The following is a 144,179-nucleotide window of genomic DNA, read 5'->3' as shown; positions in this document are numbered from 1 at the left end:
CGGGTGACCAACAGCAAATCCAGCATGTGACCAGCGGGCTCAAGCCCCCTCTAGCCCAAAAAAAAAAGTTCTAAGATAAAAGAAGAAAATTTTTTGGGTCTCTAATTAGCCTCCATTAAATCTATTAACATAGGCCCTATAATTTTATAAACCATAAAATTTGAACTCTAACTTTTAGGAATTGTAAAAGATTAACATTCTTGTGTTCTAAAAACAGAATTAATTCTTCTAGTTTCCATATTAATACTAGAGCGAAGTTTTCAATAACAAAATTCGTGAAGAATCATCTATGGAATATGATGAAATGAATTATAATTTGGTTGTTTATATAAGAAAAATATATTTAATAATATTAATAATGAATTTATTGCATAATATTTTCAAAATACGAAAATACTTGGACAACAATTATAAATGTATTAACAAATATTTTACATATTTAAAGTTTTAATTTTTATATTTTACTACCACCTAAATTAGTCTCTAATAAATTATTTTTCTGATCTGCCACAGTGGGTGGATATCACTTTTCCAATAGTTTTGTAATTAAAATTGCATGTTTATAAAAGTTGTGTAAGTGGGTAATGTATTCTGAAGGTCAAATCACCCCTTTTTAAACCAAGATTCATGTCCTGGAGAGGGCAATTTGGTCTTTAGGACAATGAATAAATGCACGCGCACTGACTATTTATAATTTATTAAACAATAAAGGCTGCTCTTTCTGCCTGCTCTTGTCTTTTGTTAGTGTTTTCTGCAATTCTGCTGCTGTTTTACCTGATGTTTATTGCCGTTTTCTGCCGCTGTTTGATCGACTATTTATCTGCTGTCCATTGCTATTTTTTCTGCTGTTTGTTTCTGTTTTTCACTTCGGCCAACACGTTTGTGTTATAATGATTAATGAAGTTATGTACATCTAACATTGGAAAGAAAACAATACAGTAAGGACAACTTGAAGGTTAAGGAAAAAGAGGGATATTCCTTAAGTATCATATTATATTTATAGAGTGTTTTCTTAATGAGGTTTTACACTTTATTAAAGTGTGAAAACGACTTTTGTAAAATTAGTGTAAATAATTTTACAATATTGTAAAAGATTATATATATAATTTTCTGATCAGTGATTTTAAAATGCGGGAAAGTCCGAAAAAATTTTAAAACCGTACGATTTTAAAGACTTATAATTTTAAACCTTTAAAATCATGCAGTTTTAAAATTTTTCCGCACTTTCCCGCACTTTAAAATTTTGAACTGAAACATTTATATATATATATATATATAATCCTCTTTTAATGCGAATGTTCTTATTATTATTTTTTAATGTAAAATTAATTCAATTTTAATTCACAATTAAATTATATGGTTTAATAAAATTATTTTGATTAATTAGTAAACCGTAATAAAAAATGAAGATGCTGCCATTTGAAAATGATTATATCTATATATAAGTCAAATAAAGGATGTAGTCTAGTTGATGATTTGCGTGAAAATAAAGTAGTTTAACACGGAGAAGTAAGAAGAGAAGCAAGCAAATGAATTATTGTCATTTTTTTTTATTGCAAGTTTAACAGTATGGACTACTTCCAAAGATATTAAAAAAATTCAAAAAAGGAATGTGGACATGATTTCTTTTGCTATTATAAGATTCGTTTTAAAAGTTAAATTCAAAGCCCACCAAGTTATATATGCATTGCATTTCCATTCCGAATTTGGATCCAAACATATTAGCATTGTCATTATGGAGGCACCAAACATGTCGCCCCTAAGTGCAGGCGACAACCCTTTGCTCCTCATTCACCATGCACCAAAAACAGAGCAAAAAACAGAGGCTGGAAAAAATAATAATCGCAGTGCCAGATTCAAAGATCCCCTCACTATCCGTGATCTCGAAGATCAGCATCAGGTGATTGACCTGTCCAATGCTAGCAGCCCTGCATCAACGACTCACCCGTTTGTGCTTTCTTTTAACAACTTATCATATGGTGTTAATTCAAAACTTCTACTGGATGATATTTCTGGGGTAGCAAGAGAAGGTGAGATAATGGCGATTCTCGGGGCTAGCGGAGCTGGTAAATCAACTCTGATTGATGCTCTGGCTGGCCGCATTGAGAAGGAGAGCTTGAAAGGGACTGTGACTTTGAATGGAGCAGTTTTGGAGTCAAGGCTTTTGAAGATCATATCTGCGTATGTAATGCAAGATGAACTTCTGTTCCCTATGTTAACCGTAGAAGAGACCCTCATGTTTTCGGCAGAGTGTCGGCTTCCACGCTCTGTCTCCAAGAAAAGGAAACGAGAAAGAGTTGAAGCTCTTATTGATCAGCTCGGATTGCGAAGTGCAGCGAAGACTTTTATCGGTGATGAGCAGCACAGAGGCGTTTCAGGAGGCGAACGCAGGCGTGTTTCGATTGGAATTGATATAATTCATGATCCAATTCTGCTGTTCCTCGACGAACCCACATCAGGGCTTGATTCCACAAGTGCATTTAAGGTTGTTAAGGTCTTGGGGGAAATTGCAAAGAGCGGAAGTGTTGTGATTATGTCCATACACCAGCCGAGTTACAGAATTTTCAGCCTACTAAACCGTTTGATATTTCTATCACATGGACAGACTGTGTACAGCGGAACTCCAGCCACTGATTTTAGTCTATTCTTTGCTGAGTTTGGGCATCCGATTCCTGAGAATGAAAACCCATGTGAGTTTTCTCTTGACTTAATTCGTGAACTTGAAGAAGCTCCTAGCGGAATCAGCAGCTTAGTTCAATTCAATAAGTCCTGGCAGATGACGAGAAATCCAAAAATGGCCTCCGATACTGATCATCAACCCGATGTTGATCTTGAAGACGCAATCGAGGCAAGTATTTCCAGAGGTAAATTAGTCTCGGCTGGTAAAAACAAAAATGTTCAAACTTTTGTCAATCCTTTTTGGACCGAAATGCTGTTTCTTTCCAAAAGATCAAACACAAACTCAAGAAGAATGCCCGAATTATTTGGCACTCGCCTAGGAGCACAACTTGTGATTGCATGTGTACTGGCCACCCTTTATTGGCAACTCGATGACTCCCCAAAAGGCACACGACTACGCTTAGCTTTTGTTGCATTTGCCATGACCACCATATTCTACAATTGTGCAAGAGAAATCCCCGCATTGCTTCAAGAGCGGAACATTTTCATAAGAGAAACTTCCTACAACGCTTACCGGGTCTCATCTTATGTACTTGCTCATGCTCTGGCCTCCATTCCTTCCATGATCACCCTTTCTCTTGTTTTCGCGTTAACAACCTTTTGGGCAGTTGGTCTAGCCGGAGGCTTCTCGGGGTTCCTCTTCTTCTTCATCACAATGTTTGCTTCATACTGGGCTGGAACTTCGTTCATGGCGTTCGTCGCTGGATTCATCCCCAATATACAGATAGGTTTCACCATTGTTGTAGCGATTTTAGGCCTTTCTCTTCTCTTTTGCGGATTCTACATTTCTCATGATGAAATCCCTTCGTATTGGATTTGGTTTCATTACGTTTCTCTTGTTAAGTACCCATTTCAAGGTGCTCTACAAAATGAATATGGGGATCCCAATAGGTGTTTCTTGACGGGGCTTCAGTTTTTTGATGGCACACCGTTTGATGGTCTCCCAAATTCAACAAAGATCGAGTTGTTGCAAAGCATGAGCAATGTGCTGGGCAGAAACATTACGGGGTCAACTTGTTTGACTACTGGCATGAAAATACTGGAACAGAAAGGGATAACGGATATCAGCAAATGGAAATGCATTTGGATCCTCGTTGCTTTTGGGTTCCTTTTTAGGGTTTTGTTTTACTTCACTTTGTTGTTCGGGAGCAAGAACAAGAGGAGGTGAAAATATTAATTCTATTTTTTTCTCTTAGGAGGAACGATTTGATGCTTTCCCCCCCCCCCCCCCCCCCCCCCCCTTTTTTTTTCCTTTTTAAATGCAATGTGTAACTTTCAATCGGTCTATTTTGTTTGCCTTTTTATCATGAATTGTATGTTGTAACATGGTTTCTTTCTAGAACCAGGTCGAGTCCACCGATTCAAGCCATCAGACTTTTGTTTGTGTAAAATTAATGTGGACTAAGTGGAGTTTCTCTTTAGAGATAGACTTCTAGCCTCTACTGTGTAATTATATATTTCTAAATTTTCAGTAAACCTAAGATTGTTATATATACTACTTGTAGATTGTAATAATAATAATAATTAATTCGTTTCCGTCTATCATCAAGATTTTTCATGATTGTAGTAAAAAAATTTCAGTATCTACAGTTAATAAAGTGAACGGAATTATTATTATTATTTTTTTTATAAATGTTTATAATCTATAAGTATTTATGGTTTGAAAATTTTTAAGAGTCTGAAGTTGTAACCTTGATAATTCAACTCCAATGGTCTACTGACAATATATAATTCGTAGATTAAAAGTTTGTCATGCTAATATTTAAATTAAATTCAAGTCAAAGCTTTTAAACATACACACAATATTATTAGAGTAATATTCTTATATGATGTTCCTTACTTTAAAATAAAAGATAAATTAAAAGATCAGAAGATACACATTTTATTGCATTATATTTTATTTAATAGTGTATTAAAATTTATATTTTTCTCTCTTTTAGTTTGCGTCTTACCATATCATAGTAAGGAAACTCTTATTTTATATATACATATATATGGTTCTTCTTTATTATTTTAATACACTTTCTAATTAAATTAAATTCAAGTCCAAGCTTTTAAACATACACACAATATACATAGAGTAATATTCTTATAAGATTTTCCTTATTTTAAAATAAAAGATAAGTTAAAAGATTAGAAAATACACATTTTATTACATTGCATTTTATTTTATAGTGTATTGAAATTTATGTTTTTTCTCTCTTTTATTTATATATAAAATTTTTTACATAAATTTTGAGTAATTGATCTTATACAATTTAATGGTGAATAAATTAACATCATTAAATATTATTTTGAGTTTCAATATCTACAACTATATCATATGAGATTAATAACTCAAGGGCATTTGACATTTCAATGGCAGCGAGGTCCCCGAGTCTTCATATTAAATGACACTTGCATTTTCTGTAATGCCCTTATCCTCCAATAACTTATTCTTATCTCGCATCTGCCAGCAAGAAACAATAATAATAAATGTGCGAAAAGATAAAGATCAAAACAAATCATACGAGATTCTTCGTTCACTATTCATATAACATAAAGAACCTTGTGATACAGCCAGAATAGAATAAAAAAAAAATTTAAAAAAATTATGTGGCAAACATGTTGAATATTATAATTTTGTTTCATTCTTGGTTACAAACTTAAATATTTGTATTTCTTACTTCTTTTGCATACTTCCAAGTTTGGAGATGACTCTTACGTTATGTTTGGGAGTTGAGATTAAATATGAGATTTAATTAATTTTGAGATTAAATATTTTATCTCATGTTTGATTACTTTACTTGGATTGGATTAGGAAGGACTAAATTTAAATTTAGTTCTTAAATCATGGGATTAACAATCCCAATTTATATGTGGGTTTAGATGGGATTAGATAAGAGAAAAAAATTTATTCATATTTCTTTCATATATAATACTATTTTTTATTTGTAACCTAAAATTTAATTAATTAATTAATTATTCTATTCGTGATTTACTTGAATTTATTTTTTATTTTGTTTCTATATTCTAATTAAATTGGTACTTTTACTCCAATAAAATTAACTATTTAATAATTTGTTACAATAATTGATTGTATTAAATTTAATAATCACCAATCTAAAATAAAAAATAATCATGGAAATTAATAATACAAGTAAATAATTGATTTTATATATACATTATTTGCTAACGTTTTGATAAAATAAAATATATCTAGAATATATGATAAAAATTAATCAAATAACTAAATAGTTTTATTAATTTATATTTGTTTATTATAATTATGATTACCCAATAACTAATTTACTACATATTTAATGCTCTTGTTAATTACCTTTAAATTAATTTTAATTATTACTCTTAAATATTCATAAATATTTTTTTGTATTTAAATATAATTTAACATTGTCCAATCCGATATTGTACCAAACATAATACAGTATATAATATAATCCAACTTAATCGAATCCAACTTAATTTAGTCCAATCCTAATAATTAATCCAATCCAATCCAATTCCGTGTGCCAAACGTAATCTTAGTTTTTTAAATTAATATAATCTTTTTTATTTATTTATATTTAGATTAGACAACATTAATCTTTTCTTAGCACTATTTTTTAAGCATTTTTTTTTTGTGTTGACCATCCTGAATTCAAAACTTAAAGCGGGTTTGAGATTATAAAATTGATTTGATTTGCCCGCCTCATACTTCAAAAAAAAAAAAAAAAAAAAATTGCCGACTCTTCATTAGCGTTTGCGTCTGTTTGTAGGTGAACAATTTTAGCTAGTCGTTTGGGCTTCCAAATTTTATATAGATTGGGCTGTATCCAATTTATTGTGGCCCAATAGTTCTGTTTTCTTATCCAAGTGTTGCTATTCATACCCCTAAAATATGACAATGAAACACCCCCTCCCCCGCGGCGGTAGGTGACTTTACTTCTTCTTTGACGATGGCCATTCACTATTATTTGAACAACTTTTTTTTTTTTTAACATTCCTCTCTTACAAAAATCGACAGCAATTAAATTTCGATATATCATCATGTATACTATGTTATATTTATAGCTTTCTTCTCATTACCTATAAGTCTATTCGATCATGTTTAATTCTTTTCAGATTTTAGAATTAATAGAAAATCAGAAGAGACGTTTATTTTTTCTTTTCTAAAAAACACTATTCCTACTATAATCATATCCTTAATTTAATTATCCAACTGCTAGATTTTGATGCATTTATTTTTTTTTGTTCTGAAAAGTTGGCAAGCGATATGTATTAGGGAAGGGTAAAATTTAAATCAATTTTTTAGCCACCTACCTATTTAAAGATTCGAATTTTAGTGCCACATTGGGCGCATCAGTTCGAGTCCTAGCACTCGATTCCCCTTTTAATATGGGTTTATTTGACTCCCCGTTTTGGGAGTAAAATAAATTTTAATTGTAATATATCATTATTTTAAAAAAAAATTCGAATTTAAGTAACCAATAGAAAAAGTTACTTGATAAACACTCACTTAAATTACCAAGAATTAAGAAAAAGAGACAAATATAAAGATATTTGTTAAAATATGAAATAAAAAATAGAATTGATTAATAACGGTAAGCAAATGGTTTAAAAAGTGGGATTCAGATCCTCTTCTGATCTGATCACTATCTGAGCCTTTAAGGATCTAATGACACGTGGCATTATTAAATCCAATGGCCAAGATTTATTGGTAATTAATTTTTTATTTGAACGCCCTCCTCACTTTCCAAAACCCACCTTCCAAAACGCGGTGAAACCTCACTCTGTCTCTTTCAAAATTAAAGTTTCGTCAAATTCATAAAAGAAATCTAAATCTTCAAAATGGAAAACATCCAAATCGCCTGACAATATCAAGGTAAGAAGTTCAAATTATGTTAGCTAGATGTGATAATCGCTCACATAGTATTCATTTAGCATCAATCTCTTCATTGTTGAGATTATTAACATTCTTGTCCCAAAAGTTTGAATTTTTCTTATGAGAAACCTATTGTTATTTGCTAAGATTTTATTTTATTTTATTTTTTTATAGATTTGTTGAGATGTTTTTGCAACACAAAGTAAACAAAAAAGTGGGAATAGTCCCATCTTCTTACTAAATAAATAAGTTTATAATTTTCTGATGTCCACCACCTGTTTGATAAAATGTAGTACTAATTTGTTTTATGCTGAAGCTGTTGAAAGTAATTTTTTTTCACTATATTTCACTTATTGAATTTTTTTTTATATTTTTTTGCAGCCTGACAAAAATGAGACGCTACAAAAGAATGTTGTCTAAATATTATACACGCTCAAATGTGGAGAAGGAACAAAGGTTAATGAATCAAATGTGTTATACTTGGTCTATGAAGGATTATGTGAGCTGGTCGAGACTAAATTTTTGTTAGATTATCTGCATTACTCAAAATTGTAGTTATGGAGTTTTGTTTGCCGATTAAATATGAATCTATAATGATTTGATACTATTGGAATTTAGGTAGTGTTTACTTTTTGGATTGGATTGAGAATTTTGAGGAGTGAGAATTTTAGGATTGGGAGTGTGGAGTAGGAGCGGGAGTAGGTTGTTTACTTACACTGGAATGGAAGTATGGAATAGAGATCAGAATCCAATTTATGTGTTTACTTTGTCTTGGATTGGGAGTAAATAATTTTAAATTATAATTTTATCCTTATTTAAAGAATTATAGTTTTTAATTACAAAACTAATAAAAAATATATTTAATGAATAATATTTATTTTATTATATTTGTAAATTTATTATAATTATTAATATTCTTAATTATGAACAATAAATTATTAATTTTAATATAAAATGAAACCTTATTTTATTTTATTTAATATAATTATATTAAATTTATTATTATATAAAATAATAATATAATATTATTTAGTACAAAATTAATATTTTCTTAGAATAAACTATTTATTATTATTAATATTAAATAAATATAGTACTATTATTTTTAAAATAAATATAATAATATTATATTTATTAATTCTCTATTAATATAATAATATTATTTTAAAATAATTTTAACTTAGAATCAATGTAAATTATTATTTAGTTAAATATAATATTATTATTCAAATAAATATAATAATATTATTCAAATAAATATAATATCATTTATTTTATTTTATTAATTATAAAATATTAAATTAAATTAAATTTAAAAAATAAAAGGGTAAAAAAGGGAGAGGTGAGAGTGGATCTCTCAATGGGAGTCCCACTCCCACTCCCCACTCCAAAAATGAGTGGGACCTATGGAGTAGGATTCCCACTCTCTTCCCATTTTAAGGAAGTAAATGCTGGAGTGGGAGGAATTCACACTCCTCCCTCCCACTCCAGCAAGTAAACACAGCCTTAATGTTACAGTTGTGGAGAAATTTTGGGTTTGCTATATACTAGCCTATGAAGAATAGCTTGCCTAGAGCATAGATTACTTGTGTAATATAGTTGAGTTTCTTCATTATTAAATATGGTTTGCCTTTGCTCAAGGCTAGTGTAAACAACATCCTCCACCGAGAAATGCCTTCAAGATCAATGTTGATGCAACAATTGATAAACAAAATCAAACAAGTAGGATTGGAAGTGGTCAAAAGGGATTCAAATAGCAAGACAAGTGTAGTAGCTGTCAAGACATCATAATTATGCAAGGATGTGGCATATGTGGAGGCTGGAGCTATGAAATGAGGGCTAAAGGCAGCAAAGGAAGTTGTTGATTTGGTTAACAATAAGAAAGGAAGCAAAGCTGAAATTTCTTGGGTAATTTCTGAAATCTAAAACCAGAGCGAGTTTTTCCAGAAAGTCAGATTTCAACACATCCCAAGATTGTGTAATGTCCAGGCTTATATTTTGGTCAAATATGCTGTAGTGAACAATAAAACTATGTATGCCCGGACCCTATACCAGCAAAAATAGCTACTGTATCATCTTTTCTAAATGAATGGAAAAGATTCTTTCTTTATCAATAAAATAAAATAAAATAAAGCTTTCATTTTGTAAGAACAATATTTTTATCAAATAAAAAATATACTATATGCAAACAACTTTCATTCTATTGCTCATTTCTCCAAATTTACAACGTTCTCTTATTCACATTGTGTTATTAGCATAAACAAATCTAAGCATTGAACATTAAAATATCAAACAAGAGAAACACTCATTAATATAAAGCTCTTAATGGACAGGCAAAAACAGTACAAAAATACAAAAACCAACAATTTGTAAATGAATCTAAACCAACAAAAATTACATTATCTGAAACTAACTAAATATTAAAAGGAAAAAACTGAACTAAAATTTGTTACATTAAATTTGTGCTACTGGAAGCTTGAGAGCTTTGAAATCCATTTGAGAATCATGTGCTATTTTGTTCAAGCAAAGCCTAAAAATTTGTTTATTGAAGTAATCATGAAAACTTACCTATCGAACTTGATTCATCAATTGTGGCTGCAATAATAAGCATGAAAAAGAACTATTATGCTAGCTAGAAAGAACAAAATTTAGCTTCACACACAAAAACTAATTAAAAACCACTTACTGAATAAGAATGATCAATCATTAATGAATGAGGACTATTATTGATCACCAGAAGCAATTGACCAAGTGGCTGTGAAAATAAATAATTTAAACAAAAAAATTAATCTAGATGAAAGTAATTGTTCAATGTTGTGTCTATATAAAACTAGTTAATTAGTAATATAGGCAATCACCTAGACTATTTGCGATTGCTAATTTGTTAGCCTCTTTCTCTTATTTTTTTGTCAAGGCTACTTCCAAACTACTCTTGAATCTACGTCTTCCAAGACGTGACTCCTTCTTCTTTAGACCTTTTGCTTTGACAATATCTATGTGCTCAGTTGAAAGAGATTCTTGAACTTTTTCTTCTGCACTACCATCAATTTCCAAACGTAAAATATCCTCAACTAATCTTGCCAAATCCATGGCCCGCGAATTTGCTAGCTTATATGCTTTTTTACTTTCAGAAGCTCTATTGGATATCTTGGTAAATATAGAACATAAAGACCTCTATCGACATGTCTGTTGCAACTTAGGATCTGCTTGGATTTCACTCCCATACACGTCTTTAATACATTTTGCTCTTGCTTGTTTTGTCCACCTTTTTAAAAATATACTGGGTATGAATTTCTTGACATCCATAACATCTCTAAGAACCTTGATGATATGGCTGCATAAAACCCCCCTTATCTCAAACCTCCTGCAGTTACAAGACAATGCGCTGTTATTCTCTATTTTCACACATCTCTTTTCAAAATCATCCATACCAACTATACATAGTAAAGATTCACCATCGCTAGAGTATTTTTTTAACAGATAAATCAATAGACTCTTTAAATTGGTCTTGGAACTCTTGAAAAATTACCTTTGTGTAAATCTCCCTTGCATGAGCCAGCATTTTAATAGACATTTTCATATTGACCAACCTATAACATAATTCATACTCTATTTCTAATTCCTTATATCGTTTATCATTGACCATCCTTTTAAAGTGCATAAAAAAATAACACATATTAAGATTTGATTTCAAATAGTCTTTTAAAATTACATTAAAACTCTCACTAAACTGAGTGCTCTTCATTCCCGTTGACCATGCCTGCCTAACATGTGCATAAACCTATTTCTATCTTAACTCATATACACTTTTTAGCCAACTATTATCATGTGCATCATATTTATCAAACATGTTATTCCAAACAACTAGAAACTCATTTTCATTCTCAATACTATCCATAAATACCGACAAGACACTTTTCACAGTGCCAATACCTTTAAACACCGTTTACATACTTTAAGGCATTTTGCATCATATGCCATGTGCAAAGCTTGAAGTTCACGTTCAATGGACTAAATTGGTTTTCTCAAATTTGTCTAACTACAATTGCTAATTATTTAGGAGATGAATAGTTTTTTTATGGTAAGAGAATAAATTGATAGAAACGGGAATTGTAAGTGCTGCAGCGGGAAAACATCTCTGTAAAAAAAACATCTCTGTAAAAAACACATCGTTTAAGAGGTAAATAATTAGTTACAAATAAATCTTGACCATTAGATTTAATAATGGCACATGTCATTTGATTTTTAAAAGCTCAAATAGTAATAAGATCCGGAGAAGATTTGCACCCGTGAGATAGAATCTTCTAATTTGGGAATAATAAGAAGACACGTGACTTAGATTGAGTCCTTGTGAAATGGGACACCGGCACCACTCCCCCTAAAGTGTATTTTAAAATTACATAAGAGCTTTAGTCTTTATTTTTGATTTTATATGTTTTGGACAAGTGGCGCAATAAGATTTGATGGTGCAAATATGTGCACATGCGATGATGCAATACGGATTGGCCAAATTTCAATTTTAGCTTTTCTCAATTCAAAAGTAGCTAAACTAACCCATTGACTATTTTGGACAGAGCTGTAACATAAGTGATCAGTTTGGAGGTTTCATTAGTAGTCTTGGTTTGGCGTTATGGTAATTGTAACTTTCAAATAAAATTACTAATAATAATTTTAATGAAATATTGAATGTTTTCATTATAAATGTTTACCGAATACTTTGGTACTTAAAAATTATAATTATTACACAATATAATTTAAATTTAGTTATGAGTTGAAGAGCTGTCAAATAATACCAAATGAAGTTGTAACTTAAGAATAAAAAAAGGAAAATTTGAAGTCCAATTACAAAGAAGCATTTGATATGAAGAAAAGAAAATGGATTCCAATGGAAATGTCTTTTTATAACTGTTAATTTGTTATTGTGCCATATGCTTGAAGGTGTGGCTGCAAAATGAAGCTTTCGGACAACATAAAATAGTGGAAGTTGGTACACCAGCTCTGGCTTTTTCAAACAAGCACTTAATAAATTTTGGCCATGCGTGGTTTCCACTCTCTGTTCACTGGTTAGTTGCTTCCAAATACACATGACGTTTATCAAATATATAGTTGATTGTACTCCTGTCCTTATTTGTTTGTTTATTTATTTTATATTTATGCCGTTGGTGGGAGACATCAAACTGCTAGAAATTGATACACAACTTTCAAATTGGCCAACAAAAACTTCCCATGTCCACAATTTTTCAATGATGTTTAGTTCACGTTCCTCTGCAAAAAGCATCGAGCACATTACCCTTTTTTATATAAAGCTGGATTAAGAATCTTTCATGATTTGATCTCTTGTAAACAAAGTTCACTTACATAATTGATAGTTAATAAATTAAAAACTAAAAATAGTTAGATTTTATTTATACATTATTATTAAAAGATAGGCTGTATAAGATTTTTAAAAAATAAAAAAAAATTTAAATCATAAAAGGATCCTAATCTATTCAATTAACAGTTAAAAATCACTTTTTATTTATTCTTTGTGCCTTCTTATTGGGAGCTACATGTTAAAATACTTGTATTATTTTACGGGGTACTATTAATATATTATTTGATAAGAAGTTATTTGAATGGGTAAAGTCGAGGGCCCAGTTTAAGCATAATGATAATTTCCTTCTTGTTTGTAGAAAGCACGTCAAACACAAGAAGGCTTTAAAATTGTCTATTTGCTGTTAATTTTTTTAACAGTGAAATTTAATAAAGGGCTCAGAAGGAACTAGGACTTAAGTGACGTATTTTAAAAATTGAGGCCTCTGAATTTTATTCTACAAACAACGGGGACTCAAGTTAAAAAAATACCTAAGAATAAATACAAGACTACTTTCTGCCTTCTAAGCCATGCTATATGAAATTTTTAATTTGGCACTCGTTTATGATTGGGGTATTCACAAAACGATGGTGGGAGTTCAATTATTGGAACTCATAAGCAAGGCTGCGAATTTCGTGAGCAGTACAAGTACAGGCTGGAAGCTTATGAACATGAATGTGATAATGATCATCACCATCATCTTCTTGGCCATCCGCTTTGCTGCAAACTCGTTCAGGCTCAAGAGTTATTGGCTGCCGGTGTTTACTTTCGGTCAGGAGACGGCCGCCAAGTGCCCATATTATTGTTATTGTACGGTGTGCCTCGATGGGATATCTGATGGCCAAAAGTTTAGGCGGCTGCCCGAATGCAAGCATTGCTTCCATGTCGAATGCATTGATGCATGGTTTCAATCACGTTCCACTTGTCCGCTCTGTAGAATTGAGGTCGCTATTGTTATTGCTCGACAACGTCGGAACCACCAGGATGGTCTTGGTTTCCTCTCCTTTTTCTCTTTCCATTCTGCAGAAACTTGTTAGTATAGTCCATTATTTTCTTCTCAACCTCAACCTCAAGGTACTTCTTCTAGTTGCATGGAGGACCATCTTGGGACTGCTGTGGTTGAAGAAATAAATTGTTTTTACTGTACCGATGGAGTAAGCTGCTGAATTTACTTTTACAATTTAAATTTGAGATTAAGTATTTGTTATGTATCTAACTTCAATTAAATTTTGAAATGTCTTTTGACGGAAAGACTCTATTTATGCATACAACTATTTGTCACAAAGTATGAATGGATTGTCAAGACACCAACACACTATTCTGTTGGGATTCGGATTCGGCAGCCTCGGAAACATTTGTTGTTCTTATTTCCAGAAAGAATAACGATATACTTACAAATGTTCACGCCACCAATCAATGATTGCCATATATCTAATGATAGCTCAATTTTGTGAGGTTATTATTCTTTTGGTAAAATGGGACAAAGGGAGTCAGGTTATCAACCGATAGTTGAAAGCATTTGACTTACGCCAACGAACCCACTTGTGAGTGGAAGGTTAAATTGCTTTTTCGTGAGTTTGGTGGTACCCGCTCTTTTTTTTTCTGGACTTTATAGAAACACGTCACGTCAACCCATGCGTTAGTGCCCACGATGACTTTTCTTCTTAGGTTGGAACCGAATTTGAATAATGAATATAAGAAAAGTCGAGCACAATCTATATGTACATATATACCAAGTAACTACGTGGCGTAATTATTTCTTCAACTTTCATAATTAGATACTCCTCTATTTATGTAAGAGTGATTAATAAATAGGTAGGAATGGACACATAATTAATGGAATTTACGACGGGTTCGTTGAGGCCGCTACTAGCTACTAGCTAGATTGATTGTTAAACCACCGAATTCTGATTCATATTTTAAAATAAGCAAAGTATTAAAAAAGAAGAAGGAAGAAATACATAATTAGATTTAAGCCCAACCAATTTTTCTTTTTTGTTGGCAGTAAAAATTTGAAGGGGTTGAGCAAATATTGGTAAAATAATTTATATTAGAGTGAAATAATTAGTACTACCCCTTTAAACAACTCTTAAAAGAACCCCATAAATAATTAACCCAGTTTTCTATTTTGGAACAACTTTACTTTATTGTCATAAATACTCTTAATTCATTGATAAAACTCCATCTGAACCTGTTTCATTCTTCCCTTTGAAAAAAAGGGCTTCTTTTTCGTTTTTGAAGAAAATTTGTGTTTATTTCACGAGCCTTGATTCTTCTAAATAATGATCCAATCCAAAAGGTCTTTTATCCAAGAATTATTGAATAAAACAAATTTAGATTCTAATCTTTACCATTCCATTTATTTCCTAAAAGTAAAATTAAAAATCCATGTCATCCTTGATATATATGATATATAATAAACAATACTAGAAAGGAATTTACCAATTAATTTAAATGCGATCCTCTAAGTATGCAAACTATGGTTACATTAGTGATGAAAAGTTAGGAAATTTAATTTCTTTATATGGTCTAGATTTTAAATTTGGATTCAAATAATTTAGTTTTTACCACTCATGTAGATCTAAGTTTGACATATTAAAGAATGATTAAGGTGTTATGGCTTAAATGTTACAGTTACTATAAGAATATAAGAAAAAATGACGTAGTGCTGGTATTGGCTATTTTCTTTTATCTTAGCACACCCTATTAATCACTTTTATTATAATTCTAATTTATCCCTGTGCCAAACTAATAAAAGTACAAGTGGTTTTTATCTCTCTAAAATTTTGTCACTATGCTAATTGATATCTTTACAAATTTCATGCAAGCAAACAATTAAACCATCTTTAAAAAATCACAATTTGTACTTTAAAAAAAAAGATTAAATCCCTTCATTGACAGCAAATAACATTAATTCCATATCCAAAAGGACGAAAACAAAAAAATGAGCCAGTTTAATTAGGTCCATCCTCTACTTGGATTGTTGAAATTGCAAAAAAAAATTATAGACACTACAAGAAAATAGGTAATAGACGACAGACAGTTTATAACAGATTCAACTTATATCGTAATAGTATGACAGACTCGTGATAGAATTCTATCACGAATTAATGATGATTTTGTGATATAATTATTGTTTATCACAACTTTATGATAAGATCATGATAAAAATTTTCTCTGTCAAGAAATTATGATAAAAAAATTAATTTGACTATGTTTGACCTAAAGTTTAATATATTATTTTATTTTAAAAAACAAAAGGGTGCATTTTAATAATTCAAAAATGAAAAAAAGAGAAAAAAAAAAACACTACTGTCTTGACCCAAGCCCCAAAATCACTAACACTCATCACTCTCTCACGACCAAACCCTAGAAATCAACCTTGCACTCAATCAATCGAGCAAAACACCATCCTTTCGCCGCCATTCAAGTATATTGTAACTATGCCAGTAATGTTGTTTAAAAATTGTAGCCCGTTGCTGTCGGCACCATTTTGCTAGTAGTATTGAAACTGTAGAACTATAGTAGTATTGAAACTGTAGAACTAACTCTCACATTCTCAATTGATTGAAGAATGCCACCATTCTGCCCCCATTTAAACCATTTACTCTCGATTACACACTCGTTTTGCATTGTTTCTTAGTCTCTTTGTCCTTTCAGCGTCACCATCACTCTTGTTTCACTTCGTGAAGGTAAACACTTAGAGTGTTTTTTTTTTTTTTTCATTTTGTCCTTTGATTTTGGGTGTAGAATTGATTGGGTTTGTAATATGAATGAGTTTGCTGAATAAATTAATTGGGTTTGACTTGCATGAAATGGTGACAAATTTTCCTTTGCAAATCTGACATGGTGATGAAGAAATCCATGAAATTTTATTGAATAGAAGTGAGTTTGAATTTTTTTTTTCAGATTTTGATCCACATTTAATCAAAACGAAATTAAGTGTCATTATTTTCCATTTTTACCGTTGTAATTTGGAATCATTTCAAACTGTTTCTTTATAATTTAAAACCCTAAAACCCCAATTATTTAAAATCCCCCAATCATTAATTTTTTGTCTTTTTTCTAAAATTGTGCATCTGTTAGACTTATTCTTGTGCATATAATATGAGGATATGTTGTAGTTTTTCTATTTCTCCCATTTCCTTAACAACAACCAATATCCTTTCAATTTCAAAACCCATCAACTACAAATTCCAGCGTATAAAATCTCAAGTTGCTTTTCTTCAAATTTAATTTAATTTGTTGAAAAAGATGATTAATTTTGTGTAATAGCTAGGTGCAAGCGTAATTATTGATCCTCTGTAGGCTTGAACTATTTGCTGCCATCACTTTCACAGGTCTGGTTTCCAACAAGCCACAATGAAATTAACTCTTTGGCAAACAGATTGTTGCACTCTTTTTCATATTTATGTTAGTAGTTTTGAGTTTGCTTCTTTTACATATGCAGAAAAAATTAATTTCTGTTGATTGAATCAATTTTGTATGTTTAATTTCATTTTAAATTTTTACTTTGAAATACAAATGTATGCATATTCTTGCTTTTGAGAATTTAATTTGTTGAGTTTCATTAAATTGTTGCTCTGTGATTTGTCTTAATATAGATAAGATTTAATGTCTAATGCCTTGAGAGTATCCTGTATGTATTATTCTCTGGGTAATTCCTCATAATTTAGGATCACTTAAAATCCTGAAAATTGAGCTTTATTTCAATTCTTTTTTTTTTTCCTTATAGAAATCACTTCCGAGAAGTAGCGGATAATCATTTGATTGCTGTCCAACAAGACCAAAAATTAAAATTACAATCAGTTGGTATTTATATTTTATCCGTTAGCAATTAACACCTTTTATAATCATGAAATAACTCTTTTTTTCTTCTTAAAAGTTTCAAAGACCACAAATAGTTTTACGTGTTCAATTAAGAATGCTTTGGCTGAGTGGATATTTTCCTTACTTTTAGTCTAAGATGTTGCCTCTTCTGATGGTTAGGTAACATGGTTAGAGCCATTGAAAATGCTTGAAACATAGAGCAAAACCACTACAGAAGCTTAAAGAGTTAGATCAGAAACACCAGTTATTGACATTAAGCTCTATCCATGTATTTCTACCTTTTTTTCTTTAACATAAACATGTCTTTCATTTTTTTATAATGTTTCGAATTACATGAAACTCAATTGTTTTAGTTGCTACATGGTAAAATTGAACATTATTACTTTAACGCAGTTTTGGGATTAGTTGAAGTTTGTTTGGAGTGAGCTAACCATTTTATGACATCCTTGTTGCATCAGCAAAATGGTCAGAAGTGTTAGAGAATTTAAGAATATGGAGGCAAAGAACAAAGAAAGTTTCTTAGGATTTGAGACGTGTTTGCACACTTTCCTTTAAGGTTTTATTTGCCCTCTCCAATCTTGGTTTGCTATAGAGTTTTAATGGCAAATTACCCCCAAGATATATCAAATCCTGAATACAATCTCTAGCAATAAGATTGTATTTCCAGAACATATATGAAACCTAAAAAAATCTGATAATCTTCTAATTGTGTGTCTTTCTTTTTAATGAAGAAGATGTTTTTTGCAAGAATACAACCATTAGAAAATGGTACTTCTTCGAAGACACTCTTTTGGTTTGAATTTGCATCGATTGACAATTGAAATTTTCATTCTTGCTAACCGTTTTTCCAATTGACGCCTTTCTGGAAATAAACGGTTAGCCGTTTTCTCAATAAACGGTGTGCCGTTTTATTCCAGAATGTCAAATATGTTGCTCTTTGTAAATCAACGGTTAGCTGTTTTCTCAATAACGGTGAGCCGTTTTCTCTAGAACATAAAACATGCTCTCTGGAGGTAAACGGTTAGCCGTTTTCTTAATACCGGTGAGCCGTTTTATCCAGAACAGCAAACATGCTCTCTGGACTTAAACGGTTAGCTGTTTGCTCAAGAAACGGCAAACCGTTTTCGTCTAGAATATCAAACCAAAAAATATGAAAGATGTTACAATCTCTCTTACAAGAAGTACTCTATCATGAGGGAGACATCAATAAAGAAATTATGGGAGGCGCTGAAAGAAAAGTACATGAAGAAAAGCCTTGAAAATAGGCTTTAAATGAAGAAAATACTCTATCGATTCACGTATGAATCTAACATGTCGATGAATGACCATGTGAACTCATTCAACAAGATATTAGCAGATTTGCTAAATTTGGATGAGAAATTTGAAGACGAAGATAAGACGTTATTGCTCTTGAATTCCCTTCTTGATGAATATGATCATCTCACCACCACTTTGCTTCATGAGAAGGACAATGTCACATTCGATGCTGTATGTAGTGCATTGTATAACTCTGAGACCAGAAAAAAAGAAATAAAGGATCACAAAGATACAGTTGTAGAAGCATTGATAGGGATATGTCGTTCACAAAGCTGCAAATCTGGGAAAAAGAACAAGTCTAAAGGGAGGCATGTTAAAGATGAATGTGCTTTTTGTTGCGAGAAAGGGCATTGGAAAAAGAATTGTCATAAGTTATAAAAAGGGAAGACTACTTCTGATGCATGTGTAACAGAGCATGGAGAGGAGTCAGACTTTAGTTTGATTGGCATGATGTTGACATGTCATTCAGATGAGTGAATTTTGGGTTCGGGTTGTATTTATTATATGTGTCCTAACAAAGGTTAGTTTTCTAGCTTCAAGGAGTTGGATGGTGGAGTTCTTTTTATGGGAAATGACAACACTTGTAAAATCAGGGAAATAGGTTTAATCCAATTAAAGAATCATGACGGCTCAATCCAATTCTTGATAGACGTTCGCTATGTACCAAGTTTGAAGAAAAATCTCATCTCATTAGGAGTCCTAGAATCTAAAGGGACTACAATCACTCTGAGAGATGGATTTTTAAAAGTAGTAACTAGTGCACTGACGGTGATAAAAGGCACAAGAAGAAATAACGTGTACTATTTCTAAGGAAGTACAATTACTGGATCAGCATCAACAGTTTCTGGAAAAGATGTAGATTTAGAAGCAACCAAGTTGTGGCATATGTGTTTGAGACATGCTAGTGAAAAAAACATTGCAGACTTTAGTAAAACAAGGCTTACTGAAAGTTACAAATTCTTGCCAATTAAAATTTTGCGAACATTATGTTTTGGGCAAGCAGATAAGGGTAAAGTTTGGTTCAGTAATTCACGATACAAAAGGGATCCTCGACTATGCTCATAGTGATGTGTGGGGACCTACCAAAACAACTTCTTTGGGAGGTACAGACTATTTTATTACTTTTGTTGATGATTATTCAAGAAAAGTTTGGGTATTTTAGACATATTTCTGAAATGGAAGAAAATGGTCGAGACTCAGACTTGTCAAAAGGTCAAAAAACTTCGCTCAGACAATAATGGTGAGTACAAGAATGATTTATTTATACAAATATACCAAGATGAGGGCATCGTGCGATACTTCACTATTTGAGACACATCACAGTAGAATGTGTTGGCAGAACACATGAACCGGACTATACTGGAGAAAGTTTGGTGTATATTGTCCAATGCTGGATTGGGCAAAGAGTTTTGGGCTGAGGCAGTTGTATATGCGTGTCATCTAATCAAGCGTTTTCCATCAGCTGCAATTGATGGCAAAACACCCATGGAGATATGGACTAGTAATCCTGCTATTGATTATGATTCTTTACATGTTTTTAGTTCCACTACTTATTATTATGTAAAGGAATCTAAGTTAGATCCAAGAGCAAAGAAGCATTGTTCATGGGCATAACTGGTGGAGTAAAAAGGATACTGTCTTTGATGTCCTGTTACAAAGAAGATTGTTTCCAGCAGAGATGTGACTTTTGATGAACCATCCATGTTGAAACAAAAAGATTCTCAAGAGGATAACAAGACTAGTAGAATTTTACAGTAAGTAGAGTTTGAAAAGGTTAAAGATAATCCAGTCGGTGTTGAGGAGATAAATAATGATTCACCATTGACCAAAGATGAAAAAGAGGTTTTGGTCTAAGAATCTTTACACAAACAAGATTCAATTGCATATAGAAGGCTATACAGAGAGATTCGCAGACCTACTCGCTTTGTTGATATGGTGGCTTATGCACTTTCAGTTGTAGATGATAATGTTCCTTCCACTTATAGAAAAGCAGTAAGTAGCCCTGAAAGTATACAGTATAAGCTAGCAATTGATCGAGAAATGCAGTCTCTTCGTAAAAATGGAACTTGGTAGTTAGTTACATTGTCCAAGGAAAAGAAGGCAATTGGGTGCAAATGAGTATATGTAAAAAAGGAAAGATTTCCTCGTAAAAATGAAATTCGATACAAGGCTAGATTGGTAGCGAAAAGTTACGCTTAGAAAAAAAGAATAGACTACAATGAGGTATTTTCTCCAGTTGTGAAACACTGATCTATTCGAATTTTGCTAGCCATGGTTGTGCAATTTGATCTTGAACTAGTTCAGTTTGATGTAAAAACTGCATTTTTACATGGCGATTTGGAAGATGAAATCTACATGACTTAGCCAGATGGTTTCAAAGTTGCTGGAAAAGAAAATTGGGTTTGCAAATTGACAAATTCGCTTTATGGATTGAAACAATCTCCAAGGAAGTGGTATAAGCGATTTGATCGATTTATAAAAAGGCAAAGGTACACAAGAAATAAATTTTATCATTGTGTGAATTTTTGCAAGCTCAAGAGGGATCCTTCATATATTTACTCTTGTATGTTGATGATATGCTAATTGGATCCAAGAGCAAAGATGAGATTGAGAAGTTGAAGCCTTAAATTCAATCAAGAATTTGAGATGAAAGATCTGGGTGAAGTTAAGAAGATTCATGGCATGGAGATATGCAGAGATAGAGCTCGTGGCAAAGTCAGCTTATCTCAGAAGTAATATTTGAAGAAGGTACTACAACAGTTTGGCATGACAGAGTAGACAAAACCTGTGAGTACTCCATTGGTTTCTCATTTTAAGATTTTTGCACAACTATGTCCTTCGACAGATGCAGAATGAGAATACATAATACAAGTTCCATATTCAAATGCAGTGGGTTGCTTGATGTATGTAATGGTGTGTACAAGACTTGACATTTCACATGCAGTTGGTATAGTGAGCAGGTATATGCATAATCCTAGTAAAGGACATTTGCAAGTTGTGAAATGGATTCTACGGTACATTCAAAAGACCGTGAATGTTGGTTTGTTGTTTGAGCGAGATGATACACTTGGTCAAGGTGTGGTCGGGTACGTCGATTCTGATTATACTGGTAATTTAGACAAATGACGATTAACCACCGGATATGTATTAACTTTCGCTAGAGGGCCAATTAGTTGGAAGTCTACACTACAGTCTATAGTTGAACTGTCTACCACAGAAGCCGAGTACATGAAATTACAGAGGCTGTTAAAGAGGTCATTTGGTTACAAAGTTTGCTTGAATACTTGGGATTGACACAAGAGCACATTAATGTGTATTGCGACAGTCAAAGTGCTATTCATTTAACAAAGAACTAAGTTTATCATGCGCATATGAAGCACATCCACGTACGATTTCACTTTGTACGGAAAATTATTGATGAAGGAAATATTATTTTACAGAAAATCAAGACTATATGGAATCCCGTAGATATGTTAACCAATGTGGTAACGATGATTAAGTTTCAGCATTGTCTAAACTTGATCAATATCCTGCAAGTTTAAAATAGTGAGAAAAGCATAGATTGGAGGATGAATTGATATATGGGGAGTTTAGTATTCAGCTCAGATTTGGATAAATTTTCACCTACGTGGAGAATTGTGAAAAGTCAGCATCGAATTCAATTTTCACATGCATATGGCTAGCAATTTTTGACTATAATTGCATGTGCTTTCTAGCTCTTCACCAAAGACACACTGAAGCACCATTAAAATTAAAAATGGCCAAGATTTTTTTTCATGGATTCATATTGTAAGCTTTGCCTATAAATAGAGGAGCAGAATGTACTTGTAAATCATCCAAAAATTGTGAGATCTAAGAGCATAACAAGTGAGCTCTTCGAGAGTTTAGAGAGAGTATTTCCTTGGGTGCTAAGAGGATCCAATTGGGTTATTGAGTTTTGAGAGTTTTTTCCACTTTTGTAAATTCTCATTTATTAGTAAAATTATCTTCAAATTTTTGCCCATGCATATAGGCATTACTTCGAACCACCTAAATTGTTGCGTCATATTTTCTTTACATTTATTTATCACATTTATATTTCTCCAAAAGTCACAGTCACCATAATATTAGTAATTGCTTAACTCGCGCTTCCGCAACATATCCAACATTTCAATTATTTGCATTCTTACAGTAGTTTAATAATAAAATTTATCAAATATATACAATTTACAATAATTTAACAATAAATTGACCAAATATATGTAACTTATTTTAAAAGGTATAATATTTTAAAATTGCTCCTAAATTTATACCAAATTTGAAAAATTAATGATAAGTAACATATTAACATAAGAATGGTGTTAAGAACCTGTGCATTTAATTTGATGACATACGTTCAAGTACAACCACCAACCAATTATATAATTAAGAGAGACATATTTCCCATAGGGACAGAAATGTGGATAAAATAGATATATCCCTTTAATGCTATTGAGGGTAGATATTTTTGAACTGTGCCACAACCAAACTTATCTAGATTTTTCTTTTTTCTTTTTTTAATAAATCACATTTAATCGAGGAAGGTTTTGTTGGATCATAAACTTGATCCAAGATAAATAAATTCAAGCCCAACTCATGAAATGTTCTATGAGTAGGTATGGTTGGCGAAGTTTGAATTACTTGTAGTAGGTGTGGTAGGTGTGGTTGGTATGGTTGGTGAAGTAAGTGAGTGGTAGGTTTTAATGGATGGTGAGGATTTGTGTATTAGTTGAATAAATGAATGGTTGTGATTAGTTTGTTTCATGTATAAATACCATTTCTTCCTTTTGGTTTATGCATCAAGTGAAGTAACAAAATCTTTAAGTTGTAGAGAGTGAAAAATAAGAGTTGTAATTGGTGAGGAGTGTTGTTGAAGAAATAAAATAGTGTATTTTTTGAGTGTTTTATTTGTTAATTCTCCAACAAAGTAGTATCAGAGCTAGTGATCGATGCTATATATAGTCATATAGCATATCAAATCGAAGATCTCGATGAGAAAAATGTGCCGCCGTAAAAATCATCCTGATCAGAGAGCGAACGCGCCCACACTCGCTGCCGGAAGTTTTCTTTCCTGAAGTTGAGTCGACTCACCAAGTTGAATCGAATCGAACCAAGCTGAGCCGAACAGAACCAAGCCGAACCGAACTGAACCGATTCAAGTCGAACCGAGCCAAATCGAACCGAACCAACCCGAACCGAACCAAGTCATCTACACTGACATTGACTGTTGACCGCGTTGACCGTTGACCGAAGTTGACTTGAGTCCTTCCCAAGATTTTTCAACTTGCCGGATCCATCTGTGCATTCAGAATCTCTAAATTTGTATTCAATTTGTGAGTTATGGAAAACGGTGGTATGATGTCATTTTAAGTACCACAATTAAAGAGAAGTAAGTTTGACAATTGGAGTATTAAAATGAAGGCTCTATTGGGTGCGGATGACGTGTGGGATGTCGTGAAGAAAGGCTTTATTGTGCTAGAAAATAAAGCCACTTTAACTGCGGCGCAGAAGGAGAATTTAAAAGACTTGAAGAAGAAAGATAATAAAGCAAAGTATCTCATCTTTCAATCATTAGATGAAGATGTTTTAGAAAAGATTGCTGGTACAACCTCCTCAACAGAAGCATGAGAGAAACTAGAGACCTTTTACAAAGGAGCGGAGCAAGTTAAGAAGGTTCGTCTCCAAACATTACGAGGAGAATTTAAGTCATTACACATGAAGGCGTCAGAGTCAATTTCTGACTACTTTACTCGGGTTGTGACCATTTCCAGTGAATTAAAAAGAAATGGTGAGGAGTTAAAAGAGGTAAGGATCATTGAAAAGATACTTCGATCAGTAGACTCGAAGTTTGACCATATTGTTGTGACAATTAAGGAAATAAGAGATCTGAAGGATATGACGATCGAGCAACTTCAAGGACGGTTGTAAGCCTATAAAGAAAAACTAAAAAAGAAGTAAGGAATCGAAGAACAACTTCTCAAGATGGAAGTCAATCCAAAGAAAAGAGAAGAAACCTCCAACAATGAGAGAAGACACTATATCCGAGGTAGAGGCCGAGGACGAGGTAGAGGTCGTGGTCATGGACGAGGTTGGAATTTCAACAATAACAACTCTAATTATGCCAAAGGAGAAAGCTCAACCAGGGGGCGAGGTAGAGGTAATCCAAAATCGAGGTATGACAGATCCTAAGTATAATTATATAATTGTCAAAAGTTTGGACATTATGCTTCAGAATGTAGAGCACCAAGTACCAGAGTTGATGCTAGAGTAAATTATATTCAAGAGAAAAATGGTAAAGATTCCACCATTTTACTAGCACGAAATGATACAAGTGGAGATAAAGAAAATACATGGTATCTTGAAACAGGTGCTAGCAATCATATGAGTGGAAACAGAAGCATGTTCGTGCAACTAAGTGAATCTATGAATGGCAGCGTCGCTTTTGGAGATGATTCAAAAGTACCAGTGAAGGGTAAAGGTAACATTCTTTTTCGTGCAGAAGATGGTAGCCATAAAATAATTTCGAATGTTTACTATGTGCCCAATATGAAAAGCAACATCCTTGGTTTGGGTCAACTTTTAGAAAAAGATTATGATATTCACTTAAAAGATTATAGTCTTTTCCTAAGAGATGACAAAGGAAATTTAATCACAAAGGTGAAAATATCAAAAAATAGAATGTTTCCTTTAAATATTTAAAATGATGTTGCAAAATGTCTCAAAGTCTGTCACAAAAATCCATCTTGGATTTGGCATCTTCGATATAGGCTTCTCAACTTTGGAGGATTTGAGCTACTACTCAAGAAGAATATGATGAAAGGCTTACCATACATCAATCACCCTGATCAACTTTGTGAAGGATGTTTATTTGGCAAGCAGTTAAGAAAGAGCTTTCTAAAGGAGTCAAACTCAAGAGCTCATAAGCCACTCGAGCTCATTTCTACTGATGTGTGCGGTTCATTCAAGCCAAACTCCCTTGATAAAAGTAACTACTTCCTTCTCTTCATAGATGATTTTTTAAGAAAAACTTGGGTGTATTTTTTGAATCAGAAATCAGAAGTGTTTGAAATTTTTAAGAAGTTTAAAAATGCAGTGGAAAAATAAAGTGGAAACCAAATTAAAGCCATGAAATTTGATCGAGGTGGAGAGTTCACTTCCAAAGAATTTTTAGACTTTTGTGAAGCAAATGGAATTCGACGCCCTTTGACAGTTCCAAGATCCCCTCAACAAAATGGTGTTGTAGAAAGGAAGAACAAAAACATCCTCGACATGGCAAGAAGCATGCTCAGGAGTAAGAGGCTACCTAATAAATTTTGGACCGAATCTATTGCATGTGCAGTCTACTTATCCAATCGATCTCCAACAAGAAGCGTGTGGGGCAAGACGCCACAAGAAACTTGGAGTGGAAGAAAACCCGACATCACCCATCTAAGAGTTTTCGGAAGCATTGCCCATGTACATATACCAGATGAGAGTAGAGCCAAGCTGAATGACAAAAGAAGCGTGTGGGGCAAGACGACACAAGAAGCTTGGAGTGGAAGAAAACTTGGCATCACCCATCTAAGAGTTTTCGGAAGCATTGCCCATCTTTATTGGCTATGACAACAACTCTAAAGGATACAAGCTTTACAATCCAAACAATGAGAAAATCGTGATTAGTCGATATGTAGTTTTTGATGAAGAAGGAGAATGGGATTTTGGCTCTGGTGTGAATGACTTCAACTTCTTTTCCATTGAAGAAGATGATCATACACAGATAAAATAAGTAGAAGAACAACAAGAGCCAGCTACTCCACCTATGTCACCAGCATCAAACACATGTGGAGATTCACCGCCATCTTTCTTAAATGAAAGAACCGAAGAACGTACAAGGAGTCTTCAAGATCTCTATGAGGTAACTGAGAGACATGATAATCTCACTCTCTTTTGCCTCTTTGCTGATTGTGAGCCAGTCAACTTCCTAGAAGCTGCATTAGATGAGAAGTAGAGAATTGCAATGGATGAAGAAATCAAAGCTATTGTGAAGAATGATACTTGGGAGCTTACTACTCTTCTTAAAGGTCACAAGGCGATCGGTGTCAAATGGGTGTACAAAACAAAAAGAAATGTGAGGGGAGAAATTGAAAGGCACAAAGCAAAGCTAGTTGCAAAAGGCTATAGTCAAAAGGTTGGCATAGACTACGACGGGGTATTTACTCTTGTAGCTCGACTTGAAACTATTAGACTTATTATTTCATTGGCTGCTCAGAACAAATGGAAGATTTTTCAAATGGATGTGAAGTCTGCTTTCTTGAATGGATTCTTTGAAGAAGAAGTTTATATCGAACAACCATTAGGCTATGTGGTGAAAGGACATGAAGACAAAGTTTTGAGATTGAAGAAAGCTGTTTATGGGTTAAAGCAAACACCAAGGGCATGGAATAGCAGAATTGACAAGTATTTTCAAGAGAACAGATTCACTAAATGCCCATATGAATATGCTCTCTACGTTAAAGAAAAAGATGGAGACATTTTGATTGTGTGCTTATATGTGGATGATCTTATCTTCACTGGAAGTGATCTAAGTTTATTTGAAGAGTTCAAGAGAGTGATGATCAAAGAGTTCGAGATGACTAACATCGGACTGATAGCATATTATCTCGGCATTGAAGTCAAGCAAAAGGAAGAAGGCATATTTATCTCCTAAGAAAGCTATGCAAATGAGATTATCAAGAAGTTCAAGATGAATGATTGTAAGCCTATAAGCATGCCAGTGGAATCCGGAGTCAAGTTATCAAAACATAATGAAGGCGAAGATATAGATCCAACATTCTTTAAAAGTTTGGTCGGAAGCCTACGTTATTTGACATGCACGAGACCAGATATCCTTTATGCTGTTGGACTTGTGAGTCGATACATGGAGATTCCAAAGACCACCCATTTTAAAGCTGCAAAAAGAATCCTTCGCTACATTAAAGGTACAACTAATTTCAGCTTGTTATACTCATTTTCTAATGACTACAAGCTTGTTGGATATAGTGATAGCGATTGGGGTGGAGATGTAGATGATCGAAAGAGCACCACGGGATTTGTGTTCTTCATGGGAGATACTGCTTTCACATGGATGTCAAAGAAGCAACCAATTGTCACGCTATCCACCTGTGAAGCTGAGTATGTAGCTGCCACATCAAGTGTTTGTCATGCAATTTGGCTCAGAAATTTGCTGAAGGAGTTAGGTTTGCCACAAGAAGAGCCAACCGAGATTTGTGTTGATAACAAATAAACAATTGCCCTATCCAAGAATCCAGTCTTTCATGATCGAAGCAAACACATAGACACTCGCTATCATTTCATAAGAGAGTGTATTGTAAGAAAAGAAGTGCAAATCAAGTATGTAAAATCACAAGATCAAGCAGCTGATATCTTCACCAAGCCGCTCAAGCAAGAAGACTTCGTAAAATTCAGAAGTTTGCTTGATGTCACATGATCAAGTTTAAGGGGGGGTGTTGGATCATAAACTTGATCCAAGATAAATAAATTCAAGCCTAACTCATGGAAGGTTCCATGAGTAGGTATGGTTGGTGAAGTTTGAATTACTTGTAGTAGGTGAAGTAGGTGAGTGATAGGTTTTAATAGATGGTGAATATTTGTGTATTAGTTGAATAAATGAATGGTTGTGATTAGTTTGTTTCATATATAAATACCCCCTCTCCCTTTTGGTTTATGCATCAAGTGAAGTAACAAAATCTCTAAGTTGTAGAGAGTGAAAAATAAGAGTTGTAATTGGTGAGGAGTGTTGTTGAAGAAATAAAATAATGTGTTTTTTGAGTGTTTTATTTGTTAATTCTCCAACAGGTTTATATTAAATAAACAAAATCAACTGCAAATAGCACGAAACCAAAAAGAAACATCAAATAGCTACAATGCAACTAGACATTAACTAATTAAGATGTCGACAACCACACCCCTAATATATACTCCAGCAAAAGATTTTGAACGTCCACGAGTTTGAGACTTACCCATTCCTCGAGAGAGGACTGGTCCTTTCCTAACACTTATCATCCCTTTGTGGCTTCTTTGGCTTGTAAGGCACTCCGAGTTTTCGTGACATTGTTTATTATAACGGCCAGCTCCTTTAGCCTTATATTCAGCAATAAGTACGAGTTCATATTAGAGGTCGGCCGTATCGCTTTATTTAGGCTCAATTGTTTTAGTTCTTAGCCCAATCGTCAATTCGACTAAATTTTCTATAACTGTTAAAGAAAAATTCGATTAGAAGAGAATCCGAATCTTCAAATAATGCAAGTTTAATTAATTTATTATGTGCATATATTGAAATTATCTAAGTCCAATTGATCAAAAGCTAGATATCTAGCATGAACAAATGGAACATATATAAAATGTTACACAGTGACATCGACCATATATATATAAATTATGGACATAGCTTTTAACATCACAAGACAAGACATACAAATATTTACATTAACACAGACAGCTATTCATGGATATTAATAATTTAAGTAATTAATAATCTCCAAGCTAGAATTAAGATTGAGTTGGAATGGTGAGAGGCAGAAAGCCATGACGAAGAGCAGCGTCCCAGACGGTGTCAACGTTGGAAATGGTGTAACCACACTCGTGTTCATTCCATCCTTCCAAGGCATGCACTATCCCCCCAATTCTCCATGCACTCATCACCCTTCTTGGTAACCAATTCTGTCACGTATATTAATAATTGTTAATTAATTTACGTACATATTACAGGTGCAATCAAGCACCCGCACAATATCAGCTCAGCATTGAACATTAATACCTAGTTATCTGGGTATATATAAGTAGTAGTTACTAACCTCACAGGAGTCGACATTCTCAAGAGCAGCAGGAGTGGCCATCGCTGGTGTGAGGTGGTAGGTACAGTCTTTACGTCTTTTCTTCGCCGGTGGGAACTGTGAGAAAGGAACGAACATTGTTCCTCTTTCTGCCTTGGATTGTTCTTCTTCAGTCAGTCCATTTCCCACCAACCATATCTGAAACAATTAATTAATCATAACATTTTAATTTTAGCGATCGAAATGATTGAGGCTAGCTATTATAATATCTATAACATATATAAGTTATTATAATATTCGTATAGACAGTCACCTTTTGGCAGTAGCTCCTTGAAACAAGCAAGTTCTTACTTTCAGATTTGCCCCCAAATGATCTAATAAGCTTCTCATGCTCATCCTCACGTAAAGTTACTACCTGGATTCCCTTTTGGCATAAGGCAAAGGCAGTGGCATAAGCAACCTTAGTGAGAATGCCTCTAATGACCACTTGGGTTGTTCCGTCGGGTATGCTGTTTGTCAGTACTGCCACTGCTAAGCTACTCCCATCCACTACCTTTATTTTGAGCTCAGGATTCTTGTGCACGAAGAGCCCACCGAACCGGTTAAGCTCCTCTCCCTGATAATTAATGATTTCCATTCTGATTAATTAATTCTGGATAGTTTAAATTTTGAAGAGGAATGAAACGACCGAACACACACATATATACTCACTTGATTCAAGAGACCTAGACTTATCACCCTGGCTCCTTTCTCCTCAGCTTCTAGTATGGCTTCTTCAATCAAGCGATTGATCGATTCATTTTGCCGCTGCGAGAAGTACTGCATGCAACCAGAAAATCATGATCAATTAATTATTAAAACAAAATGACCCTAGCTAATTAAAGTTTTCGTACGTACTTGCATATTGTATTTGGATATCGCCCAAGTCTGTAGTTTTAATTTATTAAGGCGATTCCTTTCAACCACAAAGGTACGGCCGTAAATCCAAGTGATCATCATTGACAATAACGTGACAGGCCACAGCAACCACTTATACCACTCTGATGATGCATGGTGATGGGGCTTAGAAGCCAATGAGGCCAAACCAAGCCGCATATGATAGATTGATTCAGGTGTTGTCAGGTGTGTGAGGTAAACAACATCCAGTGAATCATCCTGTTTCTTGAGACTGGTTTCATATAATGTATCCGAAGTTTTGTCGACAGTACTGAATAAGTAATCGTATAAAGGCATGAATAACGAGTAATTCGCCCGGAACTGCGTATGATGCAGTGAGTGGAACCTGTTGCATGTATAATTAACAGTGAGTTTCATCATAATATATTGAAATTATCATTAATAAAAACAATAACCAAATCAATCTAGATATGAATGAACACTTAATTCACGAATCCATGAATGCTGCTGGGGCATTAATTGACCTAAGTTGCATCAACAGAAATTCATAGTGATCATAACAACTCCAGATTGTGGTTTATTGGTAGTTCATTGTTATATATACATAATATAAATTTCATTAACTTAAAAAAATGGAAAACACGATTAATTATCTAAATTAAACAACTTAAACAGAGGAGGAGGCGGGTTGAGAGACTTACGAAGGGGTGTACATGAGGTACTTGAGAGGAGGAAAAATGGTGAAAAGCCATTTAGGTATGAGCTCGAAATTGCAGTGACCCATGTTATTCATTAAGTCTATGTAAGTGATGTAGCCGAAGGCAAGTACTATTGACCCGGCCCCAGTCAGCACTGTTGTAATCAATGGTGTTGCAAATACAACGAAATATGCTATGTGCTCAGCAAATGGATGAGTAACAGCTGCATGCCGCCCAATTAAAAAAATTACGATACTTCTTTAAAATAGCAGCCAATTACAGTATAAAAGAGAAATAATTAAGAGAATGGAAAGTGAGTTATACAAGTGGAAAAATACGAAAGTGATTAAAGGCTGACAGAAACAACAATATAGTGGATTTGTTTTTATATTTTAGATATTAAGTTACTAAAACGGAACCCTATTTAAAGTTGATTCTGTCCGGGTTCCGTCAAATTTGGCAAACCTCCCTATTATCCCTTATTGTTTAAGCCATTACCTAGTACCCACTTTCCCCTTCATATTTGAAAAATATTCATGTACCCCTCAAATACAACTGCTATAACTTTTTTAATATTTTACTCCGAAAACAACATATTTCAAAAAAAAAAAAATAATGAATAAGATATAACTAAATAATTTTTAATGTTAAATTTCCTTTAATAAAAATTGTAACAATCCATTAAATATTTAGTAAATCTACAACACCGATATCTATATATATAAAAACAAAATCTAATTTATTATTCTATTGAGTTGGAAATTTGAAATAACGTCGTAGAGTTCTTTTTTTTTTTTAAAAAAAAAATTGTGTGTATGTTGTTTTAGGGACAAATAGTAAAAGGGTTATAGAAATTGTGTTTGAGGGGCGTACGTGGGTGATTCAAATATGAGGGGAAAAGCGGGCAATAGCCAGCTCAAATAAGAAGAGGGGAGAGGGAGGTTTCCCCGTCCTATTTTTAAATCAAATATCCGTAAAGCACATACAAGTGATAGGTTCAGTGACGATAGAGGAATGGTGATGGGAGTGATAGCGAGAGTAAAGGTAATGATGATGGAGTGCTCTGTGAAGCCAGTAGTAGACGAACTCCACCGGACCAGCATGCAGAAGTGCCATGAGAATCACACCATCTAATCTCCAAATGGGCAACTGAGTTCCGCCTGGAAGCATTTTGCCGAAAACAACGTAAAACAATATTCCACTCAATATTATTTGGTCGTCCCTGTAATTCATTCAAATTAATAATACACGATATTATGTTAATTAATTATCTAGTCACTATATGGATTGGAATATTAGATTCCCAAAAATCAAAATAAATCAGGTCACTAGTGCAAACCAATTTCTCTCTCTGTCAACTTGCTCGAATTCAATAGGCTTGTCGACGATCCTGTTACGGCCTTTGGCTGTTCGGTAACGGGAAAGGCTGATCCATATCTGGTTGTGAAGCATTCTCCATAATAGAAACGGGAATATGAGAAAGTTGAGTAGGTCCCTCTCCTTTTCATCCTTAACCATGAATGAATACGTGCTGTGGATGATCCAAGGAGCCAATACTATGTACTGAAATCACAAGTCATATGAAGCATGACAAAGCTAACATTTACTTGGACAAATTAAAAAAAAAAACCTAAACTAATAATGATTTAGATACATATTTTTTAAAGTAGATGTGCCTTATAATTCAACGTAGTAATTAACTCCGCCCCAGCCCATTAATTTTGTGGATAGAGTACGTAGCAATGATCATATATAGGTGATACATATACAACTACACTGACAATCAGAAATATCCTAATTTAACGTCGAATATGTGTGAGAGAGAGAAAGTTAATAAAAGTAAAACCTTAAAGTTTCCAAGGGGTGTCCATGGCCAATCAGTGAGAATTCCTGGTTTCGAAGCCATACTTTCGTATTTTGCACTAGTTGCTTAATGTTGCTTTGCAACATGTACATGAAAAATGCAAGGAGGGAGGGCTATTATATAACGTTTAATACGGATGATTAAACAGTGGCATCCAGCTTCAATTTTGAATTTTAGAACAAGTTTTAAGAAAATGACTTCACATACATATATTTTAACAATAAATGTAATAAGTCACTTAAGGACAGCTGCATAAGAGGATGAGACCATGAGATCATGAGATCATGAGATTATGAAAGCTCAGTAATAAGTTTAATAAGTCAATTAAGCACAACTACATGAGAGTCTGAGAGCATGCAAGCTCAATACAGAGCTTTATAAGTCAATTAGGCTCAACTATATGAGAGCATAAAGTCAAATAAGCACAACCATTAGAGAGCATGATAGCACGAGAGCACTACTGTGGGAGATGAGCTTAATTAAAAAAGTCCAGCTGTTGAATCCTATAACTATTAACTGGTAGTTGGAAACATTATTTAAGCTCAGTAGAAGAATGTAGAAGCTCCTAAAGCACAAAGCACATTTTAAAAGGAGATAAATGTCAGAGATAAACACTAATATCAAATAAAACTCAATTTAAGAAGGGGATAAATATTGACATCAAATAAAATTCTAGGTGAGATGATCAGGATGAGGAATTATTGAGGACTCAGGATACCTAAATTGTATTATAAATAAAGAATCCTTGATGCATAGAGCAATGCGAGCAAATAGTTAGACAAAAAAAAGCTGAACAAAAAAAAAAAAAAAAAAAAACCTCCATTGTAATCATTCAATAGTGAAATTGCTCTTTCCATACATGTGGATGTAGGCTAGTGCCGAACCACATAAATTCTTTGCGTCTCATTTTTTATATTGTCCCACTTATTCCCACTTATTTACTTTTCTAATTCACCTAAAATTAATATCAACAATCAACATATATATATAAGAGAATTAAAATAAGAAATAAAGTAAAAATAAAAAATTAATTTCAATGCAATGTATTTTATTCTATAGTATATTGAAATTTATATTTTAATTTATCTCTTACTTTAAAGAAATTACTTCACTGTATATACACACACACATATATAATGTATTAGTTAATTGAACAAAAAATAATACATTATATAGTGTATACAGCGAATCTACATTTTAAAAAATGCAAACATTCACAATATATATATATATATATATACACACACTGCTTTTTTAGTGCAAATGTCTATATCTTAATTAAGGTATAATTGGATGATCCTACCACTTCAACAAAAATAAGGTAGTAGGATTAGCTTCCACAGATTTATCATATCATGAAGACATCAACACATTATTCTTTACATTTTGCGGTTTATACAAAACACGACACGCCAACCATATGTTAGTTAGTGCGCACGATTCCTTTTTCTTCTCAAGTTTGAACCACTTCTTGATTTTAATAATGCAATATAAAATAGGTTCAGCACAATCTATGCATATTTTTTGTTGCCTCAGAGCAAGTAGCCCCGGTGTTTGTCCTGCAAAAATCCAACGATGTATATTACCAACTGCAGTGACCTGCCTATCCAGTTATTAGCCGGTCAGATAAGAATAAACAAATGTGTTCTAAACCTGTACAAGTAAGTTATTAGCGTTGGATTACAGTTTTCAGCATAATTTAAGCAAGTGCTTCTTAATAACTATATAAAGCGTGAGAAACCAATATTTGCACGCGTGCAAGTAATGGCTCATGAAAAATCAGAACCCGAAATCTTTGGTCATAAGATGGTTTGGGTTGCAAATTAAATGGTATGAAAGGAAAACAAATATATTGAAATATATCATTAGAAGAAAACATGGACCACAAAGCAGAGATTGGCATGATCCGATACGAGCCAAGTGAAATCATGCCGTAAAAAATACTGTTGTTGTACATTGATGTCCAGATTCTGTCGAATAATTCTATTAATTAACATAATTTAAAAACATTTTCATCAACATACTTCGAAATAATTTGACATTAAAATGATTAGTTAATACCCAAAAACAATTATATCTAACCCCATTGTGATTTAACTTTTTGAGGTTCTTTCGATCTATCCAAATTCTTGCGAATGAAAACTACAAGAGAATTGACAAAGCAAAAATTCACAACTGTGAAGTTCATTAATGGTGAAGACAGTCACAAACGTCTATTTCATACAATATGGAATATAACTAAAACATAACTAGCTAGGGTGGGCAAATGAACCAGTACCCTGAAGTAGTTCGGTTCAGTTTTGGTTCAGTTTCAACAAGAAAAAAATGATCGGTTTATATAAATAAATAAAAAAATCGACCTAAACCAAACAAAATAAATGTAATTAAACTAAAAAAAAAGTTCATCAAAACCTTAATCTATTAAAAAATCTAATTTTTTATTATTAAAATAGATCACAAACTACGGGGCTGTTTGTTTTTTTGACTTAATGACTTAATTAACTTAATTTTAATCTGTTAAGTCATTAAGTTTGTTTATTTTTTCAACTTAATAAAGATTTTCAGTAATTAAGTCATTAAGTTATTAAGCTAATTTTTTTAGCTTTTTACTTAATCTAAAAAGTTTGAATGTTATCATTAAAATATATTTTTCAAAATATTCCTATCTAATTAATTAATTTTCATCCTTCACTAAATAAAATTTAATAATTAGCATTATTACCTATATGTATATAACTTGTGATAATATATAGTGGTAAACTATTATTATTTTTATCTTTTTATTTTGTTCAAATTAGCGTTATTTATCTTCATAATTTTTTATGAATATTTTTCATATAAAAACATCACAAACTATAATAAAATTGATTAATATATATGATATAAAATAATAAAGAGTAATTGAATATGATTTATGTTATGATAATTTATTACCTTATTTATTTTCTTTGAGATATTTATTATTTGTTTAACATTATAATTTGGAAGATCATAAATGTAAAAATATTAATTTTTAGATTTTTTAAGTTAAAAAAACAAACAACTTAATATTTATTTTTAGCTATTTAGACAAAAAAAAAAGCATGTCATTCAGATTCAGTCATTCAGCTTTATTAAAAATTCAGACTAATTCAGGTTTATTCAGATTTCAGACAAAAAAACAAACGCCACCTACAATTTTAGGTAATTTAGATACAATAATAAATCTCAACCATTGACCAATCTTTGCTTCCTATTTTAATATTTTTATTCAAGTTCAGTTAATGGTAAATACAACATGCATTCATGGCTAACCATACTGTGCCCATCTAGAACAATATTATAAATCTAAGCGAAGACTTCAAAACAAAGGACAATTTTTCTTTTGTATTTGCACAATACAGGTAGACTGATGGTAGCATTTGCAAGTAGCTCTTGGTTAGGTTTAAATAAGACTATAAAATGACCCAAACTCTGGACGAAATTTGAGTGTAGTCCTTAAATTCAAATTACAAAAAAAAAACTTAAGGTCTTTATATAAAGGTCTAACCCTTAAATGACAAAAGATTTTAAAATTTGCTAAGCCATATATTATCCTCAATTCAAGTCCTTCTCCTCACTCATTAGAAATCAATCTTGACCTTTGGAAACTACAATAAACTATAATGAGTACAAAATTAAGTAAGCAAACTAATTTTTCATATAACAAAGTACATACATACATACAATGCAAATGCACGATACGCCATGACCTATTGTAGTGGTGGTGCCAGAAATTCAATTTAGCAAGGGTTAAGTTAAAAGAGTAATATCTTGCAATCAGAAAAGTATCCAGAAGTTAGATCGATTTGGTACAAATTTAAAATATGATACAATTTTAAAAATTTAGTTAATCGCATTACTTAGAAAAGTAATGGTATTTACCCTACAGAGCTCATAATGGCACTGGAAATGCACTATATAATGTCATTTTAGCTAATAAAATGGTCAAATAATGTGAACACAACTTGGCATTAAATAATCTAATAAAATATTTAATAAATTTAATTATATTTCCCTCTTAATCATTAAAAATTTCTATAAGTTCCTCCAAATTAACACCATTTGGCAAATACCTAGACAAGAAAAAGCCTCAAATTTGAAAATGACAAATTGACTAAACAATAGAGAGAGAATTTACCTTTGTGTGTGAAAACTTGAAGAAATGGGGAGAGAGAACTAGATGAGAGGAAGAAGTGATATGGACTAATTAGAAATCTGAGACTTTTTTACTATTTTTTTATCATTTAAAAGTGAAAAGCCTAAAACATATTAAGCCATAAAGCATCAATATGTGATATCTTTCATATTTTTAAATTTAGAAGGGACTTTTTTGGTGTTTCAAATTAATAATAAGTTAAATTTAAAAATGCATTTAAATTTTTTTAAAAGCCCAACAAGGGTTAAAGCCTTGGTAGGCACAACATGACATTGCCCATAGTCCTTTGAGAAAATTGTATAACAAATTCATTGAAACTTCCTTTTTCACTTTCCAACTTCACATTTCCTTTTAAATTACTTTCTTGAGCTATCTTTATTTAATTACCACTTAATAGGACTTTCACTTAACATTCATACTTTTACATAACACTCATTTTAGGCTTCACACATTCATCTCATAACATAATATATAGAGAGTCGACTGAGTGATAAATGAATTTAAGCATCCAAGAAAAGCATAAAACTTATAAATATTAGCTAAAATTCACCTTTTTATTCAATCTACTTTTTCATTTAGAAGAAAACTTAATGTATGTCCATGTTATGCCAATGCACCATCACACATACATATGCTTATGGACAAAATATTAGAAAAAGATAGAACAATGAAGAAAATATTTTTCCTACATTATTCTTAAAAGAAGTTTACATTTGTACACAAAGAATAAAGAATAAAAAGGAAACTAAATATTCACATATAATATTCCCAATATAATAGCTATGTACAACTACAGCTCAAGAGTAATATTAAGTAATTTTTGGAGTGATTTTAGTGATTGAATGTCCTGGTGTTAAAGCATGGATGTGTACAAGATGTGCCAAATGATGCTTTGATATCGATTGCTTATCATTGCCCCTTAAGTTGGCGAGTGACAAACAAAAAACTCTCAACTTGTTAGTAAAATAGATGAATTGAGACTTTAATGAGGCTTTTGTAAATACATCAGCAATTTGATGAGGAGAGCGAATAAACCGTGTGACGAGATCCCTTAAGGCAATTGTTCCTCTAACAAAATGATAGTCAAGTTCAATATGTTTGGAGCGCACATGGAAGACTGGATTAATTGACATGTGAAGAGCACTGAGGTTGTCACATAAGAGCTGTGGTGGTATCAAGATAAGGATACCAATATCATGAAATAAATAAGTGATCCAAGTGAGTTTAGTAGCGGTGGAAGCCATGGATCGATATTTAGCTTCAGCATTAGAATGAGAAACAGTTGGTTGCTTTTTAGAGGCCCAAGAGACACAGTTAGCACCAATGTAGACATAAGCGGTACTGCGTCGAGTGTTTGGACATCCAGCCCAATCTGCATCACATAAAGCAAATATAGTTAGAGAGCTTTGTGCAAGAAATCTCAGTCCATAATCCATCTCCCTTTAAGATATTGAAAATTTTGTTTGGCTGTTCCAAGATTTGCGGTGGTAGGAGCTTGAAAATGTTGACAAACGTTGTTGACGACATGGATGATGTTAGGGCGAGTAATAGTAAGATATTAGAGGGAGCCAACATTTTCAATATTCAGTTAGATCAACAAGCTTAGAATCTTTAGGATGAGGTTGTAGCTTAATTGCTATTGGGGTTCTAGTTAGAGCACATTCAATCATTTTTTCTGATGGAGGAGATCTTTAATGTATTTATTCTATGAAATAAATATTCCCTCAGAAAAATATTGTATTTCCAACCCCAAAAAGTAATGTAACCGCCCGAGGTCCTTAATGGCAAATTCATGGCTAAGTTATGATATGGTTTGCTCAATGATGGATGGTTGATTCTCTGTATCACTATATCATCAACATAAACAAGCAGTAAAGTTAGGGAATCATTTTTGCATAAAATAAATAACGAGGAGTCAGCTTTACTACACACAAACTTGAGGTGTAAAAGAAAGAGACAATCTATCAAACCAAGCATGGGGAGCCTGTTTTAGGCCATAAAGAGATTTGTGAAAGATGTACATATGGTTTTGAAAATAGAAATGTGGAAACCCTTATGGTTCTGCCATGTAGATCTATTCCTTAAGATGGCCATGAAGAAAAGAGTTCTTGACATCGAGCTGCCGCATAAACCATTTACATGTAACTGCCATAGTAGTGGTTGGTTTAATAACTGGACTAAATAACTCTACGAAGTCAAGAGCTAGAATTTTTGTGTTCCCCTGGGCTATAAGTTGTGCTTTTATAGCGATCCACACTGCCATCTTCTTTGAACTTAGTGCGAAACACCCACTTTTAGCCAACAACATGCACCAGCAAGTTTAGGGACAAGCCTCCGTGTTTTATTGACATGTAATACTCGAATCTCCTTTTTCATGGCTTCGTACCATTTTGGTATTTTCATGGCAAAACGATAAGACTTTGGTTCGTTGGTATCTATTGTTGAAAGAGCCATTTGTTTGGATAGATGAGGGTTGTCTTTAAGTTTTTGCCTTATAACTATAGAATGAGTAACCGGAGCAATTTGAGTGGGTAGAGAAGATGTTGAGGTTGGAGTGGATTAGGATTGGACGACAAGATCAATTTGAAGATCAATAAATAATTTTAATCTATTTGGATCATGTGTAGTTATGTGCTGAACATAAGGGGTTGGTGGCAGATGATTACTAGACTTTGAATCAAGTCCTTGAGGTGAGTTCGTATGGGTTTTGGAATTTGAATAAATTTCTGCTGCTGTTGAAGTATGTGAATTTGAGGAAATAATTTATGCTTGTGGCAAAGTGGTAGTTGTGGACTAGGTGCAATATTGTTGTTTGGTTGAAATTTATCATTGGTAGAATCATCATCATGCTGAGGGGTCCACGTATCATTAACATGTGAAAAGTCATGGGACAAATTTGTAGCTCGTTCACTAAGTGGAGAAGTATTATGTGGTTGGAATTGTGGAACTTTTGAATTAGCACAAACGGCACGTGAAGCTCCACGGTCAGAGGAAGTAGAATTAAAATGCAGTTTGTGTGGAGGTCTGGTGAGTTAGAGATCTGTATCTTGATAAGTGGTAATAATATTTTTAAGCAACTACACACAAGAGCTAGAAACAAATTAATCTTGATAAGAAAAATTTGTTTCATAAAAAATAACGTGTTGAGAAATATACACTTTATGTGTAGAAGGATACAAACAATGTTAGCCTTTATTAAAGGGACTATATCGAAAAAAAAAAACAACACTATAGGGTGTGTCTTCATTGCTAATTTATTTTTGCCACAACCACGAAGATAAGAAAAGCACCGACATCCAAAGCTTCTAAGGCTGCCATATTCAGGATTTCTTTGAATTTTTTTTTTTAAAAAAGGTGTTTGTTTGCTTAATGTTGATAAAGGTATATGATTTATTAAATGAACTGCAGTAAGAAACGAATCAACCTAATAAATTAATGGCATTTTTGCATGAAATATAATAGAGTTAACCCCATTTTAACAACATGTCTATGCTTCGTCTCAGCAATGTCATTTTATATTGGTGTGCCCGGACAAGAAACTTGGTGAGATATGCCACATTCAGCTAAATGTTCCTTAAAAGCAAAAGAAGAAAACTCACCGCCATCATTACTTTGAAAGATTTTCATCTTTCTATTAAGCTAATTTTCTATCAACTTCTGAAACTTAACAAAGCAATCAAAGAAATCAGACTTCCGTTTTAAAGGAAATAACCAAGTATATTGAGTGCAATTGTCAATAAAAATAACATAATATTGAAATTTTGCATAGATAAATTTGGTGCTGGACCTTATAAATCGCAATGAATTTTATCCAAGGCAAATTAGAAATATCATTGCAAACTTTAAAGGGCAGTTTACAACGTTTTCCAAGTTGCAACTGACACAAACATTTGATTTATTTAGCTAACTAGAGACATTAATATCTGGTTTATTATGAAGAAGTCTAATGGATTTAAGTTGTAGATGTCCTAATCTTTGGTGTCATATTCGAAGAGGGCCCTTACTTGTCTTTACAGCAGTTAACGCATGATGATAGTCTTCTTGCAAGGCATAAAGACCTCCCTTTTTATGCCCTTTGGCTAGTGTCTTGCCTTGAGGATCCTTAATCACAAAATCATGAGAGTTGACTGCAATAGAACGAGAGTTATCCAAAGTCAATTATACAACTGAAAGTAAAATTCTTTTTCAAATTGGGAAGGACCAATATATTCTCCAAAATTAAATGGCCTTGTTTAGTATTTAAATAGGTTTGCCAACGTGAGAAAAATTAAGTTTCTCATCGTTGCCAATATAAATCCTACATTTCCCATTGTAAGGTTTCAATTCAGATATCATACCTGAAAAATATTTGAGATGCTTGAATATGGTGAAAATAGTAATTGTTTTTGTTGCTTCTACAATTCTTAAATTTTACAAATATATAAAGACGTTCAAGATGCTGTACAATGAAAGACAATATTTACAATAATTATAATAATCAACTAGCCGTTGTGATGAATCCACTATGACATGTGCTGCTATATTTTCCATCAATTATGGCTTAGACGAGATGTTGGAAATCCTCTTGCCATGGCGGTACAAGCTACCATATTTGTTGCTTGTGACTTGTCCTTATCAGCCATCCTCAAGCTAGGCAGTGACATGCGATGAACACCTAGCTTGGTTCGTAGTGTGAGAAATTGATGCTTCCCCAAAGGTTTTGTAAGAGTGTCTGCAATCTGAAGATGAGAAGGCACATATCGTGTAAATAATGACCCTTTAGCAACCTTCTCACGAACAAAATGCACGTCAAGCTCAATATGTTTCATTCTAGCATGAAACACTGGGTTCTTAGTCATATGAATTGCACTCAAATTGTCACAGAGAAGCGTGGGTGCTTTCGGAATACAGAACCCAATGTCATTAAGTAGATATGTGAGCCATGTTAACTCAGCAGCGGCAGAGGCCATGGACCTATATTCGGCTTCGGCACTTGAGTGAGAGACTGTGTGTTGTTTCTTGGAGCTCCAAGAGATACAATTGCTTCCAAGATAAATGCAAAATCCTGTTGTACTTCGTCTTGTTATCGGACATCCAGCCCAATCGGAATCGGAAAAGGCATAGAGCTTGAGAGAGCTTTGAGACAAAAATCTAAGGCCAAAGTCAAGGGTACCTTTAAGGTAACGAAGGATCCTTTTCACGTCCTTTAGGTTGGCTTTTGTTGGCGCTTGGAAGTGTTGAGAGACTCGATTGACAGCAAATGTGATATCGGGCCTTGTGTAGGTGAGATATTGAAGGCTTCCAACAAGGCCTCTATATTCGGTCGCATCCACAGGTTCATTATCATCCGAACACGGTATTGATCGTATAGCCATTGGCGTGTTGATAGGAGAACAATCCTGCATTCTTGCCTTGGAAAGAAGGTCTTTAGTGTACTTCGCTTGAGATAGGAAGATGCCATGCGTGAATTGTTGAACTTCAATGCCTAGGAAGTAATGTAGGTTGCCAAGATCTTTTAAAGCAAACTTTGAGCTCAGATTGTTGATGATTGATTGAATTTCCTTCTCATTATTTCCTGTAATGATCACATCATCAACATAAATTAATATAAGTATAAGAATGTATTTGTTATTAAATATAAATAAAGAGCTATCAGCTTTGCTACTAGAAAATCCAAGAGAAATTAAGGCTTGAGAAAGACACTCGAACCACGCTCTAGGTGCCTGTTTCAGGCCATAGAGCGATTTTTGAAGCTTGCAAACATATGTTGGATGATGTGAATTGCGAAACCCGGGAGGCTGCTCCATGTAGACAATCTCCTTTAATAGTCCATGAAGAAAAGCATTGCGAACATCCAGCTGCTTGATAAGCCATTTTGAGCTCACAATAATTGCAAGGATAAGGCGAATAGTTGTGGCCTTTATAACGGGACTGAAGGTTTCATCGAAGTCGACTCCTGGAACCTGTGTGAATCCCTTGGCAACTAATCGAGCTTTATAGCGATCAATGGTTCCATTTTCTCTATATTTGATACGATATACCCACTTCGATCCGATGACATTAACATTGTTAAGCCGCGGCACAAGGACCCATGTCTGATTTTGATGCAATGCTTGAAGCTCTTCTTTCATAGCTTGAGTCCAAAGTGGATTCTTTAAGGCAGGTTTGAGTGTTTTGGGTTCAATTTCTCTACTGTGGCTGGCTTGAAGGGCTAATTTAGGATTTTGTTTGAGTTTATTGCGTGTCATCATGGGATGAGTATTTAGGTTTTGCGATTCTACAGCTGTGTTTGGTATCTTAAGTTCCACAAATAAGCGATTGGATATGTCAGGATAATCTGGTTGTGAATCTGTGGCGGGGCTGTTGTCCGTATTTCTGGACAAATTAGGTGGTTCAGTTGCATGTGAACTACTAGAATTTGAATCATTTGTAGTCAAAGGTTGGATTGTATGTGGGGACTCCAAAATATTTGGAATTGCTTCTGACTTGTCGTGTGGAGTTGCTGAATTCAAATTGTCCTCTAAATTGTCTTGTGGGAAATCTGAAATAATTGGAAAAGTGGCATTTGAGTTGTTGTCCAAGTTCACGTCCTTATGGGGCATGAATTGCACATGTGGTGTTGATATTGTAGCGCCTTTACAATTGTTTACTTTGACAGCACGTGAATCATTAAGATTGTCACAATTGGGAGAATTCTTTGGGAGCCACTCATTTTGTTGAGGGAAGGTGGTCAATGTACTATGTTCCTGCACATTAAAAAATGATGTTAAATTTTTGAATGGTAAATAATTTTCATCAAATACAATATGCCTTGATATATATACACGATTAGTTTCAGGTTGTAGACAACGATATCCTTTATGGAGGGGACTATAGCCTATGAAAACACATAGATATGATTTTTTATCAAATTTTGTTTTACTGTAATCCCGAAGATAAGGAAAACATCTACAACCTAGGACTTTTAACCCTCTATAGTCCGGTAATTTTTTGAAAAGAATTTCATAAGGGCTTTTATTTTTTTAAAGGTGAAAGAGGCAGCCTGTTAATGATATAAGTGGCTGCAAGAAAAGAATCCACCCATAATTTGAGTGGCAAAGAAGCATGAAACATCATCGTCAAGGCTGTCTCATTGATGTGCCTATGCTTTCTCTCAGCAACACCATTTTGCTCCGGAGTGTATGGACAAGAAATTTGTATTGTGATGCCGCAATTTTCAAGATGTTTGATGAAGGCCGTAGAATTAAATTCCCCTCCTCCATCGCTTTGAAATATTGTGATCTTTTTGTCCAATTGCTTTTCAACTTGTTTATGAAATTTCAAGAAGCACTCCAAGAAATCAGATTTTTGTTTTAAGGGATATAACCAACTAAAACGTGAGTAATCATCTACAAATAATACATAGTAACGAAAATGTTGAGTAGAAGTAATGGGAGCTGGACCCCATATATCACAATGCACTTTTTGTAAAGGAAAATCTGCTTTATTATTAGATAAATTAAAAGATTTCCTACAACTCTTGCCTAATTGGCAAGAAACACAAATACGGGGTGCTTTAGACCAACTAGAAAAGTCAATAAAATTATTGCGTTTTAAAGCCTCTAAGATTTTAGGATTGGCATGGCCAAGCCTCTTGTGCCATAAACTAAAACCGCTAGATTCTCCTTGAATTGCGTTGAAGGCAGCATGAAAGTCTCCTTCCAATGTGTATAGCTTCCCTTGCTTACTCCCCTTTGCCAGAACCTTGTTTTCCTTGCTCTTCACAATAAAACCATCAGTGTTAAATTCAAAAACACATTTAATATCATCAATGAGTTGTCCAACTGATAAGAGATTCTTTTTGAGTTTTGGAACAACTAAAATATTATTTAAGTGTAAAGAACCATGATTTGTATTTAAAGAAGCAGAACCAATATGTGAAATATTTAAATCTTGACCATTGCCGACAATTATTTTGTCATTACCTCTATACGGCCTTACATGATCAAGATTACCTCTGTTATTTGTCATGTGTGATGTTGCTCCAAAATCCACATAGAACCGTTGATCATTATTTTCTTGAAGATTCATCACAGCTAGGGCATGTGGATCCTCTTCATTGTCATAGTCGTATCTGTACCAACATTCAGCAGCACTATGTTTGCGTTTGTGACAGATTTGGCAAATAACTTCTTCATCTGAGGTATTATTTTCTTTATTTGGTTTTTGAGGCTACTGTTGTGGTTTACGGTTGTTGCCATTGTTGTAGTTGTTGGGGTAATTTCTACCACCTGAGTTGCGTTGAGATCCTCTGCCTCGGTATGGAGGTCTTCCACCTCTTTGATTTCTACCTCTTCCACGTTGACCAAAGAAGGCTTGGTTTTGATTTGTGCCAAGTCTAGCTTCTTCATCTTTTTCTACGATCACAGTATGTTCATGGTTTTGGAGAGCATTGATGAATTGTTTAAGGCTGGGATATGGAGCTTTAGTGAGCATTGCAGTTTTGAAGTCAGCATATTTGGGACCTAAGGCTCTTGCAATTTGAAAAATCTTGTCATCATCGTTCATTGGTTTTCCAATGGCTGCCAACTTGTCACAAAGGCCTTTGAATTTCTTAAGAAATTCATCAAGCTTGGAAGATCCTTTCTTTAGAGAATAAAGGCTATCTTTTAGCCATGTTTCTTGCTCCTTAGTTGCAGGCAGCATGTTTTCTTCAACGGTGAGCCAGATTTCTTGAGCCGTTTGCAAGCCGATAACCATGCTTAACACGTCGTCGTTCATCATACTTCTGAGCCAAGTTGTGAGAAGTCCATCATTATTTTTCCACATGAGAAAATCTGGATTATTTATCTCCTTCCCATCTTGCTCTATCATCTTCGGTGGAGTCTTAACATCAACTATATGGTGATTTAGCCCAAGGGTAAATATAAGTGGTTGAACTTGAGAACTCCAAATAAGATAATTTTCAGTGTTGAGTTTTATTGGAACCAAACTCGAACACTGATGGAAAGATTGAAGGGATAGGGATGGTTCTGAATTTGAACTTGAAGCCATTAGGCTCTGATACCATGCAAAATATTTGAGATGCTTAAATATGGTGAAAATAGTAATTGTTTTTGTTGCTTCTACAATTCTTGAATTTTACAAATATATAAAGACGTTCAAGATGATGTACAAGGAAAGACAATATTTACAATAATTATAATAATCAACTAGCCGTTGTGATGAATCCACCATGACATGTGCTGCTATATTTTCCATCAATTATGGCTTAGACGAGATGTTGGAAATCCTCTTGCCATGGCGGTACAAGCTACCATATTTGTTGCTTGTGACTTGTCCTTATCAATACCTGGATTATTAATCATATGTGTTGTGGCTCTTGAGTCAGCATAGAGATTACGATCGTGTTCTTCATGAAAGTTTCTTATATCACGGACTTGTGGCAGTTCTTTAGGTTCATAAGCATGCTCATAATGATCATCACATTCTACAGCAGAATGGTTAGGCTTATGACATATTTGGCAAATCAGTTTGCCTCCATTTGATGCTATTGCTTTATGCTACTGATTTTGTTTGTGATTGAAAGATTTTTTCTTGCCATGATTTTATTGCTTTTGACCTTACGAGTTTTGAGGAAGTCCTTACTAATTTTGTAGATATTTTTTCTGATTTTAGGGATACCCTTGTTGATTTCTTCTCTCTACAGGAGTGAAACCTCTTCCCTTAGAGTTGAAATTTCCTCTTTTGCCTCTTCCACTTGCTTGTTGACTACGAAAAGCCTGAGCATACTCCAATTTGTTCTCTCAAACACGTGCAATGCAGGCTTGTCCATGATTCTCTAATTCCATTGTAAACTCTCAAAATGTGGGATATAGAGCCTTAGACAACATAGCTACTTTGAAATCATGATAAGTTATTCCAAGACCTCGTGCAAGATTGAAGACTCTATCCTAGTCGCTAAGTGGTTTGTGGATTGCAGCAAGACTATCACAAAGGCATTTGAACTCTAGGAGATAATCTTCTAGAGAAAGAGTATTTTTTTCAAAGATAACATCTTGTCAGCGAGATGGTTCTCCTTTTCCTTTGTAACAAGTAAGAGTTGGTGTTCAATTGAACTCAACATCTCTTCTGTCATAAGCCCCAATAACCATGAAGTTAGAAGCTCATCATTTCTTTCCCATAAAGTCAATTATGGATTATTGACCATTTTTCCATAAGAACCATGAATTTCTTTTGGAGGGCATGTATCATCTATAATATGAAAGACTAAGCCAAAACTTTCTATGAAAGGTTGAACTCGTGAATGCCACAAAAGAAAACTCAAGGAATTCAGTTTGGTGGAGATGAAATTGGAGCATTGGTGAAAGGATTGAATAGTCAAATTGGGCTCACTTGGGTTTGAGAAAGAAAAAGATGCTTAATCAGTCTTCATTGTTTCTTGCTCTGATACCATGTAGAAAAAGATAGAACAATGAAGAAAATGCTTTTCCTATATTATTCTCAAGAGAAGTTTGTTAACATTTATGTATCCATAATGTTGATTTTGATGATAATAAATAATATTAAGAATGTTTAAGTTTTTAAAAGCTCAAATTATTTTTCATACATTTTAAATAAATCATTATTTTCACAATATGAAGGTTTTATACTCAATGAAAAAATGATTTTATGAAATTGGTTATTTCAATTAATGGTCTAAATTGAAATTTTTTAAAACTCTGGAAATGGACTTATTTATAAATTTTTATGAAGATTTGGGCCATAGTATAATTATAGAATGTTTTGAGATAAAATTATAATTTCAAAAAATAATTTTACACTAGCAATTACTGTAGCAAACGCTTAACCATTTACTGAAAATAGCTAATCGATAATTTCTAGAGAGCTATTAATTTGTTTTGCAGGTCTCTGGAAATGAATGGCTAACCGATAACTTCAAACGGTGAACCGATTATTTGAATTTTAGCCCAACGGTCATTTGGACTAGTCAAAACAGTAAACTGATGGCAGTTAACGGCGATCCGATTTCTCTTAGAAAGTCAACAACGGCTAGTTTTCAGCTCCAACTATAAAATAGCTTAATCAAGTTCAAACAAAGAGAGATCTAAAAGTTATCATTGAGCTTGCTACTGAGTATACAATTATTATTGAGCTTCAAACTTGTTTTTGTTTCATTCATTCACACATTGAGCTACCATTTGTAATTAAATACATTGTGTAAGAGAAAATTTATTTGTAATCCTTATTTTTGAGTGATTGAAAGTGTTAGGATACACTTGGGTTAAGAGGTTTGAGATAATCTCTTGTTGTAAAGGTTGATTGACACCTGTGAAGTCAATTGTAAAAGTTCTTGAAGCCTTGGAGAATTGGATAATGGAATTCCCAAGCTCGGTGAGCTTGGAGGCGTGGACGTAGGCAAGGTTTGTCGAACCACATAAAAATCTCTGTGTTTGAATCTCTCTTCCCTTATCTCTTTACATTTTGATTGATTGATTTATTATTGTTTTGAATTTGTTTAAGATTTACATTAAGTTTTGTTCAAGCATTACATAACTTTTAGAAACCCAATTCACCCCCCTCTTGTGTTGCCTAGTTAGTATTTTAAAGTTTACATTTATACACAAAGAATAAAGAATAAAGAATAAAAAGGAAACTGAATATTCACATATAATTGTCCCAAGATAATAGCTATGTATAGTTGTAGCTCAATGGTAACATTGAGTAATTTTTGGAGAGATTCGAGTAATTAAATATCCTTGTGTTAAAGCATGAGTGTGTACGAGATTTGCTAAGTGATGCTGTGATATCGGTTACTTATCAAAAATTACATTAATCACATAACACATAACATATGCACATGGGTATATCTTACAAATCCATAACTATATTTATAACAAAAATAGGTTTTTCAACCATGTCAAACATCTAGATATTTAGAACTCTAGGTTACTTACCTCTTAGCATCCATAAGTAACAAAAGCGAATCAAAATCCTTAGCCTAAAATCAACAGCACAAAAACTCTTATAAGATACACAATTCATTTCATAATTATAAACTCCAAAGTCCTCAAATTTCTTATTATAAACATCTCTTAAACTTAACTCCAAATAATTTTAAGATTTGTTCAAAACAGAACAAGCCATGTTCTTCGATTTTTAATAAATTATTCCCTTATCAAAAAATCTTCAATTATCCAAAGCACATATTGACGTATTGGAAATTCAATAATAAAATTTTCATAACTTAATTCCTTAAAAAACTATTGGAAACAAATTTCATTTCAGACATCATCAATTCTGTCAAACAATTTTCTATTATGAACATACTCGATTTAAAAGTACAAAAAAATTTATCCTTTAATATAAAATCATGAAAATTTCTAACCTTTAATATAAAATCATGAAAATTTCTAGTATCATACTTGATACATATAAAATGATTTCTTAATTCATGATCTTCATTAGAAATAGAAATTTTTAGGTTTTCAAACTCACATTTGAAAAATCATAATAAATTGAATTCTTATTCGATTAGGTTTAAACCACTTTCAAAACATTCTTGAAGATTTCTAGTTTAACATATAAAATATCCATATAAAAATTAATTTGGAATAATTACTATGACTTTTGAAACAACCTATTATTAATATATTTCCCTACAAAATTTTAGATTTATACTATTATTACTATTATCTAATCATTTTTTATATAACAATTAACAAAAATTAAGAATCAAAATTTACATCCAATCTTCTTTCTTAGTACAACACTTCAATTGACACAACTTTGATCTCATGAATCTCCTTCTTGGTTTGCTCATGGTCGAACTCAGAAGAAGAGTTTGTTCTTCTTTTCTTTTCTTCTTCCTCTTTTCTTCTTTCTCTTTTCTTCTTTCTTTCTTTATGTCTTTGTCGATCTCTCTCTCTCTCTCTCTCTCTCTCTCTCTCTCATAAAAACAAGGATGGCATTTCTATTTATACTTAGGGCTAGGTAAGCTAAGGGTTGAAAAAAGTCTAAAACACCTCTAATCTAATGATATGACTAAAATGTCCTAAAAGAATTAGAGGTATTACTATCTTACCTCTTTAATAGGAATTTCATGTTCGAAATTCACTTTTAATTATGCTCAAAAAAATCTAAACCTCAACATAAATTTTGATTCACAAATAATCATAAAGATTTAAATGAAACATATCATGCTTTTGTTGTGCAACTTTGATCCTTAAATATATAATTCTTAGCAATAAAATCACAAAGCCTAAGGTTTGGCATAGAGAGTCCAATCATCACTACTTTATCCTTCCTAGGCAATGTGGGATATCATAAAATTCCGCACATTTCTGGTAGGGAGTGCTCTAATACTATCTAAAACAACTTATCACGAACTCCAAAGAGAATTTGAGGGTGGTCTTTAGATGTATACAAATTACAAATAATAAACTTAAGGTCTCTATACAACATACATTAAAAGGTTCAACCCTTACATAATGGAAGACTTTAAAATTTACCAAACCATCTATCATTGTCAATTTAAATCCTTATCCTTACTCGTTATGAATCAATTTTCATATCTAGGAATTATAATAAACTATAATGAGCAAAAAACTCATTTAGCAAACATATTTTTCATATACCAAAAATACATGCATACTTATACATAACACAAATGCATGATATGCCATGGTCTTTTGAGAACATTGTGAAATAAATTCATCAAAAATTCATTGTCAGTTTTCAACTTTACATTTCCTTTCAAGTCTTCTTACTTGAACTGCCTTAATTGAATAACCGCTTAGTAGGACTCTAACTTACCATTCATACTTTTACATAACATTTATTTTATGCTTCATGCAAGCCTCCTTCACCTACTTATGTCATAAAATACTACAAGAAAAATGATCTTCAGTAACACTTGCCTTGTGACATTTATTAAAAAGTATCAATATTTATATAAATTTGAGCCATTTTCTGTGTAGTGGAGGCAAGTAACACAACTTGCTGATCCTATGGTATCTATATATTAAACATCAGATATCATATACATTATCAATTTTGTTATAATTATAGCTTGAATCCAAGACCTCAAAATCTAGCCCTTTTATGTTCAAATGACAAACCTTTGTACTACAGTAGAAATCTATTTTATGTTATAAATATTATATTCAAATAAAAATAAAAAATAATATAAAAGAAAAAATAAAAAACCCTAATATCAATATAAACCTAAACTTCTCTAACTTCTAAATCCTAATTATAAGGTCTACTGCCTCATCTCTCTAACCATCTCCTTCTTCTTCATTTCCTACCCCCTAGAAAATTTCTCCTTCTACCTCTCAAAGTCAAGTACCCATGCCATATCAAACCCTAACGACATTGCTCAAATTCTAGGACCTATGCCATACAAAACCCTAATGATGCTACATTATGCTGTAGAATATCCACCATGCCACATCGTGCTGCAAATTCTTTAACATGGCCACCGCACAGAGCTATATGCGTCCATATCACTGACAACCATTCTTTCTTCTTCGTTATTAGGCTCTCTTTCAGTTTCCTAAGAAAATCTGCTTCTCACTACACCATTGTCACTTTCTTTCTCAGTGAAATATACAAACTTGATTAGAAAAATTGATATTTTTCTTATTTTTTAAAATTATTAGAAAATTTGAAAATGAAAATTAGAACTTAATGAGAATAAATTCCGGTACATTGTCTTGAATTTTTTTTTTTTTTTTTTTGGTCTCCTGGAGTTTGTATGAATTCTTGGAAAGGATGAACTTGTGTATTCATCAGTTTTTATTTACCTTTGCAATCTTTTTGTCATGATACCTAGTTATGATAGACAATGACGCATTGGTCATTTTTTGTCATGGTGAAATAATTAAGGTCAGTACGACAAAACTAAGGGTTATTGCAGACGAGTTGTGCAAATTACAAGAGGATGGGTATTATAGATGGTTTATGGCCCAGATTAATTTGGTTTAAAAATTCAATGGCTTGTTACCGTTGAAATTTGTGAATCTCTTGCTAGAATTAAGATACCCAATGCTTCCAACTTTTTTACCCATTTAGCTAGAAAATTAATGAAGCATTTATTTTTACCCATTTTTCTTCTTTTAGAAGTGCTTACATTCACACGTGCATTTTATATATGTTATTTGTTTGTGAGCCGTTATCTCAAGTGCTAGATGAAATGAGATCTAGGAGATGAAATTTATCGAAGAGCCTAGTATTTGAGTGAATTGTTAACAAGTAGTACTAGGATATGCTTCTTTTATTTAAGATAGCATGCTAGAATCAAGCTCTACTTTTTTTTCCTATTGCTAAAATTGTGTCTGCTTGATTTAATAAAGCTACCATTATTTATGCCCATTGTTTATTTTTCTGTTTGTTTTGTGCTTTTATTTATAATTTTCTTTTTCTTATGTTTTATGAGGAGCTTTCAGCATGCAAGAGAAGAGGAATATATTAAAAATTCTAAGCCTTGTGTCATGTTAGTTCCACTTATTTTCAGCCTGTGCATTGAAATTGAACCTTGGATGCTAAAGCTGATAAAGTTAAGAATATTTTTAATTCAAATATGAGAACTTTATACTGTGAAGGAATGTGCAAAAGATATTGTTAAAAGAATCTCTATGAAGATAATGTCTTAAAGTACTTTCCTATCTGAAATGCCCAATGTATTAATGTTTGTCAAAACCTTGTGACAAAAACTATCAATGATAGGTTCAAGGGTAAAGTAGTCATACACTATATTTGGATTTCCAAATAAATGAACAAATGTCATTTTTAGCTGGAGGATCAAAGACCTTAGGGAAGGTACCAACAAAGTGTTGGCTCCACTGGCAATGGAGTCCCCTTAAGTGGCTTGATTGGGTTTGCTCCCCAGTTCGAGTCGCAGGGAAGTCGCCTTTGTTGGGAGAACCTGTGCCTCCCGGTTCGAGCGGGGACTTCTAGTCTGGGTTGTGGTACGGGCTTAAAGGTGTCTCCCACAGTTGGGGCCCTCCCCAGGATACCTCGTGGATAAGACAAAAAAAAAAAAGACCTTAGGGAAGGTCAAAACTAGGTTAAATTGAATATATGATTGAAGTTGGGTTTGTACTAGAGCTTAGAATTCGGTGTAGCGTAGTGTATCACCACTGTGCAATCGTTTTTGTTGATTGAAACGATGATGGACTGCTTGGACGGGCTTACCGTCGCGGAGCACTGGCTTCCAACCACTGATTTACGTGGGTTTGACAGGCCCGATTAGGATAGATTGACCCGACACGAAATCATTTTTCCGCGTTGACTGGAGTTGACCCACATTGACTTTCGATCTTGATCGCTTATTTTGCTTCAAGTCAATGATTCAGATCGCGCCACATCACCCGAACTTTGAACCTTTGATTCTCGATGATCGAACAGTTAGATTTGCTCCAAATGTAACAAATAACTGATCACGATTACCCCTAAGAGAGTGAGCCACTTCCAGGGAACAAACAAGAAAAGGGGCAATGCTTTTAACCTCAAATTAAAGAAAAACACTTGGCTTGGGCAGCTTTTAATTAATGAGAAAAATTGTAATGGGTGAATGAATTATTTAGATCAAGACCAATTTGTCACGTTAAAATATTTTTCAGTCTTAGTTTAACAGTGGGTTTAGTTAGAAATATTTAGAGATCAAAAACCTTGATTTTCTTCTCTTGTTTTTCGCTCCGTCAAGTTTATTATGTGAGGTCTTTAAGCTTGAAGGTGTCAAATCTAAGATGACTACTGCACAGCCATTATCCTTATACTCTTACCCTATCTTGTGAAGAGATTTTGACGCTTGATTCATGCAGGAAAAAATTTCTAAGGACCATGAGGGTTGATGCAATAGGATTTAGATGCAAGGTGCTTATGGGTGCAGTCCTTTGAAAGAGTCTTTGATCCATTGTTAATTCACATTATTTTTATAGTAAATTGTTTCATCTGCACATGAATATAATTGAGTGTCGAGATTTTTATTCAAAATCGTGAGAATCAAAGATCTCCTTCTAAAAGTCTTGCATATTATAGTTGGTCATTTTATTTAAATTTTTGTAATTTATATTTATTATTTGTAGTAATCATTTTGTAAATTGTAATTGGAGGAAGTTGGTTGACGTTGATGACTTATATATATTGGAAGTGCTTATATTGAGTCGAAATGGTTGGGAATTGTTGTTTCGGCTATATTGCGAGTGTTAACAACTTTATTGTGATAACTATGTGCTTGGCTGCATTTTTGACTTTGAGTGTATTGAAATTCGCGTCATTACTACACGAGAAAATTTTTTTATTACAAGATAAAAAATTTACTATAAAATAAGTTTTTGTTATTTCTTATAAATTTTATACTAACTTTGTGGTCTTTTCGGTGTAAACATCATTATTCAAAATTAATTGGAAATTTTGAAAAGCCAACGAGGGGCTTAAACCCCTTCTTGGCACCACAGATCTGCCGATGCTACTATAGCGATGGTTCACTCTTGAGAACATAAAGATCATCACTAGAAACAAATAAATGAACAAAAACCTCCTCAAGATACTACAAAGCCAAAAATTCAGTACCTCAAGAATTTTATAAAACAATACCTACAGAAGTTTCAATCACTAGCATTGATTACTTACTCGCAATTCAATCCTGGCGGTAGGGGTGGGCAAAATACCCGATCCGATCCGACCCGAAAAATTTCGGGTTCGGATCGGATCGGGTGGTGAATAAAACCCGATCGGATTAAATCTTTGAAACCCGATCGGGTTGCAATCGAGTCGGGTCAAAACCGATCCGATCCGAAAACCCGATCGGGTTGCTTAAAAAAAAAAAAAACTAAATGGCTATGACGACAGGATCTCCATGTTCAACACCAACACTCTCCGTGTTCCAAGCAAACACCACAACTCCACTTTAGAAAAAAGAAGATAAAAGTAAATCACAAAAATGAAGTTTGATTTCTTAAACTAGATATGTAATATCTCCCAATCAATCATGAAATATCTATTTATGGTCTTAGTAATAGTTTGAGAAGGATTAAGGTACTGAGATTCAAACCAATCTGCATCAACCAAATCTTTAGCTATACCTTTATTCTTAATTATATTACTTGATTTGGTTTTTAATAGGTAACACTTAGGAGTTATGAAGTGAGCCCTATCTACAAAATGCTCAAACTTTAATTTCCCTAATTCTGTGGAAGAGATTCGATCTTCTGGAAGAGGACTTCCTAGAACAACGGAGTCTGTATTAGTGTAGTAACAGTCAGATCTGGAAATATATGGATACATATGTATTCGAGCACAAGTTGTAATAACTGCGAACAAACAAACAGCCGACAACATAGGAGGATCCCACTCTGAAGTCCATAGGAGTTTGTTCAATCTCTTCTTTCTCACAACTCACACAAACAACTACAACTCTACAAGCAACAACAGCAGGTCAGCACAACACTAACAGCAGCGAGCCAGCGGCAGCACACCACTCGAGCAGATCTGCTGCACTGATGACAGGATATGCTTGCTGCTGCATCGATGATTGCTTCACTTCACTTCTATCAGATCTGCTTTTTCGGTAGCCACCAACGAAACCCATGAAGCCATCGATGAAACCTGTTGCCATTTGATCCATCGGCTGCTGCTTGACCCGCACGAAGCGATCCATGGTTGTTCTTCCAAGTTCCAACGAGACCGAGACTGAGATTCACGACACCAAGTCCTCCAAGCTCAACTTTTTCAATTCTTTTTCAGTTTATAATTTATATATGTATTTTTTTTATGACAGTTACCGGAGGAAAGTGGAAATGGACTAAAATGAACTAATTGCATAAAAGTGATCTTGTAATTATTAAATAATTACTAAACAACCCCAAAATTAACAAAAATGATCTTTTTTGTCCTTAACCCGAATTGACCCGAAATTGATCCGAATTGTAGATTCGATCCGATCCGATCTAAAATTCGGGTTGAGTTCGGATGAGTTTCTCTCCAACCCGATCTACCCGAAATCCGATCGGGTTGACCCGAACCCGATTTTGCCCACCCCTACCTGGCGGTGTGGTTCTTCTAGTTCTCAGTTGCTTGCAAGACGTGGCAGCCCTTATATTGTGGACGTGTAGAAAGCGTTATAATTAGTTTATTGAGTGTTTGCTGATTTGTTTCCTTTTCTTCCATTTTTTTAACTATTTAATAAACTATAGGCATTTCCTAGAAAATAAACCAACAATCAAAACACTATCTGTACGAATTCCTTAGTTAATGCTCTACAGTCGCAGACAACCAAATTGACTCCACAAATATTTTGAGAGGTTTATGTCCTGTTAGTTGTATGGTTACTTTATGGCGAAAGATAGTTTAATAGGTGTTTGCTCATTTATGTGATTCAAAGTGATAATGTTAGGAATTCTAATATTTATATTTTAACTTATATTTCAACTATACCTTTAATTCATTCAGTTAATATTACATATATAGTTGTAGATAAAAGGAATTTAGATCTATCGTAAATAGATGTAGGCAACTAGAAATTTAAAATTAACAACTTAATTAATTTTCGGAAATACTGTTCACAGTACTGTTCATAAGTACTGTTCATCCGTATAAAAAATATTAATTTTCCAAAAACACACTAAATTGCAAAAAATAAATGACATGAAGATTTTTACGTGGTTTGGATTAATCAATCATACATCCACGAGGCCACGCCCATATGAAAAGCAATTCACGAAGTTGAGATGTTACAACATATGGATTTACCAAACTTAAGATTCTCACTTACAGTTTATTACTATACAGTTTACTCAACTTTAGACTAAATCTGCTTCTCTTGAATAATTGCTACCCTTCTTGATTCATGATCAATAGCAATTCACCGAGATGAAAAGAAGATAAGAAAACAAATCAACACAACATTATATGCCAAATCCGGATTCTCTAGGAAGGAGGCCGAATTTTGCTTCTTTGCATTATACTCTATGTTGTGCGTCTTCTATTGTGAAATACCTCTCTTTATATAGGCATTAGGGTTTCACAAAAATAGCAAGTCTTAAAAGACTTGGATTCTTTTGCAAATAAGAGTTTCTTTCCCCTTATAATTCTTATGAATCTAAATAAGAATAAATCTGATCTTCTTGCCTTACTTGTCTCCTAATAAATATTTAGAGCATTTAATGAACTTCCTGTTTGAACCAATTTCTTACTTTAAATAGATCTCATGTGCTAATTATAGAATATCATCATTAATTAACTTGCTAAATTAGACATCTGATTAAATTAGGAAACAAATATTCCTAATAAATTGAAATCTCACTAAATTAGAAAATTAATAAATTAATCCCTATTACAAGATATGCAATAAATAATATTCCAATTTAACTAAATTTGCCATAAGATGCCAACTCTATAAAAAATGGACTTAATAGTAAGCAACCAATTTAACTCCAAAAAATATTTTGAAATATTTAGGTGTTGTATGATTGCTTGCTTTATAGTGAAAGATAGTTTAATGGGTTGTTTGCTCATTTATCTGATTTAAAATAATATTATTAAAAATTTTAATATTTAGATTCTAACTTCTATCTCAACTCTCTCTCTCTCTCTCTCTCTATATATATATATATATGCATTTTCACTTAGTTAATGCTCTACCATAGTAGACAACCAATTTGATTCCAAAAATATTTTGAAAGTTTAATGTGTTGTATGATTGCTTGTTTTAATGGTGAAAGATAGTTTGACCGGTTTTGCTGACCTATATGGTTCAAGAAAATAATGTTATAATATTTGGATTCCAACTTTTATCTCAACTATATGTTTAATTTATTCATTTGTTGGATGATGAATTTTATAATTATTAAAACTACTATTATATCATCTAATAGATGAATGCCACACTAGTTGGAATATAAATTGAGATCGAAATATTAATTTCCCTGGCATGATCCTATTCAAAATTATGTATAGACTATAGAGTTTTGTAAATTGTGTTTATTCTCAAATTACTAAAAAAAATAAAAAAATCAACAGATCAGGTATCAATTTTCATTTATCCATTTCTCGATAGACTGACCTTTGTTGCAGAATTATGCTGCAGATATTTGCAGGTGAACCAGTGTCTTTATGGCACAAATTTCATATTTTATAAATATATGTAATTAATCAATTCAGTAGCATTTATATTTTATAAATATATAGATAATAAATCAATTCATTAGCTTTTCTTTTTGAAAAATAAAAAAATCAATTCATTATTTTTTAAAGAATTCTGACGGCATTGTAGCATTTTTGAGAAAATGCTTGCTTATATTTTTTTTGGGTTCGATTTAGGGATATTTTTTTCCTTCAAAAACATAAGAATGTTGGAAAAATTCTTACCTGCTACAATTTCAGTTTTTTAATCATTTATAAGCAAAAGCGTGAAAGAGAGAAGAAGGGATCAATTTGGAATAAGAGGGTTTGTTGGATAGAAATAAATATTTCTAATTTTAGTGATGGGTATATGAAGAAAAAGTGTTTAAATTTTTTTTCTAAAAAAAATTCAAATAACTCACCCTTATGTATATATATTCAACTGCAGTCACATACATTTTATGTATTGACAAATTATTTTTTGACTCTTTTGCATAATTGGTCATTTGAGTTCAAATCCTTAAGAATTAAGAGGTTAAAATTTTAATTTAAACTTAGCTCACCCACCAACTATAAGAGAGATTGTAACATCTTTCAAGTTTGTTTGGTTTGATATTCTGGACGAAAACGGGTTGCCGTTTATTGAGAAAACGGCTAACCGTTTAAGTCTAGAGAGCATGTTTTTTGTTCTGGAATAAACGGCTCACCGTTTATGGTGAAAAAGGCTTACCGTTTAAGTCCAGAGAGCATGTTTTATGTCCTAGAATAAACGGCTCACCGTTTATTGAGAAAACGGCTAACCGTTTATTTCCAGAAAGTTGTCAATTGGAAAACGGTTAGCAAGATTGAAAAGATTTCAATTGTAAATCGATGCATTTTCAAACCAAAAGAGTTTTTTTGAAGAAGTACCATTTCTAATGGTTGTATTCTTTCAAATAAACATCTTATTCATAAAAAGAAAGACATACAATAAGATTAGAAATCAGATTTTGAAGATTTCATGCTTGTTCTGGAAATACAATCTTATTTGCTAAAGATTGTATTCAGGATTTGATATATCTTGGGGGTAATTTGCCATTAAAACTCTATAGCAAACCAAGATTGGTGAGGGCAAATAAAACCTTAAAGGAAAGTGTGTAAACACGTCTCAAATCCTAAGAAATTTCATTGTTCTTTGCCTCCATATTCTCATAATTCACCAACACCAACCTTTTCTTTCTTTATTAAATTACGACTCTTATGGTCACTTGCATTTATAAAATTATGAATGAAAAATAGAATGTCTGTCATTTCATCCCCTTTTCTATTATTTTTCTAACTCATACAATTTGCGTATACAACGCGGCATTTACAAAAATTAATTAAACACATAAAACATAATAGTTGAGCATTTACAAGAAATCAAACTTGATAAAAACACAATCTGAACAATAATACAGTGATCTCTTCGGTGATTCTACAGCTGTGGAATCCGTTGAATAAATTTATTGAATATTGTGGTCTGGGGTGATTCTATAGCTGTGAAATTCGTTGAACAAATTTATTGAGTATTGTGGAAGTCATATCCCTCAACTAATTTACTGACAAGCTGCGCATGCATGCAACCGCGTTGATGGGTTTGCTTTAATTTCTTTGCAGGAAAATTGTCAGTTTTCATAACATCGTTTCTTATTATTTTCATAATATTTAAAAAATTTTAATAAAAAAAATTAAAAAAAGGAATCAATTGATCGTTTACTTAATATTATATCTTGAGAATATAAAATAATAATTATGATAAGATAAGATATTTAAAAAATAACAAGAAATATAAGAAAAATATTAATTTTTTATTCACACAAAAACATGTATCCTTTATTTTTAGAATTTAAATATTTTTATTTTTATTTTAATTTATAAATTTATTTAATTTATAATCAATACGAATAAAAGTGTATTTAAAAATAAATAATACTATAATATTATAGTGCTAGGAATATTTGATATTAAAAAAATAACACGAAGTAAGTGATATATTGATTTTGGTGTAGGAGAAACTTGTAATTTCTTTCTGTACACAAATTGCAGCTGGCTACATAAATGAGCCAATATACTAGATGGTTGAAATAATAATTTAAAAATAATTAGTCAATGATTTCAAAAAATGGATAATATTCTCAATATATAATTTATTCAAGTGCAAGTGGAATTGCAGATACAGGCGAAAGAGATCTTATTAGGTTATGTAACGGGAGTTATATTAATTTAAGAATTTTTAAAAATAAATCAAGTGAATTTAGTTGTTAAGTACTCTTGAATTATGGGACATTAGCTCTTAGATCCATGTGAGTTATAATATTCGCCGCACCCCGAAAGGAGATAAGATCAAGTGGCAGAGAAGATAGGATCTTTGTCAAAGGAGGAATCCCCTCTTCAAAATTTGTTCAAGTCAAGAGGAAAAATAAAAATAAAAATCTTAAATCGAACTTACGTTTGTTGAGGGTATAGCACGTTAATAATTTCGGAATCAATATACGGATTCTTGTTAGGTTATCGTATTTATTATAGTTGCCAATTATGGAATAACAAAATCCAGTGTAACTGAGTACTTATACATAAAAGTAATAACAAAATCCAGTGCAACTGAGTACTTATCCATAAAATTATTTGATGCGGACAGGTGACAATTCGTCCATAATTTTTAAGAGATGTTAAGATTTTTCTTTTTAGGATTATTCTATCCTTTGACTCTATTAACCTAACAAAACTGACTCTAATATTTTTAAGTTGAAATAAAATAATAGATATGATAATATATATATTTTAAAATAATTTTAATATTTATAAACATTTATTTGGCATAATTATTAATATTAAAATAAATTAAAATAAATATATAACAGTTTAAATTATTTTGAGTATTATATAAAATAATTTTAATATTCTCAATATGTATTATGTCATATATGTTTTATTAATTGCAGCACAATTCTTCTTGAAGGAGGGCTGTTTGGCTGGGTGATTGATCCTGCCATATTATGACAAAAAAAAAAAATAAAGGCACTAGTGACTTTTATTGGAACTTGAGGTTGCATGATATTTTTTAAAATTATGGGTTTTATTGGAACCTGAGGTTTGCATGATATTTTTTAAAATTATGGGTTTTATTGGAACTTGAGGTTTGCATGATATTTTTTAAAATTATGAAGGTATAGATATTCTATTCCTTAAATTTTGTAAATGGTGGGCCATATAATAATATTTTCAAAATAAATTAAGTGCAGCATGGCTTTGCAAGGATCAATTTTATTAAAAAAAAAAACTCATCCGATCAACTACTGCTCTGCATAACTATGATTTTCATGTGCGAAAATCAAAATTGTCCAAGCATATCTTTCCCCAAAGGGTAAAAGACGGAGAACATCTCATTCATTTGTTTAGTTATGGCAAAACAAACTGGTCATGCATTTGACGGAGAAGAAAAAAAAAGACAAAAAAAACACCTGCGGAGCCCCCAACTCCCTAGTTTAGTTCTTTCATACGAGGGATTGATCTTCATTTTAATAGATTCAGAATCAAATTAAAGGATACAAAAATTAAGAAATTATATATACTGTAAGATAAAATATATTGTCTCAGATTATGTCTTTTCTTATATTTTAGTTTGATCATTATATTATATATATATAGAAGAGAGAAACTTGTGTGAGACCCAGTATATCACAATAGCCTATCTAACCACTCATAGCAGAATAATAGATCCCGTCCTAGTGGTATCCAACACATTTAATAAAACTCACGCTTCGACCAAATAATAGAGTGACGGCATAGCACCTCACATAAGTTTCTCTATATTTTTTTTTTGTTTTGACTACGAGGTATTCTGGAGGGCCCCAACTGTGGGAGGCACCTTTAAGCATGTATCATAACCTAGACTATAAGTCCCCGCTTGAACCGAGAAACACAAGTTCTTTCAACAAAGGCGATTTTCCTGCGACTCGAACTGGGGAGCAAACCCAGTCAAGTCACTTAAGGGGACTCCATTGCCAATGGAGCCAACACTTTGTTGGTTATAAGTTTCTCTATATAATATAGAGGTTTAGTGTAAACTGAGCACCACACCATCCACTGCCATTTTGCGTCCCCGCATCCTAATCCACGAAGATGGGTTCATTCCAAGACCAAGTCATGAAACTATCAAACGATGAGCAAGATTTCTTGTTGGCCATGGAACTCAGTACTGGCTCAATACTTCCGATGACCATGAAAGCTGCCATTGAGCTTGGTGTGCTGGAGATCTTGACGAAAGCTAGCCCATCTCAGCTCTCTTCTTCTGAGATTGCCTCTCAGCTGCCCACAAATAACAAAGAAGCCCCAGTTGCACTACTTGACAGAATATTACGCCTCCTTGCCAGTCACTCTTTACTCACTTGTAATCTTGTCGCAAATACAGATGGAAGTGTGCAAAGGCTTTATGGTTTAGCATCGATTTGCAGATATTTTGTTCAAAATGAAGATGGAGTTTCACTTGCTCCCTATTTGCTGTTATCTTTGGACAAAGTTGCCATGGAACCTTGGTTTGTTTTCTTATTTTTTTATTATATCTTTCATGGAAAAGAATAGTGATACTCCTACCAACAAAGTGTTGGCTCCACTGGCAATAGAGTCATCTTAAGTGGATTGACTGGGTTTGCTCCCCAGTTTGAGTCGCAGGGAAGTCGTCTTTGTTGAAGAACCTGTGCCTCCCACAGTTGGGACCCTCCCCAGAATATCTCGTGGTTAAGACAAAAAAAAAGAATAGTGATACTCCTCTGATTTGATTAAATGATCACGAAAATTCTCCTATTTTTTTAGAAATGGTCAACATAAGTTTTTTTTTTTAATATTCATGTCCATATAAAATATAGTTGGATCACTATAGTCAAAGCGTATGGTCATCCTAAAAAGTGTTTCTATGATCATTTTTGTGAAAATATTAGGATATATATTGCTATCGTTTCCACTATATTTCACACAATATATATAGTGTATGGAGAACATTAATTTTCATTATATTTCTCCTTTTTAAGACATACAAAATTAAAATATTTATATCTTTCAACTTTATAATTACTGAGATTGCAAAAAAAAAAATAGTGATACTCCTCTGATTTGATTAAATGATCACGAAAATTCTCCTATTTTTTTAGAAATGGTCAACATAAGTTTTTTTTTTTAATATTCATGTCCATATAAAATATAGTTGGATCACTATAGTCAAAGCGTATGGTCATCCTAAAAAGTGTTTCTATGATCATTTTTGTGAAAATATTAGGATATATATTGCTATCGTTTCCACTATATTTCACACAATATATATAGTGTACCACTTGAAAGATGCTGCATTAGACGGGACCTTGCCAGCTGTGAAGGCCTGTAAAGGAATATTGCATGCATTTGGGTATACTGCGAAAGATGCTAGAATACATAACCTCTTTAATCAAACAATGCACAATCACACAACTATTATCATGAAGAAAATTATTGAAATCTACAAGGGATTTGAAGGGCTAAACCAATTGCTGGATGTTGCCGGTGGTTTGGGCGCAACTCTTAGCTTAATTGTTGAAAAATATCCACAAATTAAGGGTATTAATTTGATTTACCTCGTGTAGTTAAAGATGCACCCTCGTGCCTAGGTAAACATAATATAATATCTCATACATTAGTAACTTATTTTTAATCTTGATTCTTTTGATTTAGTTCCTGTTGTGAAAATTTTAATATACTCGCAAGCGCACGAATCTAGAAATAGAATAGTGGTAACGAGGTCGATCCCACATGGATTGTTATAAATTGAAAAGTCTAATTTAAATCTAAAATTAATATTAATTCTAACATAGTTGAGCAAATTGAGTTTTTAAGAAAATTAAACCAATTAAACTAAGGAAGCAATTAAAATAAAGGAGAATTCAATAAGATAAGAATTACCAAGGTTTCAGAATCCACCACTATTCAACTAGTAATTATCTAATTATTAATTAATCCTCAATTTTAGAGTGACAACTCGAAATCAATCTATGTCATCTCATGGATATAACAATTAAGCCTAAGTAATTAAATCTAATGTAGGTTCTTTTTCGGCTTAATAATATGACATCTAAGAATCTCATGTAAACATATTGAATAACAAAGAGTCAAAGTTTCCTAAACACTCCATGTAAACAATTTAATGAAAGACATAAAATCAAAGATAATCATGTATAAACTTTATAGATCCAAGCATAGAATTAATCGAATATTAATCCTAACAATCAATAATGCATGACAGAATTGATGAAAAGATTTTATTAACATTCAATTAATTATGTGAAATAAAAACCATAATCATCAAAGAACATTTGTAGGGAATTAATTAAATAAAAAGATAATTATTTCATTGAATAGGGTTTCATCTTTTACCTCAGTATAAAAAAATTAGCTAAACATACTTGAATTGGGAACAACACAAAAAATAAATTCAGCCATAAAGAAGCTGAATTGCTGTAGATTTTCTTCTCTGTCTTGAATCCTTGCGTTTCCTGGCGGCTCTCCCTCTTCTCCAAAAGCCACAACTCCCTTTTATAATCTTTGAAATGGGCCCCATCTCTTAAATCCTAAAGCCACAAGACTTGCCCTTTTATTTACTTGGCCACGTAATTGAAAACTATAAAAGCCAAAAGTTATTGATTTCCTTCCTTTATTCTACTTTGACTTTCCATTCAAATCTTTAATTAAAAGCTTTGTTTAATGTGCTGCCCACTTTAGCTTTAAACTTCTTCTTTGTTTGCACGTGGATGGTGAATGCATTTGTTGAGTTCGGTTTCCTTGGCTTGAATTAACATGCATATAAGCATAATTGCTTCCAAGTTAATTAATCTTTAATGCTCACAAATTGAACTCCTTTGTGCTATTTTTATCCATAATCTCCAATTAATTCCCTATTCAATAAAATAATTTAATTAATTAAAAATAACAAATAAATATAACTAATAATTATTTAATTAATGGTAAAATATGTATGTATTATATGCTCATCAGTTCCCGTGGATTAGTTGTTAGTTACCAAATTCAAATAATTAATATCCTTTACCTTTTCCTTTTTGTCCGTTTCTTTTAGGTGTGGAGCATGTTGGACGAGATATGTTTGTTGAAGTTCCTAAAGCACAAACTATTTTCATGAAGGTTAGTTCTCCATTTAGTTATTTGACCCAGTCACATACTAATACAAAGATTCGAATATTTAAATCGAATATTTAAATCTCAATTTAAATCGCAACTGATGTGGTAGAACTACAACAATTATTTATTAATATTTAACTTACATGATGTGACAATTATAAATAAATTGTCTCATTAGTTAAGACTCAAATGTTAGAATTTTAATATTATTATTAATTATAAATAAGATGTCACATTAGTTAAAACTCAAATGTTAGAATTTTAATATTATTATTAATTATGAAATTAACTATGTCTATCTCAAAGCACCAAAAGTTTTTGGATCTTCCAAAACTAATAAGAAATGTTGATTTAAAACTTTCAGTGGGTACTTCATGACTGGGGTGATGATCTATGTTTGAAAATATTGAAGAACTGCTACGATGCACTCCCGGAACCTGGAAAAATCATAGTGGTAGAATCTATAATGCCAGAATTTCCTGAAACTGATATTATAAGCAAGAATATTTCAAGGCTTCACATAACTGTCTCCAATCTATTTCCTGGAGCAAAGGAAAGAACTTTGGAGGAGTTCAAGTCCTTGGCTATTGGGTTATTGAATTCTGTAAAATGATCTAATTAAAACATTACAGGTGCTTGGCATTTTAAGTTTCGCATTTTAAAAATAACTAAATAAATGAGATAGTGACTCTTGTAAGCCCTTATTTTGTGTGCATCCTCATGTATTTCTTGTCATGTTTTTCAGTTCCTTGTAATGCTTGAGAGTAAAAAAAATATTATTACAAATTGAGTGTCTCTTGTTTCTATCTCAGAAATTTAATTCTATGTTGAGAATATACTAAAATATTTATTTTGTGCGAGCTTAAGGAAAATAACGTGCTATTGTATGCTTCATTATTTCCCACAATGGAGCTCGATAAAATGTCCAGCTAATTTAATTATTATAAAATGGAAGAATTGACCAGCAAACTTGTGCTGATTTGGATTGTTACCAAATTACTCTATACATGAAAGAAAAATTAGCTAATAATGATACAGATTATTGTTTAGTTTAAAGACTTAGAATAGCAGTAGCATCCCCGAATTATATTCTAAGTTTTTTCCTAAATGATATGATATGTGATATATCATTCATTAAGTAATTGATGATTTTTCATGAATTTTAGTGAGTTAATTACATTATCTCACAAACTAATGAATGAATGTCGCGTCATTTGGAATAAAATTTTAGGATGCTTATTACTATTAAAAAGAGTAATGATATGGCAAGAAAATTTTCCGCAAGCTAATGTTTAAAAGAAAAATCTTAACTAAAAATGACATTCGCCTTGATATTTTAAAAAAATTGGATGGCTAGTCTGTAAAAAAAATAAAGGGGTTTCTTATAGAGAAAATTTTAGCCTACCTCCCTCGTGAAGTGATAATCTTCAAATCACCCCAATTACTTTTGAAAGCATCAAGTCACCTCTCAAAACTCATTATCCTTAACCATTGGCTGCCGTTGACTCGTGGAAGGTCGAATGTACCCCCACCCTAACAAAATATTCTTCTAATGGCATTGTGAGGCTCAACAAAGCTTAACACAAAATGTTGATGTGTTACAAGTGATTGAAAGTGAATAAAGTTATCTTTTAAATATTAATATATAAATTGTGAAAACAAGATTAAAAAATATATGTGGATATGACTTAATAGCCCTAAATAAATAGATAGTTTTCCTAAATTAGACATGTGAGTTAACCAAATTATAAGCCATGCCATTGTATGGAAATTAAGGTAATGGGTAATGGTATAAAAATCAAATTTCAAAATTGTTGAAACCTACTTAAACTGGAAGAATTGTTTCAAAATTCAAAAATATTGTCAAAGCATTATCTTATATATTATAGATCCTTTTACATATAGTTGCAGCCCCAAAGTATTGAAATCGAGCTGTTGGTTGAAAAGCTTCATCAAACCAGTGAGAATGCCATCCTCTAGGGGAAGCCCCAGTAACTTATTGGATGAAGATGAAAAAGAGAAGGTGCAAGTGAATGGGAAGGTCATCAAGTTCATAAACAAATCATGCACTAACTGTGGTTAGCGAGGAACAATCAAAGTTTTTGAATCTGCTGCAAATTCTAAGAGGCATTACTACAAATGTGAGATGCATACTTTAGGTGGTGGGAGCCATCTAGCTTTGAGTACAAAGTCATTGCAAGAGGGTTGGGTAAATTGCAAGATGAAGAAGAGAACCATAGTTTCCATGATGAAAAAAAAAGTTAACAACAATGGCTAGTAAGCTTGTTTCAAAATCAGACAAGATAAAGAGTTTGTTGTACACCATCATCATAATGCAGTCACTACTTATGTTGTACATTTATCATTTGGGCAGAAAATTAATTAGCTTGACGATGAGGCATAAATGATAGAGATAAGAGAGTATTGAATGTATATAAGTTATCAAAATGTTGTATTTCATTAAACGTTGTAAGCTATAGTTCATTACATTTGTGCTAGCAAATGAGCAGTTCTTGTTGTATCTATGCTTGTTGCAATGAATATTTCATAAAATCTAGGCCACTGTCTACTCCTATCTTTGTCCAAAATATAAATTCCAGCGTACTTAAAAACCCAAAAAAAATAAACTAGCTTCGTTGTTTTCCAACTATCTAATTTATAGCCCTAATAGTGTATTAAATTCAAAAGTTATACAAAATGACCACCAACATTTCTTGGTGGTGAATATGCAACAAAATGAGCAATGCTACAACATTTCTTGTTGGTGAATATAAAACAAAATGAGCAACGCTGTCCTATGCCTTCACTTGAAACATACTCGACAATAAAACCCAACGAGAATACATTCTATATTAAAATTGAGTCTGTTGAAGTAGTTGTACATAGGAAATATAACTACATTATTGAAAGCTATTTCAAGCCAACAACATATCAAACAACTAACAGCAAATATGAAGGACTGATTTGCCATTTAAATCTTCCTTTATCTTTCTTATAGTAGGGGTAGATTGTGAAGGGCCTATGTTGAGTGTTAGAAAATGCATATTTATAAAGGAGAAAACCGTCATTTTATATTTCAAGTCTTACTAACAACCCTTACTTTTATGTATTTAACCTTCTTGTGATTTAATTACATGTGTTTTATTTTAATTAAGTATTTTATGTATTTTAGGGGCATCATAGTCATTTCACAATAAACGAGAAATCAGATGGCAAAACGGACATCACTTTTGAACTCAGGACGGTCGAAAACCTTAGGAGGAGCATAAAAGGAAAAATGGCACTGTTCACATGTACGGTACTATTCACGTGTACGGTACTGTATACGTTACTGTTCACGACACTGTTCACATAGACGGACCGATGACGTGGCATTGACTGATGAGGTGTCACGATCCTGTTGGACTAAAATTCTTATATACTGTTGATGGTGACGTGGCAGCATATCAGTGGACGAAAAATCTCGCATACGGTGCATGCATCACACAGGATTATTTTCAACCAAACCGCGTTACTGTTCATCCGGGTCAAACCGCGTTACTATTCAAAGTCGGGTCAAACCGTGTTACTGTTCATCCGCGTGGTCAAACTGTGGACTGTTGACTGATGACGTGGCGCAATCCTGAGCGTCCAAACTGTTTTTAATCCGATGGCCATGATTTACTCCATGTATCTATAAAAAGGGGGCCTTCCCCCCTAATTGGATATCTCTGAATCCATTTTTGGACTCCATTTTCTGTAATTCCCTCTCCATCTTGTATTTTCTTCGTATTTTAATAAATTCCTATTTTGCCCCTAGTTCAATTATGAGTGGCTAATTTTCTTTCAAGCTTGGGTTGAAGGTGAAGTCTCAACATGTGTCATGGGCTTAATTTGATAAATTTATTTTCTCTTCCCCTCTAGTTTTTGTGGATGTTTTGACTTCTCGTCGACAAATAATACTAATCTTGTCTAGTACCGCCTTAGTTTCACCGGCCCTCTAGTACAAGGTTATTATTATTTGGCACGATAAGCCCTTAGCACCATATTGATTAGAGCGTGGTTCATGAGGTGTGGATTCCCCCCTCATGATTTAATTGGCATTAATAAGGATTATTTAGCCCATGATGCATGTTGATACGGATCCAGATACTCAAGCACGTCATTTTAATAGAATTCTCTTCAATTTATTCTCGCCATTTCAATTCCAATTTTAGAATTTATTCTTGCCATTTTAATTTAAGTTTTAGTATATTCTAAATCATTTCCACTATAAATCCAACTACCCATTTACAAAATTAATTATATATATAATTAAAATCCACCTCCTCGTGGGATCGACACTCGTCACCATTAGTCATACTACAATAGATTCGTGCGCTTGCGAGTACATTAAAATTTGCACAACAGCCTGTTAAAGTAGTTGTTTATTCTGTTATTTCAATTCCTGTTGCAGGTGGTATTCCAAATGCAGCTTTCAATATTTTCAACCTCGTCCTCTATTCGCTGAACCCATTGCTAGAGCTTTACCATGTTTTGAACAATCTTAAATAAACTTATATGTAACCACATGGCATAACCACAACCATGTATTGAACATAACACAATAATAATGACCATGTATGCGTAAATATTAAGAAAACAAACTTATATTCTTGTTCAACACAATCATTAACTTCTTCTTCTAAATATTAAACAACATGCCATGCCATGAAATATTAAAATTTAAACAAACCTAATGCAGCATCAGCACTTCCTGCAGAACCAAATGGTTGTGTGGATGTTGGTGTCAGTGTGGGTGTTGTAGTTAGTAAGGCACTAGAATTCCTTGCTTGTGTAAGGTGTGGTTGCTATTGTTTGAGAAGCAGAAGTATTCATTCTTTGAAATGATGCACCGGAGCTTGAAGCTACTGTCAACCTCTTTCGATGCGTCTAAATAACATAAAAAGGGAGTTAGATGATAACATATATGAAATAATATCTAAGCAACCCAAGAGGGGGTAAATTAAGATTTTAAAACTTAAGCTAAACAAACAACACAATAATTTGATCTATTACCTTAATGAAATAAAAAACAATAAATTTAGTAAAGCACAATAATAAAAAAGTAAGGGAAGAGAGAGCAAACACAATGATTTTTACGTGGTTCAGCAATCCCCGCCAACGTTCAGGCCTCCAAGCCAACCAAGCTCGAGGATTTCACTATCCAAGCCTCCCAAGGCTTTAAATGCTTCTAATTGACTTCCAAGGTGTCAATAAACCTTTACAACAAAAGATTATTCCCAATCTCTTAACCCAATTATATCCCAACACTTACAATCACTCAAAAATAAATATTACAAATGAATTTTCTCTCATACGATATAAATGATTACAAATGAATGCCCAAATTGTGAATAAATAAAACAAGAATAAGTTAAGGCTCAATGAGGGTGGTTTTCTCAATAGCAAGCTCAATAATCACTCTTGAATCTCTTCTTCTTTGAATTTGATTGAGCTTATTTATAGTTGGAGCTGAAAACTAGTCATTATTGACTTTCTGCCAGAAATCGAATCGCCGTTAACAGCTTTCGGTTTACCGTTTTGACTATTCCAAATGACTGTTGGGCTGAAATTTAAATAATCAGTTAATTGTTTTCCATAAACGGTTCACCATTTTCAGTAAACAGTTCACCGTTATTTTCCAAAATCATCATTTTAACAATCCTTTGTGGAACATGCTTTCTGAAAATTATCGGTTCGCCATTTTCCACAATCAGTTACCGTTTGCTACAATGACTGCTAGAGTGAAATAATTTTTCAAAATTATAGTTTTGCCCCAAACAGTTCTATAATTATAATATAGCCCAAATATTCATAAAACCTTACAAATAAGTCCATTTCTGTAGTTTTAAAACTTTTTCAGTTAGACCATGAACTTGAAAAATAACCAATTTCATAAAATCATTTTTCCTTTAAGTATAAAACCCTTATATTATCAAAATAATGGTTTGTTTAAAATGTATGAAAAATAATTTGAGCTTTTAAAATATTAATCATTCTTAATCTTATTTGTTATCATCAAAATCAATATTATAGACACATACATGTTAACAATCTCCCCTTTTTTGATGATGACAAACCTTATATGTATTTAAAAAATGATTCCACAATTTGCTTCCTCTAATTTTAAGCTCCCCTTGAGTATATTATAAGTTTAAACAATTTGCCAATTAGCTAAATTAACGAATGTAAATACATGTATTATTCTCCCCCTTCATCATTAAAAAAAAAAAACTTAGTGGAAAAGAAAAGGAGTAGTAAATTTTTAAATTTAAAAACATGTATTTTTCTCCCCCTTTATCATAAAAAAGAAAACTTAGTGAATCTCCTCTTAACAACAAGCATCACCTCAAATACAAGTTTAGTAATATCACTCTCAAATTATCATAAATCATCATACAAACCAACCATGTAATCAAATCAGCATCATATCTCAAAATCATCACCATAATCACATATTAATCATCAAAAGAATGCTCAAAGTGCATGTTATTCTCCCCCTTTTGACATCATCAAAATAATATATTACTTTCTCTCCCCTTTTGGACAATAAAAATGTTCAAAATGCATATTATCCAAAGCAGAAGCAATAAGAACTAAGTAAAGTTGTCGAGGCATCTCCCCTTATCAATAATCAATAAAACAAATAATTGATCAAGCAAAGATATGCAGAAGTCATAAGAGCATATTATCAACTATCCAAACTCCATAATTACTAATTAACATTTTAGAAATCAAGACAACTAAATCAACATATCTATTAAGATAGGCCATCATTATGAGCTAAAAGAATAAGTGATCAAATTCATAAGTACAATAAGTCACATATGCTAATTTTATAAATGAATGATGATATAACACAATCAATGGCATAAGAATTCACACATACATAAGTGATGAACAATTAATGTTTAAATAATGGATAATGATTTAAAAATATCAAATGAGCAAGAAAAACATAAAGATAATGGATTTTAGTGAGATAAATGTTTGTGTTTGGTTTCTTGGAGAGAGTGTGATGAACAAAGAAATATTTATTAGTTGTCTAAAATGTAATTACTTATATGATATAGTGCTGAAATGTTATCAAACAACATAGCAAACACGGTAGAATAGTTGTTGAAAAACCTAATGAAAATCATAGAATAAGTACAAGGTTGTTGAGTGCAGTGATACTATAGTGATAAATAATCAAATTGACCCCTAAACTTTTGTAAACATCAACCCATCCCCTACAGAATAAAATAAGGCCCTACAGAGTTGTAAAAAAAAAATATAAAAACTATTTTTGTTAAATACATAACCATAAAATGCAGCAATTTTCACACACCTGTTTTGTGATCCATAAAACTCCAAGTTTATGGCATTCAAAATACCCTTATGCTTATCCGTCATAAAAGTTAGTTGTCTTGCATCAGCCAAAAACTCTTTCAAATACCCCAAGAACCATGTCCAATTGTCAGTGTTCTCCGATTCACACACACATACTGCTAACAGAAAGATCAATTGATTTACAAGTGCAACTGCTGATAACAATACACCCTCGAATGGTCCTTTCGATGCAGCCCTCCCTGAAACCATCTTTAAGTCTTGGGAAACTGAAAATGAACCTTTCGAACCTACACTTGTCAACATTGCGAGTGCAATTGGCATTCGTTGTTTTATGATTTGTGCATAGTTTCAAAGGTCCTTAAAGCTCTGAACATGGTCTTCACGACCCGCTGATTCTAGAATTTATTTTTTAGCCCTGTAAGCCTTCTATGTTGTGACCTCAACCCCATACATTTGTTTGATATCAATAACCATGTCATTCACAGAAAATGAAAGGTCAGCAATTATTTTGCTCCGGTACTTCCTCGTAATCCAAGCAGCTGTTGTCTCAGGATTTTTGACAAGCCTCTCAAGTTTATGGATGTTCTGAAAACTTCTAATTTAGAAGCATTCGCCATGTCTTTGTAATGAGGCATATACTTTGAATGGACACTTGGATGCATAACAGTGACATAATATCCTTCTTCTCTTAACTTTCACTCTTTTACCTCAAAAGCCTTCTTGAATACAGAAGTCTTAAAGGGCCCATGCAAAAGACTTCATATTTCTGAAAACCATTCCCACTGGATTTGTACCATCCTTGAACATTTCACCTTATAAAATGCGAGACAATGTACTAAATGGATGTTCATCATCTGATGATAGCATTAAACCAAAATTAGCATCGTCGCTTTCATAGCCCTCTAACAATCCATTATCTTTGTCACTGCCATCATCATCCTGAAATTTATTACTGCTTTCATGTCTTACTTATTCATCATTGTCCTCATTTTCTGAATCAGACCATAAATAAAACTTATCTTGAGCGTGAGGAGGAGGCAGATCATCCACTACTACTTCTATTGAAGGACCAATAGCTAAGGAGTTTTTAGTTGCCCTTGATTTCATTGGCTTAGGCTTGCTCTGAACTTTATCATAATCTACAAAATTTATTTTTCTTTTCTTTCCACTAGTGTTTGAAGTCTTAGTAAGAACATGTTGTTTATTCCGCTTCTGCTTCTACTATGCAATCCTTTAAGAAGCCCTTATCATCACAGAAGCATATTTTCTTTTGTTGGCATGCATATGATATGACTGAACTGTATTACTTCTCCCCTTACCCTTGTTTGACTTTCTTCTTGTTATCTGAGATGGCTTAGCCTGGTTAACTTGAGATGGAAACTCAGGTGGAAATACAAGTTCATCATCAAGACTTGCTGCTTGTTGTGGAGTTGGTGTTGATTGTGCAGGTTTAGAGAATGGCTCAAAAAGTTTTGATGTTATAGGACGCACTGGTTCGACATCCACCCTAATGTCATCATCATCAATTTAAGGAGACAGATCTTCCATCTCAAAATCATGAAAACCACCAGTAACATTGAAGTCAGTGAAATGATGATTACAATTTGAAAATGTGTACAGATTCAGAAGCACCTTTTTATTGTCTAAATGGGTAGCTACATGACTCACTATTTCGCTAATTATTGGGTTAACTGTTGGAGTTTGCAATGGAGTTTGGTTATAGGTTGATTGTGTTTCATTAAAGGCACTCTCATGGTTTTTTGTATGTGACAGGGGTTGATCTTGATGCACACTAATTTCCTTTGGTGGCTTAATTTTCTCCATGAGCTCTTGTCTGGTTAATACATTGAATGTTATTGTCTTAGGTGGCTCAGTTTGATGTTTAGGTTCAATTTCAGTTTCAGTATTAGTTTCAATTTGATGGCTTAATTCATATGGAGGTTCAATTTCAATTTCTGTTCTCAGGTTCATATGAAGGTTGAGTTTCAATTTCATGTATAGCCTCAGGTTTAGGGGGTGATGGAACAATAGGGTCAGGTTCAGGGGGTGATGGAACAACAGGGTCATGTTCAAGTTCAGAGGTAGAGGCAAGGGCAAGGGTTGGGGTAATTGTCTTCCATTTTTTTCTCTTTTCTGGAACACTCTTAATATTTCTATCACTCTTCTTAATAAGTATTGGTTTGAAAAGTTATGACGCTTATGCTGTAGTACTCTGAATATCATCATCAAATAATCTTTTTCTATCCACATACATCAAATTTAATGGTAGTATCTCCATGTATAAGTCAATCTCTATGTACTTCTTCTCATTAAACAATTGTCACACCTGATATACTTCTCTGTCACTCTCTGTTGCTCTATTTTTGCCATTCCAAGGCAATGTAACCTCAATAATAAACCTCTTAAGAGGCCATTGTTTCGCCCAAAAGCTACTCTTATTACACCATTGATCAAGATCACTGTACTTAGAAAATATGGGTCAATTAGCCCAAGATCCCACCTTACACCCATAAAATTAACAAAAGCTGATACTTTTAATTTTCATTCCTATATATCACAACACACAAACAAGCTTTAAAATCCATAATCCACATATATACTAGTATCGTTGAAATAATTTTTAAAAAACTAATAATTGTAAAACATAAGAAAAACTGACAACAAATTTTGTTTATAATTTACAAATTATGCACAAATAACAAGCATATAAACATCATTTCATTCACTATAATTGTTACGGTTATTCAACAATAACCACAATGAAACACAAGCAATGTTGAACAAAAAACCACCCACTGAAATTTCAAAGTCATCACTTACACTGACACTCACAACCGTAACCCAACAACAGTAACTAGTAATGCTCATAAAAACCAACAAAAATAATACAATTCCTGGATTGCTTTGGTCGATTTCAATCTTCTAAGTGTAAAAACTAGCAAGAATTTTGCCTTTTTTTTATACTACAAACAAAAACCCCCCAAATTCATAAAAAAAATTGGGTTTCCAATAATGTTTAAAAATCAATGATTAACACCATGATGCAATGGCATTAACATAATATTAGCAAACCAAAAATTACATTAATACGAACATATAGCCAAAAACAAACTATGAAAGTAAAATGTTACTAAAAATTCTTTTTTTTCTTACCTCAACTGTCTGAAGAGGCTGTTCAGACTTAGATTCTCTATTGCTATTGACTGAGTTCATCTTACTCCTTCCAATTTCGTCCTTACTACAAGGTCTTCAGTGGTACCCTATTTTTTTGTCTTAGTAAAGTCTGTAAACGAAAGACGCTTGGCTTTGCTTTGGTGCCAAAGTAAAGATTTCATTTTTTATATCACATTATGTAAGGGCATTTGACATTTCAATGCCGAGGTATATATTTGAAATGACAGTTGTATTTTCATCGCTGATTACAAAAGTATTAAAATACACTCTCAACTAACAAAGAATCACTAACCAATAAGACTACTATTGAAGCACAATCTAACAACCTCATATCTCTATCTGCATGCATGGTAAATGTGTAAGAAATAAAAAATGGGTAAACCCCATCTCAATTAAAATATACGCCTTACGACCAAAGATAGTCAAAATACCTATCATGACATCTAGAGTCCTCTTGTTAGGTCAAAGAAAATACACGTGTCTGTGTTTATGGCCTGCTTATCTGATTCTTCCATTGATTACCACTAGTCTCTTCTGTACTGGACTAAGACCTGTTGGAAAATGTGTGTCCTTCTTTCTAGAAACATCCCTACCTTTCGAAATTAACTACTACCACTTTGAAGGTAGCGAGGGTCTCGACTTGGCACAATACTACGACTCAATGATAAGTTCGAACGATCTTTTTTTTTTCTCATGTCCCAACAGTCCACAATAAAAGCAACATGATGAAATGCTCATACATTGTCCCCGATAATATCTACCACAAACACTACATCAAGGGTAATTGCCTCTACTAGTACTGTGACTCTGTTGGACATTGTCATAACTACTTGAGCGTCTATTTCCTTTAGAAAACTCTGGTCATCGATTATATTGCTGGCTTACTGAGAAACCTCTATGTTATATCTCTCTCTTTTAAGTTTGCTACTAGGTTCGCCCATTGGCCAGATAGGGTCTCGCTTATGTCGTTGCAGCTTAATCTTTATTGCCTCTATATGAATGCTCTCAATTTTCAAAGTAGTTATAACTAGAGTCCAGAATCTGTACATTCTTTTTCGATTACTATAATTTGAATGCCTTGTTGAAGACCCTTTTTTAATCTTTTATATTTTTTTCTCTTCCACTATCATAGATCCTTATACAAGTGTCATAAACTTATTCATCTTGTTCTCTAATAAATAATAGGAAAGAATTCATCAGTCAACTCTCTCTGCAAGTTTGCCTAGGTAACAACTCTATATCCCTCGGCATAACACAAACATCCACAAATTATATGCATTGCCTTCTAGTAAAAACTCAGTGAAGGATAATCTCTCCTCATCGGTACATTTCATCACATCAAAACCCTCATAAGTCTTATTAACAATGACTCTGAACTTACAGGGTCAACTTTGCGCTCAAAGGTCGTAGCCCCTAAATCACGAGCACACTTAATCATGTTTTATGTACATGTACGAACTTCAAGCTCTCTCTAATTAAGTTAGCTTTCCAATAAATTTTACAGAGCTGGATTTGGAGTTCTCTAGAAGGAGTTATGACCAATTCATTACAGCTTGTGCAGACTAGAGATTTTCACAATAATTAAACATATAAGCATTCAAAAGTGAATAAATCAAACACACCACTTAACTATCATGCTTAAACACTTCATAAACATTAACATCAAACAAATCCATCATGATGAGTTGACAAACTATCATCATAAATATATAATCATGCATAATGATAAAGCACTCAATATTAAACACAATGATAATTCTATCATATAAACATACAAGCATACTTTCGTAAACTCATTTATCATGATTCATTCAACAAAATTAATATGGCAAGAATTGTTACCAAAACAATTAAATCATCTTGCCTCATCTTTTTTTTTTTCCTAGATCATGCTCAAATGATTATCCTCACAAGCTTTCATCAAGGAACTTCTCCACCATTCCTTGATTGTGGTACCTACAAAACAAATTCAAGTTGTGTGCTTTGGTACCCAAATACTCTTGGGTCCTTGAACGTTAGATTTAGTTCCTTTTGGAACCCAAATACATTTGACTCCATAATATACATTTCTCTTAATAGGACAACCAAGCTTCATGTGACCGTTTTGATTACAATAATGACATACAACTTGATTGTTTGTGGAGGTATCCTTAACAAAATAATTCTTATAATATTTTTGTTTCAAGTAAGGCTTATACCCAAGTCCTCCTTTATCAAACACACATTTTTGTGAATTAAGCATGTTATCCAACATCTTTTGCCCATTTGTGAATTTTAAAACAATCTCATTCAACTCATTGCTCCTTTTCTTAAGTGTTTCATTTTCATTTATTAATTCATCAACATGTGATTTCTCATGCTCATGCTCATACGAATAACATTGTTTACATGTGAATGATGCAATTTTATCATGCAACATTTTATTATCTAACTCTAGTCCTTTAATCTTTTGATTTAATGAATCATTGCATTTTTGTAAAGCATCCTTTTCATTTTTCAAGTCATCTACATATGATTCTAGATGCTCATGTGAAGTGTTAGGTTTCTCATTTGATAATGCAACTTTATCATGCAATGTTTTATTCTCTAATTCTAGGCATGTAATCTTTGCACTTAGAGATTCATTCTCATTTGTGAGCTTTACCATTTTCTTTTTAAGACATGCATTCTTTCTACCAATTTTTATCCAATTATCATGCAATTCTTTAAAAGCATCATATAATTCATCATAAGTAGAAAGATCATTTACCTCATCAAGTTCATCATCCGATTCATCTCCAGTTGCCATGAGAGCTAGATTTGTCATTTCTTGATGTTCTTCTCCATCACTTGTTTCCTCATCGCTATCATCCCATGTGGCTACCATTGCTTTCTTCTTGAGTTTGTTGAGAAGAGGGCATTCCGTTCTTATATGACCGGGCTTCTTGCACTCATAACATTTGATTACTTCCTTCTTCTCCTTTCGGTTCTTGAGGTCTCTAGATTTTCTTCGCTCACCGGATTTCTTAAAAAGTTTTCTAAGCCTCCTAGCCAGCATATCCATCTCCTCCTCATCCAGCTCGCTTTCCTCATCACTCTCATATTTCGAGGCTTTGAGAGCAATGCTTTTCTTCTTCTCCTCATTGCTTCTTTCGGCTGCCATGTCTTCCTCATAAGAAATAAGAGAACCAATTAAATCATCAATAGGTAAGATATTCAAATCTTTAGCTTCCTCAATGGCAGTCCTTTTTGGTCTCCATTCCTTAGGTAACGACCTAATGATTTTCTTAACTTTCTCGCTATTTGAAAAGGTCTTTCCTAGGGCTCCTAGAGTATTCACTATGTCCGTAAATCTAGTATACATAGAATATACACTCTCATTTTGTTCCATTTGGAACAATTCATATTGCCGAGTGTACCTACTAATTTTAGACTCTTTCACTTGATTCGTGCCTTCATAAACAACTTCAAGTTTGTGCCAAATTTCATTAGCACTTTCACAACTAGACACTCTATGAAACTCTTTCTTATCTAGTGCACAAAACAAGGCATTCATGGCTTTGGAATTTAGAGAAGCTTTTCTCTTTTCCAATTCATTCCATTCCCGTGAAGGTTTTGGAATATCTTCCCCAACTCCGTTTTTAGTCAAAGGCATAAATGGACCATCACAAACAATTTCCCAAATTTCATAATCTAAAGCTTGTAAATAAATTCTCATCCTAGTTTTCCAATATGGGTAGTCATTACCATCAAAGAACGGTGGTCTAATTGTGGATTGTCCTTCCCTAAAGGTTGAGTCATTATAGGTTGCCATGGATCTTTAACTCTAGACGGTTAAGTCTACACAAGAGCACCTTGCTCTGATACCAAATGAAATACTAACTAGGCAACCCAAGAGGGGGGGTGAATTGGGATTTAAAAATTAAGCTAAATAAACCACACAACAATCCAATCTAATGCCTTAATAAATTCGAAAACAATAAATTCAATGAAAGCACAATAATAAATGAGCAAGGGAAGAGAAAGCAAACTCAAGGATTTTTACGTGGTTCGGCAATCCCCGCCTACGTCCACGCCTCCAAGCTCACCGGGCTTGAGGATTTCACTAAGCTAGCCTCCCAAGGCTTCAAACGCTTACACTTGACTTCCAAGGTGTCAATGGACCTTTACAACAAGAGATTATCCCCAATCTCTTAACCCAAGTGTATCCCAACACTTACAATCACTCAAAGTAAAAGATTACAAATTGTTTTTCTCTCACACAATATTTAAGATTACAAATCAATGCCCAATGTGTGAATAGATGAAGAGAAAATGTGTTTAAAGCTCTATGAAGATTGTATTCTCGAATATAAGCTCAATGGTTGTGTTGTGATCAAGCTTTGTTTGGATTTGAATGAGCTTATTTATAGTTGCAGCTGAAAACTAGCCGTTATAGACTGTCTGCACACTGTCGGATCGCCGTTAACTAGATATCGGATCGCCGTTTGGCTGGTCAATATGACCGTTGGGGCTGATTTTCAAATTGTCGGATCGCCGTTATCTATATGTCGGATCGCCGTTAGTGTCCAGAGACTAATCTTCAATTCTGTTAGATGTCGGCGAGCCGTTATCACGAAGTCGGATCGCCGTTAGTGTCCAGAGGCTGTTCTTCAATTCTGCTCGATGTCGGCGAGCCGTTAACAAAATGTCGGATCGCCGTTTTCTACAGTGACTGCTACAGTGACTACTACAGTGCACTATTTTGTAAAATAACAGTTTGACCCTCAAACTTTATACAATTGTACTATGGCCCAAAACGGTATGAAACTTTGCAAATAAGTCCAATTTCAGAATTTCTAAATAATACTTTGTTAATCCCAAAACTTTCTGAAATTATGGTATAGCCAAAAATGCTATGACACTTTTCAAATAAGTCCTTTACCAAAATTTCAAGCAATACTTCTTTATTTCAAAGTTTTCAAAATTCTTTCAATTAAACCATAAACTTTGAAAAACAACCAATTTCATAAAATCATTTTTCCATTAAATATGAAACATTTATAATGTGAAAATAATGATTTATTTAAAAAGAATAAAAACAATCAATTTTATAAAATCATTTTTCCATTAAATATAAAACCTTTAAAATGTGAAAATAATGATTTATTTAAGATGTATAAAAAATAATTTGATCTTAAAAGATTAATCATTCTTAATCTTGTTTGTTATCATCAAAATCAATATTATGGAAACATATATGTTAACAACAAATCTCCAAAAATAAATAGAAAACGAGAAAACAAGAGAAGAATAAGAAGGATTGAGCTCCCAATTGATCTCTGTAATTTTTCCTCTTGTGTAGCCTTCAATATCTCTCTTGAATCTTGTTTTTCTTTTATTTCTTTGTATTTTTCTCCTTGGGTGATGGCTCTCCCTTTTCCTTATGATGTGTGCTTCTTTTATAGGTGAAAATTAGGGTAAACGGAAGCCTAGGGCGCGCATAAGTCAGATTAGGAAACTGCAGATTACAATTTTGCAAGTATTTCACGCGGGATTTTCTCTGTCGTTGTTCCAGGATTGCTACAGCAATGGTTGCTACAACAATATCTACAGCAACTGCACTGTTCCAGATTTGTTTCAACTCTTTTGTAGCCATGTTCTTTCCTTATTTTTACAAGCCTATTGCATAGCATTCCTTCCATGAATTATAAGCTTCTGGAAACCTACAATTATGTACACAATTTGAGCACAAATTACTTTAAATCGAGCAAAACTTATTAAGATTGACTAAAATGATTATTTATGCAAAATGTAACAAAAATGCATTAGAAACACATAATTTACTTTCTAAGTAATATTGATTTAAGTCTAAAAGTGCCATGATAACTCTCATTTCATAGAGTTATCACACCCCCAAACTTAAACCATTACTTGTCCTCAAGTAATGGCAATAACACTAACACTTCAATCACACAATCATTCAACAAATAACTTAGCTCTGTCATCAAATTTGTAAGAATTCTTCCACCCTCAATCACACTCTTAATCATGCAAAATAGCCTTAGCAGTTTAGTTCTAGACTCTGGCTTCATTCTGTCCAAAGTGTGTGTGTGCCACTTTGATCAAATTCCAGAGGTGCTACAGCATTACACAGACATATATAATTCAAAGGTATAAACTCAAACTGTGCTACAACAAGCATAATTATTTTTTTTTTCAGTTAAACCCTTCAATGCAATATTGAGGTTTCATGTGAATGCATATCACTTGTAATGACGACACCCAATTACTCACTCAAAGTACATGTCAGAGTTGCTACAACAATACATCTAGGATGTTATATCTAGGTCATACCTTTGGATGCCTTTGACTCAAGGCTAAACATGAGGCTCATGAACAGACCAGGTTACTCAGTATCCTAGGCAGCGGACCTCTTTATCACTATTTTTTTTTTGCTTTTCTTCTTCTTTTTTTCTTTTTTTTTTTTATAATTGCTGCAGCACTGCTCGTAGCTCGCGTTGCCTTTGGACTCAAGTTTGCATATGAGGTGCATACTCAACCCTGGTTACTCAACAACTTAAACCATTAGAGCAGAATTTATTTGATAACAGGCACAATCCAACCAAAATTTTCCCCTAAACTTGAGATATTTTCTACTCTTTTTTGGTTTTCCTGGCTCTACTACAACAATCTCATAAAACTCAACCAAAGTCTAAGTGTTGGGACAGAAGTTCAACCTCCATCTATAACTATCTCTACTTGGCTTTCTCATAAATACTGAATAACACTCAATTCATCTTCATTAGGTTTTCAAATCCATACACAAATTTTAGATAACAGAGCTTTACACAACACATGCACTCAGAAACACAACCCCTCCAAACTTGAGTGGTGTTGTGTCCTCACAAGCACACAAAACAAAACCACATAAACCAGATCAATAAAATGACATGCAGAATGAATTAGAAAATTAAAACTAAATAAAAGAAAAGTTTTGCAGCAAGAAGTAAAATAAACTAGCAGTTAGGGGGACTACCCTGTTGCTGGAAGCACTGCTGCAGCACAGGCTGTAAAGGGTCACTTCTTCTTTGATCAACTTCTCAAACGCTCCTTATCATAAAATCTAATCAATCCATTTGCTGCTGCAAAAGTAAGAAATGCCTTTGTTGTTTGAGAATCTTTTGCTATATGTCATGCTGTAAGTAATGCTGTAGCAATTCATTCCTGCTCTTTTTTTTCGCATTTTTTTCTTTTTTTTTTAACTTGCTGCAATTTAACACAAAGACAAAAAAAAATTAGATGCACATTTAAAAAAATAAAAAATAAACAAAAAGACAAATTAAATAACTTTAAACTAAATTTACTACTTTAAAAACTTGAAACAACTTCCCTTATTGGGTTGCCTCCTAATTAGCGCTTGATTTTAGGTCTTTCAGCCTGACCTTTCTTTTTTCCTCAACCTAGATCCTTCCTTAGGCTGTTCACATCATCTCCCATATAGTGCTTCGCTCTTGGCCCATTAACCTTGAATTCTTATTGGTCTGGAGTGAGTTCCCTTTGCTGGATTTGCTCGTCAATTCTGAAGGGTTGCTTCTCCTCTGACCATGCTATGTTAGTTGCTCTATGATCTTCATCATCAAGTTCTTCAATTGTTACATCATTGATTTTTTCTTTACTGCAGCAATTGTGTAATCTCTCTGCTACAACTAAGTCTACAACACTGATAAAATTACAATTTTCAATCTCATCGGGACTCTTCATGGCATCCAGCACATTGAATGTAACTTGCTGGTCATTCACCCTCATGGTTAATTCTCCTTTTTTAACATCAATTAGAGTCTTTCCCGTGGCTAAGAAAGGTCTTCCTAGAATGATTGACACTTCTTTGTCTGCCTCAAAGTCTAGCACAATGAAATCCACCGAAAAAATAAATTTATCCATATTCACCAACACATCTTCAATCTTCCCTTCTGGATTGGCATGAGATCGGTCAGCAAGTTGTAGAGTCACTGTTGTTGGTCTATATTCACCAACTCTCAATTGCTTAAACAATGATAAAGGCATGAGATTAATGCTAGCTCCCAGATCACAAAGTGCTTTGCCATTGTATTCAGTGCCTATGGAGCATGGGATTGTGAAGCCTCCTAGATCCTTCATCTTCTGTGGTATCTTACTCTGAAGCAGTCGGCTGCACTCTTATGTTAGAGCAATTGTTTCAAACTCTCCAAGTCTTCTTTTCTTTGTCAAGATATCCTTAAAAAATTTCGCATAGTTTGGCATTTGCTCTAGAGCTTCCACAAAAGGGATATTGATATGTAGTTGTTTCAGCACTCCCAAGATTTTGCTGAACTGCTTATCTTGTTGTTGCTTTTGAAATCTTTAAGGGAAGGGTGGTGGGTGCCTAAACTGCTGTGCTGCAGCAGGTTGTGTAGACTGCTTCTCTTTTGTTATGTTCTGGGTTGGTGCTACGGCCTTATTATCCACAGATGTTGGATCATCATTTTCGGCAAATGTTGCAGCTTGACTGCTCTCATCAGTGTGCTGTGAAGTGGAGTATTGCGGCTCTTTTTCACTTTGACTTTCTTTCTGGATTAAAGTGGACTCAGCTTTTCTTTTTGGTACAGCAATGAGACTATCAATATGGTTTCCAGATCTCAAGTTAATCACTTTGCAGTGCTATTTCCCTTCTCTTCTTGGGTTCTCTGTGTTGTTGGGTAAACTGCCTTGAGGTCTGTTGCTTATTGCTGTAGCAAGCTGTCTAATTTAATTTTTTAAGTTTCTCAAAGATACAATATGACTTTGGACAAATGCTTCATTCTTCACAATATAATCCTTAATCAAACCTTCAAGGGAGCTGAGTTGATCATTGTTGATGTTTCTTTGCTCTTGATTTTGCTGATAAAATCCAAGTGATTGAGCAAGTCTATTCTGTCCACTAGGTGCTGCAGCAGTCTGGTTCTGATAACTCTATGAAAATTTTGGGTACTGTCTCTATCCAGGGTTGTAAGTGTTTGAATATGGATTGTCCTGGTTCTGTCTATTGAAGCTGCCCATATAGTTAACCGAAGCTGGATTACTAGGACAATTGTCAAATAAATGCCCTTTTCTACAATAAACACAAGACATATTAGAAGTTTGGTTAACAGTTGTTGGAGCAATAGTCATAGCCTTTACCATCTTTGTTAATGAAGTTACTTGGGCTGACAATGCTGTCAAGACATCTACGTTATGAACTCCTACTGTTCCTCTTGCTGCAGCTTATCTGGTTGATGGCTACTGATAGTTATTGTTGGCTATTCTCTCCAAAATTTCATAAGCTTCATTGTAAGACTTAGATAACAAGGCCCCATTTGTTGAAGTGTCCACCATCAATCTAGTGATTGGGTTGAGACCATTATAGAAAGTTTCCAATTGTATGCAACAAAGAATACCATGATGAGGACATCTCCTGAGTAACTCCTTAAATCTCTCTCATGCATCACACAAGCTTTCATCTTCAAGTTGATGGAAAGATGTGATCTCGTTCCTCAACTTTGCATTCTTGGTTGGTGGGAAGTATATCATTAAAAATTTGTTAGCCAAATAATTCCATGTAGTGATAGAATTTGGTGGTAGAGAATTCAACCATGCTCTTGCTCGATCTCTAAAAAAAAACGGGAAAAGTCTGAGTCTCAATGCTTTTTGCGATGCTCCAGCAATCTTGAAAGCATCACTTACTTCCAAAAATGACTTAAGGTGTAGATGAGGATCTTCGGATGGCAAACCATTAAATTGCCCCATTGTTTAAAGCATCTGAAACATCACGGGTTTGAGCTCAAAATTGTCAGCTTGAACGTCGGGTCTAACTATTCCCGAATGTATGGCCTGAGGAGTCAACACTGCGTAGTCTCGAATGGCTCTATCTCTATCATTCGCCATGTGAATAATGTTATTGTTTCCTGGTTGCTTTTGATCACATTGTCCATTCAGACCTTCATGTACATTGACTGGTTGTATCTCCTCTCTACGGTTCAAGTTTCTCAAATCTTGCAAATCATCCATTGCTACAGCAGCTTGTAATTCCCGATGCTCTCTTCTTAATCTCGTTATAGTTCTTTTAATTTCTGGATCAAACTGGAAGTCAACAGATTTATATTTGAGCATGCAAGGGTTGCTAGATCACCTATGTCAACAAAATAAACAAATTAAAATAAAATAAAAAATTAGCACCGTTAAAACTAATTTCACAAATCACAATTAACAATCACTAGTAGAAATGTTGTCATTTACGACCAATCTTTTTGCGACCACATGATTTTTGCCACTAAATCTTATTTTCAACGACCATACCAATCAATGGTCGTGGATTATAAAGGATGGGTAAACTCAAATGTGTAAAGTTTTTTGCGACAATTATTTCATCTATTGCGACCATGTCTTGGCCACAGATAAAATTATCTGAGATAAATATTAATAGGTCGCAGAATGTCGTATATTTGCGACAACACAATAATTTGGCCGTAGTAAATACACTTTCTACGATAAGATTTTGTGGCCAATATATTTGGTCGAGAAAAGTGATAAATTTGTGACAAATATTTTACTAGTCACAAAAAGGATTATAGCCGAAGAGATTGTTTTTGTGGCCAAATCAGTTTCGTCTCAGAAAGTTCATATTTTGAACGAATTCTATTTTTGCAGTGGAATTTTATTTGATTGGAAAGCAATAATTCTACTGTCATAAAGCAATAATTCTACTGTCATAGAAAACAAGCATATGATAAATAATGTTGAAGTCAACATTTAGGATAAGTTGGTGATTCCGCTATAGAATATTCAAATATTATTTGTATTTATAAGAATAAATAATTCATCATTATTTTATAGAACAAAAGACAATTAATTTTTTACTTCTTTATTTTTATTCACTAATATATTCTTTTAAACACAAACTCTATGTTTTTTTTTCATTATTGTGCTTGCTCATGATATACATGTACACACACCCCCAGGTGCTTTTGCTTTATGCACATGCATGGTTAGCAACCTTGTTGACTTTGAATCTGCGGGTTGGTTGTGTTTAATTATAAATTTCTTATACTAAACAATATATCTCAATTATTCCAAAAGAGTTAATTTAATGGTCCACAAATACTATTGTAATTTGCATAGAATAAATGGTCATATATATGTTATCTTACATGAAATAAATTTTTTTTGAGAGAATATTATAATCAATTTTCATATTAAAACATTATCATATAAAGTTATATTAATTTAAAATTATGATTTTTTCCTAATATTTTTAAATCTAACGAAAAAATTAGTTTAATTATCAACATGAAATTTTAAAATCAATATTGACCATTCATTAAACTAAGAGTGATTAGGAAAAAAAAATAATTAAGAAGGATCTTTGTCCTATTATTTTGTAAGAAATCCTAATTATCAGTAAGCTAGCAAAATAAGTTTTTTTTAATAAATAAAATTAGCAAATATTTAATTGGCGGGAGAATCAATATAATACTTGCCATATAAATTTACCCTATTTCACAATCAATTGTGGACATTTGGTGCCGCCACTTTTAGTCTCAGAAATAGAAAATTTAATATTATTATTTATAAAAAGATATGTTACAGAACAAAACTTAAGTACAAAAGCAACAACTTTGCCTTCCTCTTAATATTATTATTTTATAAAAAGATATGTTAAAGGACAAAACTCAAGTACAAAAGTCACAACTTCGTCTTCCTCTTCTAATCCCCCTGAAAATATTTTCCCTCACTTGTTTGTCTCGCTCAACTACAAAGTCAATTTTTTGCTTTTTGTTGCACATTCAGAACCAAAATCTCTAACAATGTAACTCCAAACCTTTTAAATTAGCTTGTAACTACACATTATTGAAGATAATTTTGCTGCAATTATTGAAATAGGAGGGGACAAAGCTTCAAATTTCTGCAGATCAAACAAAGGACGCCTAAGGTTTTATTTTGCATGAAGTTTTATTTTTTTTTTTTTTGGTTGAAATTGGTAGGCTTAAATTGTTGGGTTATTTTGTTCCTTTAGTAATTTTTATGGCTGTATAATATGAAATTATTATTATTATTTGTATTGTTTGCAGATAAACTTTGGGTCTTGGTCTATTATCATAAGAGTAAAATTTCACATGGAATAGTTGTTTCTTCACTGCCAAAAATTGAAGTCCTTTGCTCAGTCAGGTAATATGACGATACTTTAAAAAATTATGTCTTTATTTTTTTTTTATAAGACTTTGAAAAATTGTGTCCATATTATTTTTTTATAGGCTTCTTTATTATTTTGTCTTTATAATTAATTCTTTATGAAATAATTAAATAAAAATATATCTATCAATTCACGGTTGTTTAATCTAAGTAATGTATCATCGTTGCATGTTTCTTGAAACTAAATATTTCCTTTAACTAAAATAATATTAACAGAACACATAGATTGATAAAAGTTGGATGCGAATTTCAAATCGTTTGTGTAAGGAATATGTGGATGGTGTCAAGGCTTTTGTGAATTTGGCTGAGAATCATTTAAATGAAGAAGGGAAAACTAGATGTCCATGTAGAAATTGTCAGAATATGGAGTTGAAATCACTGGATGATGTCGAAAGACATTTGTATAGACATGGTATGTCATTTAATTACCAAAGATGGGTATTTCACGGTGAAGAAATTGATTTATCAAGTTATATTCAAACTCCAAGTTCAATTAATGATACTTCTCATATTGAAGAGGTAGAAGATGATGAGATGTTAGAGATGTTGAATGAAATAGAGGGGCCAATGCAAATGGATTGTGGTTTAGATGAGTCAAATAATAGTAATGCATCTGGTGTTCATATAAATGCTGACAAATTTGGTGAGTTGTTTGATGAGGCTCAAAAGGAACTTTACCCTGGTTGCAAGACATTTTCAGCCTTAACTTTCCTAGTGAAGTTGATGCACATTAAGGTATTGAATAGATGAAGTAATAAATCTTTTGACATGTTGTTGCAAATATTAGAAAAGGCTTTTCCAGCATGTGCCAACATTCCAGCATCTCATTATGATGCTAAAAAAATGTTACGAGATTTGGGGTTAGGATATGAAACAATTCATGTGTGTAAGTATAATTGTGCTCTATTTTGGAAAGAACATGAAGGTAGAGATCACTGTCCAGAATGTGGTAAGTCAAGATATAAAAATAATGATGGGAACGGTAAAAAAGTTCCGCAAAAGGTGTTACGTTATTTCCCATTGAAACCAAGGTTAAAGAGGTTGTTTATCTCAAAGCACACAGCTATTGATATGCGATGGCATAAAGAAAAACGTATTGACATAGATGGGGTTCTAAGACATCCTGCAGATGCTGAAGGGTGGAAGGATTTTGATCAGAAACATCGTTGGTTTGCTCAAGAACCTCGGAATGTTAGGCTATAACTTGCAACTGATGGATTCAATCCTTTTGGAAATATGAATAACTCATATAGTATGTGGCCAGTTTTGGTTTTTCCTTACAATCTCCCACCTTGGAAATGTATGAAAGAACCTTTTCTTATGATGTCATTACTTATTCCAGGACCTAAATCACCTGGAAAAGATATTGATGCATATCTACGTCCATTGGTGGAAGAATTGAAAGAATTATGGGATGTGGGTGTATAAACATATGATGTCTCGAAGGAACAATATTTTCGCATGCATGCAGCAGTGTTGTGGACCGTAAATGACTTTCCTGCCTATGGTGACTTGTCTGGATGGAGTACAAAAGGGTACAAGGCTTGTCCTGTTTGTAATAAAGACACCAAATCAAAAAAATTAATAAACAAAATATGTTATATGGGTCATCGTCGTTATTTACGTGTTGGCCATAGTTGTCGAAATAGTAGAGAATTTGATGGTGAGCCAGAACATAGGTCTCCACCTAGAATGTTCACAGGAGATGATATTTTATGCCAATTACAGCAGCTACCTCGTACTAAATTTGGAAAAAATGAAAACAACTTAGATAGGAAGAGGAAGCGATCACCTAATGAGCTTAATTGGACCAAAAAAAGTATTTTTTTTTAGCTGCCTTATTGGTCGAGTCTGAAATTAAGACACAAGCTTGATGTTATGCACATAGAGAAGAATATATGTGATAGTCTTTTGGGTACTTTATTAAATATAGAGGGAAAGACAAAAGACACAAACAAGGCCCGTTTAGACTTGGAAATCCTGGATATTAGAAAGGAATTACACTTGCAGCTTGGAGGAAATAAATATATTAAACCTCCAGCATGTTATACTTTGACAAGTGATGAGAGAAAACAATTTTGTAAGTTCTTGAAGTTGGTGAAATTACCTGAAGGCTACGCATCCAATGTCAGCAGATGTGTCAATGTAAATGATGGTAAATTATCTGGCTTAAAAAGTCATGACTGTCATGTTTTATTACAGCGACTTATTCCAATAGGCATACGTGCATTTTTGCCGAATGATGTATGTACTGCCTTAGTAGAGCTGTGTAAATTTTTTCAAGATTTATGTGCAAAGACCTTAAAAGTTTCAGATCTGGACAAACTAGAAAAAGGGATTTTCCTAGTTCTTTGTAAGCTTGAAAGGATCTTCCCCTTAGCATTTTTTGATGTGATGGTTCATTTGCCGGTTCATTTGCCTTGTGAAGCCAAAATTGTCGGCCCAGTTGGTTACAGTTGGATGTACCCTATTGAAAGGTAATAACTATAAGTTTACATGATTACTAAGTATTTACTTTTCCCATACACATATATTTATCAATATTTTTTTTATTATTATCACCACAGATTTTTGGGTTTTTTGAAGAATTTTGTGAAAAATAAAGCTCATCCGGAAAGTTCAATAGCTGAGGCTTATATTGTAAATGAGTCTATGACATTTTGCTCAATGTATCTTTGTGATATTGAAACAAAGTTTAATCATGATGGGCATATTAATGATGAAACTCAAGAGGGGCAAAATAATAATGGACTATCAGTTTTTGCTCAAAAGGCTTGCCCATTTGGGGGAAAAAGTTTTCTCGAACTATCTCAACAACAACATGAAGCAGCACATTGGTATATCTTAAATAACTGCGAAGAATTACAACCATACTTGAAGTAAGTGGAGTGTATAGCTTATTTATTTCTAAGAAATTATCATTTTCGTAGCTTTGACTCTTATTTAATAAGTACATGCAGTGAACACTTTAACCAATTGAAGATGGAAAGTAATGCTAATTTATTACAAAGGCAACAGAAGCACTTTCCTAAGTGGTTTAAAGAGCGTGTGAGTATGCCTAAGTTATATAGATTATATAATTTAAGGTAGATTATATATATGATTATGTCTTCTTTTGCCATGTAGATGATATCATTGCGTCATAAAAGGTCAATTGCAGCTACTAATGAATTGTATGCCCTAGCATGTGGACCTGATCTCCGTGTTAGGTCATACTCAGGCTGTGACGTTAATGGAGTTCGGTATCACACCTTTGACCGTGATAATCGATTGACAACTCAAAATAATGGCATTGTTGTGGTTGGGGAACATGACTATAAAGAAATAGAATTTTATGGTGTTTTAGTTGATGTGCTTGAGTTGCAGTATTTGTTTCAAAATGAAGTGATATTGTTTGTGTGTGTGAGTGGTTTGACACAAATGCTAAAAGGAAAAAAATTCAAAAAGATCTTACCTTAACTTGCATAAATGTGTCCCATAAATGGTATAAGAATGATCCTTTTATTTTGGCAACTCAAGCACAACAAATTTTTTATGTGAATGACCCTAAATTTGGATCTCATTGGAAAGTTGTGGAAAAATCACAACATAGACATATATAGGATGTCCCAGAGATAGAAGGGAATAGAGAAGCTGATATAAACAATATTGAAACACCAATTCATATTGTTATAGAAGATGTTAATTTTGAGACACAACAATTTAGTAGGCAAGATGCAGAGCCAACTGTTTTGGAAGCAAATTTTGTGCCTTCTCAAGAACATATCATACATAATGATGATTCTGAATTCATAGATGATTGCACTGATGAAGATCAAACATTAAGTGACAATCATGATGATGAGCCAACTTTAAATAGTGATGATGACACTGATGTAGATAATTAGTTATGTGATGCTAAGTTCAAGTAAGTAATTTTTTACTTTTAATGAATTATGTGCATAAATTAAATTGTTCTTTCATTCTTTTATCTTATAATCTATATAATTTAAATATTTTGTTGTGTACGCAGATTGCATGGCTCCTGGAAGGCATCAGACCATTGCCAATATTATTCCTCCATCTTCTAACTCATCTTCTAATGTCCTACCAGAAGGTATTGCTATTTTTATGAGTAGAAATGTTATGACGAACATGTTTCATCTAATTGTAGTCTTTTTATTTTTTTTATTATTATAATGCAGTTAGTTTAACAACCAAAAGAAAAGGACGTGGCCCGTCTTGAGGAGTGGGGTTGGATCGATTATTACAAGCTAGAGAAAGGATTCATATATCATTTACAGAAGAAGAAGGGAGACCCATATGTAATCATGCTTCTAGGTTTGCTAATGAGATTGGTGTTGCTGTGAGACTGTTTTCTCCAATACAATATGAGAGTTGGTGTGCGATTCCTGATGAAGAAAAAAAGGTTGTGTTTGAGCAATTGTTGGTAAGTGAAATTGACTTTGAAAGATTTTATTTAATATAAATAACTATTAAACTTATAAGCAAATAGCTTTTATCTAAGGATTAAATAAGTGAATATTCTAATAGCTGAGAGACTTGTTTTATTGTCCTTTTTAGACAAAATTTGAATTTGACATGTCAATGCCACACATACTCAACTATGTGAATAGTTCTATGGCTAAGCGATATTCAGATCATAGATATAATTGTCACAAACACTTCAAAAAGTATGCAACACCATCTGAAGCACGTCAACATGCATATAGAAAGAACTCTCAACAAGATTGGGCTTGGTTATGTAATCACTTTGAGAGTGACGAGTTCAAGGTAACTTATCTTTTGTTATTAATTTTAATTTTGTAGAAGTTATGAATGATTTGTTTTTAAAACAAAAATCTTACATGAAGGAAAGAGCAAGAAAAAATGTTGGTAATCGCAAAAAACTCAAGTACAATCACCGAGGTGGATCATTGTCATTTCTTGGCCATCGTGAAAAAAAAGTAAGTTAAAGATTGTATTTACACTCTAATTTGGATGGTCTTACACTTTCTAGTTTCTGATTTATGTTACTATACTATTAGGCAATTGTTATGGAATTCTAGAATGATTTGTGTATGTGTTAATGCTTGAGAGTAGTTGATAAATCTTTAGACAATTTTTTTTTCTGGATGATATTGCTGATGGTGGCCTATAATGGGTTGAAATTAACTTTTGAAATTATTAGCTGCAGATTAGTATTTGTGGTTTGATGTTGATTATTACTTGAATAATGATTTGTGTTTCTATTCTACCTCTACTAAAGTGTAGATACTTGTCTTAATTTTTTTTTAATTTTGTTGCATAATAAACTAGAGGAAAGCCACTGGAGAGCAACCTAATGAGATTGAACTCTTTTATATCACACATTTTAGCATCAAGAAAGGTTGGAGCAATGCAGAAGCACAACATGACTATGTAAGTATAATAAGCTATGATTCTCTTTGCAATAAATATATGTTGGAAACATTTTTCCTCTAAAATCAAAAGAATGATTAAATGAAAATAACATTGTTCTAATAGGATATTTAATATATTTTAATTAGTTCTGAAATTTTAATGATAGGTTTATTATATAAAATAGAATACAAATTATAAATGAGTAAGGAATGTTGAATTAGAATAAAAGCTTCAAAGACTTTTATTGGCAAAATTTTATCTTTATTTAATAAGTTGTAATGTTGTTCAATTGTTTTACATTAGTTTTTATTTATTTTTTTCATTTTGGCTATAAATGTTAAAAGAAGCCTAAGAAATCTGTACTACACATTTATTTTCTTTTACTATATGGTTGACTGATTTCATTTGTAGGAAAAGATGAAAGAAATGGAACAAGAACCTGTTGCTGAAGATGGTACACCTTTGTCACCTAAAGAAATTGTTGAACTTGTTGTTGGCAAGAACTTTAAAGGCTTTGGATTTAGGCCTACACTACCTACTTTTGGATCTAGAACATCATCACAAGTAGAAAATGAAATGCGAGGGATCATTGATAGTCAAGCAAAAGAGTTAGAGAGCACGCGTAATGAATTAGAAAGTACTCGCACTGAGTTGGGTAAGACGTGTGATGAGTTGAAAAAATGCCAAACTGAATTAACCGATACACGTGCAATAGTTGATAAGCAACAGGAGCACATGAATAAGCAACAAGAGCGCTTGGATCGTATTGAGAAATTCTTGTTCACTGCCCCTTAATTGATTACCTAACTTGCATGCTTTTGATCCATGACTTTTAGTTTAGTTACTTGGTATCTCTTTTTTGTGTTCTGAAGTGGAAGTGACTTGTCAGTGATCATTGGCTTTTGGTTTCTTTTGCATTTGGTCATATGTTGTCAAACTACTCTTCTTTTGTATGTCATTTGACAAGAGAAACGTGATCCAACATTATATATGTAATTATTATTCCAGTTATTCAATTAGTCAAACTTTTTTTCATAATTTCATTAATGTTTTAAATTTGATTATGTAAGATTTAACATATTTGATTACATTTATTCTTTTTAATATGTTGCTTCGTTTTGCAAAAAATAAAAATAAAAATAAAAAATAAAATTAATTTGACAAAATTTTATATTCTGCGACCACTATAGGTGGTCTCAAAAGAAATTAAACAAACATTTAAAGATTTAGCCACAAAGTCAATGGCCACGGAAAATATTCTAAAGTGAATGAATTACCTTACCTTGAAAATAATTAATCTACGAACAAAAATTGTTCATCGTAGAAAACATGATTTTGCGACAGCTAAATTTTGTCTCAGAAACATGAAAACCGCGACCAATAGTTATTGGTCGTAGAAAACTTATCAGCGACCAATTAAGTAGCCGCAAAATATAACAATCGACAAAAGATGAATTAATTTGTGACGATGTATTTTGGTCGCAGAAAGCCATTATCAGTGACGAATTTAACGATTGGTCGCGGAAAAGATTCCTCGACAGACATAATGTGGCGAGTTTGCGACAACCAATTTTTGGTTGTAGATCAGTTTTAGCGACCAAAATTATATATTCTGCGACCAGTATTTTGGTCGCAAATGACAGCATTTCTATTAGTGAATCAATCCCCGGCAACTGCGCCAAAAATTTATTGGTGTATAAATACTAATGCTATTAGTGTCAATGTGCAAGTGTACACAACAAGTAATAAAGTGATGAGTATTCAAGATCGTCTCCACAGGGATTGATGTTATCAGATTTGCTACAGCAATCTTAACAGTGCAGATTTTGTGCTAAAATAAAATAAGCAATTGATGAAACTAATTTACTAATTAAAATAAAAACACAATAAATAAAATGCAACAAAATAGATTATCACGTCAAACTTAAGGATAAAAATAATGAGAATATAGAGTAGTTGAGTGAATAAACTCTCTTAATAGTCTTGACTATTTTTCTAATGTTTGGCTCGGTTGCTACAATATTTGCTACAGCACTGGGCAGAATCCTTATGTATCATCAGCTGTCGCATGTTGGATATCTTATATCTATATGCAACCTAACAGTGATCAGTTGCTATGCCAACATAAGATATAGCATTACGCACTTAGGTTCTATTTACCCTACAAGGTGAATCCTTATGTCTAGTTCATCACTAATCTTAAATCAAGCATGGCCCTTTTGGGACTCAAGTAAAACTCAATCCGGGAAACTCCATTTAAGATCAAGTATTGTTCTAATATGTTCCACTAAGATAGGCCATTTTGTGGCTCTTCATTAGCTAGTATCATTAAATGGGTGATCAACCGAAATAACGAATAAAATAAATACTATAAAAACAAACTGCTACAGCAAACATGCAGCAACACATATTTCTAGTCAATAAACCATCAAAATTATTTATCACTCAACTACAAATAAATTTAGTTCATGATTTGCAAAAGAAAAATAAAGAACAAAGTTTCAGCCATGAAACAAATCTCCAAAAATAAATAGAAAACGAGAAAATAAGAGAAAAATAAGAAGGATTGAGCTCCCAATTGATCTCTACAATTTTTCCTCTTGTGTAGCCTTCAATATCTCTCTTGAATCTTGTTTTTCTTTTGTTTCTTTGTATTTTTCTCCTTGGGTGACGGCTCTCCCTTTTCCTTATGATGTGTGCTTCTTTTATAGTTGAAAATTAGGGTAAACGGAAGCCTAGGGCGCGCATAAGTCAGATTAGAAAACTGCAGATTGCAATTTTGCAAGTATCTCACGCGGGATTTTCTCTGTCGTTGTTCCAGGATTACTACAGCAATATCTACAGCAACTGCACTGTTCTAGATTTGTTTCAACTCTTTTGTAGCCATGTTCTTTCCTTATTTTTACAAGCCTATTGCATAGCATTCCTTCCATGAATTATAAGCTTCTGAAAACCTACAATTATGCACACAATTTGAGCACAAATTACTTTAAATCGAGCAAAACTTATTAAGATTGACTAAAATGATTATTTATGCAAAATGTAACAAAAATGCAATAGAAACACATAATTTACTCTCTAAGTAGTATTGATTTAAGTCTAAAAGTGTCATGATAACTCTCATTTCATAGAGTTATCAGTACACATAATCATAACATGGTACCAAATAATACTATCAAACTTAAATGCTATATGGAATACATAATAGTAATAATAGTAATCCTCTCATAGTACTTGTTTCACTTCAAGGATTTGGTAAGGCTCTTATGGGTTTTTGGATTCTTGATTTCTTCTAAAATATAGGATTCAATAATTAACTGTTAGAATTGATATATAAACTAACACGTATAATGCAGACTAAATCATAACTACTTAAATTTCACAAATTTGTTGCCCAATAACCCAACAAATATAACTCTAGCTACACAATTCCATTTCATGTAACGTTTCCTCTCAATTAATCTTTTCAACTTCTTTTTCACTCTCAGTTTCTCAATTTTGTCAAACAATGAGAGCAGTTTCAATTGCTTTACATTATATATGCCCACCGATTCAAGCAAGCATGTGAAGCATAAAAGTAAAGCATGCATGAGGCCTTAAAGAAGCAAGCAGGTTGCCGCCTCATGGCTTTAGTCACTTGTATGCATGTGTGCTACAAGTTCTGAGGTGATGTAAAATAGAATAAAGTTATAGCCAGAGACTTTTGTATAGTCTTATAACCTCAGGTTTAGCCACTTATGCTTTGCTTTTGAAAGGAAAATATCCCTCTGGTGGTTAAAAATGTACTTAAGGTTATTCCACAAATTTAACAGATGCTTCACCATTAGATATTGAGCTTCCAAACTCTTATGAAAACGATGGCAAAGGAAAATCATAGCTTTTGACTTTTGTCTATAAGGATTTTTCATTTCCTTATACTGTAATGTCTGCCAGGCCCATAGTTTGCAGGTGCATTTTTGCATCCAACACTCAAGGAAGGTAGTTCCTTCTAAAAACTTTAATAGCTGAGATTTGTGGATTCGTAAAATTTTTCATTTTTCAAAAACCTTGTATTAGTAATCAAAGGAAAAAAAATGAGTATCACAATATAAGTATAAATATAAAAAAGTAAAAATTATGAAATATGTAGATACCTCATGCATTTATTTAGAACTTTTAAAATCATACTTTAAAACTTAAATTCTCACCTTCTCATCTATGTTAGGGTACAAAAATAATATTTAAAGACAAATATATTCAAAAACAAATTTTAATGTATTAAAATAACTTGACAGGCGATTAAACCAGTCATATAAGAAAATAAAGTAAACAAGCCATTGTAGCATAATAATAACATTCTAATCAAATAATAACAACATAAGTGGTAATATAGAACCATTCATATAAATTAAAATTATAAATTAAAATTGTTATAAACAATTAAATTAACAACATAATAAACTAACAATATAAAAATATAATAATGGTAAAGCATAAAAGAAATAAGCATAAATAAACGCAAGCAATAAAAATTAAACTATCCACATAAAATTAACTATTGTGCTCATAACAAATTATGAATAGAGAAAAAATTTAGAATAAAACAAATTACTTCTGGTACCTTGTTAATAGTTTATTATTGATAAGCTTTTGTTGCTGATTTATTATATTACTAAAAAAACTCCAACATATACATAGTAATTAATGGGTATGGGAGTGGTTGTTCTTAACACTATTGTGAAAAGGCCTTTAGTTGCGAACCTGTAGGGATCCACTTCCATAGTAAGTAGCTCACCCGGGTTGTTAACAGGCGATGGAAGTTCAGTCTCTGTAGGCGGCGATTGTGGGACTTTAATATTAAATACTCAAGAGTTTAGGTGCCTAATTAATAAGGATTTTGATGTGGGATTTTACAAAACTAAAGTGGTGAACCCACCATAACTTTATCAATTTGGTTATTAATGATTTTAACAAGTAGTTTGTGCTTCACTAATCTTATCTAGATTAGGTCGTATGTATTCGCTTTGATCAAAGCCCAATTCTTTTTAGTTTTTAGCCTCAATTCTTTAAACGACGTGTTCAAATCTCCAATAAATATTAAGAAACATTAGATTAGGAGATGATATGAATCTTGAAACCACACAATTTTAATCAATTTATTTTGTATAACCTGAAATTATTGACCATATAAATTGCATTTGGATCCTCTCTTAATCTAATCTTTCTTAAATCTTTGTAAGAGATTTAGACATGTGGTAATTAAATAATTCTATGGGCAAGATTAGATCTATTCTTGACTTTCCTTAATAATTACAAAAACTCACGATTTTGGACTAATTAAAATTCTAAACTTACTATTTTGGACTAATTAAAACTCTAAAACTAACAAACAGACAAACTAATGTTAATTTTTTTTTCATTTTCTTTAATCGTCTTTTTTCTCTTTTCTCTTCCTTTTTTTCCCTTTCTTCAGTCATTATTTTTACTTTTCTTTTGGATTCTCCTCTAAACCCTTCAAGAAAGGTTGCCATACCTTCAAAAAATTTTCAATAATTAACATTTTTTATTTTAAAAGATTAAGATTGTAACAGACAAAAAATTTCTACGGAAAATATTAAAAAATTGCAAATCAAATGATAAAAACCTCTAATTAGTGTACACTAACTGTAAAATAAAATAAGATATCAAATGAAGTATCATACACTAAACTAAAATTTCCAATAACTAAATTCAAATGTTGTTGTTGGATGCTTGAGGGTCTTGAATTGTATGTGGAATTAGTCATTTGATGATCTAGTTGTTTGATAAACATAACAATTGAAGAAAAGGGGAAAAAAAGGGGGAAAATAGACAAAAAATGATTAAAGAAAATGAAATAAAAAATTAAATCCAGTTGTCTATTTGTTAGTTTTAGAATTTTAATTAGTCCAAAACAATAAGTTTAGAATTTTAATTAGTACAAAACTGTGAGTTTTTGTAATTATTAATAGGGTTGGCCAAAAAGCCCAGGCTGGGCCGGTCTAGGACCACGGGCTTTAAGCCCAATCTACAAGCTAAAAACATGGATAAGGGCTTAAAAAATGTAAGGCTCATATATATAGGGTCTGGTTAAGGGCCTTTATAAAAAGTCCGGGTTTTTTTATTTATAAATAAAAAAGTCAAATTAAAAAAAAGAAATATAACTCAAAACCCTAAAATGAAAAAGTTAAGTAAAGTAAAAAAAACAGCCAATAGCCAACATTGCAATGGCCAACAGTGAGGGATTGATGCACACCCACCCAACAATTGCAACCATCACCGTACACCGATTATCAATTGATTTCCATCCATTAGAACCCAGCACGCAACCACGCAAAACCAACACACAATGCAACAGCAAACTAGCACCAGTAGCATGAGTTAGTAGCGAACTGACACCAATAGTAGTAAATCCAGCACAATAGAACCAGCAACTTGTTCCTTCTGAACAAAGTTATGTGGTATGATGATGACGATGATGGGTTTTGATATGATTGATGCGTCATGCTTTTGGAATGATTCTTCATTAAATTATATTATTTCATATATGGACCGTTTGGGGACTCAGAAAATTCAATTTTTAAATTTGATTTTGTGGATGATTATAATGGAAAATGCTTTTGATTTAATTAATTAAAAAATTATTTAAAAAATAATGAAAGCCCAAGACCAGTCCAAGCCCGTCCAACCCCTGGCCTAGATCCAACCCTCTTAAATTTAAATAGGCTTTTAAAGGGCTTGGGCCTTTTGACAATTCCACAATTTGCCTAATCTAATTATTAAGGAAAGTCAAGAATAGATTTAATCTTGTCCATAAAATTATTTAATTACCACATGTCTATATCTTCTACAAAAATTAGGAAAGATTAGGTTAGAAGAGGATTCAAATTGTAGAAGGGGCAAGGTATACCCTCGTCGGTACAGCACCCTGTTAATCAAGGTGTATCTAGCTGCTTAACACTTAAGCTTCCTCGCTTGCCTCTTGTCTATGAGCAAAGTTCCATCTCTGATGTATGAGATTATCGGGTCCATCCATAACTTTCCAGTATCTAAATACATCACTTTTGCTTCTTGCTCGATACTTGGAAAGGTTTTGACCTCTACGGGAATGGATTTGGGCAAATTCACATATGAAGTTGCAAGCATCCTCGCTAGGATATCCACTCGAAAATTTTTAGCCTTTGGTATCTGCTCAACCTCCACTGCTTTAAACCTCACCATAATCTGCTTAGAACAATTAAAATATTGTTCCATTTTTTCATCCTTCGTTTGGAAGCTCTATTTGAAATGATTGGCTACTACCTAGGAATTTATTTGGACTTTTACTCTTCCTGCTCATAGTGCTTGTGTTAACTTTAACCTAATAATGAAGGCTTCGTATTCTGCCTGATTATTGGTGGCTTTAAATTTGAGCCTTACTGTATAGGAAAATTCCACACCTTCTGGCTGATTAAAACCACACCTGCACCTACCATTTGTTCCCCACTAGAGCCATCCACCATTACTATCCATGTTCCGTCAATATCTTTTTTATCTACTCCATTATTGCTTCTTATTCTTTGTCTACCTCGATACATTCGACCACGAATTCAGCTAACGCCTAAGCCTTGACTGTCGTTCGACCATTCGAGGTTGCTAACTGATGTTGAACTCACTTATCTCCTTCTCTGGGAGTTGATATTAGTGGAGCTCTGAGCAGATATTGTTTCAACTGCTGGAATGCCTCCTCGCACTCCGCCGTCTATTCCATTTTCCTCCCCTTTCTCATTACCTGGAAAAAGACAGAACATTTATTTGTTGCTCGTGATATGAATTGGTTTAGACCAGAGAACTTTCCTATGAGATTTTGTATTACTTTGAGCGTGTGAGGAGACTTCATTTTCATGATTGCTCATATCTTTTCGGGGTTAGCTTCGATCTCTCTATAGCTTACAATAAACCCCAAGAACTTCCCTGAACATACCCCAAACACACATTTTTCCAGGTTTAGTTTCACTTTATACTTTCTCAACAGCTCGAAGGTCTCCTCTAAATGTAATATGTGCTCAACTGGATCTTTGGACTTTGTGATCATGTCATCCACATATACCTCTATTATTCGCCCAATCAATGGTTTGAAAATCTTGTTGACTGATAACTCTATGAAATGAGAGTTATTACATCAATTCTAAACTTAAATCAAGATCACTTAGAGAGCAAATAAGGTGTTTTATTACATTTTAGTTATATTTGGCATAAACATTCATTTTAGTTGAGTCTTAATAAGTTTTGCTTGAATCACAGTAATTTGTGCTCAAAACATGTGCATAATTGTAGGTTTTCAGAAATTCTTAATTCATGAAGGGATGCTGAGACATTAGACTAGCAAGAGGAGGAAAGAAGATGGCCGCAAAAGAAGTAAAGCACAATCGGGAACAGTGCAGTGTTGTAGCTGTTGTTAGAGCAACCAGTGCTGTAGCAATTTGGGAGCACTGAGGGAGAAAACTTAAGTGCGGGTCAGCTGCAGAATTGTGATCTGTATGTTTTCTAATTTAACTCATGCACGCCCATGAACTTTTATTTACCTTAGTTTGCAGTATAAAATGAGGGCGCGCACCACATAAAACGGCGGCAAAGGAATTATCATTAATACATTAAAGAAAAAAAAGGAAAAGAAGATCAGAATTGAAGATAACGGCTTCAGCAGCATTGAGGAATCCTGCAGAGTTATTTGGATTTGCTTTTTGCCGTTATCAACTTATACTTTTCTTCTTTTTTTGACCGTTCTGATGTATTCCGTGAACAATATATTGATGTTTGTTTTTCTCATTCAGAATATGAACTTGATTTGCTTGTAGTTGAGTGACAAACAATCTAATGGGTTCTTGACTGTTCTTATGTGTTGTTATGTCATTGCTGTAGCATTTTACTCTAGTAGTTATTATTAATATAACTGTTATTTCGGTTGACCACCCATTTAATAGTTCAAATTAAAATAGAGCCGCAAAAGGGCATGTCGTAGCGGATATTATTATAGTATTACTTGATCTCAATTTAAGTTTCCTAGATTAAGTTATCTTGAATCCCATAAGGGCTATACTTGAAGTTAAGATTTGTGACACACTAGACATAGGTGCTCACCTTGTAAGGTAGAGAGACTAAAAGGTTATAAGGTCATATCATAAGTAGATTAGCAACTGGTTATTGCTAATATATTTAAGGGTATGAGAGTTCCAATACATGACACCTGAGGATGCAGATTAATTCTGCCCAGTGCTATAGCACTTGCCGTAACAACTAGTGTTAACTTGATGAAAAACAGTTAGCCCATAAGGAGAGTTTGATCATTCAACTACCATAGTCTCAATTGAATCTTAGATACATTTAATTTAGTTTATTTTATTACGGTATTGTTTTACTTTATTCTCTCACCATCATCAATTACGATAAAACATACTTTACGTTTGTTAACTTCGGACTTAAGTTAGTTTGCACTATTGTGATTGCTATAGCATTTCAAGTGACATCAATCCCTGTGGAGACGATCTTGAATATTCATCACTTTATTACTTGTTGTGTATACTTGCGCATTGGCATCAGTAGCATTTAATTATAAAATTTACCAATATTGACCAACCTCTGGTACGTTGCACCACATTCTTAAGGCCAAAAGGCATCACCTTGTAGCAGCATAAACCAACATTTGTAATAAAAATAGTATACTCCTCGTCATACTCAAACAATTGTATCTGGTTGTAACCCGAGAAAGCATCCATGAAACTAAGCAGACCATGACCGGCTGTTGAATCAATTAGTTGATCAATTTTAGGTAACAAGAAATTATCCTTCAAGCATGCCTTGTTGAGATTTATGAAATCCACACACATTCGCCACTTTCCATTCGACTTATTCAATAGAACAACATTGGAGATCCACTCGAGATACTCAACCTCCTTCATAAACCTACTCACAATAGCTTCTTCACCTCAACGCTTATGGCATCGTACTTCTCTTGATTGAAACGCCTCCTCTTCTGCTTCACTGGTAGAAAATTCTTCTTAATAGCTAACTTATAGTAGGCGATCATAGGATCTACTCCTAGCATGTCACCCTGTGACCAGGCAAATGTATATGTTTATAAACAGTGCAACAACTTTTTCTTTAACCTCATCTTCTAGATTTGACCCAATCTTAACAGCTTTTTCTAGATCTTCTTGCTTTATACTCATTATTTCAATCTCTTCAACCGACCCATGCCTACCCTTTTTAGCATCTCCTTGGGCATCCGGCGAGGTGATCTGCATTGTTTCCATTGCTGATGTTGTATAGTAGGTCTGGGCAATCCTTTGATCTCCCTTTACAATACACACAACACCATTAACCCGATATCTAAGAGCTAAATAATAATTAGATATTACAACTCAACTAACTCTTAAGAAAAGTCTGCCCAAGATTATTTGATATAGGCTATCTTCATCAACTATCACGAAATCTAACATCATGATCTTTTGAGATGGAGTGGAGCCTATTGTGACAAGCAATTCAACCACACTAAGAAGACTCAACATCCCCCACTAAACCCCTTCAAGGATGCGCTAGTGCTCTCCAGCTTTAGATCTATAATACTTATTTCATCCAAGGTCGATTTAAATAAAACGTCTATCGAGCTCCTAATATCTACGAGTATCCGGTGGAACGTTTTGCTTGCAACAACAGCGCTAATCACCAGAGCATCTTAATATAGGTGCAACACCCTCTCCTCATAATCATCAATCCATATAATGGGTACATGTCTGGTCTTCACTCACTTCGTAGCTGGTACGTTAAATAAGACATCATTGCTCGTCATCGCAAATCTTGAGTAGTTCTTCTTGGACTTGTTTGAATCTCCGACCAAAGTTAGGCCTCCCGCAAGGACTCTAACTGTGGCCTGTTCATCTTTAACATCTCCAGCATTCTCTTCTATTCTAAACTGCAAATCTGCTACTAGATGAGCGCCATCAATGAAACTATCCAAATATTTGAGGCCTCAACACTGCATTGTTGTATGTCCATGGGTGTTATAGAATTCATAGAATCTGCTTCTATCTCGGTTATTGGCCATTTTTACTATTGGGATTGAAGGATATAACAAGCCACGATCTTTGATCATGTGATATAGTTCTTCTAAAAGGACTTTCAAATGAGTATATTATTTGTACATCGGACTTTGGACGATCGTCTACATAGCCCTGTCCTTGGGGAACCCTCTATGTGTGTGGCTAGGTGATGAGGAGTTTGGTCTGTTAAATCTGGTGTCTGGTGGATAATGAGCTATCGGAGCATTATACTAAGGGTGCTTATACGGTTGGTTAGGTTCTCTCTATTGATCGCCACAGAGAGATCGAGGAGGTGGGATCCTACTGTGCTGGAAGTGAGTTGGCCTCTAACGGGGCTGATAAGGGAGTGCTCGACCACCTGGTCATTCGCTTAAGGATGGTTTAGCACTTCAGTTAATATGCCCACCCACTTTTTCGACTTTTTTCTCTTTTTTCTTCAAGTCCTCGAGTTGTTCAACCTACAATCTCGCTATCTTTTCTTCTTCGATTTCAATGTCTTTCTTCGTCTGCTAAGTACGATTGTATGGCGGGATTTCTTAAGTTATACCAGAGACGCCCTATCTTTACCCTATCTTTAAGCCCTTTCAAAGCTTGTAGATGGTTAAAGACTCCAAGGTCAAGAACAACGCAATCATACCTATTTAAAAACTCCCTAAGGGTCTCATTCTTTCCCTATTTAATCCCCAATAACTCCATCATATCATTTTTTAGAGCTACCGCCTAGCAGAATTGTTCTACAAATTCTCGGCATATCTATTCTAAGCTTTTGATACTACCTCGAGGTAATTTTCGGTACCACTCCCACACACGCCTTTCCAAAGTTAACGGGAACACTCTACACCTCTAGGCTTGCAAACCTTGCACCCCCGTCATATAATTAAAACGCTCAATATGAACTAAGGGATCACTCTTCCCAAAATATTTGAGGTTAGAGAATCGAAAATCCTGTGGAATTACTGTGCTCATGATTTCTTCTGAAAGAGGCGATTTATTGTTGATAACTCTATGAAATGAGAGTTATCATATCATTTTTAGACTAAAATAATGATGACTTAAACAGAAAATTACATGTTTTCATTGCATTTTAGTTATATTTTGCATAAACATATAGTTTAGTCTATCTTTAATCAATTTTGCATTATTTTAAAATAATTTTGTGTGCTTGAATTATGTGCATAATTGTATGTGATTGGAAGCTCAAATTTCAAGGAAAGAATGCTGCTGCAATAAGCTTGCAAAAGGTGGAAAAGAACTTGACTACAGAAGAATTGAAACAAATTTAGAACAGTGCAGTTGTTGTAGCCGTTACTGTAGCATCCGTTGCTGTAGCAATCCTAGAACAACGACAGAGAAGATTTCGCGAGAGATACTCAGAATATTGCGATTTGCAGTTTCCTAATCTAGAAGATACAAGTCCTAAACTTTCGTTTAACCTAATTTTCAACTATAAAAGGAGCACACATCATAAAGAAAAAGGAGAGCCGTCACCCAAAGAGAAAAACCACAAAGAAACAGAAGAAAAATAGAATTCAAGAGAGAGGTTGAAGGCTGCACAAGAGGAGAATTTACATAAATCAATCGGGAACTTAGTCCTTCTTATTCTTCTCTTGTTTTCTTGTTTACTTTTTAGTTGTGAGGATGTCTTTGATGGCTGAAACTTTGTTCTTTATATTTCTTTCGCAAACCATGAATTAAATTTATAGGTGGTTGAGTGATAAACAATATTGATGGTTTATTGACTGAATATATGTGTTGTTGCATATTTACTATAGCATTTTATTTTATAGTATTTATTTCTATTTATTATTTCAGCTGATCAACTATTTAATGATACTAGTTAAGAAAGAGCCACAAAAAGGCCTATCTTAGTAGAACATATCAGAACAATACTTGATTTTAGATTGGATTTCCTAGATTGAGTTTTACTTAATTTCAAAAAAGTCATACTTAATTTAAAATTAGTGATGAACTAGACATAGGGATTCACTTTGTAGGGTAATTAAAACCTAAACGGGTAATACTATATCTTATATTGGCATAATAACTTATCACTATTAGGTTGCATATAGATATAATATTTCCAACATACAACAGCTGATGATACATAAGGATTCTGCCTAGTGTTGTAGCAGATACTGTACCAATCGAGCCAAACATTAGAAAAATAGTCAAAATCATTAAGAGAGCTTATTCACTCAACTACTCTATTCCCATTGATTTTATTCTCGTGTGTGACGTGAAAAATTATTTATTGTTTTTATTTTTAATTAAAACAAAACTACACTATTGAAATTGCTTTAGCAAATCTAATAACATCAATCCCTATATAGACGATCTTGAATACTTATTATTATATTACTTGTTGTGTACACTTGCACATTGACACCCATAATATTTGAATTAATTACAACAATTGCCTAGTATAATTCTGTAACTTGGTGCCTTCCGCCGCCCTTGCAGCTCGTCAATCACCAAAGCTAATCTACGCAATTTCCCCCTCTAACTCTACAATGTTATTTGGGTTTCGTGCCACGACCTGGTCACATTCTCACTCTATATCATTTAGGTACTGTCTCAATACTCTCCCTAGCACATGTTCCTCTCTCTGTGTTTAATTGGCTCTTATTCTCTCCTAGCTGGTCTTCCACCCAAATACTCTTATCACTACGGAGCCGAACCTTTTCATCATGGCTCCATTCACCTTGGGTAACTCCATTACTAGGGCTAAAGACATCGGGGTTTTCTGCTTGGAATTTCGCCCCAACTCCTCTCTACCCTTCCCTCAATTCTTGAAGGCCAGCAGTGAGGGCCTCTATCTGTTTCCTAATTCTCTCTATTTGCTCGCACATCAACGTCTCCCTTTCTTCATTTGTCGTATCCTGTGAAACAGTAGGTTCAATCACTCCAGAATTAGTTCCATGGGCTTTGTTTCCTCTGAGATTCATTTTGCTTGTCCTATTGTCAATTTATTTGGTTGCCAGCAGCTTTTGGTAAGCTCCCCATAGACGACGCTAAAGTGTTGATGCTGAAATCTAGTCGAGTTTATGATAGCAACTAGGTTGCCTCATCAACACTTGAATTTGTTTTGATGGGGAATTGCTAATTGTTGTTCTGATGGAACTGGAAACTGTCGCCTTACTTCGTCATTATGTAGAACAATAGAAAACTGTTAGGGGGCGCTGAATTTTTTCCAATGAAAACCCTCGAATGCTCAATTCAGTAATCGAGTTTTCTTGTAAGCAACTAATATCACTCCTCTCGTGATCTTAATTACTTTTTTTTCTCTTTTTCTGGTTCAGAATTGATTTCGCTTTTTAAGTAAACTTCTCCACCTCGAAAAAAGTCCCATTTTTAGGATTTTCCAAGGTTCTTATAGGCACCTGAGATTATCATGTCTTTTTCAATGTGCGGTTGTTACTAGATTAAATGTGCTGCTTGAATTATGAGTTAATGTATTTGTTATTGTGTAGTTATTGAGCTGCAGTTATAATGCTTGGACGTGCATAGACGTTATGGCCAATTTTTCAGGCGGTGCTCAACGATCCGAAAATAATTGAGGCCTCAAGATCAAAGGACCTGATTCTGGTCTCCTCGCAGAATTTTGGTCGTCCCTACACATGCGACTTGATGTCCATTTTTAAATGGTATGTTTCGGTCCTCTTAATTAGTGAAACCAATTATTTGCAACAAAAAAATATATATCTAAATGAATTTACCGGAACTTGTGAAATTGAAAAAAAAAGAAACAGTTAACAAAATATTTTTAAAAAAAATTATTTACATAACAAAATTCTTAATTAAAAGAGAGTATTAATAAAAAAATTAATAGGTTCAAATATCCCCACCCTTTAAGATGTAAATGGCCTTACCATAGTCATTCTATCTTTTGAATTTCAAATTGCTTGTGGTTTTTATCTCGTGAACCCCAATAATGTACACGCGCCAATTGTCTCACTACTACACCATCTCTCGTAATAACTTTGATGGGTTATTTTTAGAAACCTCCCCTGAGGTTTAGTGTATTGACAGTTGGATAGAAAGTATTCATATAATTACAGGGACCTCCCCTGACGTTAGTATTTCGTTAAGTGGACCGTCAGTTGACTATTGAAATTCCAAAAATGCCCTTGCCGTAAAAATATATTTTTAACATAGAGGAGGTTACGCTCTTAACGTAGCCTTATTAGCATTCATTTATGATCCTTTGTTCTGCATTCATTTTTTATCCTTTGTTCTGCATTCATTTTTTATCCTTTGTTCTTAGTCACGGTATATAAGCCCATCCTTACCAAACAAAATTTTAGATCAAACATGCTTAAAGAAAATGGATAATGCAGCATCTAAAATAATTTTAAAACACAAAACAACAAATACTCCACATTTCAAAGTAATAAAAAAATAAATAATCGTAGTGCAAATAGATTAAACCTGAGCAAATTTATAGGCATTAAGAGTATTCTCAACGGCGACTTTCCTCTCATCACCAGTCTTAAACTCAGCCAAGTTAAGCAAACTCATGTCAAAACCAAAATTAGAATTTAGAAAGGAAAAAAACAGAATTGAGAATCAATTTATTTTTTGGGAGCGCGTGAGTGATGAGTTTTGGAATCTAAAATGATATCAAGTTATGAAGTATTTTTGGTGTAAACGCAACAGCCATGAGAGGAGAGTGACGAGAAACTTCCAAAAAGAGGTGAAAAAAATAAAACAAAAGAGGAAAAGGCCAAAAGGAAAAAGACTCAAAAAACAAAAACAGAGAGGAGACGCAAGGGCAATCAAGCAAGCAGACAATCTTAAACCTGAGTAGATAATCACCCTTCACCTTTAAATAAAACACCTTGGAATCGGCAGCGAGAGCGGTGGGAACCAATTTCTGGTCCAATAATTTCAAGATCCCGCCACAAATCTCCGTCAACTCGGCTTCGATCTTCGATCTGTACTCCTTAATCACGGAGACATGGTCCTGGTTGCCGTGCGACTCGTCCTAATGCTCGATGGAGGACACGATGCACCAGGAGGCACGCCGTGCGCCGATGACGTTCTTGTAGGCAACGGAGAGGAGGTTCCTCGCTGGTCGAGGCAGAGACGATGACTTTTTCCATGTATTGGACCATCTCCTCGTACCACTCGGCTTGCTCCGCAAGTTTTGCCATGTATACGTTTTCTTCCCGTGGAGAAGGGGCTGCCATTATTCCGTTCAGTTGTCTTTGTATTTGTTTGAATTTTGTTTTTGTTTAAATTTTAAATTTATTTTTACGTATTTACCCTTTATAGTAACGTTATACGTATTTTTGTATTAACGTTAGGGGAGGTCTTTGAAATTACATGAATACTTTCTATCCAACTGTTAATACACTAAACCTCAGGGGAGGTCCCTAAAAATAACCCTAACTCTGATCCATAACTGTGTAAGCTGCAAGTACTTCATGTCAAGATTTTCGCGTAGCCAAGTTTTGGTTTTTCTGGTAATTAAGTTGATTGATTTATACAACTTCTATGGACATTATTTGAGTATGCAACATAGTTAAGGTATACCAATTTCCCACGGAACATAACAAATAAAACAAATTAGCTTGTAATGATCACAAATGGGAAAATTAAAATGAAAGAATGGAAAGAAAAATATTGGGTAAAAATGATTGTGCTGTAGATTTTGATAACATAGCCACCCATATTCATCTTATTATTTACTATTGGAGTTTATTTTTCTAATATATTAGAATTTTGATTTTTAAATTTGGATGCACATGCCAACCAGTTGGTAAAATCTCGTATGAAAGTAAGAGTTTTAGGATTCAAACGCCGTTCACACAAATTTCTTTAGACTATAACTTAAAAGAAAAATTATAAACTAAGTGTAAAGATTAGGACTTTTTTTTTAAGTATTATCTTTTAATATTATAGATACATAAGGTTACTAAGGTTCAGATTCATACTATTAATTATCACAGAGCCTAAAGATCTACAGAGTATAACTTTGAAAATATAAGGTAATAAATATGAAATCTAATTCAACTTGTAATAATATGCAAAGAATGACATTGAGTCTTTGTCAATCAAATCTAGGGGGATGGGAGAAATGCCCGGCCCAAAACTCAATAGTTTGGGCCGGGCTTAGCTTGACCTAAGTATGTTTTATTAACATTCAGACCAAGATTGGGCTTCACCTACAAAATTCAAGTATAAATATATAAAAAAATTTAAAAAAAAATGTTTTACTTTAATTAAAATAGAACAATTATTTGACCCACCCATAACTTATATTTAAAGTTTAAAATACTATAAATTTATAAATATAATGAATTTTTTTTAATATAAAATATAAAATTCTGACTCTAATGTCCGACCCATCCCATGCGAATCCTGGCGGACAAAAGCGATGCTGGGGCGGGACTCGGGCTTTTCCAAACCCAATCCAAGCCCCAACATTTTATCATCCATAATCAAATCTTCACTTGGTGAGAAACCCAAACAACTCGGCCATTGATTGTTTGGCTTAAAGGAAAGTCTTTATAAAAACACTAGCCTCTCAATTATTTCTTACAAGCCCTAGGCCACGAGTAATAAGAACTGTTTTAAATGCCATTCAAATCCCACGAAGTTTGTATTTATACTTATCCTCAACAAGTAATCAAACTACATATATTCATAGTAACACAATCATTTTCTAATGGCAAACCTTAAAATGTCACCTACAACATCAATTGCCGACGATAACCTCCTCTTCAATAGTCTTTCATTTGACAATTTATCATACAGGGTCCAAGTTAGCAAACAACTACAGCTTCCATTTTTTTGGAAGGCCAAATTTGCTGGCTCACAAGAGCCAAATACCAAACTTTTACTGGACAATATTTCTGGCCAAGCACGAGAAGGTGAAATAATGGCGATTCTAGGAGCTAGTGGCGCCGGTAAAACAACTCTGATGGACGCTCTTGCGGGCCGCATAGAGAAAGAGAGCTTGCAAGGGGCTGTGACTTTGAATGGAGAAGTTTTAGAGTCAAAGCTTCTGAAGATCATATCTGCTTATGTGATGCAAGATGATCTTTTGTTTCCAATGTTAACTGTAGAGGAGACCCTTATGTTCGCCGCGGAGTTCAGGCTTCCACGCTCTGTCACCAAGACCAAGAAACAAGAAAGAGTTGAAGCTCTGATTAGTCAACTCGGATTGCGAAGCGCAGCAAAGACTTTTATAGGTGATGAAAGACACAGAGGCGTATCAGGAGGAGAACGCAGGCGGGTTTCAATTGGAATCCATATAATTCATGACCCAATTCTCTTGCTCCTGGATGAACCCACATCTGGGCTTGATTCAACGAGTGCATTTATGGTTGTTAATGTCCTGCAGCGTATTGCAAAGAGTGGAAGCATCGTGATCATGTCTATACACCAGCCAAGTTACAGAATCTTGAGCTTGCTAGACCGTTTGATCATCCTCTCACATGGACAGAGTGTGTACAACGAAACACCGAGCAATCTTGCACAATTCTTTGCGGAATTTGGGCATCCGGTTCCTGAGAATGAGAACAAAATAGAGTTTGCTCTGGATTTGATGCGTGAGCTTGAAGAGAGCTCTTCAGATGGAATCACAAGCTTAGTTGAATTCAATGAGTCATGGCAGGTCACCAAAAAGAATGGAAATAAAGTCCCGGAAAACGCCAACGTTTCACTTAAAGATGCCATCAAGGCAAGCATTTCAAAAGGCAAACTAGTCTCTGCTGGCGAAACTATAAGTGATGGTTCAAATTTAACATCATCAGTTCAAACTTTTGCCAATCCTTTTTGGATTGAAACGATAGTTATTTCAAAAAGATTGCTCACAAACTCAAGAAGAATGCCTGAATTATTTGGAATTCGCTTCGGGTCAGTTCTTGTCACTGGTTTTATCTTGGCCACACTTTTTTGGAAACTCCAAGATTCCCCAAAAGGGGCGCTAAAAAGATTAGGGTTTTTCGCATTTGCCATGACCACAATATTCTACATTTGTGCAAGAGAAATCCCTGCACTTCTTCAAGAACGAGACATATTCATTAGAGAAACTTCTTACAATACATACCGCCACTCGTCATATGTATTTGCTCATTCTCTCGTCTCAATGCCTCCCATTACCACCCTCTCTATCACCTTCGCGGTAACAACCTTTTGGGCTGTTGGCCTTTCCGGTGGGTTCTCTGGGTTCCTCTTCTTCTTCATCACAATCTTTGCTTCATTTTGGGCTGGAAGTTCATTCATGGCATTCATTGCCGGACTTGTGTCCCATATTATCATTGGTTTCACCATTGTGGTTGCCATTTTAGGTTACTTTCTTCTCTTCTGTGGATTCTACATTCCTCGCGATGAAATTCCTCCGTATTGGATATGGTTTCATTACGTTTCTCTAGTGAAATATCCATTCCAAGGTGTTCTACAAAATGAATTTGGCGATCCCTCGAAATGCTTTGTTAGCGGGGTGCAGGTCTTTGATGACACACCATTCGAAGGTCTCCCTTTTGATACGAAGATCAAGTTATTAGAAAACATGAGTAATGTGTTGGGTCATAACATTACAAGCTCGACATGTGTGACCACTGGGATGAAATTACTGGAGCAGAAAGGGGTAACGGATATCAGCAAATGGAAATGTTTCTGGATCACCGTTGCCTTTGGCTTCTTATTTAGGGTTTTATTTTACTTCACTTTGTTGTTTGGGAGCAAAAATAAAAGGAGATGATACGTTTGCTCGCGTCAAATAATTTGCATGATAATTAATTTGTTTAGTTCCAAGTTTCTTTTTCTGTCTTAAATGCAAGATTTTAAGTTCAAATTTATTTTGTCTTTGTATCATCAAATTATATGTTGTAACTCCTCGTTCTCTCCATATCAATAAGCTTTTTCAATTCGCAGAGCCAGGCTGGTTATTGGCTTATGTAGCTTTAACGTCCTTATTAAGCTTTTTAATTTGTGCTTATCCGCGAATCACATGTTTTTGAATTTCCTTTTGTTGACTTAATTTGAGCTTGTGCTTATGCATATGAATCACATGTTGTAACTTCTCTTTCAGTTTTGTTTTAACCCCGATTTTTCCAAGAAACAAACACCCCAACACTTTAATACTAACTCCAAGGATCAAACAAAGATCAAGAAACAAAGAATTAAAACGCGAAGTGAAGCTTCATTACTCAAGAATCCATGGTTACCAATTTACAGAGATCGTTACAGAGAACGAAAGGAACAATCTTTCTCTCTCTACAATCATCTCTCTAAAGGATGCTCATTAACCAGCCTTATAAAGGCTGTTTAGAAGCTAAACAAAGTTGCCCATATTTTTTTACCCGCCATTTCTAACTAACTTAACTTCTTAAGTAATCGTAAACGACGGCTTTTTCGTTTCATCTGTCGCTCACGAGGCCGCAGACGCAATGTCATCCTCCTCCATACGACATATCGGCCGACAATCAAAACGCAACATGGAAAGTCGTCCAACCAGTTCGAGTTCACTTATTCAACATCTATTCTCTATCCATATCAATTAGCCTTAATTATTATCGCAATTCATTGATTTGTTTGAAAGTTGTAATCCTACTGTGGCATTGGTCGGTTCAATGTTGGATAACAAAAGTTACAAAATTTTATTAATATTAAGCGAATTTATTTACTATTGTTAATTTAAGAAGATGAACTCTTGAAGTTCAGGTTCTGGTGGCATATGATTAGTGATTCCCCCCCCCCCCCCCTTTTTGTAGCTAGTTTTTTCAACCCTAGCTTGAAATAACTTTTGTTTTGTATCAAAGTTCAAACTTTGTTTTCTGTGTTTTGAATAATAAGAATTCTGGGGGGAAAAAAAAGCTCAAAACAATGGATTCGTAGTTGCTAATTAAAATTATAAAATAAGATAACATAAAATTTAATCACACAACTTTTAATTTTGATTTGTTCTATCTAATCTTTGTTGATTTTTTAATACATAAATTTACATTACATGTGTGTGTGTAATTGAAATGAAACTTCCTCCAAATTGGCTGGTATTGAAAGTAAAGATTAATTGGCAATGATTATTCTAGCCAATTGCAGGAAGTTTCTTATTAATAAGTAGTCTTCTTAAAACTTGGCGAAGGGCTTGGTTTCTTCGATAGTAGCCAATTGCAAGAAATTTCTTACCAATGGACACCTATTAGTTCAGGTATGCCAGTACTTCTTCCGACCTTACAAGTTACAAGTATGTGATTTCGAATCGTAGAAGCAAGTAATCGTAGATATGCTCATATATTGCGTAACGTTTTTGTCGTTGTGATCAAGAAGGCAATACCAAAAATGCCTTTAGAAATATCAGAGACGTGTTCACAACTTTGATTGTGTGTACTTGTAAAAATCTTAGACGTGATAATGGTATAATAATAGGGTACGATGACAGTACAACAGGTGTCATTCATCAAAAAGAAAAATTCGAAGGGAATTCAAGTTTTTGGTGCGGTCGCCCTGAAATTGAGAAAGTTGAATTTTATTAAAATAGTTATAAAAATACAATTTTTTTTGGTGTAATGGGTTGAATTTAATCTAATTTTTTTTAATAGAGGTAAAACTATAAATTCTTATACAAATACTTTTTACGAACTGAGGTACGTAGCATAACTGTATTAATTAAATTAAAATAATCCATATTCCACATGACTTATTTTAAATAAAATAATTATGTCGCATCAATCAATTTTTACAACAGTTCACTACTCATTTTTTTAGGTACTGGTTTCGAGTTTTAAGCTCGAAAATTTTTATACCTTCTTTTTAACTCAAAAATTTTCCAATCTTCCAAATCCAATTATGTGCTATATGGATCACTCCACTAGTGCCCACATAATTACGAATGTCACTCCCCATTCCACTAGTTATGGTGGCTGATTCATGGTTGTCCCTACTCAAACGCAGCGATAGCTAAAGATGGCCAACGGATCGTGTCGTGCCAGCATGGCCTGCAAATTGAGGCCCGTTAGAGCTCATGGGCCAGCACGGCACGGCCCACTAAGTGAACAGGTCGTGTTGTGTCGTGCCCAATTTTTTTTTTTTTTTTAGGTCTAGTACTACCCACGGCACAAGCCCACAAATGCCCTGCTCACTTGCTCAGGTCGTGCCCAAAAAAAAAACCCACCAACTTTTTTTTTTGTTTCAAGTCCACATGCCTAGTGTGCTTTTTCAAGCCCTCATGACGTACTTTATTTAAACCCACGTCCCTAATGTACTTTTTCAAACCCATCAGCTCATGCACTACTACTAATAATAATAATAATAATCTTATAACAACAACAACAATAAGTCTTATTAAGGGAAAAATTAACATTTCATTATCAATTTACCACAATTTCACAACTATATATTTAATTTCACAATAACCAATTATAATAAAACAATACATAAATTTAATTCCATAGAACAATTAGAATATTTTATTTAACTAAGACTTAAATTAATTTTTAAAAGCCTATCCTTATAAATTATATTAAAAATTTAATTTCAAGATATTTGTAAAATCATAACATTTTATATTTATTTTCCATTAAAAAAGTTTACTTTGATATACTTTGATATACTTTGGCTCACATTATTGATAGTCCATAGGCCGCGTGCTAACACACTAATGAAGCGTGCTTATTACGTGTCTTTCCGGTGCCGTGGTTTAACCCATCTCTAATCATGTCTTACTTTTAAGGCTCATATGCTTAAAATTCTAAGCTCGACCCAACCCACGTGGATGTCGTGCCGTGCCGTGTGCTCTATCAAAACATATTCGTGTCATGTTGAGTTGTATGGACACGTGCCGTGCCACGTGATGTTCGGCCCGTTGGCCATCTTTGGCAATAGCCATTATTGCCTCATGCAATTATGTAAATGTGTTTTAACAGTTCTTTTTTTGTTTTTTTTTTTTTTTTTTTTTGTTTTCTTGTGCAATTTTTTTCATAAAATTGAGGAAAAAAAATTAGAAGTATCATGTATCACTAATAAGGAAAATTATAAACTCTCGTCTCAAATATAAGTTAGAAGCACTTAAATTCAAATTCAAATGGCTATGACACTTACCCTCTTCAAATTTAAAAATATTGCGCATAACTCACTTATACTGACAATTTAAGTTATTTTACAATAGAAAAATCTATATTGTCTCTAATTAATTTAATCTATTTTACATGCCATAAACATCCATCAAAATAATTTTTTTTTTTTGCGAGATACGGCGATATTATCCTTATAAGTTAAGTTAAAATTTTAGTATAAATATAAGCTATTTGTATATTGGATTTTCTTTTAAACTTTTATTCCATAATAAGATAATTTCATTATTCTATTTTCATCACATCATGGAATATATGCTAATTTTATTTACATAAGGAAAACCTTCAAATGTTGTATTGCCTATTCTACTTGCATTTTTCATTTTTTAGGCCAAGAAAATATGAAAAAAAATTACATAAATTAGATAATTAACTCAACTTATTTTAGGAAATATATCTCCTTTTTTAAATAAAGATTTTTGTCATAACTTTTAATTAAATTGTTTTAGGATGATTCCTATATAAGGAATAAGTAATTTCTTTATAGGGCTTAGTTAATTTATTCAAGAAGGAATACAACTTGTATAAGAAAATGAATAAATAATCACTATAATAAGAAAATTGGATACTTTTAGAGCAAGGAAAAATACAAGTGTGTGACTTTTAACAATTTTTCACATAGTCGATTTTCTTTCTTTTCATCTTTGATGATGATAGTTTTTCTCTAGTATATGAGTTTTCCATATAAAATCTTGTATTATATTATTGGTTTTATTCTCATCTAATTTTTCTGCTTATCATTTATTTGATATTTTTACTTTTAAGATGTTGAGAGTTTTAAAAATTCCTACTAATTTTATAGTCAAAATATTTCGGAGTAAAGATGAAGATTAACATTAAACTTGTAGAGTGGCTTTTAAAAATTTTTACTCCGATAGAAGATGTTGTTCTGATAATAACTTCAGGAGTGGGTAGAAGCAAAGCTACATGTATTACTATATATATATATATTACAATCAGAAGCCTACTGATATGCACAATCAAAAACCTATCAAGACTTTTTATCCTTTGGTATAGTTATAGGATATAGTCCGAATATTTTTTCCTCACTTAATACTGAGGAATCCCAACTCCTAAAGCTGAGGAATATCAACTTGAAGTTGAGTGTTTGGACCGTTGCCAATGGGTTAAGAGCCCATGGACCTCTTTTACTCTTTCAACATATGTACATTATACGTGAACCATATGGAATTGTAGTGGCTTTAGTTGTGGAACTCATTGAAGAAAATAGTGACTATAATGAAGGGGGTGTGGCATGCCTACATCAATATTCATATTTTTACGTTATAAAGTTGTGATATAAAAAATTGAGTTTTAATTAGTTGATTAGTGCTGGGCTATTCAGAATAATAGTGAATATGTACTATTGGTAATTCGTGGATTTGATAATCTTGTGAATTTTTTTTTGTTATTCTATATTAAAAAAAATTGACCGTTATTGTTGTAGATTTGAAATAATTAGCCGAAAATTCAAAAGAAAAAAAATCACTGTGTTATTAAAATATTATAGGAATTTCATCACTTAAAAGCAAACAATGTGAGCATTTCTCGAAGCTAGTACTTTGGGGGCTTGGGCTCAACAAGTGTGTCCATAAGTCGCCCTGATTTCCTTTATGTAGGCCCAATTCTTTGTAGATTTAGGCCTCCTACACACGGTCCATTCCATATAATCCTAATTTTTCATCAATTACAACATGGGTGATAAATAATAACAGAGTAATTTCATTAAAGTATTTGTTGCTTGTAGGGTTGTTCATAATCCAATCCGATCTGTTCAATTCGTCTGATCCGTAAAAAATCAATCCGTGGATTGGATTGAATTGAAAATTTAAAAATCTGCAGTTGATAAATTGGATATGAATTTACTTCTGTAAATTCACAAAAATCCACGAATCCACAAAAAAATAAACTTGTAAATATAATATTAGTACTTACTAATAAATAAATAAGTTAAAATATAGTTATATTAATACTAGATTATATCTTATCCGATAATATTATGAAATAAAAAATAATTAAATAAACAAATATGGTTTCCTAAGTAGTTAATTTTCATGTACTGATCTAAACAATTGAGATTTTTTTTTTTGGTGTGTTATATTTTGAAACTTTGAATGTATTTTTTAGCTTTATTTAAACAATTAATTTATTTGAATCTTATTTAATTTTAAATCTGATTGGTAGTAAAATTATTTTTATATTAATTTTTTTATTTAGTTACTTTGTGGGTAGAAAAGAATTAAAAATTTTTAACCCACAAATCAATCCGCAAAATAGTGGATTGGATATGGATTTGGTTAAATCTGCATCCGATCTGTAAACGTATGGATTGAATTTGAATTTAATATAACCAATCTGTGGATTGAATTGAATTAAAATTTTATAATCCATAAAATCATGGATCGGATATAGATTGATGTTCAATCCGCAAAATTCAATCCGTAAACATCCCTAATTGTTTGGTTAAAATTCATATAAACCTGTAATTTTAAAAACTAATTAATTCTTCTTAAAAATCTTTTGTAACGCAGATTCACTTCACTATCTTTCGATTGCTATCTTAGCATAAGGTTAATTTGACTATTTTATTCTTATATTATAAAAGATTATCTTAAAAAGAGTTTATATTTAAATTATTTAATTTACAACCTATATAACACAACTGTTTCTTAATATTAAACATCAATGTTACTATGTTAGTGACTTAATTAATTTAGATAATATTGGAATATTATGTCAATCACGATCTGGGTAATTTTGTTTTTTACTTTATAATAATATGGTATTCTAAAGATAAGACAATAAAATGATTAAATTTTATTAAATTTTGTTATTTTTTTCATTAGCTAACGAAATTCAAATTATAGAACATGGTAGCACATTTGTAGTTATGAACCATTCAAGGGTTCCGGCTACGGTGGTACGGTACCACCATTGCATCTAGTTATTGGATTCATTTGGATAGACGGATCCATGAGAATCCAACAGCTGAACGCAATGGTGGCACGGTACCACCGTTGCACCATAATTTTCCATCCATGCAAGAATGTGAAATTGAGACTTTAGAGAATTGGGACCCAGTTAAATTTTAAAATAAAAAAATTAAAATATGGAAAAATTGAGAAGAAAATAAGAAGGAAGAGCTTTGCTAATTGGGAATTTTTAAGTCATATTCCGGAGTAAAAATTAGATAATTTTCCAAAGTATAAATTATATAAATGCTAATTTTGTTTGCCACCCCAATCCTCTGTTTTCGAGCAGGAGAAATAATGGCCAACGCCATAGCTCTGCTTTCTTGCAACACCGTTGTCTTAGCGGCTCAACAACGGCCACAGCGTAGAGCTAAGAAGCTGAAGAAGCCCAACACAAAACAAAACAACAAGAACAGCACCAGCACCAGCAGTAGCGTCGGGTTTGGTATCGAGAAAATGGAGCCTTTATGGCGGTGCGTCCAAGGTTGTGGTGCTTGCTGCAAGCTTGACAAGGGTCCTGATTTTGCCACCCCTGAGGAAATTTTTGATGACCCTTCTGATGTTGAGGTTTATTATTCTCTTTTCCCCATTTTTGAAGACCCCATTAAATGTTTAATGTAGAATCTTTATTTTATTGCTTTGATTTTAATTTTATGAAAATTCAGCTTTACAGAAGCTTAATAGGTCCAGATGGGTGGTGCATAAACTATGAGAAAAGCACACGCAAGTGCTCCATTTACCCTGGTTAGCATTTTCATTTTGTGATTGATTTTATCGATTGATATTCACAAGCTTTTATCTTCAATTTTTGACAATTTGTGGATTTTATTTTCATTTTAGAACGTCCATATTTTTGCCGAGTGGAACCAGCTGTGTTTCAGTCACTGTATGGAATTAACAAGAAGAAGTTTAACAAGGAAGCTTGCAAGTGAAGTGAATTTTCTTCTGTGATTTTACTGAAGTTTTATTTGAATGACTTTCTTTATGTTCTAGTCTGGCTTAGGCTTGTCTTGCTTGCTTTGCAGTTGCTGCAGTGATACCATCAAGGCAATATACGGTTCACGTTCCAAGGAATTAGATACTTTCAATTGCGCAATATGTAGCTCTGATTCTTCTTGCTGAATTTTGTCTAATTCGAATGCTGAAAGCTGTTTGGGGATTTTAATGGTGAAATACAAGATTTACTTGAAAAAGGGGTTTTGCTTTTGCTTAAGGAAAATATGCTACAGGCTGATTGTTCATGCTTAGCAGACGATTGCAGTCCCGCTTCAATACTATTGATGCTTGCTTCACCCATCAGCTCAGCTCAACATGTTAGCATCTAACAGGTCTCTTGTGGGGCATCAAAGAAATCCAGATTCTACAAGAATCGACTAATTCTACAATATCAAATGATTTTGTATTGACAGAATGGGAATACAATCTGGATAATTCATGCTTAGCTGATGACTTTTGTACCAAATGAGATCTATTTGATATAGTTCCATTGCCTTTACCTAATTATATTGATTTTTACTTCTGTATAGGTGTCAACTTGTAAAACTTTACTCAAGTGATGAGTTATCCGGTCAAAGCCTATAGAGAGTGATTTTAGCTAGCATGAGAAGCATGTGTAAGTGTAACCCAATGCTTGTACCTCAAATTCTGTTAAAACCGTTATTCAAGATCAAATAAGACACTGCAAGATTCATTCTTTTACCACTCATTCTTGGATCTAGTTCTCTCCCTTTGAAATCTTCTCCCTCTCTCTCTCTCTCTTCAATGGAAATTCACTCTCTCAAACCTTGGCCACTGCCATCCTACTCTTTAACAATCTTTCCCACCATTGAATCCCTTTGCTCAGAGGCCATGGTCGCTACTCTCCCAGTGGCTTCACCCTCACTTACCATGCTCCACCAGACATCACTCTTGTTAATCCCATACTAGATGCCGCCACTGTGCGTGGCCATGTCTCAAAGGACGGAGCCTTCCCTCATCAGTCTTTGCTCAGCATTCCTTCCAATACCACCCTCACCACTCTTCACAACACCAGCCTCTATGTTGGCACTGATGGTGAAAGGGTTTCTTTCAATGATATTCTAGTTGTCCTGCCCAATCTTTACGTTGATAGGTCTTTTGTCATTCATGGTGTTGATAGGCCACTGGTGCCAAATCCATCATCCTCATCAGGTGATGATCAAAATCTTGCAAAACCAAGAATGGAGAAAATTTCATCTCATGTGTCTAAAAGGCGTCGTGCAAGAGGGACTCTTGAGGAGTACATGCGATTCATCCACAAAGCAAATCTTCCTAAGGAGCATGAGGAAACTCGCAGCCCTTAAAAGCTCTGTGGATTCTTGGTTTTCTTTGTTGAGTTCTTTTCTGTTAATGGATTCCTGATTGCTCAATCATGCTTGGTGCAAGAAGTCTCTTTCAAATTTTTAAGCCCATCCTTATTTTAGGGTTTGAGATGTAGATCCTACGCAGAAAAGATCAGGGTTCTGAAATTATGTGCTTAAAATTCTGTATCAATCCAAGAATGTGCTTCATTCATTATGCTTTGAGAATGCACTTCCTTTCTTATGCTTGCGATTTATACGGGTTTTTCTCATCAGAATCCAGATGAAAATTTCGTATGAACTTTACGTCTTTTCTTTAGAAAATTCAAAGGATTCGTGCAAATGTTTCTGCTTGTCTTGAGGTGAATGCTTGATTGCTGGTACTAAATTTCACAAACGGAAATGGCATTATTCCTTCCTCTGAATTGTGCGGATGGTTAATTGATGATCAGAAAGTACAATTATCAAGATCCTCAACATTTCCTTAAATTGAAGGCTACTCGCATGCCTAAAAAAGCAACTTGTATAGTTAATGTCCTCCAATAGGATGCCTAATTTCTTGTAAATTAAAACCCTGAACAACTATGTAATTGAAGCATGGAAGACGAAGGTTCCGGGAACATTCAACAGAAAAGAGTGAGTGTTAAAGCGAGACACTTTATGAAAAAACTTTATTGTAGTGACTGAAAAATAATTGCATCAGATTCTCTGGCTGCCGACTCTCCAAAGACGTTCAGCTTTCTGCTGCTTTTCTCCCAGAAGATAAAGCAAAAGAAAGAGAATCGATTCAAGGAGGGTCTCAGGGCCGATGTTATGTCATATTTGGGAGAATTCACCGGTTTTGAATCAAAATATCTCATCAATAAATTGGATGGTGCTTAGTTGTGAAACCTCCAACGTGCCACGGCAAAAACTATCAACATTCAAGGCTCAAGCTCTGACTGAAGAAGATTTATGGAGGGTGACTTTAATCTTCCAATTAGGTTCTCCTCTGGTCCTGAAATTCGAGGCACAAGAATCACAGAGGACTATCCCAATCTGTTTGGTGATAGTTATCAAGCTGCAAACACTTATGATATACCAACATCATCGTTAGATGCAATATGTTATCCGTTCCCTGCTTCCGACCACCCTCTTTCTTCTCTGCAAGAAGCAGCCTACGAGGGAAATCAGCTGTCAAATAATGGCAATTACAACTCTGGCTTTGGTGGCTGCCGAAGAAAAAGATTATTCTCTTATAACCACGGCAGCAATGGTATTGGCGCTGAATATGGCGGTAGTTTGGTCCCATCAGAACACGCCCGCCAAAATGAGGAACACTACGACACTGACTTCAGTTACCATGAGAATAATGAAATCCAGCCAGCTTTTGATTATAATACCTGTTATGAGTCCTGTTCTGGTTTCACTGAGGACATTTTCAACTACAATGAGCAGGAACCCAGACCCACATATGGTTACAGCCAGGAAGAAATGGAATTTTGCGAAAGCATTTTCAGTTACTGGCCTTGCTTGCTACGGGAAATGCGACAAAGCTATGTTCCATGATAAACTGATCACCAGAGGTAGCAAAATTCTGGAAGCTCTTGGAGGAACACACCAGCAGTTTTAAAGAATAAACCCAGGAATGCATTTTTAACAAATGTCAGTAATAATAATGGTCCAGGAATGTTGTTCTGGAGGCTGGACCTCTTTTTACTTGTAATGTTTATTCCAAAAGCAAAGTTCCACAACTTGCTTTCCTTGTCACATAAATTAATCACCTGGGTCAAGTGGTAGCTCTTTATAAGCATAGAAGTTCTCTTCCGTAACAGAAGGAGCTCCAGCTCTAACTTTGTTGAACTCTCAAAATTCTATTATAGACGCGCACAGTCTTAATATCAATTTCTGTAGTCAGTAGTTTATAATAGAGCTTGATAATTCTGTACAACATGCTATAATTCAGTTTACTACTATAATCTTGCAATTCATCTATCAGGTTCATTTTGCTTCTAATGTTTAACCTCATATCTATTTTCGGTAGTTTCTATTCCTAAATTGAATTCACCAGTATCACCACCAGTGAATACACTCTGCACATTCACCTGCAGTATCACCCTGGTGATTTTAAATCATCAAGCCAGAACGTGCCAAGTGCTCATGCTGCCAAGTCAAAGCCCTAGATAGATGATACATGTTGGCTAGTAAAAAGAGCACATCTCTTGCGATCTTAGAAAAACATGGTCATAACATGCATTGTGGAGTCTAGAATTTCACATAAAAGATATATCTTTCCTATTTTTATCTCATGAGCAAAATTTGTGTAAAAGCAACTCACTATACAAGAGGTATCCAAGTTGTAATCATTCATCATATTACAGTACCAAGGCCTAATTCATCCTCAATCTCATCCCCATCTTCAAATAGCTTTAGAAAACGAGCCTGATCCTGTTGCCTCTTCTTCTTCTGCCAGTACTTGTATGCTGCCACCAACACAATTGCAGTAACAATTGAAGCCAGTAAGCTGATCAATACAATTATAGCTACATGCATTCCCTTCCTTCCAACATGTGTGTCCGACTCTGAATTAGAATTTACAAACACTTAAAAACACGTCAATGATTATGATCTGGACAAAATAAATCATCGTTTTAAAGTTAAAACAATGGATTGAATATCACATGCAAATGTATATCCAATATAAGGATCTACTAGAGAATTTACTAAATTCAAATAACAGTAGACTCACCAGTTCTTCCAGACTTGCACTTGGGACACAGAAAAGTAGCATCGAATTCCTTCTTTGTTTTTCGAATATATTTCCCATCATTATCTGCAAAATCACCAGGACAAAACTCCCATTCATCAAACACATCATCTGAATTAAACGTGTCCTCCTCATACAACCCACATCGCTTGCATTTTGTCCCCAGAAATTCCGTCAGAGGCTGGATACACCCAAAAAAAAAAAAAAATGCAATTTCAGAATCTTATTGCCAATCCTAACAACAGGTTTTCACTATTTCCAGCAAGCTTTATATAATCACAAACAACAAAGCAAGTCTTATACTTAGAGCTATATGAACCTGCCAAGATTCTTCGCCTTTGAAAACATAGGTTGTATTTTTCTCCTTGACATCTGGTAGAATCTTCTTGTTCTCCCCTTGACACTTGAAATAAACTGTCGGTTTATTATCTAACCACTCGTGTGTTTTATATATTTTTATCGAATCCAATGTTACAACTGCCGCTAATACCAATCCTGCCACAACATAATTGACGAATCGAATTTCAACAAATCTTTCGAGCTAGGTAATCCAAATTCTTTTTTCAAAATTAAACGGAAATTTATTATAATCATCTGTTTGTTTCTCGAGAAAAAAAAATTAAATTTTACCTGGCAAGCTGTTGAGGAACATGCAAAGCGCGAGGAATACACAAGAAACGCGCGAGCTCAGCCGACGACACCGAAGCGACATAGCGCGCTGATTTTTAAATGATTGACTGATTTAATTTTAATTGACGAAGATGAGATTAGAGATCACGAGCTGACTTCGGATCGATCACGAGTTATGGACAGGAGTGCCCAGTGCCTACTACACACCTCTCCCCTCGCCGTGTTTCATTAACTTACTGAAATTTGCAAGAAGGCTTTGGCGGTTCTTTTCTTTTTCTTATTTATTTATTTATTTATCGTTTTTGCGTGAGATGAGAGGGGGAGGCAAGGAAAGAAGAGGGAGCTGACCGGTTCGCGCTGCGCGTTGATGGCGATGGTGGCGTCTGGCAGACGCGGGGTGCGCATTACGAATTGTTTTGAAAGATCTTGGCACGTCACGTCAGAATTAAAAATGGATCACGTGGCGTGATCGCGTTGGACGGGAAGGGAAGAAAGTTGATGACTAATTGTGGACTTTTCAACCGTCGCCCATGGCTGCTGTAAAACTAGAACTCTGACATTATACCTTGAGTAAATTACTTAATATTCTTTAGTATATAGGAGAAATTTTATTAAAAATCATTGTCTAGAAAAAAATATCAAAGCTTTTCTTTTATATTAATTATTTGAAGCCCTTATTTGATTAATTGTCTCCATATGATTTTTTTTATTGTAAAAATAAAAGATAAGATCCAATTCAACCTTAGTCCTTATAAGCTATTGTAAAAATGTGACTATGTACATCAAGAGAAACAAAGAAAATGATAAAAATATGATGGGATTGAGATTGTAACAATAAAATGATAAAAATGTCGAAAAGAAAAGAAGGAAAAAAATCATTTTCTATTTATTAATTGTATTTGCATATAAAGTGAATTAAACTGATAGCGAATTTTGTTCTCCAAATTTAGTGTAACATGACGTTATTTTATGTAGTTTGTTTACTGTTATCAACTGCATTAGATAGTGGGTATTAAAAAGTTCCAATGAAAATTCGTTATCTTCTCTACATCTAGCCCATACATAATTAGTTCAAAAGGTCTGATAACAGATAAATAATCCAATATTTTATGTCCATTCACAGTTTTGTTACTAGATTTTTGTTAAGGCAGGCCGTTCATATTGTTTGTGAACTCAACTTTTTCTATTCTTTATACTACATATATCATATGTGCCTGGGGTTCATGCATCATCTCAAAACATCAACACTTTCCAATTCTTGTTTCATTGAGAATAAGAGTGGTAAGGTGTTAAACATGGCTGCCATTTTAATTAGTCTCGTTTATATATTAAGTTTCTCCCCAACAATTGCGGTGACCAGCAATGGAATTGAGAATGATGCAAATGGCTTACAGACCTACATTGTTCACGTGCGAAAGCCAAAACAGGAGGGTAACTTTTCCATTAAATTAGACTTAGACAACTGGTATCGGACATTCTTGCCTGATAACATCTCAAAATCAATTGATGCTCATCATCGATCACGGATGGTGTACGGCTACAGGAATGTGATTTCAGGTTTTGCTGCGAGGTTGACAGCAGAGGAAGTAAAGGCCATGGAAACAAAGAGTGGTTTTATATCAGCCCGTGTTGAGAATATATTAGAACCACAGACCACGCACAGTCCTAACTTCTTGGGCTTGCATCAGAATTCAGGATTTTGGAAAGATTCAAATCTCGGAAAAGGAGTTATTATTGGAGTTTTGGACATGGGAATAACACCTGGTCACCCTTCATTTAGTGATGAAGGCATGCCTCCACCGCCTGCAAAGTGGAAAGGCAAATGTGAACTTGAAGGGGCGAATTGTAATAACAAAATAATTGGGGCAAGAAATTTCCTTAACAAAAGTGAGCCACCAATAGATAATGACGGGCATGGAACTCACACCGCAAGCACGGCCGCTGGGAATTTTGTGAATGGTGCCAATCTGTTTGGTCAGGCCAACGGCACCGCAGCAGGCATGGCACCTTTAGCTCACTTGGCAATATATAAAGTCTGTGAAACAGACCTTGGCTGTCCTGAAAGTATAGTTAATGCTGCAATTGACGCTGCTGTGGAAGAAGGTGTTGACGTGCTCTCGATTTCACTGGGATCTCCTTCCTTGCCATTCTTTGCTGATGCAATGGCAACAGCAGCATTTACTGCTACTCAGAAAGGAATTCTTGTGAGTTGTTCGGCAGGTAATTCGGGACCAAATTCCAGTACATTAGCTAATGAGGCTCCATGGATGCTTACAGTTGGAGCAAGCACCATTGACAGAAGCATAGTTGCATTGACACAGCTAGGAAATCAAGAAACTTATGACGGTGAAACCATTTTCCAGCCGAAAGATTTCCCCTCTAAGCAATTGCCTCTTGTTTATCCTGGCGTGAAGAATTCTTCAGCAGCATTCTGCTTACCCGAAACTCTAAAAAGTATTGATGTCAAAGGCAAAGTAGTGCTATGCCAGAGAGGCGGAGGTACACAAAGAATTCGAAAGGGAAAGGATGTCAAGGATGCTGGTGGTGCTGCCATGATTTTAATGAATGACGAATTATTTGATTATGGTACTGTAGCCGATAATCATGTACTTCCAGCAGTGTATGTAAGTTATGCTGCGGGGGAGAGAATTAAAGCCTATATAAATTCAACGTCATCACCAACTGCTTCAATTGTATTTAAAGGAACTGTAATCGGCAAGAAATCTGCTCCTGAAGTTGCCGTTTTCTCCTCAAGGGGACCTAACAAAGCAAGCCCTGGAATCTTAAAGCCAGACATTATTGGACCCGGTGTGAGCATTCTAGCTGCATGGCCATTTTCTGAAGAAAACATAACAAACACAAAATCCACATTTACCATGATTTCGGGGACATCAATGTCTTGCCCGCATCTTAGCGGTATTGCAGCTTTGCTTAAAAGCGCCCATCCTGACTGGTCGCCCGCGGCTATAAAATCTGCTATCATGACTACTGCTGATATAGTAAACCTTGAAGGCAAGCCAATTATGAATCACCATCTTCTTCCAGCTGATCTGTTTGCTGTTGGTGCGGGCCATGTTAACCCATCAAAAGCAAATGATCCTGGACTTGTTTACGACATCAGCCATGATGATTACGTTCGTTATTTATGTGGCAAGAATTACACAGATCAACAGATAGAAGGAATTGTGGATCATGATGTGCAATGCTCAAAAGTGTCAAGTATAGCTGAAGCAGAGCTAAATTATCCTTCATTTTCCGTCAAATTGGGGTCAAGTCCTCAGACATATAATAGAACCGTCACAAACGTTGGCCAGGATAACTCATTCTACACTCATCATATCATTGTGCCAGAAGGAGTAAAGATTATTGTACAACCTGATAAGATATCTTTCACAGAAAAGAATCAGAAGGCAACGTACTCTGTGACATTTATTAGAGATCAAATCTCTAATGCATCTTGTGTCCAAGGATATCTGAGTTGGGTTTCCGCTACGCACACTGTGAGAAGCCCTATTGCTATCGGTTTTGAATGACGAGTACGATGAAAAACAACGCAGGGATTTAGCAAGCACTGATGCAAGGAGGCTCCATGAGTCGTAATTGTGGAATATTAATAGTCATGTTGTTTCACAATTAACTTCTTCTCATGGATAATAACTGTAATTCACCTACAAATCGATTGAGCGAATGATAAAAAATGTTGTGAAATTCTTTAATAAACTATACAACTATTGCTGCGGTATTTTACCAGAGATGTATGATAGTTTTATTTTCTTCGCACTCGTAGCCATTTAGATGTCATAGCCTCTTAAGTATGTTTAAGGCAGCACATTATGCAGAGCATGAGAAAACAGAGTTTGAGTCAACTCAAGTCAAATCATCATAAGCTATTAAGCAACGCAACAGTCCAAACTGCCAGCTCAGCACAATTAGTTAAAGTTTGTTATAACACACACCATTAGTTAAAGTTTGTTATAACACACACAATATGTACTGAACAAATGATTAGCTGGATTTAATTGTTAGATAGTTATAGATTGTTATTGATTAGTGAGTATAAATACTTGTGATGTAATCATTTTCGTTATGGAATGAAAGTTCTGGAAATCAGAAAAATATTTTCTCTTAGATTTTCTCTCAAACCAAACATTTCTTTTCTCATTTTCTTCAAAGTATACGACGAGACACACAAAAAACTACCATTATTTTTCTTAAAATATTCAAATAGCACTTTAATTTTTGTAACGGTGTATAAAGTAAAATTTAGTTTTTTCAAATTTATTAAAGAGTGTACAAGTAAAAGTATGTTTTGAGTATCTTTTAGAATGCATCTAATCATGCCATAATTTATTTAATTTTTAGAATGCATCTGATCATACCATAATTTATTTATATTTCCCCTTGTGAGTAATTATTTTATCTTTGCATTTCACTTGTTCTAATAATATAACTAATTACTAAGAAACTAATACGGCATCACAGGGTGTCTTTCTAAATTTAGCAACTCGAGACACACTGATAAAATTGATTTTATCTACCGGATAGAGAATGTTTAATCTGATAACTCACCAAGACCCTATAGACTTATAATTTTTGTTTTTATTTTTTTTTTCTTAGGTTGTATTGTCATATCAAGGTTTCATTTTCAATATTGACTAATGAAAAAAAAATGAAGAAAAAGAAAGGAAGTGTTTCTATCATCAAACAAAAAACAAAATTTCAAATTACTTCCATTAGAACAAGAAAAACCAAAAAATACTGAATATGTTAGTTAGCATGAGATAAAATTGATGGATTTTATTGATTGATATACACCACTGTGAGACTAGTGGTTACATGCAGAACCCCAAGTACACACTATAAGTTAAACGCTTAAAGTTTAAAAGTGCCTTGGAAAATTAAATATTTATGATGTAGCCATTCTTTTATATAGGCAACCACTAACCGTTTGGAAGTTATGTGTTCAAATTGAAACATGTGAGGATATGTCTCTTGCAAGAGACACCCCCTTTTATCATATTATATGGCATGTATATTTGATATATTATATAAACCATGATTTCTGCATGTTACCACTTGATCACACATACATTAACATCTCCCACTTGATCAAATGACGTAGTTTATATTCTTTAGATGATTATAATTTTTCGTGTGCACATTCTCATTGATCATTATATATCATACCAAGACCAAACTATAAAAGTAAAGGTATTTTCATTTTACAAAAGTAAAATGGCACCAGGATTCTAAACTATGAATAACCTGTCCTTACCTAGTTTTATTTAATGACTTTACACTAAACGTCTAGTGTTACATAAATTCATCTTTCATGCCTCTAAATAAACTTTACAGACAAAATGACCTATTATAACCTTGTTTCCTCGCATAGTTTTTTCTATCTTTCATTTGACCAATGTGTGAATTAGATAGAGTGTATCGATTACTTTCCCTAGCGTCCTTGAGAATTTTTCAATGATACCCTCATACTACATGTTATGACTACATATCCAGATGATTCTTAAACTTGTAGTAGTCACATTCTCTTTGAACTTTTCCATAGATAATCCCTTGGTCATGGGATTAGCTACCATCTTACCAGAGGGAACATGGTCAACTTTTATTTCTCTTCTCTCCACTATATCCTGCATATAGTGATAATTTATATTGATGTGTTTGCCTATTGAGCTATTTGCTCCATTTTTAACTAAAAATATGGTAGACTTGTTATTGCAAAACAAATTGATAGGTTCTTCAGATAACTCTAGTTGTAGATTATCAATGAACCTTCTAGCCCATACAACAATGCTAACTGCCATGCTATAAGAAATGTGTTCTGCATCCATTGTTGACTTTGCCATGCAAGCTTTTTTTTAGTTAGCCAAGAAACAACTGTTCCACTAGACATAATACATTACCACCTATTGACTTTCTATCATCTATGGCACCTGCAAAATTTGCATCACAATAGCCTACAAGTTATAAATCATTTAAGCCAAAACATAATTTCATACCATTAGTCCCTTTCAGGTACCTCATAATACTTTTAACTGCTCGCCAATGTGCTTCCCCTTGACTTGATTATACCTAAAAACAGCTCTCACCGCATGTGATTTATCTGGTCTAGTACTGGTTATTACATGCATAAGACTTCCAATAACTTGGGCATAAGGTACATTTTCCATTGCTTTTATTTCAATTTTATTTGTCAAGCATAATTTCTTATGGATAATTGTTGCCTTACGTACAGGTCTACTAGCTAGTTTATAATTTCTCATATTGAATCACTTGAGTACTTTATCTCGATAATTTTCTTGATCTAGATATAGCATCTTTGAATCTGTAGAAATTTTAACTCCTAGAACATAGGATGCTTAACTCATATCTTTCATTTCGAACTTTGTATTTAGATAAGATTTTGTCTCATTAATCATATCCATACAGCTACCAACCAATAATATATCATATATATATATTATTAGCCGATAATATATCATCTACATATAATGGTAGTATAGATAATTTATCTTATCAATTCTAGCTGTAAACACAATGATCCAATAGATTCACTTGATAGCCTAAAACCAGGATCACTTGATGGAATTTTAAATATCAATTGTTTAGACGATTGTTTAAGTCCATGTAAAGACCTCTTCAACTTATAGAAATTGTCTTCACGTCCTTTAACCCAAAACTTTCTCGTTAAGACATATAAATATCTTCTTTTAATTTGCCATTTAAAAATGCTGCTTTTACATATAGTTGATGTAATTCAAAATCTATTCTTGCAACAATTGCCATGAGTATTCAAACTAATGTGAATTTTGCAATTGGTGAATAAGTATCAACAAAGTCTATTCCAAGCAATTGTGATATAACCCTTAGCTAGCCTAGTCTTATATCTATCTGGACTTCTATCTGCCTTTAATTTCTTCTTAAGGACCCATTTACAACCTATGGGCTCTCTTCCTTTAAGTAACTAATTTCCAAACTTTATTTATTTAATGGATTTTAATTCATCTTTCATGGCTTATTGATTTCATAGTTTATTGATTTCTTTAGATGCAAAAATTATTTTTACAACCTATTGATTTCATAATTTTTGGGATCATTTCATAGTTTATTGATTTCTTTAGATGCAAAAATATAATAATCTTTTAATCATTACATTGGTTCTCTTTTTCTTTTGCTGCCACTAATCTAATCATTTTCATCTGATTATATAGAACTGATGGGATTATTTGCATCTTTTATGTTAGTATCTGTATCATTGATTTTGATTTGTGAAGTGGGTAAGGACTCATTATCTTCAAGTAGCTTTATCTATTCAAAAGGAACAACTACATTAGTAGTTTTTAAAAATACAACATCTCTACTTTTTATGAGTCCACTTTTTGAATTATAGAAATGATAATCACCTTTATTGTCAACCAATGAATTTACATTCCCTTGTCTTGGCACTTATCTTATCATTTAGAGGTTTAAAAATAAGAGCATGAGCTTTACATCCCCGTATCTTTAACTTTGAAAAGTTAGGTTTGGTATCTGTTCAAATTTTGATAGGGTGTTAAAGGCTTAGCTTTTATGTAAACTCTATTTAACATATATGTTCTGTAGATAATGCCTCTCCCCAAAATGGAAGAGATATTTCTGGATAAGATATCATAGATCTCGTTATATCTATTAGAGTTTAATTTCTTCTTTCAGCAATTCCATTTTATTTTAGAGTGTAAGGCATTGTATAGACTATAGATATGCATGATCTCACTCTGTTCGTAGAAATCATCAAAAGCTTTATGTTGAAATTTAGATCTATTGCAAATAGATGTAGGCAATTAAAACTTTAGAGTTAACAGCTTAATTAATTTTTGAAAATGTTGTTCATAGTTACTATTCATAATTACTACTGTTCACCGGTACTGTTTACTGTTATTGTTCATCCACATAAAAAATATTAAATTTCTAAAACACAATAAATTACATAAATTAAATGACACATTTTTATGTGATTCGAATTAATCAATCTTACATCCACAGGGTCATGCTCAAATGAAAAATAATTCACTAAGTTGAGATATTACAACTTACGGATTTACCAAACTTAAGACTCTCACTTACATTTTATCACCATATAGCTTACTTAACCTTAAACTGAATCTGCTTCCTTGAACAATTACTACTTCTCTTGATTCACGATTCTCAAGGCACTTTGCAAAGCAATCAATAGCGATTCTTCAATTTTTCAATATTTAGTGATCTAAGATCCTCATAGACTTTCTACAGAGATAAAAAAAATAGTCTCGTTACAAGACTTTGAATGCAGAAGATAAGAAAGTAAATAAACACAATATTATGCACCAAATCCGAATACTCTAGAGAGGAGACTGAATTTTGCTTCTTTGCTTTATACTCTGTGTTGTGTAACTTCAATTATGAAATACCTCTCTTTATATAGGCACTAGGGTTTCACAAAAATTGCAAGTCCTAAAATATTTGGATTCTTTCCAAATACGAGTTTCGTTTCTCTTATAATTCCTATTAATCTGAATATGAATAAATCTAATCTTCTTACCTTACTTGTCTACCAAGAAATATCTAGAGTATTTAATAAACTTCATGTTTGAACCAACTTCTTGCTCTAAATAGATCTTATGCGCCAATTATAGAATCCCGCCATTAATAGACTTACTAAATTAGACATTTAATAAAACAAAAAAATATTCCTAATAAATTGCTCACTAAATTAGGAAATTTATAAATTAATCCTTATTATAAGATATGCAATAAATAAAATTTCAATTTAACTAGACTTACTATAAGATGCCAACTCTATAAGTAATGGACTTAACACTTCATATTCACCACCGCGATCGTTATTCAAGATTTTAATAGATCGACCCAATTGAGTCTCGACTTCTTTTTTGTATATTTTGAATTTTTTTAAAGTCTCAAATTTGTGTTTTAACAAGTATATATGCCTAAATCATGAATAGTCATCAATAAATGTGATAAAGTATTCTATATCTTTATACGTTTTTATTCTCATAGGTCCACATAAATCTAAATGAATTATGTCAAGTAAATTTGATGATTTCCAATGTTTTGAAAAAGATTTTCTTGACAATTTTTCTTTAACACATGATTCACTTACGTTAAAATCATCAATATTTACTTCAGCTAGCATTCTTTTGTTGCTCATTATTCACATTTTATTTTTATTTATGTGACCTAATCATAAATGCCAAAGAAAAGTATTATCATGAGAATCAAACAGATAAACATCATTAGAAAAATAAATTTTATTAATAATAGAGCCAATAGAATACATATCATTAATTCTATTTCCCCTTAATATTGCAAGACCATATTTTCCTATGGTTGTAAATCCAAACTTAAATCTAATCTTAAAATCTTTTTTCTTTAACAAAGATGCAAAGATCATATTTCTTCTTATTGTTGGAGCAAACAGAACATGTTTTAATATGATGGTGGAATTGTTAGAGAAAATTTTATAATCTATTATGCTTAACACATCAATATAGGTATTATTTCCCATGTATAGGCAATGCTCTCCTAGTGCTTTATCTTCAATTTTAACAAAATGGCCTTTGTTATTACTAACATGCCTCGCAGCACCAGAATCCAGCCACCATCAACCATTAGATTCAGTAATGATTGCTTCATAGACTGTCGAAACAACTTCCTCGTGATTCTTATTGCATTTCATTCACTTTGGACATTTTACTTTGCATGACCAATACCTCCACATATGAGACACCCATTTCTTTTTTTTCTTTTTTTTTGTTCTATTTGCTGTGTCCAAACTTCCATTGGGTTGTGTGTTTCTTCTTTTTAAACTTATTGCTTGTGGATTTGGCTGTGTTATTGTGGGAGCTTTCTGCCAAGAGAAGATTATTAGAACTATTCTTGTCTTTCCTTCTATTCAATCTAACTTTTTCCATATGGTAAAGTGCTCATGCAGAATTCCTTTTGCTCATACGTCAAAGATGTCACCGCATGATCTCTAATTCTTGGCAAACTATTGAGAAAGATTGATACTTGCATCTTTTTTCTACAATAGAGTGGCCTGCATTAGAAAGATTTTTTGCAAGAATTTCTAATTTTATAATATGATTGGCCACACTATTATTTTCAGACATACGAAGGCCATTAATATGCCAATTGAAGTTGTACATAAATTTTAGATTTTGGCCCATATTTAGTTTCCAACAAATCTATGATTTCTTTTGTAGTATCATGCCCTTCATATAATGGGATCAAATCATCTTAAATACTTTTGAGGATTGTAGCCTTTGCCAAGGAATCATTCTCCTCTTATTTTGTCACTTCTATGTCATCTATGGGCTTATCTTTAGTAATTATATACAAATTTCTTTCACATGTTAACAAATAATAAGAAATTCTTCATTTTAAATGTTAAATTTAACATTATTTAATTTCTCTACTTTAACTTTATTTAAATTTGTTTTACTTCCCATTTTCAAGAATTACTACTACTACTATCTTGACAAATGTCTTACTAGTACTGTACTAGATCAGGAAATTTAATGATTTTCTTGTCGTCAAAGAGTTGGCGCAAGTAAATTGATTTAGTTTGTTTAAAATGCCTTATAAGACATTATGGACTTGGACATTAAATGTGCTAACCATAATTGATTTCCCTCACGCTCAAATCTGGGATAGAGAAGCTGATTTCTTTAAGATTTGGTGGCTTCCAGAAGTATTCAGGCATAAGAGTTCGCATGAGAATTCTGATGCTTGGGTATAATTGCAAAATTAGTTATACTTCAATAAATTTCTGAATTATGAGTCCTTAAAACTGAATTATGAAGCCACAGAGCACTCCGCACTAGTGCAAAACCATGAAATGCAAAATTTAATGCAGTTTGGAGTTGATTTGATACCTAAACTAGATTTGACATGAGCGACTAATTCGAACAAACTGAAAATGGATCAAGTCACGGTCTACAGATAGTTTGTTTATACTGTCAAACTCTAGGTCAACGAGGGGTCAAACCGGGTCGAAACCAAATCGTAGCAGATCAACACGTGGATCTAAATGTAGATCAAGCAAGGATCTGGTCTGGCGCACTTTGGGTTGGATCGATTGAAAAGGGCACGGATGAGCGCGTGTGTAATCCTTACCTACAATTAGAGATGGCCAACGGGTCGTGCCGTGCCGGCCCAGGCCCATCAAAGGAAGTCCACGCGTGCTTGTGCTCGTGTCGTGTCGTGCCCACTATTCATTTCGTGTCGTGTCATGCCGTGCCAGCTCGGCAAACGTGCCGTGGCCACACGTGCTCGTGTCCACTCGTGTCGTGCCCACATGTGATGTGTCGTGGGCCGTGCCGTGCCGTGCCGTGCCTAGGAAAAATAGCCCACTAAGCTTTTTTTCTTTTTTTATTTTTTTAAGAGCGCATGCCAAGTTATTGTCTTATTTTTTCAATCTTATGTACTTTTTTTGGATCCATGTGTTTTATTTAAATTTAATAGAATAAAAAATTTAAAATTTAAGTCCATATTCAATAATAATAAATTAATAATAATAAGAGAATGTAATATTAGTTGCTAAGTTTGACTCTATGGTATTAGAATTCTTTTTTAGTACTTAACAACAACAACAATAATAATTTTTTTTAAAGTTAACTTAATTGTTAACTTGGAATTACGTAAAGTCATATATAATAGTTTATAAGGATATTAATACATATTTATAAAATCATGATATTTATAATTTTATTTATTAAAATCATGATATCAATTATTTATTTAATATATTATAAACATAAATCAATTATAATTTTTTTGAAACTAAGAATTAAATAAATTTAAAAAACTTGAGCCAATAAAATATATTAAAAGATTTAATTTCAAGTTATTTATAAAATCATAAAATTTTAAGTTTACTTTCATTAAAAAATAAAACGTGCTTATTACGTGCTTTTTCGCGTGCCATGCTTTTAAAGCCCGCGTGCATGCCATGCCGTGCCGTGCCGTGCTGTACGGACACGTGCCGTGCCTCGTGCCGTCCGGCCCGTTAGCCACCTCTACCTACAATTACTGTTGCATGTGTCTTTAACTTGTGGACCACGTGTGATACACGCACCTACAACCCTTTGCGAATTAATGATTTCTGCCCTTTCAAAAGTCGAAACTTAGTGTTTTTGGACTCTTAGAATTGATTACGACGTCCAGAATACTTTTATAATAGAAAATGCAATAGATGTGAATTAAACTACGATGAACTTCCTTGATTAAAATCTCTCGCATTTGCATCCTTGTTTTGCATTGAAACCTACACTCTGATACCACTCATGAATTTTATTGATTGATATACACCACTGTGAGGTTGATGGTTACATGCAGAACCCCAAGTACACCCTATAAGTTAAACACTTAAAGTTTATGAGTGTCTTGGAAAATTGAAATTTTATGATGTAGCCATGCCTTCATATAGGTAATAAAAAAATTAGTTACATGTTTGAATTTGAACAAATTGAAATATAAGTGTGCAACCCAAGAGGGGTGAATTAGAATTTTAAAAATGATCCTAGCAAATCCACACAACAAGAAATCTAATGTCTTAATAAAAATTGAAAGCAATAAGTTCAATAAAAGCACAATAACAAATGAGTAAGGAAGAAGAGAAACAAACACACGAATTTTTACGTGGTTCGGCAATCCCCGCCTACGTCCACGCCTCCAAGAGATCTAAGCTTGAGGATTTCACTATCCGATCATTTCCAAGGCTTCAACCGTTTACAAGTGACTTCAATGTGTCAATGAACCTTTACAACAAAGAGATTATCTCCCAATCTCTTCATTCAAGTGTTTCACACACTCAAACTCTTACAATTAAGATGAAGAAATAAAAGTTACAATAAAACTCACTCAAAGAGTAGATATTCAAAAATAAAGAACAAGAGATGATTCAATGTCTTTTGTGATTTGCGAATTGAGAGCTCAAGATATCTTGTGTGCTTTTTGTTTTTGCTTGTTTGAGAGCTTGAAAATAAATTAGATTTGAGTTTATATAGTTTGAGCTCAAAAATTAGCCGTTATGTACATTTTGGTCATAACCGGCTTACCGTTTATGGACATCCGGTTAGCCACTTAATGTTACCGTTACAGCCACAATTTTGAATTTCTGAACATTCAGTATGCCGCTTGTAAAATCCGGCTAGCCGTTTAAGTTCCAGAAACATTCTGCCCGAATCCAGTCTATCGTTTTTCAGGATCCGGTTAGCCGCTTGCTAAAGTAGATGCTACAGTGAAATATTTTTTAAATTTATAGTTTGACCCCAAAACTTTATAAAACTGTATTATGGCCCAAAACGTTATGAAAGCTTTCAAATAGGTCCAATTTCAGAATTTTTAAATAATGCTTTGTCAATCCTAAAACTTTCTGAAATTATGATTTCAGCTAAACTATGTGAAATTATAGAATGACCCAAAATATTTAAATAGTTTCAAATAGGTCCAAATCTGAAATTTTAAAACAATATCAAAGGTTTTAAAATACTTTCATTTTAGTCCAAAATACTTTAATTCCATAACATTATTTTCTTATTGTAAAAGCACAATTCATAAATCTTTGTTTAATCAACACATATGGTTTGTTATCATCAACATCAATAGCTATAGCCATATAGGCTAACAATCTCCCCCTTTTTTATGATGACAAAACACATTATAAAAGAATAAAAATCTAGTTATGAAAAGCTCCCCCTTAATCAATGCAAGGTTAAAAAATTGATTTGAAAATTATTTAAAAAGACTCCCCCTGCATACATGCATACTCCCCCTGGATACATGCATATTTTTATAACACTTTTTATTATTCTCCCCCTTCATCATAAAAAAGAGTAAAAGAATAAGAGCTCCCCCGATCAATCATTAAAATCGCAATATAAGCACATTAGTTCAAAAATATCCATAAGCATAAGAAAATCCATATAATCCATAACAAACAATCAAAACAAATCCATATTATCCAAAACAAATACATAATCCAAAAGCATAATAACCATCCATATAGTCGAAAATAAAAGAACATAATGCAGTAAATGAAATGTAGGTGTGTCCAAATACAAGCATAAGAGACTACTGAAGTGGTGAGGATGGTGGTGATGGAGGTGGATACGGATATGGAATGCCGAAGTGCTCAAAGAGAAGTCACTGTCCATGAATGAGCTGCCGCTGATGAAACTCAGTCTGCCGCACCGAGAGTGTCCGCACCTCATCCATAAGTTGTTGAAGAGTAACCTCTTCAGAGGTAGGATGCTGTAGAGGTGATGAAGCGGATGCAGAGACACCAGGAGCTGAAGCAATCACATGAGAATCTCGGCGTCTACGCTGCCCTCAAAACGAGAGTGAGAAAATGGGTAGCTGACCGGCTGGAACTACAGCATTAAGTGGCCGATCATCACTTAGAGCAAGAAAGGTAAACTTGTTCTCAGTGTATTTGACCCAAGTGCAATTTTTCCACTCAAAGCCTAAGCCAAAAATAACATCATCTTCGATACCCTTAGACTGTCTACACGACGGTTCTTGAATCAGTACATCAAAATATTTAAGGATTCGGGTAATGAAATGACCATATGGAAGGGAACGAGTAATCAACTTAGGTATACTGAGCATGTTTCGGACAATGGTATATCCTAAGTCGACTGGACGATGTCTAAGAATACAATCAATCAAGGCAACATCCATATAAGAGACCTCATCCAAATGGCCTGATCTAGGAAAGACAATACTCTGAATAAAACGAAGTAATATCCGAGTTTAAAGACAAAGACATTAGGTGCGAAAATGGATAGTACAATCTTCATCGGAAAGGTCGATACGACGACATATATTCTTAACATCATCAATATAAACATAGACATCAATATCAGGAGGTTTCCTAGTTGAAAAAATTTCTAGGCCATCATCAGAAGTTCCTAGGATAGAGTTCAACTTCGAATCATCAAACTCAATCGAAACTCCTCCAACTATGGTGATTACTCGATTCTTTTTCTCCGCGGAACAATCCATATTCGAGTAGAACACTTTCACCAAGTCAGGATATACATTTTCCTAAAAAACAAGTGCATTAAGCCAACCAACATCTTCCAACAATGGCAATAAAGTACTATTGCTAATACTAAGATGATTTAACCAATCCGGTAAAATAAAAAAGTATTGGAGTACCTCACGAGTCATGAGCTGTTGGTGAAAACGTTTGGCTAGATGTTTCTTGTTCTGAAAGTGTGTGGACTCAAAATTGTATTGATTGGAGGTGTCCCCTGCTTGTCGTGACCGCTTGGTTGGTTGAACCGGTTCTTTGCCTTTTCTTCGAACCGGCTGAGAGCTTGACATTGTGAATTTGATGAATTTGAAGTTGAAAACAGCAAAGAGAATGAAGATGATGAAGAATGAAAGTAATTTTGGGAAGCAATTTGGATAGAAAACCGCTTGAGAGTGAGAAACTTAGAGAGAGAAAATTCGACTGAAACCCTAGGTTGAATTTAAGATCTAGAGATTTAGATGTTGAAAATGGATTTGAAGTATGATTTTGTGCATAAGAACGGATGGGGATTAAGATTTATGGATTTATTTGCATCAAAACCGAGTAGAAATGGTGGATTTTGGAGTGAAAAATGAGAGAGAGGAACCGGATTTTAGAGAGAGAACAAGAATCGGATTGCCGAATGAAGAAGAAAGAAGAACAATGCCCTTTTAACCGTGAATTCGGCTTGCCAGATGTCACTAACCGGCTGACTGGTTAGTATCCAGAAGCTAGAAAGCTGAAAACGACTTGCCGGATGTATTTAACCGGAAATCAGATTTTGTTCCAGCAAGTCCTTCACGCAAATCCAGTTTTCCGGATATCACAAATTAGCTTGTCGGTTGGATCCAGAAAATAGCAAGTGAAAATTAGCTTACCGGTTTTCTTTAACCGATTGGCCGAATGAGTCCAAAATGCTGCCAAAGTGCAGCTCGAATCTAGATTTTCAGACCTACATAACCGGCTATCTGGTTAAATCCAGTAAAGTTTATACGCGAATACGGTTAGCCGGATTTATAACCGGTTTATCCGGTTATGACACAGAACCATGCAAACTGTAACTGGTTTACCAGATATGAAGAACCGGCAGGCCGATTTTGAGGCAGAAAGGAAGCTTATCAAATCCGGTTTTCCAGATTGATAAATCCGATTATTCGAATATTGACCCGAGAGCATCCAAAGCTAATCCGGCTTACTGGTTTGCTAAATCCGGTTATCCGGAATTTGTCCCGAAAGAAATCAATAAGAAAACGATTTTCCGGATGAGAGGAAGTGGTGTACCAGTTAAGACTTGGAAATCTTTTTTACTCTAATTGAATTTTGGCAAGCGCTTATACTTGTATTACACACACCATTTTATTTTTGGCTTTTAAAATTGATTAATTTTAAATCATTTCGAGATTTAAAACTTTTCAATAAGCCATTTAATGCATGAAACATAAAATCATAAAATTACAAGCATATCAAGCTATCTAATTCATGAAACTTAAATCTATATAATAACAAACATATCAAGCCATGTAGTAAAACATAAGTCAAGATGCAACATTCATCATTCCAAGCTAGGGATGGCAAATTAACCCGGACCCGGATAATCCGGTTCGGGTTCAACCCACACCGGAAGGTAATACAATGCGAATCCAGAAAAGATATTTTGAACCCGAATACATTCCGGTCCGGATCCAATTTTATCTTAACCCGGATGTCTGAAACCCGGACCCGGATAATTTAAGTATAAAAAGAAAAAAAAACCCTAATGCTTTAAGTCTTAACATACTGCAGCCGCTTCTTTCTTCTCTAATTTCTCTTTCTTTCTTCCCTATCTTCTCTTTTCATTAAAACCCACTGCAACTGCTTTCTTTCTTCTCCAATTTCTCTTTTATTCACTCAAATGACTTGGAAAAATCTTTGTATAGAAAGGAAGACAAAGAGGAATGCGCCCATTAAGGCTGATCCTCATTTTTTGTCACTCGTGCAGTCTTGCTGGTTTTTTACAGCTGCTTTCCCCCACTCTTGCTGGTTTTTTGTCACCAGAAACTACTGAATCTCCACAGCAACTTTCTGATGATGCTCTCCTCGACGCCGACAACAACACCACCAATGCCACCAAAAATTTGAAAACTCAGCAATCCTCCCTCAACATTCATTTAACTATGGTTTCGGGATTTTGGTGATTTGAGATTTGGAGATTTGAGGAAGTAACATCGAGAGAAAAAAAAATTGTAATAGATATTCGGGTTTGGAACTCGCAATCCGGAAACCCAGATTTTTCCGGGTTCAACCCGGTTCGGACCCAGAATTAAAATATCCGGGTTATATCCGAGTCCGATATAGCAAAATTGTCATCCAGGTTCGGAACCGGAAAGACCGAACCCGGACCCGGACCTGAATTTTGCCATCTCTATTCCAAACTCATGTCTTATCTTTATAAAATGCTCTTCGCTAAGAGGTTTTGTAAAGATATCCGCAAGCTGATTTTCAGTAGAAACAAATTTAATTACAACATCTCCTTTTTGAACATGATCTCTAAGGAAATGATGTCTAATTTTTATATGCTTAGTCCTAGAATGTTGAATGGGATTCTTGGAAAGATTTATAGCACCAGTATTGTCACACAAGATAGGTATTTGATCAAGTTTAATACCATAGTCTCTAAGGGTTTGTTTCATCCAAAGAATTTGTGCACAACAACTACCTGCGGCAATATATTCTGCTTCGGTGGTTGATAGCGCAACCGAGTTTTGTTTCTTACTAAACCAAGAGACAAGTGAATGGCCTAGGAAGTGACATGTTCCACTAGTACTTTTTCTATCAACCTTATATCCAGCAAAATCGGCATCCGAATAACAAGTTAAGTCAATATGAGTTCCCTTAGGATACCAAAGGCCAAGATTAATGGTGCCAATCAAATATCGAAAAATGCGTTTGACAGCAAGCATGTGTGACTCTTTAGGACAAGATTGAAATCTAGCACACAAGCATACACTAAACATAATATCAGGCCTACTAGCAGTCAAATAGAGTAAGGATATGATCATACCTCGATATGTCTTGATATCAACTTCCTTACCTTTCTCATCTTTGTCCAGCTTGATGGTAGTACTCATTGGAGTGCTTTTTGCCGTTCCATTATCATAGCCAAATCTTTTGAGTAGATCTTTCACGTACTTGGCTTGATTTATGAAGATTCCTTCCTTGTTTTGTTTGATTTGAAGTCCAAGGAAGTACTTCAACTCTCCCATCATACTCATCTCAAATTCTTTACTCATACACGATGAAAATTTTTTACACAACAACTCATTAGTAGAACCAAAAATAATATCATCAACATAAATTTGAACAATAAATATATCTTGGTTCTTATACTTAACAAATAAAGTTGTGTCCGCTTTTCCTATTGAAAAATCGTTATCCAACAAGAAGTTTTT

At 33.6% G+C, this 144,179-nt stretch overlaps 10 protein-coding genes, 1 long non-coding RNA gene, 1 other non-coding gene and 2 pseudogenes across 26 annotated transcripts; 11 read left to right on the top strand and 3 right to left on the bottom strand.

Moving 5' to 3' along the window:
* The first annotated feature begins 1,661 nt into the window (after window positions 1-1,661).
* Window positions 1,662-4,212, top strand: LOC102610696 (ABC transporter G family member 20-like). The gene has a single exon (XM_006480645.4). The coding sequence runs from the start codon at window positions 1,736-1,738 to the stop codon at window positions 3,845-3,847; it is 2,112 nt and encodes a 703-aa protein (XP_006480708.1). The 5' UTR covers window positions 1,662-1,735; the 3' UTR covers window positions 3,848-4,212.
* Window positions 4,213-7,296: 3,084 nt separating this feature from the next.
* On the top strand, window positions 7,297-8,144 carry LOC107177382 (uncharacterized). The gene is made up of 2 exons (XR_001508480.3): window positions 7,297-7,540; window positions 7,922-8,144. It is a non-coding gene; the product is annotated as an uncharacterized LOC107177382 (long non-coding RNA).
* A 5,336-nt stretch (window positions 8,145-13,480) lies between these two features.
* On the top strand, window positions 13,481-13,930 carry LOC127903102 (putative RING-H2 finger protein ATL69). The gene has a single exon (XM_052443764.1). It carries the CDS (start codon window positions 13,481-13,483, stop codon window positions 13,928-13,930), a length of 450 nt encoding a protein of 149 aa, XP_052299724.1.
* A 13,850-nt stretch (window positions 13,931-27,780) lies between these two features.
* LOC112498630 (secreted RxLR effector protein 161-like) lies at window positions 27,781-28,320 on the top strand. Its single transcript, XM_052443763.1, has one exon. The coding sequence runs from the start codon at window positions 27,781-27,783 to the stop codon at window positions 28,318-28,320; it is 540 nt and encodes a 179-aa protein (XP_052299723.1).
* Window positions 28,321-29,365: 1,045 nt separating this feature from the next.
* Window positions 29,366-33,528, bottom strand: LOC102610181 (very-long-chain aldehyde decarbonylase CER1-like). 3 transcript variants are annotated; one of them, XM_015531125.3, is made up of 9 exons: window positions 33,311-33,528; window positions 32,804-33,027; window positions 32,451-32,624; window positions 31,468-31,687; window positions 30,767-31,151; window positions 30,581-30,688; window positions 30,183-30,485; window positions 29,891-30,067; window positions 29,366-29,756 (listed from the first exon to the last, which is right to left on the bottom strand). In XM_015531125.3, the coding sequence occupies exons 2-9, from the start codon at window positions 32,970-32,972 to the stop codon at window positions 29,586-29,588; spliced, it is 1,707 nt and encodes a 568-aa protein (XP_015386611.1). In that variant the 5' UTR covers window positions 32,973-33,027; window positions 33,311-33,528; the 3' UTR covers window positions 29,366-29,585. The 3 variants fall into 3 exon arrangements, with proteins under 3 accessions (XP_015386611.1, XP_006480706.1, XP_052298935.1); XM_006480643.4 differs by having other exon boundaries at window positions 32,451-32,686; window positions 33,311-33,527; XM_052442975.1 differs by lacking the exon at window positions 32,451-32,624 and having other exon boundaries at window positions 33,311-33,527.
* Window positions 33,529-62,646: 29,118 nt separating this feature from the next.
* LOC102626109 (caffeic acid 3-O-methyltransferase 1-like) lies at window positions 62,647-66,381 on the top strand (annotated as a pseudogene).
* A 19,302-nt stretch (window positions 66,382-85,683) lies between these two features.
* On the top strand, window positions 85,684-85,790 carry LOC112498708 (small nucleolar RNA R71). The gene has a single exon (XR_003066126.1). It is a non-coding gene; the product is annotated as a small nucleolar RNA R71 (small nucleolar RNA).
* A 2,103-nt stretch (window positions 85,791-87,893) lies between these two features.
* Window positions 87,894-94,903, top strand: LOC102629300 (uncharacterized). 10 transcript variants are annotated; one of them, XM_052443499.1, is made up of 11 exons: window positions 87,929-88,218; window positions 88,358-88,454; window positions 90,907-90,955; window positions 91,046-91,357; window positions 91,439-91,526; window positions 91,605-92,574; window positions 92,663-92,907; window positions 93,042-93,251; window positions 93,332-93,424; window positions 93,777-93,878; window positions 94,272-94,903. In XM_052443499.1, the coding sequence occupies exons 8-11, from the start codon at window positions 93,060-93,062 to the stop codon at window positions 94,653-94,655; spliced, it is 771 nt and encodes a 256-aa protein (XP_052299459.1). In that variant the 5' UTR covers window positions 87,929-88,218; window positions 88,358-88,454; window positions 90,907-90,955; window positions 91,046-91,357; window positions 91,439-91,526; window positions 91,605-92,574; window positions 92,663-92,907; window positions 93,042-93,059; the 3' UTR covers window positions 94,656-94,903. The 10 variants fall into 10 exon arrangements, 8 of the variants coding, with proteins under 8 accessions (XP_052299457.1, XP_052299458.1, XP_052299460.1 ...); XM_052443500.1 differs by having other exon boundaries at window positions 87,928-88,218; window positions 89,821-90,955; window positions 92,663-93,251; XM_052443501.1 differs by lacking the exon at window positions 90,907-90,955 and having other exon boundaries at window positions 91,251-91,357.
* On the top strand, window positions 88,719-89,681 carry LOC127903100 (uncharacterized). The gene is made up of 2 exons (XM_052443762.1): window positions 88,719-89,160; window positions 89,266-89,681. The coding sequence occupies exons 1-2, from the start codon at window positions 88,719-88,721 to the stop codon at window positions 89,679-89,681; spliced, it is 858 nt and encodes a 285-aa protein (XP_052299722.1).
* Window positions 94,904-109,438: 14,535 nt separating the features above from the next.
* LOC127903033 (14-3-3-like protein) lies at window positions 109,439-110,124 on the bottom strand (annotated as a pseudogene).
* A 1,401-nt stretch (window positions 110,125-111,525) lies between these two features.
* On the top strand, window positions 111,526-113,829 carry LOC102630055 (ABC transporter G family member 20-like). The gene has a single exon (XM_006480460.4). The coding sequence runs from the start codon at window positions 111,606-111,608 to the stop codon at window positions 113,643-113,645; it is 2,040 nt and encodes a 679-aa protein (XP_006480523.1). The 5' UTR covers window positions 111,526-111,605; the 3' UTR covers window positions 113,646-113,829.
* Window positions 113,830-120,185: 6,356 nt separating this feature from the next.
* On the top strand, window positions 120,186-121,506 carry LOC102630355 (uncharacterized). Of its 2 annotated transcripts, none has more exons than XM_006480462.4 (4): window positions 120,186-120,554; window positions 120,653-120,731; window positions 120,828-120,920; window positions 121,013-121,506. In XM_006480462.4, exons 1-3 carry the CDS (start codon window positions 120,234-120,236, stop codon window positions 120,917-120,919), a joined length of 492 nt encoding a protein of 163 aa, XP_006480525.1. In that variant the 5' UTR covers window positions 120,186-120,233; the 3' UTR covers window position 120,920; window positions 121,013-121,506. The 2 variants fall into 2 exon arrangements, with proteins under 2 accessions (XP_006480525.1, XP_006480524.1); XM_006480461.4 differs by having other exon boundaries at window positions 120,187-120,554; window positions 120,828-120,915.
* Window positions 121,507-124,488: 2,982 nt separating this feature from the next.
* On the bottom strand, window positions 124,489-126,082 carry LOC102630857 (hypothetical protein). 3 transcript variants are annotated; one of them, XM_015531060.3, is made up of 4 exons: window positions 125,682-126,082; window positions 125,371-125,546; window positions 125,034-125,232; window positions 124,489-124,887 (listed from the first exon to the last, which is right to left on the bottom strand). In XM_015531060.3, exons 1-4 carry the CDS (start codon window positions 125,761-125,763, stop codon window positions 124,655-124,657), a joined length of 690 nt encoding a protein of 229 aa, XP_015386546.1. In that variant the 5' UTR covers window positions 125,764-126,082; the 3' UTR covers window positions 124,489-124,654. The 3 variants fall into 3 exon arrangements, with proteins under 3 accessions (XP_015386546.1, XP_052299443.1, XP_006480526.1); XM_052443483.1 differs by having other exon boundaries at window positions 124,489-124,767; window positions 125,682-126,081; XM_006480463.4 differs by having other exon boundaries at window positions 124,489-124,866; window positions 125,682-126,078.
* Window positions 126,083-126,976: 894 nt separating this feature from the next.
* Window positions 126,977-129,232, top strand: LOC102626703 (subtilisin-like protease). Its single transcript, XM_006480538.2, has one exon. It carries the CDS (start codon window positions 126,977-126,979, stop codon window positions 129,212-129,214), a length of 2,238 nt encoding a protein of 745 aa, XP_006480601.1. The 3' UTR covers window positions 129,215-129,232.
* Window positions 129,233-144,179: the final 14,947 nt, after the last annotated feature.

This window comes from Citrus sinensis, chromosome 6 (genome assembly GCF_022201045.2).
Source record: "Citrus sinensis cultivar Valencia sweet orange chromosome 6, DVS_A1.0, whole genome shotgun sequence".
NCBI lineage: Eukaryota > Viridiplantae > Streptophyta > Magnoliopsida > Sapindales > Rutaceae > Citrus > Citrus sinensis.
This window is presented reverse-complemented; position numbering and strand designations above follow the sequence as displayed.

Coding starts and splice junctions, on each gene's coding strand:
- LOC102610696 (XM_006480645.4), top strand. CDS start 1,736: ATGGAGGCACCAAACATGTCGCCCCTAAGTGCAGGCGACAACCCTTTG.
- LOC127903102 (XM_052443764.1), top strand. CDS start 13,481: ATGGTGGGAGTTCAATTATTGGAACTCATAAGCAAGGCTGCGAATTTC.
- LOC112498630 (XM_052443763.1), top strand. CDS start 27,781: ATGAATGATTGTAAGCCTATAAGCATGCCAGTGGAATCCGGAGTCAAG.
- LOC102610181 (XM_006480643.4), bottom strand. CDS start 33,370: ATGGCTTCGAAACCAGGAATTCTCACTGATTGGCCATGGACACCCCTT. Junction 30,689..30,766: donor TATCCAAATACAATATGCAA/GTACGTACGAAA, acceptor GGTTGCATGCAG/TACTTCTCGCAGCGGCAAAA. Junction 29,757..29,890: donor AGAATGTCGACTCCTGTGAG/GTTAGTAACTAC, acceptor TATACGTGACAG/AATTGGTTACCAAGAAGGGT.
- LOC127903100 (XM_052443762.1), top strand. CDS start 88,719: ATGCGAATTTCAAATCGTTTGTGTAAGGAATATGTGGATGGTGTCAAG. Junction 89,161..89,265: donor TCAAAAGGAACTTTACCCTG/GTTGCAAGACAT, acceptor TGCAAATATTAG/AAAAGGCTTTTCCAGCATGT.
- LOC102629300 (XM_052443497.1), top strand. CDS start 90,357: ATGCACATAGAGAAGAATATATGTGATAGTCTTTTGGGTACTTTATTA. Junction 90,956..91,045: donor TGGATGTACCCTATTGAAAG/GTAATAACTATA, acceptor TTATCACCACAG/ATTTTTGGGTTTTTTGAAGA. Junction 91,527..92,490: donor CTAAGTGGTTTAAAGAGCGT/GTGAGTATGCCT, acceptor TTGTGTACGCAG/ATTGCATGGCTCCTGGAAGG.
- LOC102630055 (XM_006480460.4), top strand. CDS start 111,606: ATGGCAAACCTTAAAATGTCACCTACAACATCAATTGCCGACGATAAC.
- LOC102630355 (XM_006480461.4), top strand. CDS start 120,234: ATGCTAATTTTGTTTGCCACCCCAATCCTCTGTTTTCGAGCAGGAGAA. Junction 120,555..120,652: donor ATGACCCTTCTGATGTTGAG/GTTTATTATTCT, acceptor ATGAAAATTCAG/CTTTACAGAAGCTTAATAGG. Junction 120,732..120,827: donor CAAGTGCTCCATTTACCCTG/GTTAGCATTTTC, acceptor TTTTCATTTTAG/AACGTCCATATTTTTGCCGA.
- LOC102630857 (XM_015531060.3), bottom strand. CDS start 125,763: ATGTCGCTTCGGTGTCGTCGGCTGAGCTCGCGCGTTTCTTGTGTATTC. Junction 125,233..125,370: donor AAGGCGAAGAATCTTGGCAG/GTTCATATAGCT, acceptor GGGTGTATCCAG/CCTCTGACGGAATTTCTGGG. Junction 124,888..125,033: donor GTGCAAGTCTGGAAGAACTG/GTGAGTCTACTG, acceptor CGTGTTTTTAAG/TGTTTGTAAATTCTAATTCA.
- LOC102626703 (XM_006480538.2), top strand. CDS start 126,977: ATGGCTGCCATTTTAATTAGTCTCGTTTATATATTAAGTTTCTCCCCA.